At 39.6% G+C, this 144179-nt stretch overlaps 1 long non-coding RNA gene across 1 annotated transcript; it reads left to right on the forward strand.

The window, feature by feature from the left end:
• Window positions 1–61246: 61246 nt before the first annotated feature.
• LOC116449015 lies at window positions 61247–108297 on the forward strand. The gene is made up of 17 exons (XR_004242192.1): window positions 61247–62080; window positions 62379–62441; window positions 68104–68202; window positions 72167–72284; window positions 74561–74678; window positions 76278–76429; window positions 76915–77093; window positions 77870–78043; window positions 78736–78876; window positions 80180–80261; window positions 84118–84260; window positions 86985–87020; window positions 87295–87977; window positions 92048–92167; window positions 93221–95152; window positions 96677–96757; window positions 103674–108297. It is a non-coding gene; the product is annotated as an uncharacterized LOC116449015 (long non-coding RNA).
• Window positions 108298–144179: the final 35882 nt, after the last annotated feature.

Raw genomic sequence — 144179 nt, forward strand, 5'->3', positions numbered from 1 at the left:
ACTGCAGTTTGAGGGACTTGCAGTTCTTGCCTGAGGGCTCTCAAGAAACCACCTCACCTTAAAGTGTGGGTTTGAATAGAGGTTAAAGATGCCGTTTAAGCTTAATGAACAGTGATGAAGTGTTAAAAGGCAACGTGTCGAAATGAGAAACAAAACCGTATTTGGACTCTAGTCCCACAGTCTCATTAAAATCATATTAAAGTTCTGTCTCTAGGGAATGCCCACACTGCACCCGGGTTTGCAGCACTGATGGACAGATTGTCTCGCTGAACCTGGTAAAGTGCAGATGTAGTGATTTTATTAATCCAGTTTTTGGTATTATTAAGTGCAAGACTTTTTTTATGAGCTTCATCACCTCTGAAGATCCGGATTTTTGCAGGATGAGAAGTTCATCTGGACTGGAACTGCAGCTGGAGCACGGCACTGCTGGGATCCACTGGCCAGAGCTTCAGCAGGGGTAAAATGAGGCAACTCTTCCCTAAGGGCAGAAATTTGTGTCAGTCTGGAAGATCTACAGCTTTCATTGCGGGGAAATAAAGAAGTCACCAAAACCAACTTAATTAAATAAGTTAATAATGTGAGTGGATTATAAAACGCTACATAATTAGTAAAGAAAGTGATATATTTAATGTCACTCCTACAGCCTATGTCTATAAGCAAATTATATATAAAAATATATATACTTAATATATATAAAATAAAAACTCCTGCAACACACTTTCTAGGATAAATATGGTAAAATATTCTGTAGCTATCACAAACATGATAAATGTTGGATTAGGAAATGCATCTGGTTGGTGAGTGTCAGCATTCTGGCATGGTTGCAATCAGTGGCCAATTTGTTTTAAACTTGTAAATCCTTAGTAGATTGTTCAATATTCTCAGTTAGGAACTCCAGGCAGAGAAGTGGTGACAGCAATTTTATTAAAATAACACTCTTGTAGATTGCTTCAGTAAATCTAGGAGATCATCAAGATAAATGAGGAAATTAATTAAAAAAAGCACAAAGGCTTCATCTCCAGTGATTTGACCTATTGTACAAAGAAGTGATGGTACTTAAAAAAGTCCACAAGTTGAAGGATTCAGTAGAGTTTAATGTGAAATATTCCCCTTTATTCAAATTCTTATTGCAGGGGTAATGTTTCATGTGATTTTAATCTTTTTGTACTCAAGAATCAGCGATTGTTATAGAATGAACCTTTACCAACAGTTGCAGTCATTGATGTTTGAGACTGAAAAAAAGCAACATATTTATTGAAAGGAAGATTGAAGTAGCTCAGAATAAAGATAGAAAAAACCCCAATCTTAGCAACAATGGCTGCACCCATTTAACAGAGGTTGGCATTTCCTTTACTTGGGTATTTTTTCCATTTTATAATGGATTAGAGTAATAGGTGCAGTCTGTGAGCTCCAACAAAAAAATAAATGGATATAATAATCCTTGTTTGTGCACCAACCAGCCTGTGTCACCTTGATCCTTTTCCTGTGTTTGCCTGTTAGGATTTTGCCAAAAATACGTGTATTTCTTAAAAAAATGGGACTCCAATATTTGTTTATCAATCAATTTATCTTGTGTGCTGGCTGAAGAAAAAAAAAGGTTTTAAGTAAATCCAGAGTCTACAGAGAAAATGTAATTCAAAAATTAATCAACAGCAACAAAAAGATCTAGAAATTATATTTTTAATGACCTGGAAGGAATGAGAATTATCACAATTATAAATACATGACAACGTACACCTGATTTCTTTTCTGAGAATTTTGTTGGTGCTGTTTTTCTCCACAAATGCACCTGGGATGATAACCTGTATCCAGTGGAAGGGATGCTGCAGGCATTTGATCTCCAGTTCTGAATCTGTAATGTAAACTTCGGAATTATTGTCATCTTGCTGCAGGATCCTGCCGTGAATATAAATGACTGCTCCTGTTGGAAAGGCTTCCATGTAAAATACGTGACTTTTTCTAAAGGAAGGTTTTGTAATTTACTCCAGATCTGAGGGTAATCTTCCCTAAATTTGGTAATTCATATGTGGAACACTGGCGTGTTCTCGGAGGAGCTTTGGTTGGAGCACGTTATTATTGGAGAAATACTGCAGCGTGTTAAAAACACATCCATTAACTCAGAACTTTGAGTTGGGTTTAATGATTTTGTGGGGCAGTGCTGATGGCAATACCACACTGGGGCTCTTAGGCAGCCATTTATCCCCAACATGTGCCAAAAATTTGGGAAGCTCTGAGGGTCAGAGCAAAGACATTATTTAATGGATGTTTTCATACCTCACTAGATTATTTCCTGCTTTTTTTTTTTTATTTTTCTGATTGTATAATCTGGATTTAAATTACTCATGTTCCATCTCTCCCTTTTATTTCTCTTTTAATGATATATATTTCAAGCCGTGATATTTTCCCCTTGTAAGATGTGCCATATTTTCTGGCAGTTCAATTTTTATAGGTTTTATCCTGTACCCAGCAGTGTGGGTGCAAGGTTGATACCCAAACATTTCCCTTGGCCTGCATTGGTGCTATAGAATGGCTTTTGCTAAAAGTTTAATTATGAACTAGTAATAAAATAATACCATAAATGATGAGATCAAGCTAAGTTCAGAGCTCTATTGGACTGTCAAACCCTTAATGCATTTGCCCTATAGGTTTTGTACAAATTGAAAATACAACTTCGTCCTTGATCTCCCTAACGTAATTTCCTCTGTAAGGAGTTTTATTTTATTTTTTTTTGGCCAAGGCTGTTCTGCTGCCTGTATTTTAAGCATTTACACTGTCCCTGTTGCTGCTCCAGCTATTGTCACTTTGTAAAATCCTCCCTAATAGCACTTGTTCTCTTTCTGCTTGACAGGTGGCCTTCCCTTCCCTGTGCCCTCTTCGTGCCTGGAATGCTGATGGGCGGGAGGGGATTTACCTGGAATTCACAGGTAGAGAAAACCCCAACCTCTTGAGGCCATTGTTATTGATAATAAAGGCTACAGATGTCCCCAGCCCTTAAAGAGGAGGCTTCACAAAGCTGCAGTGAGGTAATGCCTCAAGACCTGACCCTCTATTTAGAATCTCTCAGCAGAGCTTTGGGCTCGTGCTGTTATTCAGGGCAGACATTTTATGGCATTTTGTATTTCAGGAACAGAAAGGCAGAACTTTCTGCATTGAAGATGCCCAGAGTTTTATCTGCAGCTCTCCTGGATGTGTTATTCCAAAGCATCTCACTGCCTTAGATATCTAAGCCCTGATGAAAGTCAGTGGAACTTCGATAAACGGATTTTAGGGACAGGGTTATAAGCATTTGCTATGAATTTCAGCACGCTGCTGTCCACGGAATCTTAATTACTGACTGGGGTTGCCACGTGCCTCTCACTTTATTTTGAGCTATAATAATTACCTTTGAAAGATAACAGTCTTGATAACAGCGAGCTGGGTGCCTGGGCTGCAGAGGTGAAAACCTCACTATTTATTTTTGCCTCACTCCTCTGCAGCTCTGGAAACCTCCATCACTCCCTTTGGCTGGCGATCCCCCAATTTAATGGACTGTGCTTGTCAAGAGTGTAAATCAAACTCTGCAGACAGTCAGGTAAGTCCTTGTCATCTGTCAAATAATGGGGTCTTAGGAGCACTGAGGAGAAGTTGGCAAAGTAGGGTATGTTGCGTTCTGAAGTTTAAACTGAAGCTCTGTTTGCTCATAATACACAAAGGGCATTAAGAGATTGATAGTCTATTTGAAATTCCTTTGAAAATATATCCCAGGCTGGATCTTTTTTACTGCTTGTCTCTCGTGAGCCTCCTTTTCAGAAAAAGCCATTCTTTTAGATCCACACTGCCATAAAACCAGAGAGCTGTCAGAGCCCTGCTGATCCAATTACAACTTTAAAACTTTTAAGCTTTTGATTTACAGTAAGCTCATTCCAGTTAAATGCAGAGGAATCTTTTTCTTAATCTCTACGTTGTTTAGCAGTGTATTTCACAGTATATTTATCTCTTTTTCCCTCATGTATAGGAAATAAAAATAATCACAGATTCACAGAATGGGTTGGGTTGGAAGGGACATTCAAGATCATCCCATTCCACCCCCTGCCATGGGCAGGGACACCTCCCACTGTCCCAGGCTGCTCCAAGTCCCGTCCAACCTGGCCTTGGACACTGCCAGGGATCCGGGGACAGCCCCAGCTGCTCTGGGCACCTGTGCCAGGGCCTGCCCACCCTCACAGGGAGAATTTTTTCCTGCTATCCCATCTATCCCTGCCCTCAGACAGTGTGAAGCCATTCCCTGTGTCCTGCCACTCCATGCCTTTGTAAAAATTCCCTCTCCAGCTCCTTTGGAGTCCCTTTAGGCACTGGAAGGTGCTGTTTATCTGCTTTTGTTTCTCTTTTGTTCTGTAAAACCACCAGTAAAGTGCTGGCAAAGCCAGTGTGGGGCTGTGGAGTGCAGCACACCAACTGTGCAGCAGGTGATGTGAGGTTTCCTTAGGTTTTATTTACTTAACAATGCAACTTTTAGATGGAAGAATTAAGGCAGTTTAGACTTGTGCTGCTCTAACTGAGCTATGTCACTAATCTCTCTTTTAGGCTGTCTGGGGCTCTCTTAAACAAGGGAATTCCTTGTCTACCAGCTGTGCACTCAGAATTTCTTGCTAAGATGTACACGAGGAGGCTGCTGGGAATTTTGGTTATTCCTGTTATTTGGGTTTTTTTTTTCCCAACACTCCTCAGCCCACCAGGAACTACAGAGCTGTGGAGTGTATTATTGTGAAATTATTTCTGGCAAAGTCTGCTGGAGATAGTTTGTGAGTAGGGTTAGCTCAGCTGCAGGGAGGCTGCATTTCTAAAGCGAGGAAATTTTGTTCCAAAAAGTAGATACTTTGACTATTTCAGCCTCCAAATAACAAAACCACACTTTTGGCAGTTTGCTGATGAAAGTAGTTAGTATTCAATTTGATAATGTTTCCTATAAAGCCCTGAATTTGTAAATCTATTTGCTTATCCTTTAATAATAATAAAGTTTTCAAATGGAACATTGAAAAAAATATTTTCAGATGTTTTCTTTGCTGACATCTCAGTCCATAATGCACCCAGAGCTAACAAATATATTCCTAATGAATGATAAGTTCATCAAATACAACATTATAGCAGATTTACCTCCTCTATTTACATTCAATTTCTGAAGGGATGCCATTTTTCGATGCTGAAATATTTTTCAGCTTAACAATGATGATGATTATATCCAATGTTTTAAAAGATGGACTCTCTGTGAATAAGCTGCCTTGAAATCAATTCAGTACAAAGCAAATGAAATCAATAGCTCTACTTGTGTGAAGTTCTTTACTCCTACTTGTAACTTTTTACCAGATCAAGGCTACACTTCACTTGATAGAACATCAATTCCCTTTTTCTCTAAGCCCAGACTGTGGCACTTGGTTGATCTGCGGAGATTCCTACTGAGAAAAGACAGTGCATAGTAAGGAATGCACAGCTTTTGACTCCCAAATTTAGAAGACTGAAAAAACCAAACCAAACCAAAAACACCCCACCAAAACCCCAGTATCAATAATAATATCAACAGTAATAATAATAACAACAATAAAAAAATAATCATCATCATCATCATCTGGTTAAAAGAAGAGGGTAGATTTCACCCCATTTTTTACCCAGGTTCAGGTGGGATCTCAGTAAATGCTCCTCATTAGCCCTCAAATACACTTCTAAAAATTCTGTTTACAAGGTTTGTGGCAGGAACGCATCCTCCTCCTTCCCTGTTAGTTAAAAGCTCCAGCTGAGCAAATCCCTCCCATCCTTTCTGTAATTCAGTTTTTAGTATTCATACTAAATATGAAATATTTTATAAAGAATATATATATTTTATATATATATATAAATAAATACTTTATTTCTTAAGATGTATTTTGAGTTTCCACAGAGTGACTGTGCAATGGAGGAGCTTTCTCACGGAATCTACACCTGCTGGATAAATATTTGAGATACAAATGTCAGCATGGATTTTTCTTTTATGTTCTTTAAAAGCATTAATTTCTCCTAAATAATGATATAGTGCTCAAAAGAAACATTCAGAAAACTGCTAGATAAATTGTAGATAAATTTAGGGGATCAATCCCATGGGGTGATGGTGGATACCTGGGATGTCACTGCCAGAATTCACCTGAATGACAATGCTCAGTCAAAGGTTTTTGCAGTGACAACTCCCCTGAGCACTCACGAGACCTTTGATGAAAGATCTGTTTGTGCTCACAAGCGCTGGGATTGCAGAGGAACTTGCTGTGTAATCATCTCTGGATCTCCAGAGCAATGCTCAAGCACAGTAAAAATCTATACACAGCTGATTGTTTGTGGGGATCCTCATTGAGGTTATTGTCATAACTCAGACACCTCACACAGGGAACACTTCCAAGCCCTCTCTTTGGTGGGAGTAGCCACGCTGGCACATTTCAGGCACAATTCCCACAGAGCTCAGAGGAAGATGTGGAATGTCACACTTGGAACAAAAGGCAGAAATTACAAAATTTCTTCACGTTGTCAGAAATTTTGCTGGTTTGGTGTCACTGGTCCTTCCGTGTTTGCAGGACTAGGAATGCACATCACCCACTGGTGGGGAAGGTGCTGATCACTTTGGCAATCTCTCATCTCCTTAATCTTCAAGAAACTCCAAGACTTGAGGAACACTGCATTTCTGTAGAGAGAATTTCAATTCTGTTAACAGATCTCTTCCACCTTTGGTTCGAACGGTAAAACAAAGGGATCATTCTCTTTTTCCTCTCTTCCCTATTGTCTCCCGATCCTCTTTCTCTTGGCTGTACAACTTTTTCAATGATCTTACCTGTGCATTTCACACCTTCATTTTTTCACTAAAATTCTTTCTTCTCACCCTTAAATCCTTTTGTACCTGTAATCTGTCCCAGTCAATCTTTGCTAATTATTGTCATTTCTATCCTATTTTGTCATCCTCTATTGACTTGTCTCCTCTCTGGACTACTTTGACAACCATTTCTTCACTTTGCTGTCCCACAAAAGTGCCTTTGTTGCAAACCCCTGTTCCTCTGGAGGTCCTGCCATCTGGAACAGCCTCTCTGAATCTCTGCCTCAGTGACTTGCTGTATCTTTTAAAATCTCGTTGGAAAGCAGCTTTTCTCACTTGTCTGGGCCTCTTAATGTTATATCTCATCACTTCCATTATAAGCTATTTAATTTGGTGATTATAGCATTCTAATCTTTAAGGCACTTTAGAATGCTATTTGGAAGAAAAGTGTCTTGTGTTATAATGCCAGAATTTATTGATCATGAATTTTTAAATTTTTTTTGATACATTCTTTTTGACTATGTATTATCTACTAGTAAAAATACAAGTACAATTGAGTTTTTTAGTACCTTTTGAAGGTGTGTAGGACAGGAAACCTGGATTGCTGAGTCAAGGACACTTTCCACTAGGCCAGGTTGCTCCGTGTCCCATCCAACCTCATGAACACTTCCAGAGAAGAGTTGATATTGATTGATTTTTAATCAAGGGGAACATTTTGGTCCATTTGGAAATACCCATGTCTGGTAGGAGGAAGGCTGGTCAGCACAACCCCAGCCATGTGGCAGGAGCACAGCAATATTCCTGGTGGATATTCCACTTACAAGGGTGCAGCTCAAGAGAAACAAATGACTGAGGACTGGAGAGGGAGTAGCAAATGTGTGACTGTCTCTTCCAATAATTGTCTCCCAGAAAGCTGAAGGGCAGCACGAAATTATCTTCCCTTGGAGACCCATCCATTAATGATGTTAATGACTGGGTTGTGCTTAGTTTGATCGTTATCACCTGCAGTGATTGATCACAGCCACGCTGCACATGGATATCGTTAGCAAAACCTCCCTGAGGGTTAGCTCTCCCTAAAAAAATTCCAGCAGGATAATCTGATGGCTAATGCTCTTTTGTGGATGCTGCACACATCGCTGTTGTACATCAGGCAGGTTCTTGGCTGACACGTGTGAAGGGAATATGGGACTGTTGGGAAGGGAAGGCAATTTACAATCCCGCACCGGTGGGTTTGCTGTCTCTCTCCAAAGCTGGCTTTGTTTACCAGCCTCAGCTCCCTGTGTGATGCCTTATCCAATGTGGAAATTGGGCTGCTGGCACCCTCAAAGCTTTCAGAATGCTGCAAAGGCTCTCATCTCAGGAGAACCTGAGCCTGTGAATGAAGAAAGAAATGTTAAAGTGTCGGTTCGGATCCCATAGTTTGTCTGGCACATCTGTCTGCGGCTGGGAAGTTTGGCTGAAGACTTACAGGAGTCTGCTGCTCCTCCGGAATGGCAGAACAGAGCTAAGCAGGAAGCTCCATCCCATTTACAGAGCTGGTAATTCATGTGTAGGTAACAGAGTCGCTCCTCGGATTTCTTTCTCAGGATTCTCTCCTCACCCCATTACTCCTGGTTAAATCTTGGAAGTGCTGCCTTGTCATGCTGGATTCAGATAATATAATTCACTATTTATGTAAAATCTCAATTTATCCCAAGTCCAGGGGGAGAAGAATGCATAGATTCTGGTTTGGCCTATTGCACAGTGAGACACTTGAGGCAGAAATCGTGGATTTAGGTTGATTTCCATACCCAAACTTCCTTGAAGCTTCAGGTGCGGGATTGGGACCCATTATAGTAATGCATTATGTTAATGCTGTCGATGAAATTCCAGTTCAATCTTCTTCATAAGAAAGCCTTTGACATGATCTATTAACCATCAGATTAGAAGTAGACTGACTAATTATCATTTAATGCAATTGAATGCCAGGGTTTGTCATTTGCTGAGCCTGGCTGGGTGGGGAATATAAATCTGTTAGTATGGATATTGTTAGGAAGTTCAGCTGGAAGGGAGATTAAAATTCCCTGGATGCAATATTTATTCACAGTCGTTAGTCACAGAATGACGTGCCACAGTAGCATAAAAAGGCCAACACCTACCTTTTCACTCATGTGTGGTTTTGGGAGGAAGATGAATACAGTTTATCACAGTTTATGTGCTCTTATTCTCTAAGAGTACTCCATGGTTAAACACCTCTGCACATCCCTATATTTACCTGGAAGAATCCTGTGGATGGGCAGTGATTCCCCAGGCAAGGCATCAAAATGCCAGAGGAATAAATCCATGCTGCCACGGGGAAATTCAGCCTAAATTCATCAGTCCGCTGCTCTGTCTCTTTCAGATGGGCTCAGGCCACCCTCATTTTTTGTGCTGATCCTCATCTACACTGCTTTAACGAGTAATTTCCAGTGTGGCAATTAATCAGTAGTTTTACTGAAGTCCAGATAGATTAGATTGATCTCATCTTCCCTTCCGAGAAACTAGTTATTTTACAGGAAAGAAAAAAAAAAGAAAAAAGGAAAAGCCAGTAGGTGAGTAGCTCTGATCTTTCATTAGAAAGCCAGTCTATATCTGAGCATTTATAATTTTCCATAATGATATTGTTCTCTAATGTAATTATGTCCAAAAAAAAAAAAATCAAGTAATATCTACTGATACTTAAATATGACCATAGGATCTTGTAGGAAACATTTTAAACAGTCCCAACCAAAATTATTTTACATTGACTTCTCAAAATCATTTCAAACCACTGTTTTGAGTCATTTCATATCTCCTGAGAATTTCTTGCATTATTTATGTACAATGATAACCACTGAGTTTTTTAATTGTATTTTTTTATCTGCGCAGTTTTTTCACACTTTGCTTTAGTAATGATGTATTTATTTACTTTTTCTGACGGTTTTATTTTCTCCTCAGCTTAAGTCACACAGTTCTTCTGACCCTGCCCTCCCTTCACATCATCTCATGGATTGCAGATCATATCAGCACAAGGTGAAGAGTGAAATGTGTTTTTTTCTAGTGATGTATAGCCTCTGAAATGTGTCACTCTTAAACTGTCCAAAGGGATATTATGTGGGTAGATTCTATCTTCGTATCAAATGTTCCTTTATTAAGTGATGTGAAAGGCCAAACGATGTGTCACAGGTTTTTCCTAGTTTCACTGCCCATTGTAACAAAAATAGAGAACTTAATTAAAAAAACCCATTGAAACAGTCACAAAAAGGGGGTTTAATATCTGAGGATGCCTATGTTGGAACATTGAATGAATCCCAGTTTTCCAGCAAGGGAAAATTAAACAATGAACATAGATGGAGTCACCTAAGCCAGCTGATGACCCAGCCAGGAGCCTTTGGTCCTCACAAACAAAATGTGCAATCCACAGTCAGAATTAGACACAAATTAGAAACCCTTTCATTTTTAGCTTTGTAGGAGTTTTAAACACAAATACTTTTTAGATGAGTTGGTGTTTTTCTTAGGTCAGTTTGTATGAACCTCTCTGGTGCTGATCTACATAAAATTCCCAATTAACTGTGCAACTTCTAGTATAGGGGTGATATTTTTAGGATAAAAATCCCTGGAAGTGTCCAAGGCCAGGTTGGACAGGGCTTGGAGCTGGGATAGTGGAAGGTGTCCCTGCCCATGGCAGGAGGTGGAACCTGATGAACTTTAAAGTCCCTTCCAACCCAAACCATTCTGGATTCTGTGACAGGACTGTAATGTTGTACAGCACATAAATTATGCATCTCAAAGACTGTAATTCACATTCTGCTGTGGGCTATGGATGTGTGGATCTGCACAGCCACACTTCCCTTTTGGAAGAGAGATCAACATTTTAAAGCCAGCTCCAAGCACTGCAACAAAATTCTCATTATTTGGGCAAACGTCTTGTGATTTTGATGCAGCTTTAAGGAACGATAAAGAGGCTTTGACAAATTTGGAGGAGTTTAAGTTTACAACTTTCTGAATTTTTAACCTATGAAATATTTACTGCAGAGAGGAGGGAATGCTTCAGAATCAGGTCTTCAGCTCCTAATTAGGTATTAGATGGGGTTTTCCCCCTGTTTCCTTCTGCTCCTGAGCTGCACCTCATTTTGAACGAACTCAGGGGTGCCAGCAGCTTTGGCACCTTGCTGCCTTGGCAGCTGTCTCCAAGTCTTGTGTGCTGGAGGGCACGAACGAGGTTCAGACAAACCGTTTGGAGTGCTTTCCTAACGATACAATAAAAAAAAGGACTTAACTAAATATGTTTGCCACAGCTCAACAGAGACCCTTGCAGACCTGAGTAACCTTCTTTGTCACCAAAGGAGTTACTGAAGTATAGCAGCAAGAATATGAAATATGGTGATGTGGGGATATGAAAGGATGTGCTTTTTGCCTGGTTAAGGGAGAAAAGTCTCTGAGAAAGGACTTTCAGGACATAAGAGCTGAGGCTGTGAATTACAAGATGTCTCTAGTGAGATTCTCTAATCCATTCCTTCAGCAAACAAAATTACTGAGGGAAATAAAACTTTATTCCCACAGAAACAAAAGGCATATGACACGATATAATCGATTTTATTGTCATTTATTTTGTTCCAAGGGTTTGCTTGTTGGAAACTGGCATTATCTATCCAGCATCTATCCACTTTCTCCAGCACAAGAAATTCCCACTGTCATGGGCAGCAGGACTGCCTTTGGATTTGGCATAATTACATGGTTTCTTTTATATTCTGTAGTGGCAGTGACAGTCCTACATGGGCTGGTTCATGTGTTAAAGTTATTAGCACATAATTTTTAATGCAACTGTCCTTGCTGCCTCCAATGTTGTCAAACTAATATTTCTTTTGAGCACAAAAGGGGGAAGAAGGAAGTTAAAAGCTTTACAGATCATAATTTACAGGTGTGCTCACAAATAAAATATCTATGGATTTGTGATTAAATCAATTTGTGTGTAAATACAAGAACTAAAATATCCCTTTCAAAAAATGTTTTATAAAACAAAGTCTGAGTAATGAACATGCTACAGGCACTTGCAAAGGACATAGAAAAACACCCTAATTTTTATTTATGACAAAATCTTGCAAATGCTTTTCAATGAGGTCGATTTTTAGCAAGTACCTGTATTTCTGTCTCTAACCTCATGTGCTGTAATACCACCCAGTGGATTAGATCCTGTCAAAAGGAAAAAGAAAGGCAAAAATATCGTTGTTCTCCAGCCCCACAGCGACTTATATTTTTTCAAGCCTTCCTTGAACAATTTAATTTCTGGTAATTAGAGTAGCTGCAATCTTTCAGGTTAGAAGGGTTTAGTGTTTATTAAGAGGTTGCCTTCTGTGTTGCAAGCTGGTTGTCAGCATGGGTCCAGTCTGGCATTGCCACAGACATCACATCCAGGGAGATATTTTCTGCCTCTTGCCTCTTCTAACCTGGAGGAAGACATTAGATATGTAAGAGCTTCTCATCTTATTCATGCTCTGCTGGTCACAGATTTCCTCTACAACTTGAATCAGGAGGTAGGGACATATTTTATGGAGACACAGAGCAGATCACCCCAAATCAGCATTCTCCCTCTCTAATGAAACTCCGAGCGAGGTCTGGGAAAAGTGCCAGGTGCGTGAGGGGATTGCACAAGCCGGGCTGGGGGGAGGACAGGGATTTAACAAAAGGCAGGGAGCTGGCAGGTTACATGATGTAATCTCTTCTCATATCATTTTTGACATAGTGGAAAAATCGGGTGTATGAGCTCAAGGTGCCCTGAGGCATGTTGACTTGCCAGTGGTACTTACTCAGCACATCGCTGACCTTGGCGCCGGTACAGGAGCCCATTTGTTCACAGATGAGCTGCTCCTGAGGAGTTCATCCAAATACCAAGGCACAGAGGCACCTGGGTGCCTTCCTCTTACTGCCTTCCAAAACTGATCCGAGCTGACAGAGCTCCACAGAGCACTTTGTTTTCAACAGGCTGACATTTTACTTCGGAAGCCCAGCAGGAAGGGAAACCTCTCATCGGTTCTAAAACTTGCTGCCTGATGTTGTCTGAGTTAAGCTGGACTTTGGTGAGCAGAGAATTGAGGATTTAGTGTTGGCTCCTGGTCCGTGGGAAGTTGGTATTGATGTCTTCTCTCAAAGTTTGGTTGCCTATTCAAAGTCAGTACAGTTCTGAGAGCGACATGTCAGGTTTTTGTCAAAAAGACCCCAAAAATCTTCACCTTTTGAGAGAATATTGAAGTTGTCTCTGGGAAGAAAATGCACATTGCTTGGTGAGATGCTGGGGAAAGTAATATTAGTCCCTGCTATATATTACATGATTTAGAAATGACAACAGTACCTTCATGGATATCTTACTGCTGTTCAACTTAATAGCTGTACATTTGATTTATTTTAGAATAACTTGTGGTTGTACGATTGGGTGGGATTCTAAGATACGCTCAAAAATTTATTTTCAAAAGTAGGATTGGTATTTTTCAAAGTCAGTTTTCTTTTTCTATCTGAAGTGTTTTGAAACCTTGGCAGGTTACCTGATCACACTGCTGACAACTTCATCGCTGTGGAATTGTTACAAGTTGTCTCTTTCTATGAGATTTAAAAAATACACGATGGGAGTATTTTCTATGTCATGTCATTAAAAGCAGAGCTTTGTCATTTCAGGTCTCAGAAGATCCAAAACAAGTCAACATCCTAAAAATAGTCGTAAATTGTCCTTGCAGATTTATTTCCCAAGGCTTTTTCTGAAGGTAAATTATATTATTCATTTTCTAGCTACTAAAGTATTATTAATTTCTGATGGCTGGTTATGATCTGAAAATACTCGACATGTAATATCTGGGACATTGATCTAAAAATATTAGTTACTAAAATACACTAAAGTAGAATATTCATGGCAAAATATTTCTTGGTGTTGGTGTAAAATTGTGTGTAAACATCAAATACTCCTTGCTGCAATTCAGATCTTCTCAGCTGAGTAAAAATATGTCCTGAATGCAAAGGAAACCAGGGAGAGAACAGTGGGATGCTCGTGGGTCACCCCTTGCGGAGTTCTTGGATCCCAAAAGAGGTCATGGATCTGCTGTGTCCTGCAGAGTGCCATGAGCTCTGTGGGTGTCGTGGTTGTAAAATGCTGTGTGCCACCAAGGTTTCTGTTGTTCTTCCAGGCTGTTTTTCCAGGATTCATGCAGGATCCTGTCCCTGCCTCCCAGTGCTCTGGTCGCTGTTTCCCCCAGCTCTGCCAGCAGCTTTGCATTCCCATTTCCTGCTCTCTATTTTCTCCAGTCACAAAGTCAGCCCAAGTACTGGGTAATGTTAAGCACCTCATTAGCATTCCAGAGGCTGCCAGAGGCTCACCTAGGGATTCAATTCCAGGCCAGGAGTCACTGACAAGACATTTTCTACAGTCTCCTTTCTTGCTGCTCCCTTTGTTTCCATTGGCAGCTTCAAACTTCTCACGTTCTCGTTCTTTGAATATTATTCCCAGCATCTCAAGCTCTTGCTGTGCATAATGCCATTCTCCACATCTCTGGTTTTTAGTATAAAGAGTATTGCTCGTGTTACAGTGGGCTTTTTAGCTCAGCAGTGAGTAAACTTCTTTGGGGGGGGGGAAAAAGGGTGTCAAGTTGAACCAGCTGAAATCAAAGACAGGAATGAGACATTTCAGGGTAGGGTAGGGAAAAATGCATGTAGCCCTTGCAATAAAGGAATGAAACGGCTCACAGAGGGCTGAGATGCTTTTGCTGGAACATCCACACTACTGGAGAAGAGATTTCAAGGGAATGGTGTTTTGATTTGGCTGAATTCGCTGCAGTGTTCAGATTTTTCCAGTGGATCTTGGTCAGATAAATATCCTGCCTCTCCCTAGGCCAGCATCCTCAGCTGTAGGTTTAGGCTTCTGAAAAGTGTCTTTCTTCTTATTAACCAGCTGACCATGGATTTTTGTTTGAGTATCTGCCATTGCTTTCTGAAATTCCCTCAGTTTTACTTCTCCTTTTCCATCCCTTTATATGTCAGCTCTGGAAGTGTGGCATGGAGAGCAGCAAGGTGCCAGGAATATCAGTGCTGCTGGATCCTGTCTGGAGGCACAGCCTGACATCAAGAGAGCCTGCTCAGGCAGCAGGTAAATCTGGGAATCTGCCAGATCCCTCCCAGCTACAGAACTGCATCTTAAAACCCAGTGTGGACACAGGTGAGTGTTCTCCTGCTTTTAATTACCAAACTGAGTGGGCAACTGAGCTGCCTTTACATAGCCACTGGACTTCAAGGATTTTTTATGTTGTATTTAATTTCAGCAATAACAAGGTCTTTTTTTCCCCCCAGTTTTCCTCCGTGGAATTAATTTAACTGTGGAATTTTTCTTGTTGGACTGTAGTTTTTATGCATGATAGGTGCCCAGGTGAATATGCTATTAAGTTAAATAATCTATACTCAGCAACAAGGAAATCAATTTTTATTGAAATAATTGTCAGTAGATGGATTCCTGCATGGCATTAATTAAAAAATTTCCAATTCTCCTCTGAGCAGTGTCTGTGTATCCAGGTACTGTGCCTGCGTGTACCTGACTCCCCTTGAGCACTATGCTTGCTAATGAATTAATATTATAATTGTAATTCCTGCTCGTTGGGATGATGTGATTCAGTGCACAAAGTCTGTCTGACTGTGATGGGATCTGATCTCCCCCACTGTGTTATGGAAGCTTTTTGTTTCCTAACCCTCTGTAGTATTTAATTCTTTTGTTCTTTGAGTATGCTGTGAGGTACCTGAAATACATCCATTACTGGTGGGACCTTTTCAGAATAAAATCAGAAAATTATTCTCTACCACTAAATTCTGGCAAAACATTGCAAATTTGAAGTATGGAAGTTGGGGACTTAAGATTTTATGTTTGCATGACTTGCAAGCTCTGGGTAAGTCTCGATGGTGTGAACAGAAACATTAACAGATTTTCTGCTGTGGATCTGGCCATTGAATGTTTAAACAGCTGGCAGAAATATTTATTCTTTCATTTTAAGTAGCATATTCCAGCCTTAACCTTTACTGTTCATTTTTCTTCAAAAGTATAAAAAGATTTATTGCTATAATATCTCTTGCTAAGATGTTCAGGAGACTCAGTGCACTACAAAAAAGGAGAAATTATTTCAAGGGACTTTGTCACTGGGAGTTTTCTGTCTTTCCTATAAGCCTGAGGTTTTCAAAACTTAGTAATTGCTGCACAGCAGTTCCTCACCTTCACCATGGGAAGTTCCTTGCCTGGCTTGGTGGCCCTCCCACCATGTCTTATTCAAGAGTTTTCATGATTAGTGATGCAGTGTCCTGGAGATTCAATAATAAGCAAAGGACATTACTTTTTGGCACTCTTTGGCACATGGACTAGATCAGGAAGTGCAGACACATTCCTCTCTTCTGGATATTTCTGTGTAGGGATTGGTGCATCAGACGACTGGTACACAGACTGCTGAAATGAACAAGAATTGAGTCACAATTGTTGTGAAAAGCTAAATTAGTGAGGCTGCTTGGGACAGCAAAGGGCCCAGTGAGGACCTGAAGCAGACGAGCCCCCCTGAGTCCTGGAAGTGCTGGAAATAAGGGTGAGTAGCTGCAGGAAATGTTGTCCTGGCTCTTCCGCCAGCTGTTGGGAAACTCTGACTTCCAACTCTTTGTAGCACCACTAGAGAAAACTGCCCAGTTTGTCCTCATTTTTCACCCACACCTGCGCTGGGATTCCTCTAAGACTTCTCTCCAGCCAGGGCTCCCATTTTTTACTCCTCTACCTTTGTTTTTAACACCTTTATTGTCTTCATTTCTCCTCCTCTTCTTGGCCAGGAAAATCTCCTGCTCTCCATGGCTACAGAAACCACAGCTGGAACCTCTGTTTGACCCAAATTTGTACCCAGAACCAAGAAGTTCTGGTTTATTCCTCCCAGGGCTCTTGAGCTTTTTGCTGTTGGCTATTTCTGACCACTTTGGCCCTTTCTCATCTTCGTGGATTTTGGTTGTAAGACAGAGTTTCACACTCCTGGGAATGCAAGCCAAGATCCTGGCTTGTCCTTTGACAGTAGAGATGGATAATGGGCACTTCAGTGCATTTTTTTCAATGCAAAAGCAGCTGAGCTAACTGTTCCCATAAAAGTCCAATTGATTGCTGTAGGCATTATAGTCACTCTGACAATGATAAAATGATTGCTTTAGTATCTGGCTGTGTAACCCACTTACAGCATGTGCACCAGGATTAGGAGAATGTTTCAATTGTGAAAATCATTGAGATGTAAATGTCATGATTATAATTTATCTTCATTAAAAATTCCGTCGGCGGAGGGGAAATTAATCCATGTGCTGTATGGAGTACCAGCCACTAAAAAGTAATGTGTTACAGTGAAAACAGGGATTTAGGGATGGAGCTACATCAGAAAATAACTCAGGAACACATTCTGGTGATGTGACAGGTGGTTATCTCAAGGGCATTGCCTGGGATGTTTTATTGGCTCCCCGGTCCCATGTGGACGGTGGAACATTTTATCTCTCCCTAATGGCAATCTTAGCACCTCCTCCCCCTCCCCAGCACAAACAGAAGGCCCTGTCTTTTAATGCCTGGAAATGATTGTATCACCTAAAAGTGCCATCAGCTCCCAGCACAAAATCCAGCTCTGAATATTATTAATGGCACTGGAAAGACTTCCATTAAATTCATTGATCGTCAGCTCACATTATTTCTTCTCTAGTCGTTCATGGTTCTTTTATACTTCATGTTTTCATTATTTTATTTCCTTGCTGATTTATTAGATGACAGTGAAAGTTTCTCCTTTAAGTCCTACATATATTAGCTCAATCTGGTATTACATTTCCACCACAGATTCAGAATTTTCTGACTCAATATTTATTGGAAATTATTTTTTTCTCCTACCATAGATGAATTTAATCTATTACCTTCTCATACATAAAGTTTTGGGGTGTTTTTTTTCCCCTTTATTCATTGGTTTCATGGTGTTGATTTTTTCCTTTTTTTTTTTAATCTAAACAAAATTTCTGCTCCTTTTCATTTGACTCTTCTTTTTAAATAAAATAAATTGTGTTTGGTTGGTTTGAAATAAAATAATTTAATTGGAAGGCAGTGGGTGGCCACTGAATATTTGTAGATTGACCTTGATTAAGTACAATATGTTTTATTTCTCTGAGATTTTGTTTATAATTTTGTCTTTTGATATCATTTCAGCTCCTTGCCTGTGGTTCTCTTATAGATGGAATAATCCCAGGGAATTTCTTCTTAAAAGGTAATGAAATATTCGTTGTTTATGTTACATGTTCTGTAATTGCCAAATCTCTCTTTAAATGCAGAAAACCACTGAATTTACGGTATTATTTTATTTTCTTTTATGTTTTAATGAGTTTTAATGATTGTCCCAAGATGATTTTTTTTTTGTCTTTCTACTTGTAGCCCCACTAGCAGAGCACAGCCTGGTGGCGAGGCCAGAGCTGATACCAAAGCTCTGTGACCTGATAAAAGATGTTTTATGATTTGAGAAGTTAATATTAATTGCCATACTCTAGATGTTGAGGAATTTGAAGGCATACTTTTTCCTGAGTACTCGATTCCATTAGATATCCCAGATTTTTGTCTGTCAGATCTGTTTGAAAGCACAGTGGTGAAAAATCTGTTGGAACAGGAGAGGGAGCCCTCAGCCTGGCTATGAGGGAGGGAAGGGCAGCACATCCCCGGGGCTGGGAGGGAAGGGGAGCTCCCCTTTGCCCTCAGGATGGAGAGTGACTGACTTTGGAGATGAAATAAAAACAAGTAAGGAAGGTAGAGAGTGAAACAGGCTTAGAGGGAATGACTGTCACAGTCTGAGAGGAAAATGGAATTCTTTCCAAAGGCGAATGATGGGGACAAAACTTACGTGGAATGAATTTTAGAAAGAACCTTTCAAGTTTTAATTAACATAACTTTTTCCTGTTCTGCTGTTGATGATGCAGATTTCACATTTACTGGTTGTAGCTGTCGCCTCCTCTTCCCTACATCCATGTGCTCATGGATATAGGTACAGGAGCCCTTCTCACAGGCAGGAAACAAAATCTGGTGGCTGCTGGAAAAAATTGGCAGCACTTTTTTCAACTAGATCTACACAGAAAAGTGTCAGCTGCTTCATCAGGGCCTCTGACCAAACACTTTGTTAGAGGCAGTTTGTCTTCAGTTCTCATTGACTTTCATTCAGAGAGTGTGGAAATGCTTGTCTGAGTTGTTTGGCTTCAGCTGATTGGGACTGAGTTATTTTGCAATTAAATTATTTGGCTTTTGCTAAAGACCATGGAGGTTTTGAAGGTTCCCGTGAAAACAAGAAAATACACTGAATAAGCACAGTGAAGTGTTTCCACCATATTTCGAGTAGAAATATTTGTTCAGAATTAGATTTTTGTTACTTTTCATATGCTGAGAGTGGAATTTTACACTGAAGGAGAGTTGGCTTAGAACCAGGACTGTTTGTAACCGCATAGGATCCGTCGTCTTCAGTGCAAACAAAAAAACCCCCCAAAACCCCCCAAAACCCCAAATATAAACCACTCCTGGATTCTCAGAAGGCCTCATGTGTTTTCCTAACAGAATATACAGTGAAAAACCACAATACTGATGGGTTATCGAGTAGATTGGTGCACCTTCACTTCCCACCACTGGGAATAAAGCTTGGGCTGAAATTCCCTGTGGAACTGAGGCGCAATTCCCTGTGAATTGTGAATAATTAGGATGTTCTACACTGTTGTGGTTCAGCTTGACCAACTCTTAGACAACTATCCCAGATTGCAACTACCTGGCATGTTGAAATGAGTGAGGTTTGGGCTTTTATGGGGCAAATAAAAAAATAGTAGATGAATAGAATGACAATGAGAGCATGGGTTTGGTAATAGGATAGTAAGAACAAAGGTTTCAAGCCTATTGGAAGTTTAATTTAGATTTTTGTTTGTTTGTTTCATTTGCACCCATGTAGAGGAGATGGAAGTCCACCTAAGCCAGCTGAGCTGGAAACCTCAGGTAAATATTCCTTCACTTAATTGAAAGCCTTTCCAAAATGGGAACTTTTGGGCAGAATGCTGAGAAACACTAAAACACTCTGCAGCAAAGCTTATGAATGGAACATGTAGTGGAGATTTTGTCCAAGGGGCAGGTGAGGTAATGGTCATGTCTCAATTTTTAGGGTGGCAAAGGTTTCAGAAATCTTAACAAGCTTTGAATGTGCACAAGGGTTTGTTCTCTGTTTCCATCTTAGCCTGTGGCTCGCATTTATATCTGAAAATTGTGTGAGAGGTGGCTGTCAAATAAACCAAACGAGGACATAAATGAAAGCTGCTGCTTCAGAAAACAAGAATGTCAATATAGAATGGTTTAGAGGGACTCCTAATGATCTGTTTGATCTTTATAGAAAAGTCCTCAAGGATCCACTTGTGCAGAGTCAAAAATCCAACCTCACTTTCAGAGTGTTGCTCCATTTGTTGGTGTGTTTTACCAAGGAATGAACAGTTCTTCTGCTGACATTCAGAACGCTGAAGTACCATTTTTAACTTAGTATAAATGCATATTATTAAAGCCTTAACAGCATATGGCAGCAAGTAATAACATCTGTGCCTCTCAGCCTTGTGCTTTCACAACATTCTTGAGGCACATTTTCTTTTCAAAACTGTGTCAGAAGCACATAAAAGTCTGTTTCAAAGGAAAACCAGTCAGGAATGTGAAGTGTCATCAGTAATGACACCAAATCTGGGCACTGACTGTCCTTGAAAAGTGCCTCAAACAAAGGTTGTCAATAAAGTGAAGGAATATTTACCTGAGGTTTCCAGCTCAGCTGGCTTCGGTGGGCTTCCTTCTCTGTATGGGTGCAAATGAAACAAACAAACAAAAATCTAAATCAAAATCCCAATGGGCTTGAAACCCTTGTTCTTTTTATCATATTATTAAACCCATGTTCTCACTCTCATTCCATTAATCTACTTTTTTCTTTTTCTTTTTTTTTTTTTTTTTTCTTTTGTGGCATAAAAGCCAAAACTTCACCCATTTCCACATGCCAGGTAGTTGAAACTGATTCAAGGTTCGAGAGCCAAACCAAGATCGTGGACCAAAACAGTTTAAATTCCCAAGTTTAGACCCTTCTTGGGCATCCCTGACCCAGGGGATATTCCACTTTTTGGGAAAAGTTGTGTGTTTTGCCGGATTCACCATCTGGACTCTGAGCTTTGTAGAAAGTTTTAATGATCTGTTTTTGATATCACCTGATGGGTTAAACATGTCCTGTGCCAGTCATGAAGGAATAATTTAAGAGTGGGTGAGGTTTTAGGTGTTCTTCTCAAATAAAAGAGCATAAAGAACTTCTCAAGTGCATTAAAATGCACTTAAACAGCTTTTGGTTAAAATTATGAATTATTATTAATTTTCCACTAATGTATAATGTGGAAGAAAGCAGGAAGAAAGCACAAATCAGGACTGTTTTCCAGATGTAAAATAATGCATTTCTGAAGTAGTTAACAAAGTGGACATTGCAGAGTCTTTTAAAATGTTTTTCCTCTGTGAAGTGAGATCCCTGCTTGTGCCACCTGTTATAACATCTTGCCATGAGCTCACACTCTGCAATACAAATTCCAACTCTATGTGTGCCTGCCTTGGGTTAAGCCTTAATTACTCTTTAAGGGGAATGATCCCAATTCACCCCTTGTATAAATGTGTTCAGGTCCTTAGGGCAGCAGTAGAAACTGACCCCATTTTTCCACCTACATTTTGTCTACTTTCTATTAAACACCTGTTTTTTTGGTATTTCATTATCTCTTATATTCTCCTACAAGAAAAATGAATTACTGGCAAAATTCTCACCTCATTCTGCAGAAGTTTAACCACCTACAATGCAACCTGTAGTTGCCTTTTTTATCATCATTTTTTGGTCATAAAGCCAGTGGTTGTCCTTGAATAAGGAAAAATGTAGATTTTAGCAATGATGGTCACCACAGGAAAGTGAATTATCTTGGACTTCATTATTTGAAAAATATTTTTAAAGAATACATCATGAATTCTCTCCAAGAATGTAGCTTTTGGCAATGATCAGACCATAGCTGTTGCCACCATGAAAAGACTAGCTTTTATGAATTTTGGGTCAATAACATAGTGGGATGCTGTCACTATACTTGAGAAAAAGTATTTTTATCAGTTTTGAGGCCTTAACCTCACTTTGAGGTAATTTTTGGATTAAGAAGGATCCAATTATTAAAAATGGATTGAGTAGTACTTTGTACTGTGGCTCACGGTGAAATATATATAACTTGGTTAATTCAAGTATCCGGTGAGAAGTTAAAAATTTCCCTGGTGCCCTTATGTATTTTAAAATACCCAATAAATAGAAAACAGCTTTAATGGGTAAAGGACCCAAGAGCTTTTCCCTGTATACTTGGCAGGACATATTTTTAATGCATATAGAAATTACTTTTACCATGTAAAAGTCCTAGGTTAATTTACATGTAGATTTGTTTGAACAAGCATATTTTGAGTTATCATATTGCTGCCCACTATAATAATTACTATAATATTGATTTTCAGACGTTGCCTTGATTGAGAACTACTTGAAATTTTGTATTAATATTAAGAAAGTGATCATTAAGAACGTGATCATGCTGGAAGCCATGGCCTAGATTAATACTGAGAAGTGTTTGCATAGTAAATATCAGAACTGTGTGTGGGTTAGAGGCAGATGGAGAACTGGGAGAAAGCAAAATTGATGTCTTCCTCAGAAAGGCAAAATCCAGGAGCTCTGATTTGCAGAGGAGTTGGCTTTATTTCACTTCTCAGAGGTATCTCTAACAGACCAACGTGATAAGAGCCAGCAGATATTTTTTAAAATAATGATTCATCTTGGACCAGTCTGATTTCTTTATGTAACAGAAGGCTTTGTGGGGGAGTACAAGCTTTGTTATGTGTCTTTTGGTGCAGTTAATATTAGATATTAAAAAATACTGAAGAAGCATTGATTAGGGAATGACACTGGATGAGTGGAGGAGAATAAAGACTGATCCCACCCAAACATAAAAAAAGCACCGCTGAGCAAGGCAGGGGTACCTGGGAAGAACAAATGCAGTGTGGAAAACACCACCTCAGCTCTGTCAGAGCCTCTGCAGTACAGAAATTATCTGGTGTGGGCCACAAAAAAGCCAGACAGCTGTGTTAAAATATGTGCAAGAGGGGGCCAGCACGGTGTCCTCAGAATGTCATAACCTCATTTGGAAGAAGCTGTACACGAGCACAGGTAGATTTGTGGTCAAACTCCCTGTTCTGCTCCACACATGGGGCTCAGGCTGTGGCCAGGTTTGAGCACTTCATCTCCAGAGAGTTGAATCGATTAGGGAGGGCAGCATGGAGAAGGAAGAGGATCAGACTCTGGAAATTATTTTCTAGTTTACATTTTGTTTGTTTGTTTCCAGTCAAGGGAGGCATAGCAAGACTTCTCAAGTGTGTAAAACAGAGAGGAGAGACGAGCGTAAAAATCCATTTAGACAGGCAGGATGTAAAGGGTTTAGGTTGCAGACAGAAAGATTTGGAATAAACCTGGAGGAAAAGGGCAGAAAGACAATGCAACATTGCTCAGGGTGCTTGTAAAGTCACCAGCAGAAGGTCAGACGGTGGTGGAGGGGCAGTAAGTGTCTGTCAGCACAGATGAAGTTCAACTGGTCCTTCCTTTGGGCACGGGAAGGGAGCCGATGACCTCTGAGTGCCTCTCCTCCTTGAGCTCCATGACTACATGCAAAATGTGTCTCAGACCTTCAAACAGAAGCCCCTGGATGCTTATTAACATGACAGTGGTTATTAGCATTAACTCAACTTAATCAGGCCTGCTGTCCCTTCCTGCAGGATGATGATGAAGCGAGAGGAGCGCGCCGGCAGCGCTGCCGTGTGCGGGGAGGAGAGGGATGAGCTTGTCAGCTGCAAACGGGGTGATTCCAGAAGAAAATGAAGTTTTTAATGAAGGCCAGGCAGCAAACTGACATTTAATTTTCAATTAAAAATCCCCCTAAACACAACATAATGGATTTTTGGGTGATAAACAGGAAGAGTGAAGTTTGAATATTGGGTTTTACGGCTTGGATGGTGATTGAATGGGGCTGGAGCTGAGTGTGGCTGAGGGAGCACTTGGATCATGTGATGTGTTTTAATCACAAAATCACAGTGATTTGGGCTGGGAGGGACATTAAAGCTCATCCAGTGCCACCCCTGCCATGGCAGGGACACCTTCCACTGTCCCAGGCTGCTCCAAGCCCCAATGTCCAGCCTGGCCTTGGGCACTGCCAGGGATCCAGGGGCAGCCCCAGCTGCTCTGGGCACCCTGTGCCAGGGCCTGCCCAGCCTCCCAGGGAACAATTCCTTGCCAATATCCCATCTAGCCCTGCCCTCTGGCAGCAAAACACGGCAGCAGCTGCTTGAAACTGGCATCAGGGCACCACCGGGTTTGACCCCATGACTTAATATTTGTTCACTTATTTATTTGTTGTAGTCTCTTTGAATTCACTCCCAGTTTTTAAAACAGAATTCCATAACTGTGAGAAAACACCCCACATGCTTTGCTGGGACTGTGCCTTTAAGGCCATGCAAAGCAAATGGGCTAAAGCAGTTTTGAGATTGTCTCTTGTCTAGATGATAATCTTGATTTTTCATACATTTTTTTTTAAAAGAGGAAGGATTTGCCAGGCACCCTCCGTGCCAGGAAGAAAAAGATAACTCTCTGTGCTGAGCCCATTGTCTGGGTTTCATTCTGATTGTTGCAGGCTTGACATAATATATGAGAATTAAGAAATTTTAAAATACCAGAGCACTCCTGGCCTTTATTCAAACAGCAAATCCACTCAAAGTAAAACATCTCTCTATAGAGAGTTGTGATAGAACTCTTTCAACCTCTCCAAACAATATCTTTTTAAAAAAACCTTCTTTTAATTTGCTACTGTGAATACTCACAAAAGGAATTCCTAAGAATGTGTTTGCTTTCCCTTTTCATAGACAATATTAGGGAACTTTTAATGTCATGATTTCTTTTATTGTTACAGAAATGATCTTGTATTGAATTCATCAAGTGACATTCTAAAAGTATGAAATTGATCCTCAAGAAAACATTGGGGTTTAATAAAAAATAAATTTTGTTAAATGTTTGAATCAGCCACTCAAATTCCATGAAATGCAGTCCTCATTTTTTCAGAAGTTTAAAATAATAATTATCCTTATTATGATAATATAATATTATATAATAACATATAATAACATAATGACCCCTTTATCTCACAGTGGGAAATTCTTTTCTAATTCCTATTAGAATTTCTGAAAAATATGGAATGTTTTCATTTTGCTTCTCAGTTTGCTCATGGTGCTCCACAAATACAGGCAAACTGTGTCTAGATGTGAGATGGACTCAGCCTTCTCTCTCTCCTAGATTTGCCTTTTCCCACAAAACAGTGAACCCCCAAACATGTTAAAGGCAGCATGAGACTGGGGCTCAGTTTTCCTCTCTGTGTCTCATTTTGTCAGCTTGACAATGATATTTGTGCTCTCTGTAAAGCACTTGGAGTCTGATATGGAAAAATGCTATTGAAAAAGCTGAATTTTTTCTCAGTTAGCTTTCACAGATTATCATTGAAGTATTTTATTCCAATGTAAGCATCATGTTGATATGATAATTACTTTTTCCTCTGTAAGTGTAATCTATTTCTGTCCATATACACCAAATATGAACATGTTTTGTTGGAATTTTCCATGTTTTAGGAATTTCTTGTGCTTACTGTAAAAACCAACAACAAGGTTGCTCAAATTATATTTCTCTGAGACACGTAGTGAGTGTTACTTTTGCTCATTCTGTAGTTGCAGCTGCTGAGGAGAACTGTGACACAGCACATTCTTCCTGCTTTGGGAAAAAAGAAATCATGTAATGGATCCACTCTGCTGAAGGAACAATACTCTCCACCAGCAAATTTATAAATTTTCCTTTCATACGTAGAGAGAAAGCTGGGATCTCTTCCCTTTAAAAAAAAAAATTGCCTGAAAAGAGGCACGAGTCACACAATACCAGAATTTCATGGCAAAATGGCAAAAAATGTGTTCCTGAATCTCCTTAGCGTGGGACATCGAGCCTTGCTTTAAAGTCCCTTTACATTGGTATAAAGGGACCTGAACACAGCTGAGAGCAGGGCTTTGATCTCTCTAAGCTCATCCTTCCCTAATAAGAAGTTGTTCCTTACATAATTCTGAAGAATTAAGAGTGCAGCAGAAAAGAGAAACCCACCTATATTTCAGGAGAGCCAGAAAGAGCCAATATTTCACTGCAAAGAGCTGGAGTGAAAGGGCCTCGTGTCCTGCAAAAATGTTTCAATGAGGCAGCACAGGAGAAGCCTCCCTGAGCCTACACAATCCAAAAAGGTCTCTAGGAAGGGATAAGATGGCAAAATATATTAGAAATGATGGAAGGAGAACAATGATGTCCTCACAATTAAGGCCCGAATGTTAAGGAGAGGCTTTGGAGAGGGATTCTTGTGGTGATTCACAATTTAAAAGTCCAACGTTGCCCAAAAGACAAGAAAAATGATTAGAAAAAAAAGAGATTAAACAAAAAATAAAAAGGACCCAGCTGCATGGTAGGGAAGGATGAGTGAAATGACAGGTAATTACTCCCCGCTCTGCCACGAAGTTCATCAGAGAACAGAGTGAAACTGCAAAATGTCATAATCAGAAATAAGCAGCCCTAATGGTGTTTGCACTGTAAAAATTACCAAGTCCCTCAAAGAACAACAAAAGAATCCAGGCAAGTTATCCTGGTGAGAGCGTTATTACTGCTGCCCAGGTGACAATAAGGACATAAAATTAAATTAAAACTGTGAACAAATGTTGCTGCCCTTGGGATAAGGATAATTTTGTGGCACATTATAATGGGAGAGACAAGGAATTTGCTTCAGAATTGATTAATGGAAATGCACCAAGACCCACAAATTCCCTTTCAGGACTCACTGGTATCACTGCCAGGCACAAAACACCTCTGACTTTGGTGTCTGTGTCCTTATGGAAGGAAGGAAAGTTCTTTTCCTTGTTTCTGCTAGTAATGGGATGTACAGTTTTTGTGAAGCTGTGGTATCTTCCTCCCACATATTTCAGGTTTTGAGTAGAGAATCACTCACAGGCTGTTTCTTCCTATACATTTACAAAATACCTAGGAAAAGAATAAGTTTTGTCATCTCATCATATTAATAATCACTTACAGACTATTCTCATTAGCTTAAATCCTAAATAAGCACTATAGAATTTGGCCTAATTACCCAGTTTTCCCTCTGCTGTAGTCAGCAAAATCTTTTTCTCTGACTCTGTGGATAGCATGGATTTCCCTGTGCAAATAGGATTTATCTGATCTTGGTTTTGTGTTCAAATGGCAACTGCAATGATTTTTTTCTACTAAAAATAGATTCTACAAAAAATTGATTCTACTAAAAATAGATTCTACTAAATTTAGATGAAGATTTGCTGAAAGTTTGTTAATTCCATCCTCTAAAGTTAGTACTTTAGTTATTTTGAATTGATGAAAAGCTGAAGAGAAATCACAGTTAGTGTACACAGTGATTTCACACTTAGTGGCTCATTTCTTATTCTATTAATATTACATCATCTCCATGAATTAGTGCAATAGAGTGATGACATCATTGAATTCAGATGGAGTTGTAGAAGCACTAATTTGTATCCATTTCATTCCAATTTTACTCATCTTGCATTCTGTTTGGTTGACACCTGAGTGATTATAACTCAATAAAACTGTGCCGTGTCTTTCCTTCAGAGCCACTCAAAGGGCTGCTTGCCAGTGTCCCCCCAGTGCCTGTCCCAAAGTCACTCTGATTTGGTTTGGAAGTAGTTAATAAATTTTATTTCTTTCAACAACTTTGGGTTTAGTTTCGGAGACTTTGAACATAGATCAAAATAAGGTGGTTTTAAGTCAATGTATATCAAAGCATGCCCTGAAATATTAATTCACTGTCTCTGCCATTGGGAACAATTCTGTCAGAAATTCCCTCAGATATCAAAAGAAAAAAAAAATGTTCTTGAGAAGGTTTCTGGGTGAAACATAAATTTAATGCAAGTTCCTCTCTGAATCAATATCATGCAGTCCATGACAAAGTTGAATTGAAAGTTTGGTACTGGAGTTGTACAGACTCCCAGTTCTTGCTTTCAGAAAACCAGTGACATTTAACTGCTGTGGATTTCAACAAATGGATCCCTTACCTTCTTATGGGATAATGGGAAAATCCATGAGGAGCATAGGGTGGGATTGCTCAGTTAAGATATTAAGGAAATTAATTTCTTAAGGAAAATGTGTGTTGGAGCCATGCAATATGTTTCTTTTCAATGGCACTTGGAGTCTTGGCCACTCTGGGTTTGTATTTGGTGTGTTGCAAGAAAAAGGCAGTGACACAGTTGGGAAAAAAAAAAAGGAGGAGGAAAAAGTAAGAAAAATGAATAGTAATAATGTAGAAAGCTTTATCCCAAGTCTATGTCCCAAGACTCAGAAATTATCTTTTCAAAGATCATTTAGGGAAAAAGTATTTCTGCTGAATGATTTGTACAAATTCTTGCACGCGCTCTTATTTGAGCAGAATAGTTCTGTAATTTGAACTGGTTTTATTACTTTTGTCAGATTTTTTTTTTAATCTTTTTTTTGTGCAAATGGTGTACAAGAGCCTTACATGGCTTTTTAACTTATTATGGACATATATTTCTTTAGTTATTTCTCTCTTACCAGGAATGAATTTGTATTCTTGTACTTTTTCCCCCTTGAAATCTTTTGGTCTTTCTTGGATTACAGTCTCATATGTGTCCACCCATAAACATTAAATTGACACGTTAAAAATATCATCTTGCAGAACAATTTCAAGATCTGCAGGAATACTTTCAGCTATGGGAGTGTAGCACCAAAATATCCATCCTCTTTATTCTGGGCATGTAGGTTTTCAGAGATGTTTGATTTTGGAGAATTCTCCTGGGAGAATTTTGGAGAATTCTGCTGGGACAGGGGACAAGATCTTTGGAAATCCCATTGCTCTGGAGTCACGGGCGGGGTAGAGATCTCATCCTTGAGTTTACTATCAAGGATCCAGCATTATTTATTCCTGATTCTCTAAAAGAATTGGTAGCAGGACTTGTGCACAGAGCTTGGCTTTACTGCAATTGTTTCTCCAGCTCTACAATGTAAAAATAAATACCCACCATATGGGGACGCAGGGGAGGTTAATTCATTAATATTTATGGAGCACTTTCAGACATTTTTATGGAAGTGACTATAAAAATGCTTATACAGATGAGGCTATAAAAATGTGAAATTGTATTCCTGCTACTTATAAATTTTTTGGCAGTAATGGCACACACCTTGTTTTCAGTATTGGCTCTGTTCTTTAATGCAAAGCCTTCATTTAGAAGGGGCCCATTTTAATCAAGTTTTAGTCACCTAAAATTTAGCTATGTAGTCTAAGGCAGTAATTGGTATTCCTGCTGGAGCTAGAGGAGAGAATTCTGCAAATCTAAGAGGCCAACTTGATGCTTAATTTTTAGATTCTGGACATTTCTTGTGATGAATCTCATCTGTGTAGGAGAAATGTCCAGTAACCATCACACCCTCATGGAGCTGACACCCTTCTGGGGTTTAGCAGGTTGCTGATGTTTCTGGGCTGGAACTGCTCTCTCCAACAGTTTGGCATCATATCCCTTCAGTTATTCTCTTTATCTACTTTTAAGCCAATGCTAATTCCCAGAAACACAACTAAAAATGCCTGTACTATGTAGATAATGGAAATATGTATTATTTCTCATCATTCATGTATGGAATACACAAATGAGTGCCTGTCTATCCTTTATATTTTTAACAACAGTTGTGCTTTTTGCCACCTAGGAATTACAGACTGGTACTTGCCTGTGCAGGAATGGAAGGACACATTTTCTTCTGTGAAACCTGAGGAAATTTCACTACAAGTCTGAGTGTGCTAAAAATAATAAACCTCTTAACTGTCCCACTCATCACTGAAATACTCTACAGTGCAGCCTTTTGGATGAGCATTAACTAAAAGCCTGGTTCTAAATCTCTGAATCAGGGGAGACAGACAGGGGAATTCTATCCATGGCTTAGATGACAAGAACTTTCAATAGTTTGCACTTGGCAATACTGAAGAATTTGATAAATTGCATTTTCAGATGGTTCCAAGAGAGTTTTACTTCTGCTCATTCACAAAATAACTCATCTCTGTCACAGAGCGAAAGATTAGCATTGAGTAGAATATAAGAGGTGAATATGAGTTATAATCATCTCAAAAGAAAAACAAACTCTTATTTTTTAATCTGGCATTTCAAAGTTGGCTGGAATCTCTCTCATAAATGAGGTGCACACTCACATTTTACCACAGCAGGACGAATCCCCTCAGGAGTGAGGTAGGACTGGTTTAAACATAAGAACTGTAAGAAATTCTAAGCCAATATAAACAATGATTTACTTCTTGGAGGATCCTGTTTTTTAGTAGGATAATGATCTAGCTGTAATGAACCATGTCTGCTCTTTGTGAAAAAGAAGCAGCCACAGTTGTTGCCCAGACCTCCTGTGTATCCTGTCTGACAGCACACTTGTTTTTCCCCAGATGCCTGGATTTGCTTGTAGGGAAATGGCAGAGCTTATCTCCAGCCTCAGTGCTGTAATGTGATAAACATGTTTTCCTTCATGCACAGGAGACAGAAATGCAGTCCTGCTTTGAGTTTATTCCAAAAGAAACCCAAGCTTTGGAGTAATCCTGTATCCTTTAGAAGCCAATAAGCCTTTTCCATGAAAAAAGCCACCCCTCCATCTGTTCTGCTGCATCCTGTACCTGTGCTAGGTGAGCACAACCTGCGTGGTGGGTGAGTCACATTCCCAGTGTGTTCATGAGTGATCACGATAGCAGGCTTCATATTTTAATATATTTTTTGAGAAATATGGTGCATAGAATGGATGCTATTCATTTGTAATGACTATAACCATAGAGAAAAGGAGAAAAAGAACCAAAAAGGGAGGTGCATTTCTTCTGAGACTCTGACACAGAATCTGATGTTAGCACTGAGTTCAGGTAACTCTTTTATGAATGCACTGTAATTGTAGCAATAACCCGGTATTTTTAAGCTCTATTTCTCACCTCTTTCAAGCAGTTTTTCTTCATAACTAGTTTATGAATATGTCTGTATTTTAGCAGCTTGAATTGATGGAAGCAGCAATTTAATATTGATTTCCAAACATAGAAGCTCAGTCAGTCAAACAACTAACTCACCACTTTTCAGTATTAAGAGAAAAGCTGTTGTCAGTAGCAGCGAGCCCATAGAAACAACTCTGGTATAAAATCAAATATCTGGGCCTGAGGTGAAGAGAGAATAGAACTCAATAGAAGGAAAGCACTGACATTATCCCCGTGTTGGTGAAATTTGTGAATAAGGAGGGGCAGAAAGGTAAATAAAAAGGGTTTATACACAAGTATTTTCTAAGAAAAAGGAAGAATGGGATGTCTGGCAGGGTCTAAATTAATGACAAGCTTGGGATGATTCCTTTTAGGTCAAGATTTGTGATTTAGGAAATCCTGGAAGGTGTGGGCTGTATGAGAAATGGGTTACATCCTCTAAAAGGAGCACACCCAGTGACATCTCCCCACGTCCCACTCTGGTTTTCCAACCAAAATTCTCTGTGACGGCAGCCAGGCTGTGCCTGGTGGATGATCAAAATCCCAGATTTGTGGGAAATCAGTCCCTAGAAATGGTATTTGATGGTGGTGATCAATGAGACTCCTTGAGGCAGAATATTTCACCCTTGATAATATGAAGGATGTGTCTCATATCAAATTAAGCAAAAAAGGATGGACAGATACCACCAAGACCTGAGAGTTGACCAGGATGCTTTGGAGTTTTCTGACTGGGGTTGTAATTATAATCAATGACAATGAATGGAGATATTCACATTTTGAAGAACCCTGGGCAGCTGAGGGAGCGAGAGCTTTCCTTTTCCTGAAAAGGAAACAGAAAGAAAAGCAGAAAATTCCTATATATCATCCAGATGAGGCCTCCAGTTTCCGTTCTTATTTTAATATAAGATAAACTTTTCATCCAGAAACTTTAATTTTTTTGGAAAGGAAAATGTGTGTTTTCTTTCTGCCACAAAGTTCTGAACTTTAATTAACTCCCTCTGAAGGGCTGGGGCCTTCAGTACCAGAGAGAAAGCCTTTAATAGGTGTATAATGGCCAATGGCACACCTGCCATCTGATGGAATCTTTCCATCTTTGCCCAAAAAGATTTATGTTCTTATGAATAAATATTATTTGGTTACTATATGAAAAATGAGAGCAAAGTTGAAAACTATAACTCACTTCTGTTCACCTAAGGAAAGTCCTGCAGAAAATATATTTCTGGATTATTCCAAAAGTTCATTTAGTTGTCCAAAATCTGATGCTATCTTCTATTAGAAAACACAGTATCCTGCCAAATAATTTAGACTTTTATATGGAGAGGCTAATTTAGTTTTATTCTTGTGCAGAAGTTACAGACCTCCAGTATGAAAATAATAAATAAATAGGAGCGGGTCCAACACTAGGAATTATATTGAAGTCAGGAGAGAATATAAATTAATCGATTCTAAAAGGAGGATCAGTGTATTGGCTGAATCCTCAAAAACTGGTGAGACAATATATAGAGAAAATTACTTTCCCTACACTGGGTTCAAGGTAAAAGAACAATTTAAGAGACTGAAATACCGCATAGATATTGAGCCAAGACATGCTTTAAGTGTTGACCTTCTCTTAAATCCTGAAGATATTTTCTTCAGTCTTCTGGGAAGGTGGATTTTCTAGAGCATGAAATGCGAATCAAGATTTGATCTGAATCCAGACTTTCTTCAAATTAAAAGATGTATTTTCTATTAGGTAAAAAGCAAAGAGCCACTAAGCAATGTATGATAAGATTATCAGGAATCCCACATTCCTGTATTTTTCCTCTCTTTATTGGAGTAGCCCGATGCACATTAAGCCAGGCCTGTCTGTATCCTGTCTAAGTTTGGGGTAATTTTGTCATGAATTTGATTGAATTAATGACTTTTGGTGATCATGCTCATAAATCTGGGGTCAGTTGGCAAAGGGATGGGCCAAAACAACAACTTTGGAGCACTCTCACTATGCATTTCCAGAACATATTTCAGATATATAACAGAGCCTTTTTTCTGGATATTTGATTCTAAGTGTGGAGAATAACCCATCTTGTGAGGTTTGTGTCTGATAGCATTGATTTAACACTTCGGAGAACATTTAATACCACAGTGTTATTAAATATTTTTAATGGATTGATCCATGCAGCTGATGGGCCAAGAATTATTTAGCGTTCAATGGAAAAGTATTGAAAGCAAATACATTTTAGACGATCAAGTCTGATCATCTAATTGCAATTTTATCATCGATCATGATTGATCATTTCATGAGCTGAAAACACAGTGATATTTTACTCAAATATATTATCCCTGTAGGGTTTTTTTTCCCTGTATGTCACAAATGATGCTGCTTCATTTTCTCCAAAATTAAAACATGTATTGCTGAGAAATAACGAGCACATTAGTTATGTGCTGACAAAAGCCCAGTCCTCTGTGGTGACAGAAGTGGAGTCTCTCTCTCATTACTGATTGCAACTATTCACACATCTTAATGCAGGCACCAACAAAGGTTGCCAAGAGCACTTGAATTAGCCTTTTATATTGAGAAATAGAGCAAAAGAGACTCTTGCATATGAAAATGTTTACCAGGTGGCACAGCAGCTTTGCTTATATTAATGGAAAACTTTGGGAGCAGTTTGTGGCTAATTGAACTTCTGTGGGTGTTGGAAAGCAAGGCCCAAGGATGGCTTGGTTACACTTTGAAATTTGATTTCAGAGCTTGTGTGAGTTTCTAGCATTCCAGCGGCTTTTTTTATTTATTTCCTGGTTTCCTTCTCTGTTGGACTTTGCTGAACAGTGATGCATTTTTTGACATTTTCTAACCTGTGAGTTCAGGACTGTCTGCACTCTGGGATGAACAGTGAGCTGGAAATTTAGGTATTCTTGGAATATTGAGTCATCTTCTCCTTTGTTTCTTTACATTCAGTAATTACCCCTGTTCCTTCCACATATATATCTCTATATCTATGTATAAACCCACCCTTCTATACATGAATGTATAGGCAAACCAGTACAACTGCATTTAAAACACCTAAACTAAATTTGTGACTAATTTTTTTTGGGGAAAAAGGCCATCACTGTAGTGACATTATGGCACCATTGCCAGAGATATTTAGCAGCTTTTAGCAACTCTTGAAACTACCTGTCCCATTTTGGTGGCAGACTTTTAGATGAAAAGAATATTAATTATTGTGGCAATTCAAAGGAAAACTGACAGGCTGCAACTGGGACTTGGCTTTGCTTCTCAGAGAAAATCCAAAGGAAGAACCTGCAATCCTTATGACGTAATTAACTTCTTGTTGCAGCCCTCCTATATGCAGGTGTTTACATTATGCAAGATATACACAAGCCCAAGTATCTTCTTGCAGACACTTCAGCAGTGAAATTAACAGGGAAGTTAAAAGTTCTCTCAGTGAAATGTTGCTTTGGGATCCATTATGTGTGGAAAGGCTGGGGGTAAAGATTTGAAAAGTTGTGGGGTCGTTGTAAATCTGTAAAGAATTCCATCACGTAATATAAAGTGTTGGATTACGCTGATGAGCCAGGTGGGGGATCTTTTATCACTAATCTCTTTGTCTGGAGCATTTAGTGATAACACTTCTCCCATCCTGCTGTGTAAACACCACACAGCACAGTGCCTATATAATAAATGTTCACACACATGTGTGAGTTTTTAGATGTCTAGACATATTTTTCAAAAAGAAGTAACTGGCATTCACACAGTGGCACTGATTCATCCCAGATTTTACCGAGTTTAGTCCAAACTGGACTGGTAAATATCAAAAAGTGTGTGCCCAGAACAACTGAAACATTTTGATCCAACACATTTTTGAAGGATGATTGGAATTTCGGAGCAATTTCTTTCTGTCCTGAGTTCACAGCCTCAGGTGAAATGTTGATTAATGTTACACTGCTCCATTTTCTCAAGGACAGCCTTGTAAAAGTGACTGTAAGGGCTGATTATAAATATCCAGATTACAGATGGCTGGAATCAGCCTGTTCTCATCTGACTGGAATCATTTAGTTTGGTTTCATATTCATCAGTGCTTCATATGTAAAGTTCAATGTTCTAATCTCTGGAAATGCAGTGTCTGGAAAGTTTAATTACAAGTTTTTACCTACAAATGAACATCTGGAGCTTTTTGGAGTTGTATCAACTTCTCTGTTAGAGTTTCTCTCCTATTTGTTGCTTCTGTGACTTCAGAGTTAATTTTGCCTTGGAGGAAGCCTCATATCTTATGATTATCTGGTTTTGATTAACTTTATTGAATTGCTGAGCAAGTTCCTCCTTTTCCATCTGCGGTGGAAAATCTGTAACAGGTAATGCTGCAGCATGACCTACTTCCAATTTTCAGCTACAGAAGCAGGAGGAAAGGATTACAAATGTCAGCAGCAAGGGTAACACTTATTGGGGTGGGTTTCAAAATGAAATTTTTCCTAGCACAGGAACTCTGCTCCGTTAAGAACTCTCAGGGAGTGTAAATATACAAATTTTCTTCTGAATCATGGTGGTTTTTCCTCTTTGATGTCTCTGTGTTCCATTCCTACTGTCTAATAAGTATTAAAGGACTAACTTATACTTGTGTGTAAATAGCAGTAACAAAAATGAATATATGTTAAGAAAATTAAACTGAAAACAAGAGTCCTACACTTTCAGCTAAGAATATCCTTTTTCTCCATCCGTTTTAAGCAAACCACCCTTCCCTCAACCAGTTACACTGTTAAAATAGTCATTGTCCAGTCTCTCTTGGACTTAAACATGTGTGAGTTAGGACATGTGTCAAATTTTATCTTGAAGAGTGTAAAAATAAATGAAGGATAGAATAGGATTGAACAGAATAAGACAATAGGAATAGAATAGGAATGAGAATAGGAATGAGAGTAGAATAGAATAGAATAGAATAGAAATACTCTTTGCCTCTCTCCTGGAGCAGCAATAACAGCAATGAGAGTTGAAATCCTCTCTTCCCCCCCAATTATATTCTCAAATATAATGTGGGATGGTGGAAATAGTTCAGATGGCTCAAGTGTGCTGAGCTGGCTTTTTGAAGTGATGAATTGCTCCCAGCTACAGCCACTGAGCACAGGCACAGAGCCAGCAGCTGTTTGAAATGGCAGTTCTGGAGAGCACACAGAGGATGAGGGAAAGGAGGAAACCTTTCCAAGGGAAAGATTGTTCAACACCTGTTTGCTGCAGCGTGTTTTGTACATCTGCCCAGAATGCCAAGGACTGGCCATTCCAATAAAATAAGATGCTGAGCGAATGAACCATTCATCTCATCACTTTGTTAGCTCATACATTTCTGTGTTCCCTTTCAGGCAGGAAAAAAGTGCTGGTTGGGATAATTGTGTAATTAAGTGAAATTGGTTTCCGTAGATCTAAAAGGAAAACACGGTTGGCTTCCCACCTGTTCCTTCTGAGGGACTCTGCCTGTCTTATTAAACCCCTTCTTGTTTAAATGCAAATAGGAGAGAGTACAAGACACCGAGTGGTTTTGAACAATGAATAGCTTTCTTTCTAACCTGTGAATTGGGAAGAAGAGCACAGGAACTTTAAGGCTGCAATCAGGATTCCAAAGGCATTCAAGTACACAGGCATCTTCTGTTACTCGACACTATTCCACGTTAGGGTTTTACTGTCTTTATTTGGTCTTGGCTTTGTTTGGCTCTATTCATGGCGGATGGTCTTAGTTTCTCCAAAGGAAAAAGCCCCAAAAAATCCCAGTTGATTTATGGAGTTGACATTATCTTATTGGAAATTAAAGTCTGAACACTCAATAGCTCTAAGGTGAGACTGACATTGATTTCTCCATCAGGCACCACACCCAGATTGTATCAGTGGCTTCAGAGGAGTGGTAAAAGTCAGTTAAGTGACTGGTTGCTAATTGTCTCAGATGACTGGTAATAACTCTCTACTTTTATGATTTCATTCTATAAACCTGATCTATAAATACAGCTTGCAGCAGTATATTATTATCATGGCTTAGGATCCATTCCCATGTTTAACTTTCAGATTCCAATCATCCTATTTGTGGTTTCTATAATGCCTTTATATTAATACCAGAGCTTTGGTGTTTAAGTTAATCCTTCCTTTTCTTTGAAAAGAAAACAAAAGGATGAAGCAGAAAGAACAGAGTGGCACAAGTAATTTTTTTTTAATATAAAACTGATACCTCTTACTCTCAAAAATCATCCCATCTGTTGTGATAATGAATGTAATGGGAAAGAGTTTTAATTATGACTGGCGTAACCATCAGCCACAGACTTGCTGTCAGAGCTGACTAAAATGAGTATATAAAAAATCTGCTACCCCACATAAACAGGGATGTTTAGGTATTACAGCTTGTTAATTACCTCTTTATTAAATCTCATCCTCCTTTATCAAATCTCATCCTTCTTTATTGTTGTAAAATATTTCAAAGAATGATATTGTCATTATAGAAGTGCCAGCTCTGATGGTGCTGTAAGAGGAATTAAAGTGTCTGGAAGAATGCTTTATATTTACATGTATTTTATACTTAGCCATGTGAAGAAAATCTATTATCTTCTTATAAATTGCATTTATCAGCTTATCTTTGTATTATATTATGAAGTGGTATACATATATCTTGATCACACACAGATTTTCTCACACATCCCTTATGTCTCATGCTCTAATCAGACAAATCAATTGATCTCCAGCCAAATATGATACCAAATACTGTTAAAATGCATTGAATATACAAAAAAAAGTTCACAGAGAAGAAGAAAATTGTTGTAACTAGCTTTATTTTGAGCTATTTTTCACAGAACCACTTTAATTACAATGTGCTGTTCCTGTGTGCCATTGCAGTTTTTTATGTGCACACATATGCATTAAAAGACAGAAAACAATATATGCAAAATGATCCCATGGAAAGAGCTATATCACATGTTAATTGGACAAAGGACCATATTTATAAAACTTGATTTCCCAGCATGTTTATATTTTCTTTAGTGAAAATCTCTACTCCATTTAAGGAATCTCTATTCCTCTGAATGAGCCTAAACAAACCTATTTTACATTATAGACACTCAACTAGAGGTTTTTCATTTATTTTTCTTTCAAAGCCGACCTGTCAGAACCCTCAAATCCTGGACATCTCACTGGGAGCTGGACAAAGAACATTTGAAAAATAATTTCATTCACCTTAAGAAGAGGTGATCCTTTAAAAGGTGAGTTGAAATAAGTCACAATGGAAGTCACAGTGCAATGGCCAGTCAGGCTTTACCTTTCTTTCTGTTCTCTATTTCCTTTTTTTCTCTTCAGTTACACCCAGCATCAACAAAAAACTTCTGTTCAGAGCCTCATTCAGTCCACACTGAGTGAGAACATCTCTTCCTTGTTAAGGCTGCACCAGTAAAATCAGAAATGCAAATATTCCAGGTGCTTAAAATGTATGAAGAGATCACAGAGAATTTGTAATGAAGCTATTGTGAGTTTGTCCTGTGAACCTTAAACTGCAGCAGGAATTTATAATTATGATGTCTACCTTTTCAAATGAAGAGCTGAGAAAGTTCTGCATTTTTAACTTGCTTCAGCCCAAAGTGGACAAGAAGAAAATGCTTTTGAAATTGCTTTTTTTCTAGGAGAAATTAATTTGGCCAAGTTACACTTAAATGTAGAGGAGTACTCTGATACATACGGTACGTTTTCGAGATGCCATCTTGAAAAGAAAACACAGATAATTAAATGATCACAAACTGTAGTGCAATTAGAAGACTTTGATGAAAGATGTGATTTAAGTAATACAAGTTTTAATGGCAAAAAGAGCAGTTCTCCACTCAAATGCATATTAATCATCACAGTATGTGTGCTTTGTTGGCTGCTGCTAAACTGATTATTTCTTTCTTTCTTCGCTTCACTCTGAATAAACATCTATTCCCAAACGGCAGCCACAGCATTGAGTGGAAAGAATGAGTCCTTCTAGAGCCTGACAGAATGGCCTCCTGTGCTCAGCAAAGGGTTCAGAATCAGTACTACATCAGCAGTATCTTTGCCTTAAAAACAGTGACAAAGAGTTGAATAATGTTTGGAACCAGCAGACAAAGTTGAGAAATTTCATATCTGACTGCAGACTTTAAAAGTTTCCCCTTTCCCCCAGTATTCAATATTTATTTCTTAATTTACCCAGGACATGTGCTGAATGAAGAAGGATTTTTGTTATTGCTGGTAGCACCAGCTGAGCAGGGTGGCTCTGTGAGAAGGAGCACCCTCACTCAGAGAAGGGCCTGGGGAGCTGGGGTGGGGCTGGGTGTGGGAGCTCTCGAGGGCCCTTTGCAGAAAGCTCTGAAACCACCGAGCTGGACCAGCACAGCACAGCCCTGATCTGCAGATCTGTTCCTCCCAAATCCTGAGGGTTTGGCTGCTGTGTTTTGCATGAGGCACAGCGGTGAGGTTCCGTTCCGTCCAACATCATCACGTGGCTGGGAGGTGAATTTCAAAGTCATCTGTGGACAATTCCCTAAAAATGGTATTTTTCCCCCTCTGCACAGTTTTACACATTTTCTGAAATTGGATTTCCCTTCTCATTTTCTTACTAGCTGTTCCAAGGCCTGGTTTGAATTAACACCTCCATCACTAGGATGTGTTCGAAAGTAAATGTTCCATAAAAATGTGGGAAGAAAAAGTTATTAACCTCCCATAACAAGTGAATTGTCCGGGATCTGGGGGTTATATGTAGCCATTACATTATATGAGAGAACAGTCTTAGCTGTGGGGAAAAGGCACAGACATCTGCAGCCTCGTACAAGTAACAGAATTAAACACAATGGGAACATAGAGAAACTGGTAAAAATTATGCTGTTGGATGGTTCAGTGAAACCAAATGTTGCATAACACGTTTTTTGTTTTTGCAGTGCTTCAGCATTCAAATTAATTAAAGAATCTTCCAGAATGAGGTGCAATGTTGCTTTGGAAATACATTGCTTTAGCAAGTTGAAATGGGCAACTTGGCATCCTTCTGTAAAATCAGTCTATAACTTGTACCAATTAGAGTTGCTACACTATAAATGAATTTTTATAATGTTCCTTCTTTCTGAAAGCCTTTTTAAAATCATAGACTCATTAATGCTTTTGCAGGCAGTTCTAGTAGCACACCACTGAGGCACGTTTCAGTTGGTTATCAGAGGTTAATAAGAAAGAGATGATGAAATTTCACACTGATTTTCTTTTCCAATTCACAGCGGAGAGGAGCTCTCTTGTTTTAGTCCAACCATCAGAAGAAAAGGGATTAAAGCTACCACATGGCATCAGATCTGTCACTGATACAAACATCCATTTCACGGGAGATAAAGATTGGACTCCGAACTTATAGGTGGGATGATTTCTAAGAATTAGGAATTCTATATATGTACGTAATGTAGATGGAGCTGTAGCTAGGAAAATAAGAAGAGAACAGCTGCAGTTGCAGCAGCCATTTGGAACCTCTTAAGGACAGGCAGTAAAGCTAAAAGAAGAGGAAGATGTCCCTTCAATTTAACCTGACCTGTGAACAGCACAGGGTCGTCTCCCCTCATTTTGTGCTGATGAGAAAATAAATTGCAGCCTTCGCCATTTTCTTTGCTAATTTAGACCCTTCAATTTGCTGAAATAAGAACGTTTCACATCAACTGAACACCAGCTGTCAGGGTCTTGTGTTGTCCTCACCCCATTCAAAGAGGAGCATGTGTAGGGGAAAATGTGATGAAAAAAGCGCTGCAGTTTGAGGTCTGGATCCACAGATGGCTGCTTACCTCAGGTAATTGTAATATCTCAGCAAAGAGAGGCTCGTCCCATAAAAACCAAGAGGAAAAGGCATATTCATAAGCGTTCCAGCATGATTCATTCAAGAGCTCTGAAGCGACTCCCTGCAAATGTTGTGCAAGGAAGCAGAAGAGGAAGGGCCACTTGGTCTGAGATATGCCCAGAGGAACCTGTGTGAGCATGAAAGATGTGCACTGCCTTGGAACTAAGGGAATTTAGGACTTCTTAAATGCTGCTTTCTTCTTTTTTTTTTTATGATGTGGGTAAAGTATTTTACAGCACATTCTTGATAGTTGCTCTGGGGTATTTTTTGCATTTAGGACGTTAAGGATAGATTAGAAACTCTCAAAGGTGGGATGGTGGCTTCTTTTGGTCTTCAAACTACCATGGTATTACCAAAGCTGAGGTGACTGACCAAACGATGAATTTTAGAGAACATTGTTGGGTTTTCATTCACAGAAAGGAGCTTTCATTGGCATTTATGATGCTTTTAATAAATTTCTCCCTAGGAATAGTACGTGCTCCATGCAGGACCTGTTTCATGGGGCTCTCTGCCTGCAGGAGCAGCGACTCTGCTCAGCCAGGCCGGCTGAGTGCCACATTCAAACTGTTGGAAAGGTGACATTAACTCACTGTCCAGGTTCTTCTTGCCAAGATTTTTGTAAAGGTTAAGCTGAGAATTGCCACACTTGAGTGGCAGAGGTGTTATGGAAAATTTATCTCCCTAGACATCTAAAAGCTGGATGTTTACATCTAAACTGGTCATCATGAGCTCCCTTCATTGGCTGACAGAGAGGTTCCTCAACGTGAAATCTATGTTTATTTTCCTCTACTGACTATGTAGGCACCTAAGCAGAAGCAGACCTTCGGCCTCTTTGAACCTCAGCCCCTACTTTGTAAAACTTTGATTTTTTTGTTTTATCTGAATTTTTGTATTGGTTTTATTTATTGTTTAAATAATTCTTTGGTAAAACACTGTCCTCATGTATTTATGATCATTTCAGTAGAATTATGGTTCTATACAATCCTCTATTTCTTTTTTACTGCTCTGGACCTGCTACCTGAAAGACATTAACTAATTCTTCATCTGCTGGAAGCTCATTAGCATGACAAAACACAGGAACAAGAAAACTTGCCATGGTGTCAGAGAGGAATTCAGCTTATGATAGTTTGTGAGTAGTTTCAAGCACTTCTGTATTTCCAAGATGAGGGAAGTAGGAGCTGGCTCCTCAGCGCTTCTCACAGATCTTTTGTGTGGAATCCTTCCCTATCTCCGCTTGATGATTTGAAGACGAGATCTGGTATAAAGTTTTGGAATAGTTTACATTAATGCTAGTGCTTGCAATAGTGCATCAAGTAAATCTTAGCCCAAGCAAAGGTCTTCATTTCACTCTTTTGACAAATGGCATCACAAAAAATAGACCTCTCAGTCTTCCTGACTGAAGGAATTACTTTAATCTTTTTCTCCTCTCAGTGCTTCTCACTATTAGTGTGCCATTCAGGAGTGATGTTAAAATGGGAGAGCAACACACTTCTGGTCCCTTCTCAGCCCAGCAGCTGATCTCTCTTGCTTTATCTCCTTTCAGTGAATATTTATTTCAGTGCATTCTTAATTAAATTGGTTGTGACTGTTCCGAGGGTGCTCGAGCTCTGTCACACCTTGTGTTTATGCAGAGAGATGAGCCCCTCTTTCTGTGCCACTGGCACTGCTGCCACTGCTGTCCTGGGTGCCCCAAACATAGAAGTATGAAGAGTTTAGAACTCTGGAAATTTGTACTCTGCTCTGCTCAGGACTCAAAGCCAGCCCAGGGCTCACTTCTTCTGAATTGTAATTTCATTTGATCACCAGCTATGGAGTTTATGAGTTTCCTGAAAACCACGCCAGACTCCCCAACACCGATGTGTAATGCTCCACAAGGCTATGGAATAATCTTTCTCAAAGCTGGTGTGCCAGGCTGAATGAGCCAATGTGTATCAAAGCAAGCAGGACTTTGTGAATCATTGACTTGTAATCTCTGTCGTGCACAAACCAGCCCAGGCACCAGCCTTAACAGGATTCCATTTCTATCAAAAAAGTTCAGCTTTCCTGCATTGCTTGGGCAACATTTCAGAGACCATCTCTAGCAGAGAATGAGTTACATAAACTTGAAGGAATATTTGCTGTTGTTTGTATTCCACAGCCATCACTCTCAGAGCTGCAGTTGTTAGTTTTAACAGGTACTGTTTCTAAAATTGTTTGTCGAAAGCCCTGACTAAACCCCCCTCATGCAACACTTTTGAAAAGAAAACTCAGCCCATGGAATCCATAAGGGCACCACAGAGTTGTTTTTCTAATGAACCAGAGTTACAAGCCTTCAGGGGCAGAGAATGAGCACAAAATGTCTTGAAAGCTGAGGCAGTGTGGGTGAAATTAAAAATAATTCATTTAGGTGAGAATATGCACCATGTTGGGCTGGGGTTGTTGTAATCCCAAAGTTACAGCACAAATATATGAGGAAAAATGAAAATGTACAGCCATGCTGTACTCTATGTTACATGTAAAAAAGATTAAAAATTCAATTTTTTTATTCTTGATAGCCAACATCTTACCCACGTTTTGTCCGTTTGCTCTCTAACCAGTGTGTGGTATCATTTATTTTCATTTACTTAAATTGGCTGAACAACAGGACATTGCTCATCCCTATCTTTTTGGCAATCTCTGACAATGTTCACTATTGTCTGCCTTTCATCGTGTCACCACTTGGAGCTGACACTCTTTATCTTTGCTCACCCTGCCTTTATCTGGTGGTTATTGGGTAAAATCATTACTCTCGGGTCACTCCTGCCCTCTTGGCCATCACCAGCTGACAGAGTTCACATCTGCTGGGTCAGCTGGCATCAGGCAGAGCTTCAAGGAGCAGGAAAATCTTCCTTGGATGTTCCAGAAATTTAAACGGAAAGGCCAGACTCACCAAGGGGCTCATTGTCCTATCCCAAAGAGAAAAGTTGAGCCCTAGCTGAGATTTGAGGTTTCAAAGAGCTCATTACTTTGTTAATTGAGGAATGTGGAAAAACCAAAACAAACAAGTAAAAAACCATTGTACCTTATATGAAACAAACAGAGATGTGTATTCTGCTCTCCAGACTTTCAGTGTTTTGTGTACTTTTCATGATGTGACTGCATCTATTAGTGGGATCTTATTTTAAACTAATTTTAAAAAGTCAAGTTTGTTCCTCAAGAATCTACAGTCTAGAATGTCTAGCATATAATTTTATTTACTTTAAAATAAGACTTTCAGGACTTTAACATTAATTTTTTCGCTGTTGTTTTAAGTTCTTTTGGCAACTGCTTTAGTTTTCCCGCCTTAGAGATTGAATGTCGTCAATACCTTGGAAAAAGCCTTGATTTAGGAGTGTTCACACAGGATTTTGTGTCTTCAAAATTTGAAATTATTTCATATTAGTTGCAGTGATGAGTGTTGTCAGATGAGAAAGACCTGGAGGTTGATACATTTGAGAAATGTGCTTGTTTCGTTATATAAGTAAAAATTATATATAGCTGATCATATGGAGCTTAAGGAAATTGCATATGCAAGTGGAAAACACCTGCTGCCAGTCTTCTTTGGAAACGATTCTGAGTCCAAACCCAAGCCAGAGCCCTGGCATATTTAACTACTACCAAAAAAGTGCTGAATGTGGGTAAATCCACTGTTTGGGGGTTGAGCTGTGTCTTGGCAAGGTGACAACGACACCCGTCATTAAAAACCCGCGTGGCTCCTTTGCGATTTAAATATGGCAAACTGAAAGTTCCTGGTTGGCATCCAGTTCTCCCTCTCAGAATTGTCAGAGAAGTGCTAAATGAAGTGGCTCCAAAATCTTGGAGCTGCAAATTGGGCCTCGCCTGTGTAGAACAAAGCCTGGCTGACCTCCATTTCTTTGGGGTTGTTCTGAAGATGAAGTTGATGACAAGTCACAAAGCCCGAGCTGAGCTCTGTTAACAGCTTGGTGCATCTTGAAACCATGACAAACAGTGTCAGCGACTTCATCTCAGCTACACTGGGACATAAAATAACTTTTCTTACGCTTGAGGTGGAATAAAACAGAGCACCAAGTCAGCCGTTGCTGAGGAGCTTATGAGTGTTACCCTTCCAAAAGGTGACAGGTGACAATTTGAGCATTATTATTATTTGCTTGAGCATTATTTAACACAGAAGAATACAAGTGTCACGACTTGAGCTGCCTGTACAGTTTTTGTTATGATTTTTTTTTTTCTGTCGCATCTCAGAAATACAGGTCAAAATTTCATCTCCAGAAGTTGAAAGGGCTTTTTGGGGAGATTTATGTACACTTTATATTTCTACAGAACTTGTACTCTTTACATTCTAAATATAGCAAAGCAGACTTGGAAGAAGGGGAAATAATGACTAGACTTGATTGTGTTTCAAATGTCAGATGCCATTTCTTATCTACAGTTAGATACTCTTCATATTGTTGATTGGTTCTGTGACCAGCTCTGAACAGCTGATAAACAATTTAGAATGTTTGAGATACCAAAAACATTTATTTTCTTAAGAGAAAAAAAAAATGGTAAAGAGGTGCATCTACAAATGCAAATACAAACGTATAATCAGCCTCTAGTTTAATTCCAGAGAACAATTTTTTTATTGAAAGTAAATAAATATTCCATAATATAAATTCATTGATTTAACTCTTGTTTGTGTTTGAACAGTGATTTTAGAGACTGAATACAAATTCATGTAAGTGGTGAAAAATGAATCAATTTGCTTCAGATACGCACATTTAAGGTAGGCATCATATCTCTTGAGCCATTCTGTCATTTTTTAGCAGAACTGAAGCCCCTGACTGCTTTGCTGAATGATGCAGGCACAACTCCTGCATCTGCTGGCACAATATTAACTAAATCATTATTTTAATATCTCAAATATCTGGAGATACCATTTTAATTACTGTATTTATACATAGTAATAAATATATTCTCTTGTTCTGCAAGCCGCAAGTGCATAGAATGTAAAAGAAAAATAAAATTTAAATCTCAGGAAATGATCTGTAAGTTGAACAGAAATTTGTGGAATCTCTTTGCAGAACATTAATCAGTAAGTTGGTCTTTGTGACAGATGCAGTCATATGAGATAAAAACCAAAAAGGTTGCCTTGGTTGATATTTTATGTCCTTTACACTATAAAGTGCACTAAAGGTTACTGAATAGCAAATACCTCAATGCCCACAGAGTACAGTGTCAGGAACTCTGGGCTCGTCCCAGAGGAAACTTTGTTCTTTCATTATCTCATTCAGTCCCCACCTCATTCTAAAAATATCTCTCCAGCACAGATTAAGTTCACAGCTGTAAATGGCTGGAGGTAATCTGAAGTGCTGGATGAGATTGTCTGGGTGTCCTGATCCTAAAGACCTCTACAGGTGAGAATGTTTGGAGAGGGCCCTGTTGAGAGTTGGGATAGCTGTGCCTGTGTTAGTGCTGCGTGTGCATGGCCAATGGCGTGGCCAAGGCCATCTGTTCTTTAAAAGGTCATATTTTGCTCACCAGTTTCTCTTAAAAGTCTGGATTACCTGACTCCTTCCACTGTGTCCACTTGTGCCACCTCAGCCCCTTCACTGAGTGGTAAAGGTCAGGATAGTTGGTGGCACTTGGTGGTCACCAGGGTGCAGCTCCAACAAGAGTGTGTTTCCCCCTCAGCCTTAATACTTGTGATCATGTCCGTGTCTTCCACTGCACTCCCAGCAATATTTTATACTGTTTTCTCCTCCTTTTTAATCAGTGACCTCCTCAGAGGACTCTGCTGTGTCACTGCAGCTCACCACTTTTGTCCCTGGGTTCCCTCGGCTCTGATCTGTTGTGGAAGGGAAGCTGCACAAGGGGCTGGTAGCACAAGTCGTGATGTTCACAGTCTCTCAAGGCAGGAGGAATCAGAACTTCACTCAGCAGAACAGCTAAAGTAGGTCAGCGTGCTGGTTTTGCTTTTGTGTCACATCAGCTCTTTCCCTCACCAGTACACTTCACGTTTCCTTGAACAAGCATCCTTCAAGTGTGAGCTGTAGCAACAGTTGGGAAGAATTCTTTTCTCCACTTCGATGAAGTTCACTTCAGTTTTGTCGGAGTGGAAGTTGCTGACATCCACATGAGACCACTTCCTTTTTAATTTACTGATTTGGGGAGTGCTGAGTGCCCCAACAGGCCCTGAATTCTCATTTCCAGTGGTGGCCTTTGCTGACAATCCCATGGTCCTGCCTGTGAAGGGCAGTGTAAAAAACATAACCCAAGGGACAACACAAACCATTATTTCTATAGCTTGGAGACTCTGAAACCAGGATTTGTTTCTTTCACAAGCAATGAAGGCCCGTTCACACCTGGCCTAGTGGAAGGTGCCCATGGGAGGGAGATGGAATGAGATGGTCTTTTAAGTCCCTTCCAACCCAAACCATTCCATGATTCTGCAGTTCTAAGAGAGGTATCCTGTAATACAAATTATAATTTTTGCTCCATATACTTGCGCTGACACTAATATGTTACTGAAGTGAGAAGACTGTACATGATAGTGAAATAAGTTTGATTGTTCCCCTGCTGTCTATAAAATTAATATTTGATCCCAAACCTCTTGGAGTCAGTGATGGCTTTTGCTTTGCCTGGAATTAAACCCAGCCAAAGGAGCCTTTAATTTCTGTAAAAATAAAAATTAAAAGGCTCATTTTTGAAAACCACAGGTGATAGGAGAGAAAAAGTTTTAGCAGTATATAAAGAAATTAGAGCAGTTTTCCCATTATTTTTTCCAACTCTGTCTTGTTGTAATAATTCTTTACCATCTAGTTCTTGCTAGTAGCATTTTTTTCCTTTTTTCCCCCTTTTCCTTACTACTCCAGCATCTGCAGGGCTATGGAATATTGTTGCCATAGTGAATGTTGTCTGACATCAAGGGGCTGACAGTCAGGAGGAGTTATGAAACTAAATGATGTGCTGTTCATACCATTCATCACAACAATTATTAGCGTGGAAACATGATGGGATGTGCTGGAATTCTGCTTGTGAAGTGAAAATAACTGTGTCCCTTTGTTTCAAGCTAAAACTGATTTTGTGTTGTAGCTGGGTATGTATTTAATGAAGAAAAGCAGATCTTTTTAACGTTTCTTTTGCTGCATTCTCAGGATCCTTTCCTTCATGCTGGCACACTGCTCCAGTTAAAGGGTATAAGTGAGAGTCCAATTAGCAGACAGCACCAGGCCACTTATGGCAATTGGTATTTATTAGCTGAGGGATGGCAGGGGACACAGAGAAGGCTTTTCATCCCTCTGGGGACTAAATCCAGCTCTTATCTAGGAAAATGGAGTGAAAAGGAGGAATTAGCTGTGCTTAATTTTGAATCCCTTACCTGGACTGGTCCAGCTACCTGTGGGTTTAATACTGAAACCCAGGAGGATTTTTTTTCCCCTGCAGAACAAGACTAATGTTGGAGGACTGAAAAGGAATAAACTATTCCTCAAAAACTCGTGTCATGAAGGGAAAGATAGGGAGGCATTCCAGGATCTCAAGCTTTTTTCTGGAAGGGGGAAATCTCATCATTTTCATTCAACATTGCAACTTACAGTGTCTTCCCTCTATTCCTGTGTTTAGGAAGGTTGTAGGCAGGTGTTTCTGTAAAGAAACCTGATTCTAGTCTCACTTCTCATCTTCTGTGATTACTCAGTACATAAAAGAAATCAGCATGTATGGTTTGCATTAGTATTAGTCATTTAGGCAGAAGGAACACAAAGAATGCAGGAAGAAAACAGAAAAAGGAGTTATTTTCCTTCTGCCTTCCCTCAAAGTAATAGGCCTGCAACCTTCACAGCCTTTGGAGTTCATATTTTCTGATGTTCCTGCAGCTAACTCACTGGAACATTATGCAGATCCCATGATTATAAATGTTAGTGGGGCCCCACTCTCTTCTTGAGTTACTGATTAGTTGTTAATTTTTTAGTAAAGAGGAAATATTAGCCTGTGGTGTTGACAGATCTTGGTCCTCAGTTTGCCTGTGCATACAGTAAAATCTTCTTTGGTTGTGTTTGATCAGTTCACATTAGTGCCTCGACATAATCAATATCACACTGTGTTTAAAATTATCTTTTAAGGGACGCAAAGTATTCAGGTGGAAAAAAAATCTCCAGAGACCAGCATGAAACTAATAAGATTTACTAATAGCTTTTGCTTTTGTAATTTGCAGAGAAACCAAAGAGTAGATTCTGAATAGCTGGATTCTTAATTGGATATTGATCTAAACAAATATTCTCTTTCTAAGTACCTGTTAAAATCAGTTACTGCTATTTGGGAGGACATATTATATTTATCCTGATTCCTATAGAAGTGCTGCTGCTGCTCTAAGTTGTATAAAGATGCATTAGCAGAGCACTTTTAATAGACCTATTAAATTCACTTTGCTTTGATTTACTCAGTGTTTGAGTGGAGGCTGAGTATTGTGTACAGCTGCAGGAAGAGGAGTACTGAAAATAATGTAATTATCACCATTTCTGCTGCCATTTATTTTGTTAATTTGCATGGAGCTGCACTTTATGGAGCATTTGTGCCGTATCTACTTTTAAACACACCTTATATGTGGCTTAATGTATTTACAATCCACTTTTTCTGAAAGATCCTGCTTTCAATGCCATTTTCTGGGCTGGGTTTTGTTTGCTTGCTTTCTTGCTTTTCCCTGTTGTAGTGAGACAGCAAAGCCTTATTGCAGAAGTTGTAGATCATTCTTTTTCCAGACAGACTCTCTTCAAGTTAAAATGGTGTAATCACACAGGCAGAGCTGAAAAAAGCAGACAGACTATACCAGTGGCCTTTTTTATTCACTTTGCCAAGATTCTTCACAATTACAGAAACAAAAAAACCCAAATCAAACCCCAAAACTGTTGAATTAAATAAATTACTAACTGTAAAGTTTAGTGGAATATTATGATAAATGTGAATATTTGTGGATTTGGCTTCGGCTCTCACCAGTATAAATCAAGGTGGCGTATTTCAAATCAAACACATTTAATAATTTGGAGTTCTGTGATTAATTCTTATTCTGGCCTGTTCACACCTGATTTTATTTTTTTCTAAAAATGGTTAGAAGAGAAATATGATATATTGGGAGATAAAAGACCATAGGAGGGCAGTAGGTACAGTTATATCTCTTTAAAGCAGACTTCTGGAGTGCTTTCCTTGCAGTGACACCTTTATAAAACTCTTTCAAAAGTGTAGTTGAGCCCCCAAACAGTATTTTTATTTTTTTTTAAGGCATTAAAATGGATAGCTTGGTTTTACTTATTAAGGAAATTACCCAAATTGATAGTGATTGTATCAGTTCAGGGAAACTGAGAACTGTCTGCCCCCCGAGCCTCAAACTCTGGAGCTATTGATCCCAGATTAACTTGACAATAACAGATTTGGCTGCTATGGTTGAAAATTGCCCAAAGAGAGCAAAAGTTATGGCTAAACTTGGAAACATTCAATGTCCTCTGACTGTGCTTCTCAAACGTCTATTTGTATTAAACTTGAAGCAACTTAATTCTGTTTAAATCTCTTACCTTTCCATGAAATTTTTGAAGTCTGCTGGTGGGTTCAAAAGCGATTGGGGGTTAGAAAGAGTCACAAATGCCAGCATGGAACGAGTGCCTGGATAAATCAGCTCCCATAAGCCAGGCAATTAAAAGGAATATTGTGATTTTCTCCTGTGCAATCCCCAGCAAGGCAAGAACAGACAGGGCCTGGTGTGGGGTGGCTCCCACCAAATGCTGAAGACAGAGAAGGTTAAAATCATCTGTGTTGAGAGGAGGAAAACTGCTTGGAACATGAGCTCACCATGCCAGGGGACTCTGGAGAGAATTTCTGGACAACCCTTTAGTGGATAAAGCTCCTGGTGTGCGAGAGGTGGCTTGGGGTGGGAGAAGCTCAAACCAACCCTGTTCCAGCTGTTGGTGTCCAGGCTGCAGGAGTCACATCCTGCAGGCTGCCAGCACCACCTGGGACAGGTCCTGCCCTAGTCCATCCACATCTCCAGAAGAAACTGGGAATGTGTTTCTGTGCCCCACTCTGAGACAGGCATTGATGGCTTCTGACACCGTCCCAATTTATCAGGAGGCAAAATCCTATGGATCTTCGCAAAGGCAGCATCAAACCAGTGCTGTTGGTTTATAAAAATCTCCCTGATTTTGTGTTATACTCAGATTTTAGAACAAATACCCTGAAATATGGGAGGAGGACAGAGCTGCATTCTGAGCTTGCTGTGGTTGTTGTGGGTTGGTTTTGGCTTTTTTTCTGCAATATATTATTCTGTTTGTGACTGAGATGAAGAAATACCTTTGTCTCTGTTCCAGCAATGCTATTCTGTAGGGAGTTTTTGTTCCAATCACAGATTTTTTACATGATAGTTATATTTAGCCTAAAATATTGAGACTTGAACAGACGGTACAGACTTCAGAACTATATCTGTCTTATTTATTTGTCCTTTGAACAAATGTTTGCATAAAAAACCAGGAACTTGAAAATACCAGCAGTGACAGTGACTGGAATTAGACTGACAAGTTTGGAAAGACCTGAAGAGATCATTGGTTCTGTCTCCTCATTTTCTGCATAATTATCCTTTTCTGTGTGGGTTTTTATTTTTTTCTTTTGTCCTAACTGTTTCTTGAGGAAATTTTCATATTTTTTCCATATGCTTTGCTATCTTAAAAATACTTTTAGCTTTTTGAATTTACTATTTTTTTTGTTATTTTAAAATATTATTACATATTTTTACTCTTTTTAAAATATTTTAAAACATTCCTGTATTTTTTACTATTATGTCATCTCCCTTTGCTCTTCTCCAGCCAATGACTGCAATTGGAGAATCTTTCTCTGTGAATTACAAACATTCCTTTTAATAGCAAATTTTTGGTGGTTTACCTCAGTTTTAGATTTATATGGTTAATTATTCCTCTCTGAGTTCTACTTGTTGCTTGCAGGTTTATCAGGTTTATCTCAGCTTTGATTCAGTAGCTCTGACTTCTGACAACTCTGTTGTCCAGAGTGGGCTTTCTTCCCACTTGGCCTTTTAAAGCACATATTTGAATTACTGCATCGACCCTGCACAATCTCATATAAATTTATATTAAACTTACACAGTTTGTTATATTTTGAGGATGGGGAGGCCCTGAGTGGGGTGCCCAGAGAACCTGTGGCTGCCCCTGGATCCCTGGCAGTGCCCAAGGCCAGGCTGGACATTGGGGCTTGGAGCAGCCTGGGATAGTGGGAGGTGTCCCTGCCCATGGCAGGGGTGGGGTGGGATGGGATTTAATGTCCCTCCAACCCAAACAATTCTGGAATTGTTCGATATGATAAATATCCAACCACAGAGATGGTGCTGAACCCACTGACTCATTGAAACGGAGCTATTTCAACAGGGGGTTAAATATAGAGTTTGTTTTCATTTTCCTAAAGTGTTTTTTTTTTTTTTTGAGCTGTTTTGTTTACCCTGGTTTACAGCTGCTCCCAAACCTGTTGTCTGCCCTTTGCTGATACCAGCTTCCTCCTGGGGCAGCCTGGGCACCCTGGTGCTCAGGGAATCCCATCTGTGTTCCCTCTTCCCCTGGTACATCCGGGCAGGAGGGAGGGGGTGACACTGGAGAACAGATGCTCTGGTTTGGTGTTTCCAGGAGACCTCTCCCCTTTTGCAGTCCCACAAGCACTTGTACAAACCCCAGAGCTCCTTGGGCTTTACAACACGGAGCAGACACAGCTTCAGGACAGATTAGTGTCTGTAGCGAGGTGCACCACGAGTGAATCACGAATGAATATCAGGGATGAATAATGAATGAATAAATGCCGATCAGGGAATTCTTTCCCAGTTTAAACAGGGGGAAGAAGCAAGTCTGGCATTCAGCTCCTCCAAAAAAAGAAGGAAATAACAGGTGGTCTCCTGGTTGTTGGTTGTGGGCCAGGATGTTTGGAGTCATCACAGAAAACAGGTTTTGAATTCACCCATTGTTAGACTAAACAGAAGGAAACTATAACGAAACCCAAATATGAACACAGGACAGTACCTCAGTTTCCCAATTTAAATGCTTGTAAGAAAGAAAACATCTCTTTTTTCATAAGTGAGACTTCTCTGGGTCTTGTAAGGAGAGAATTTGTGATACCAAAGAATGGACCAGAACAAAAGTATTCTGGAGTTCTGGATCCATCTACTGGTAAGATCATTCTTTTGATATTTTGTAGGGTGAGCCACGGGGCATTAAAGAACTGTAGACAACTTCATTACCCAGATAAACTGCCTGTAGTGCTAAACCCAGTGGAATCCTAGGAACTCATAGTGGCAGCAATTTTAGTCTTCAATATTTTAATAATTTTCTTCTCTCCAGAACCAGCTCTGATATGAACAGATTTTCTTACCAAATTTCCTCAGGAAAATTTCCAGTTTTCGGAAGCCATGATCCATCAGGAGGAACTGGAGCTCCACTTCCATGCAGTGGGGAGGGCAGGGTGGCAAGGAAAGGTTACAACAGGCAAAAGAGCAGCATGAAGAATGTTTCCAATAACGGTTTTGGCTATTTGCCTGGCTCCAGAAGTGCCTCACTTTCTAGGGAAAATTGACCTCTCTTTCTCCTGATTTCAGCTGGGATAGAGTTAATTTATTCTATTATTATTTCTGTAATTATTATTACTATTATAATTATTAGATTTTACTTTATTTCAGTTATTAAACTGTTCTTATCTCGACCCACAAGTTTTACCTTTACCTGATTCTCCTCCACATCCCCAGGAGGGGAATGTGGGAGTGAGTGAACCACAATGTGGTACTTGGTTGTTGCCTGGGGTTTAACCACAAAAACCCTTCCTTATGAGGTAGAAAAAGGTATTTGTGATCTTCTTGTGGCCACTTTTCAAGCGAAGATTTTTGTTTCCGTTTAAGTTGAATGACTAAATGAAGAATTATAAGCAAGCAATTATCTCTGCTCAGCAACTCGCTGGGAAATGTGCAGGAGCAAGGTAAATGCGGAAGGGAATGCACAGGAGACAAAAATATGGTGTGGTGCAGGAATCAGCTTGATGAGAAGAGACAGATAACACCCGGCACTGGGGGCTGGTTGGGAGACTCGGTGATTCATCTTTTATTTTCGAGAAAGATTTGTGCACTCACAAAGTTCCCAGGTCTGCTCTGGTGGGACCCACCTGTAGAGCTGCCTTCAGCTCTGGGTCCCTGCTTTTAGAAGGATTTGGAGCTGCTGGAATGAGTCCAGAGGCCACGGAGATGCTCTGAGGGATGAAGCCCCTCTGGAGCCAGGCTGGGAGAGCTCTGGGTTTTCACCTGGAGAAGAGAAGGCTCCAGTGAGAGCTCAGAGCCCCTTCCAGTGCCTAAAGGGGCTCCAGGAGAGCTGGAGAGGGACTGGGGACAAGGGACAGGACACAGGGAATGGCTTCCCACTGACAGAGGGCAGGGCTGGATGGGATATTGGGAAGGAATTGTTCCCTGTGAGGGTGGGCAGGCCCTGGCACAGGGTGCCCAGAGCAGCTGGGGCTGCCCCTGGATCCCTGGCAGTGCCCAAGGCCAGGCTGGACAGGGCTTGGAGCACCCTGGGATAGTGGAAGGTGTCCCTGCCATGGCAGGGGTGGCACTGGATGAGCTTTAAACTGCCTTCCAACCCAATCCTTTCCATCATTCCCTGTGTTCTGACACAGAAAATATAGAGCCTACCTGATACATCTTTAGAAAATTTAGAGAGAATGAGTAAAATTCAGGCAAGATGAAAGTTTAAAAGAATGATTTGCTCATTCATGCATTCAATTCTTTCCAATTCTGCCTCTTTGCTGTTCTAAGTCATTATTTGATTGAATATCTCTGTCACACATAAATAATTCTGTTCAAACACCATTGCCCAGCACCCTCAGGTCCTGCTGCCATTATTTAAATGGCCCTGGCCAAGGCACCACCACTGATTGTTATGACTAATTTTTGATTTCATCATCGAAACTGTCATAATAACTCAACAAGACCCTGAAGCACAGCTCATTTCCAGTTAAAAGACAAATAAAAATCTGAAAGATCTTGTAACTTTGGAGAGGAATTAATTTTTAAAAGTTAGATTGAAGTGCCACAGAGAGGAAAGCTGAGCTGGAGGACTCGTGTCTCTGCAGAGTTGGATCAGGGGACCCAAGGGATTTCCACACTTCTATTTAATAATGAAAAATGTTTCTCAAGGGAAGGGACTGTGTTTTCCAAACAGCTGTACATGGTTTGATGATCTTCATGATTGGATGGTCACAGTTGCTGGATCTGGGAGCACAAACAAACAGAAAACAAAACACAACCCCCTGCTCCATCTACCTCTATATCCACTGCTGGAACTGAAGTGCTTGGAGCAAAGGAAGTCATAAGGAAAGAAGAACTGCAGCTCAGGAGAAAACTCAGCTGTGGATCGCAATTGTTGGCTGTGCGCTTCTGAGCAAAGGAAATTCTCACAAGATTTAATGGATGTTTTGGTCTTCTGCAACAAGTTATGGAACCATTCCTGGGAAAAACCACATCCAAATGGTGTTAAACCATGTCTTCTATAAGTTCCCTTTGGAAAATAGCTTGACTACAGAGTGGAGGTTTCTTGGGTTTGTTTAATCCTGCCCCTTTACAACTATGTGATGTTTGGGCAGTTAAATTTCAGATACAGCTGCTGTGGTCTTTTCTCAAATGTACCCAAAGTTGGAGAAGCTGAAAACTGTTTATTTCCTCTTTTTCTCTCTAGAACCCTGTGCATTTTTATAAACTGTACCTTGGAGTAAGTATGGTAATCTCAACCTTCAAAATGGTGAGCAATGTGCCAAGCAGCAGAGACACGAGATAAATCTGTTTATAAATCAGTAGGAATTTACTGAAGTGGGTATAAATCCCAGTGAAATCTAGCAAATATTGTGTGTTATCACGAAAGCAGGTTAGATTAAATTCTCAGGTGTACTCCCTCAGCCACCTCATCAATGCCAAAGGTTGCACAAAGAATTGTAGTGGCCCAGGTTAGAAGTTTTAAAGCAGAATTCAGCTGTGAATTCTCAAGTTTTTTTACTTATAATGTTAAGAATTGTAAATAACCAACAGTGACAAGCAATTAAACAACTTCATACTCTTAGCCATATTTATATCTCAATGAATTATTAATTATTTAATAATAATTTGGGCTAAAAATATCAGGGTTTTGTTTACAAATGAAAACATTACTAGAGTGGAAATAAAGATGAGAAACATGCCAGAATTTAGCATTTAGGAACACGTTTGTCCTTTCAAGCTAAACTGGCTGGTAATTTAAACAATAAATTCAGCATTATGGAAAAGGCTCTGAATGAAACATAACCATCCCTCACTGGAATATTTTTTAAAAATATAGAAAATATGGGCATTCCTTTAGCTCTGTGGCATGGATTTGTTGTAACTAATCAATAATGCTTGAACAGATAACTTGAATTTTCCAAGCTTCTCCACAGGTGAGAAAAATCAAGTGAGAGAGCTTCTGTATCTTCATTATGAGATATTTAGTCTTGTTTACACCAGAGTTGACGGGGACTTTTGGTCTGATCATTTTCCAAATGTCCAAAATAATCTTGTGGGATAAGAAGGAAAGCATTGCAAACACCACCTAAGCCAGCAATTTATTAAAGGGCTGCTCCTTCCTGTCTTTATTTTACAGATTACAGTTCCCTCCAGTTCTTTAGAAAAGAGCCCATCAGTAAGGAACATTATGCATGGATTTTTTGGGGCATTTTAGCTTGAAAATCCCTTTCTGTCCGGAAAGAGACTGACCCTGGCTGGCCTATGGTTAATGAAGGCATAATGATAATTATTGTTCTTGTTATGTTTGTTAAATGAGGCTCATCACATTCTTAAGGAAGTGGAGAACATGAATGTCCTTACATAAAAAGGAGTAGCTGAACATATGCAGCACATCCAGGAGAGATCAGCAGCAGTCAGAATTCTGTCTCTATTTACAAAAGATTAAGAAAGAATAGGTTGTTTATTTAGATTAAGAAAGCAAATTTCTAAAACTCTTCTTTCTGTAAATAACCAACAAGAACTCAGACGAAGAATTAAAAGGTGCTCTAAACAAAAGAATGAATTGATGCTGCCATGAAATTTTAGTGTGCTTATGATCTCTATCATTCACATTTTTTATTTCATGTTTTCGATTTGTTTGTTATTGTCATAAGTTGTGATTATCAAAATTCTTCTAAACCTATTTAGAGCTTAAATGCATCTCTGAATTTTATAGAAAGGCTTTGTGGCATATCCTGAGTTTGTTTTTTATTATCCCATTATTAGACTGGGGCAGCCTCTTGGTTGTCTCATTTCACAAAACAATGCAAACTAAATATTCATATCATCGAGAGCTGTCTGTGGGAAATCTTGCCATATTTAATGTGCTTTTTGGTTTAATTCCTTCTAGTGTTACATTAAAATTCATGAACATCTATGTAAACAGAAAGTTTCCTTTCATCACTCATTAAAAATAACAAAATGCACCCAAACAGCTTAAATTCTAACATCACATGAAGATTTTTAATGCATATATCCATATAATTACAGATGTGTTCCACGAGTGGGTTTGGGTAAGATCTATTCAGAAATATGTTTGCTTTTATTAAATTCAGTTGAATACTGAAGTGCAGTGAAACAAAGTGCCCAGTAAAGACAAATGAGAAGATAAATTATTTAATGAAGTGAGCTTGACAGCTTAATTAATGAACAGGTTTTCTTTACATGAGTTAAGTCTCCCATGCTCTGTCTTGAGCTGCTTGAAAAAGTTTTCCTGGCAGGCCCTAATGCTGATTTCTTCTGCCCTTGATAAGAGACACACAATTTATTCTGGTTCCAAACTTTGTGCAGGACGTTAAGTTTTGCCAAACAAATGGTGTTCCTACAAATAACTCCTCCTAGCTGGCATTTGCTTTTAGGAGCACACAAAACAAAGGCAGGGGAATTAAAATACCACCAGCAGGAACCTGAAGAGTGTTTTCTCTCCAAGGGTTTGTAGGGAGTGTAGATCTTGACTGTACCTGCTGTCTTTGGCACTGGATGCTTCTCTCCAAGGGCTTGTGGGCTTGGAGTTCCTTGGTTAACTCACGTGAATTTTGCTGAGATGTCAAAGTCGATGAGCATCAATAAACTTGTCTGGATGCTCTCACTCAGGGAAAAGTAAGGGAGAACCGAGGTGCAAAATCTAATTTGACTTTTGAGGGAAGCTTGTACTTTGAATGTTATATTTCGTGTGCTCTAACCTATTCCTGCTTTGACAGGAAGGCCTGGAACTTCATGGAACGAGTAGGAGTTATTTGGGTAACTGTGACTGACCAGATGGAAAAAGTCACATGGAAAAGAGAAAGTTCTGTATTTTCCTTATGACCAAGGCAGCATCAAATCACCTTTAATGATTGCCAGCAGCAGTGAGTGTGGGAAGAAATGGTCTGATCAGTGGAGTGCAGATTTTATCTGACTTTAGGGGAGCATGAGGGAGCATTGAGTGCTTTTTGAAGATCCCATCCCTAAGGAGCCAAGGTTGGCCTTAGCAGAATGTGTAAATGGTTGTATTTATCTTCTATCTCTGCTACTAAATTACGCTTTTTCCTGAAACTCCAGTTATAGTGCCAATTTCCTCTGAATCCAGGCCAGAATTTAAATTTATAAATAAAAATAATGAGGTGTAACTGGTATTTAAGGCTCCTCTAAGGAAACATTTCACGGCTCAGTACGGCAGAAACACATTACATGAATTCTTTGAATTTTCCACAGCTCAGAATACAACACTAAACTGATTTCAGGATAATTCTTCCTCTCTCCTTGCTTTTTGTCACAGCAAGTTAAACCCTCTGTCCAGAATCCATCTCTGGCTTATGTTTATCCTTACAAATCTGGGAGCTCCTTCTTTTGAGGGGCATTACCAGGCAGCCAGTGTGGCTTGTTGGGGGGAAGTGAAGCATTCCCAATCGCTGCCTCTCCCAGCTCAGAGCCTTCCACACCACAGAGCAGTGCCAGGGGCTCTGCAGATCAGAGGCACAACACCACTGTTAGCAGAGGAGGGACGTGGAGCCCACTGTGTGCAAGGATTGTGCTCATAAAATGCATTACTCGGGATTTTAAATCCTCAGTTGAGAAATTAAATTAATTCCTGGGGAATCTAATTTTGCAACACAAGGGCTTTGCTCGTCTGCTGTCACCTTGTGAAGCTGCAGCGTCTCAGGCCATGGTGGAATGAGCTTTGTGTACAAACATGGCATGAAAATCTTGGCTTGAGAGGGGTGTTTGTGATTCCTAAAGCAGGAGAGAAGCTTTATTTAAAGACAGAATGTGAAATAAAGGTTCCAAGCCCATGCATTGCCCATAAACACCACATCCCGTTCATCTCAAAGAATCTGGCAGAACTCCATCTTCCATCTTCCATCATCTTCCATCATCTTCCATCTTCCATCTTCCATCATCTTCCATCTTCCATCTTCCATCTTCCATCTTCCATCATCCTCCATCATCTTCCATCATCTTCCATCATCTTCCATCTCCCATCTTCCATCTTCCATCTTCCGTCTTCCATCATCTTCCATCTTCCATCTTCCATCTTCCATCTTCCATCATCTTCCATCTTCCATCTTCCATCTTCCATCTTCCATCATCTTCCATTCATTTCACATACAGGCAGTTTTCCTGGAATTTCACTTGTCTAAATGCCTGTTTTCATCAGTGATGTCTTGTTTTGCACCAATTAATTTCTTTTAATTCTCACTTAACAGCTCTCTGATTCTGTGGTTTCAGGCATTGCTTCTGCACCTGCACAAAATACAAAAATCACAGGAAATTATTCACCTAAATGATATCCATGACTTATAAAACCTGTTGAACTAGGACCAAAAATAAAGCAGTTCAAGACCACTGTATTTTGGACAATTATATAAGAATCAACCCTAACCTGTAATCACTCCGTTAAGGATGAAAGTTATAAATATATTCTGAAGTAAAATGCTTATTTACAGCTAAGGAATCCTAAAGGTTAGAACATGTCAGAAAATACATTTAACTCAGAGAAGAAACAAAGAAGCAAAGACAGAAAGTAAAAAGGAAAGGAAAGCAAATTTGTTTTAACAGATGAGAAGTAAAATATTTTAGGCATTTAAATCAACAATGTTCTCTAAAGCGACTTCCAAGCTTTTCTATTGAATGCATAAAACCCCTCCAGCAACAGTTTTAGTTCCAACATGGGAAGATGGAGAGACAAAGAGCTCCTCAGTGCTTTATTAGCTGCCAGCTCTTCTTGGGGTGGTAATAAATAAAAAATATTTCTCATGAAATAAATTTAATATTTCACCAGGAAAAAGTGGTTCTATTTTTTTTTTTTTCTCATGACTGACCTTAATAACTCTCAAATTTTGAAGACTCTTGTGACGCTTATGAGCTATGAAACTTTTATACTCATGAAAGAAATACAGTAATTTAAATTTTGTATTCCTAAAACCTTGGGTGGGAGTGAAATGAGCTGGAGATTGAATCAGATATTGAAGAAATGTCTCCTAACAATTAAAATTTCTTCCTCTGGAAACTTGATAAAAAAGACACAAATGAGAAAACAAACAAGCAAGCAAAATTATTTTTATAAATTTTAAGCAAGGCTCAGCCACTGCCACAGGTGCTCCTTACAGATATTATATTTGTGATATTCTGCTCTGTTAGGAGCAAGGCTGGGGACTCTGCTTCCTCAAATACACTTTCCATCCAAACCCTACTGCTAGGTTGGTGGTCTCTACTTGTAAAGCCTCAGTTTATAATTATAATTTCAAATCTGTTCCTTTAAATCCTCTGGTGTATCAGAGACTGCATTTAAAAAAAAATTAAAAAAAAAAAAATATATATATAAAAATTAGAGGAGCATAATTTACTTTAAGTCCAGTTGAAAGAACTGATCCCAATAGTTTTAATTTTCCAGCTAAAGCTCAGTTTAAGTCACTTCTAATATTATAAAAAGCAAGCAAGCAGCTAATGAAAAAGAAATGGAACAAATTAGAATGAAAATGAATTTAACCTTTTTTTTTTTTTGGTTTAAAAAACCTTCCCAAGCTGAAAGCAGAGTGTCTTTAGGGCAAATCAGGTTAAAACAAATCTTCTGCAGTCGAGTACGAATCATTTGGAACTTTTTCTTGGAGTGGTCAAGAATGATTTTCTCTGGATTATGTGATTAAAGAGATCAAAGAGTTCATCACTGCTTTAAATAAATGCCAGCAGAGTTCCATTATTCTGCATGCCCGGAGAACAGGTCTGCAGTTATCTTCCACCAGCCCAGGACTCGCCCCAGAAGTGCCCTGTGCTCTTTAATTAGGGAGGGATCAAAGTCATTTTTCTCTAAGAGCAAAAAATGGCAAAGGGGCCCTCTTTGCTCTCAGCTGTTCCCGTGATGATTTAGGGGAATTACTGGGGTTATTCAGCTCTGTCTGGGGACAAAAGTGGCCCCAGGAGGACCTGGAGCTTCTTGCCACTCCAGGGATGCATTTTGCTGCTCTCCAGCATCCATAACCTACAGAAACGGGGATTTTCCCCTTCCCCTTTCGGCTGGACAAAACCTCTCGGGATTGTGTTCTCCAAGGTCAATTTTTTTGGGACGCCAGAGGGATATTCCAAGCTGTCACAGGAAGAAGGAATAGAAATAATTTTGTTACTTAATCTTTATTTTATTTTTTGCAGATCTTAGAGTTTATATTAAAATCAAGAGAAAATTAGTCTTATTCCCACGTTCTATACATTGTAGGGAATATTTCTATGATTTACAGTCAGAGAGTGCAGATTCTTGAATTAATGCCTTTTACTGGTGGTGCTTTTCTACAGAGTTTATGTGACATTGCTTCACTTTTCTGTCTGAGTCCTCCTGATAATATTTATGGCAATCTCTGAGCCATTATTTTGAACACATGCAGAGGAAATGGTGAGTTGATCAGATGTTTTTTCAGAAATCAGCCTGACAATTCCCAGTTGCCAGGACTTTATCACCCTGGCTGCCACAATCTGAGCTCTGCATTGCTGAAACAGTCAGATAAAATAACCAGCAGAGAAAGGGAACCATCTCCAAAGCCTGAGCTGGAGATCAAATCTGACTTTTTATAGAGGTACGTGACAGATCTGAAATGGATATTATTCCAATCCATTATAAAGAGGAAACAGAGAAGTTGAATGGGAATGGAGTGAAAACCATTTCTTAAATGCAGCTGGAGAGTTGTACTTGAAAAGCATCTGGTTGATTTTGAAGTCCAGGTTTTAAAGGTATTTATGACTTAATTTCTCATTAAAACACTTCATGTTAATGATACAATAATGACCTCTTAGTCCTGGAGAGAAGAAAAATATAGAAACCAGGGCATGAAATTCAGTGTATTTGAATGGATCACACTGTGTGGACAGTGCTCCCTTTAATATTTATATCTGGGCTTATAATATTTAATTAAGAGTTCCAGAAAAAACCCCAAAAATCAGCTTACTGTTTTGTTTCATTGAGGCTTTTGACTGATCCAAATAGCTTCATAAAAGGATGCCTTTATTTAATTTTTCTTTTCACAAACAGGTTGTAAATGAGCATCCAAGTTCTGCAATACAAACTGAAAAGCCAACTCATCAAATTCACAAGGTAAGAAAATATCCAACCAATGTGGCTGCCATTTCAAATGGGCTTTTGCCTAAAAATCTTACATTTTCTTCTAAGCTAAAGGCTTCTATCTTCTTGTTACTATCACATTTTTAATTTTCCCATAAAAGTGCAGTTGAAAGCATGGAAAAATACCTTTTCTCTTTTAAAGTAAATTTTTCTTTGGGTTTTTAAAATTTTTCTTTGGTTTATTTATTTTTTTTAAATTTATTCCATTTCCATTGAAAAATTTGAAAAGTTTAGAACAGGTTTAATAAGTTAGGAATAAAATAGGATTTTAAAACTTTGTCAGTCATTTATATTTTTCATGCAATCTATATAAATTGTTTAAGTAATGCTCTCAGTTCTTGCACCTGTTTTCACTGACTTTGGGAAGGGAACAAAGTAGTGGAAAGACTGATTTTACTGAACCTTCCAGTTTGGAAGATGGTCCTTGCAGAAGGACGAGGAATTTATTGACAATTTTAACATCTAAAGTTATTTTATTAAAATCAAATTCCTTCCCCAACCCCAATGTTAGTTTTCTGTTCAGTCTGTGAGTTTAATTTACAGTCTTGTCATCTTGTCTGATTTGATTTCTTTCTCTCAAGCTTGAGCTGGAAGCTTTTGTTAAACGAGGAATCTAATAGACTCAGACAAAGGGACCTTCCTGTGACTCAAAATGGGAAATGCCACAACACTTCCTGTGCTAAAGAGAACATTTTCTTACAGAACCATCGTGTGCATTATTAAAAGAAGAGCCACTGTCCTGGGCTAGGGAGATACTCACAGAAATTTCCTGCCAGTTACAGCGATGCAAAGTAACCCAAATGAAAAATAAACCCTCTGAGAGCATAATTCATTGTGGGTTCCGGGCTGCAGAACAATAGGAATTTAATTACTTGCATTTCACAGGCTGAGCAGGGGGAATCGAGAAAAATTATGGCTCAAGGATGTGGTTTGTCTCTTTAAAAAATGACCTTTTTTATGTGCAGTGTCTACAGCAATGGTAAAGAGTCCAAATGACTTTTCCTTCTGTATCAGACAGTGCTGCCCACACAAATTGTTTTCTTTGAAGGAAGTTGTTCCAGCTGTACCACAAACTCTGCTCCTTTCCTTTTAAGCTCCCGTTCATCTCTTAACGAGTCATTATACATGTGTGGTAATTAAGCTAATTGCGCTGGTGAAGGCATCTTCCCTCTCTCAGGCACCCAGCAGCTCTGCAAAATGAGCAACCCCTTCCCTTGTCTGAAGGAAAGAACTGAAGGACACAGGAATTTCATGGCAGATACTTTTAAATGGCTTTATTATAAATACAGTTAACTCTTACAGAATACATTTAATCCGACTTGCACACAATCCAGTGACCCCACAAAAATCAATTTTTACTTCATGGGGCTTAAAGTTTTTTAATAATACTTTGGAAATGTGAACAAATTTTACTCTTTTCTCAAAATGAGCTCCCTCTTGTAATTTTTGGAAATAAGTAATTGATATGTCTCTAGCCAATTTCCACCCCCTCCCCAAAATAAGCATTAACTCTAAACATCATTTATTTTTGTCTCTAGCCACTTATGAGAATTCTCTCTTCTTTTCCCCCCAAATAAGCATAAACTCTAAACTTTAATTTATTTTTACTTTACCCATCACAGTTCTCGGGATATTAAAAACATTGCTCAATTTGTGCAACACTAATGGTTCTGTTCTCAAGGTCATTGCTCAGATCCATTATGTCTGTACCTTTGGGTGTACAGATATTTTTGATGAAGAAAGAGAGAAGCAAAGGCAATGTGCATGGCCAGAGGAGGTGGGATTTTCTTAAAACCTCCTATACTTGGTTGGATACAGTAAAAATTACCAAAACTTAGGTGACTGTGAGTTATTTCCCATGAAGTGAAGTGATTTCAGTTCCACCTAAGTCAGATCTTCAGAGATTTGACCAGCATTTTTCACACTCTCAAGCATTTATTCTAAACAGAAAGGATTTTTCAAAGCCCTCCTGCAACACAATATATTTTGTCCTGCAGGCTGGCTGAGGCTGATGACTCTGTGCCTTAATCAGCTTTTCTCTCCTGCAATGACCACCTGCACTGAAGATTCTGCTGTTCATCCTTCAAGGAACTCTGGGCTGTTCAGAGAGGCCCATTCCCAAGGAATTCAAAGGGAAAGCAGGGACAGAACTGTGGTTGGCCCTGCCAGAGATTAGGTGCAGTCTCTGTAGAACGTGTGGGAAAATCCACCTTTTGTTCACTGAGGTGTTTCTGTTTGATCCCTCCCTCCCATCTCCGGAGCAGCCGCAGCATTTTTAACGCAAATGTTTGAAAACGCTGTTCTTGTCCAGGCCAAGAGCTGAGGAGAAGAAAGAAAACCCAAAGCCTGATTAAATTATACCAAATTCTCCTTGCCTGCAATATGAGTAGGACCTGTAAAATCTCCTGTTTCAACTAAATTTGCCTTTTTTTTGGCCAATCTAAAACCTGCCTAAAGATGTCCGAGGCACGTTTCTAGTTCAGTGTCAGAAACCAGCACAGTTTCCAGTGAAACAAGGAGAATATTGTGTAAATATACCCTGAGATTATGTACTTTCTGCAAGCTTGAGTGCATATTTTAGTAGCACCGTGATCATTAAACACATCTGCTTAGAATAATTCTATTTTTTTTTAATTAAATCCAAATTCTTGGTGTCAGACGAGAATTCTGATGTCACGTTTACAATTCATTAGAGTCATAATTAAAATGTGCAACTAGACTGGAGAATTAGAGAATATTTAATTTCAGAAGGCATTTTATTGCATTGATTCTGTAGCAAGCTAGTCCAGGTTTCTACAAATGACTTGTAGATGTAACAACTACTAAAGGTTGTTGGAACAGGAGGATTTAATTCCTTTACTAACAAGTCCATGGATATAAGAACGATACATAAATAATTTAAAAACCCCATATGGTGGGAATGACTCCACCTCAGTCTCACAGGCTTTTAAAGCAACATCACAATGCAGAATGAATAAATCAGTGAGGTTTTATCAAAACTGCAAAAATGTTAATGAGGTCTCATCTGGTTTTGATTTCCTGATTAATTCAGGCCATGAAACAGGACAGAACCCAGTGATAACTTTTCCACATTTGGGGATTTTTTTATTCTAAACCAAATATTCTGCCCAAATACTTCTAATAAAAAGGAAAAATAAGTAAATGACAACAACCAGTAGGTGGTTGGGCAGCATGGTGGGGAGTGCATGTCCTGCACAGGAGAAATTTTGTCTCCTCAGAAATATCCATGGTGGATATTCAATACCCTAAAGCTGCAGGCTGGGTTTTTAATCTCTAGACAAGGACAGGATTGATGAGGAACAGAGAACAGGGATTTTTTGGGATTCCTCTGGTTCTGCAGTCCTGACCACTACAACCCACGTGGTGGAAGTGCTTCAGGAACCAGGTAACTCCTGAAGGTCAGCAGAGCTTCCTCCGGTGTTCTCCACAGCTGTGTCTCTCTTAGTACAGTTCTGTGCTATGAGAGACTTGTGTTTTTCCCTGAACCTTTTCCTTGGCCACTCTTGAAAAGGGGCTCAGTTGTCAAACAAATCTTGTTTCCTTCTCAGCTCCAGGCAGTCACCCTGGAGAGTTGCTCACTGTGTCTGTACAAATAATCATTTGTATGAACCAAACAATAATGTCCTGAGTAAATGTGGAAAACTTGGTTTTCATGTGATGAACTCTCATGTGACGTTTTTGCTTTCTAGAATGTGAAGCTGCTCCTGGCCCTGTGTGTCTAGAGTTTGGTGCTGTTTTTTGGATGCATTGCTGCACTTTCCTGCTGGTGTTGATCCCCAAAATTCCATTTAAATGAGTGTTCAAACAGTTGTTAGAGCAAAGGGATGAGAGAGGGTTACAAACAGCAGTAAAATTCAATACTTCAATACTTCATACTACAGCAAAAACATTACAAAGGCAACAAAAATACGAATAATTGTCTTTTGTCTGAGTGGCAGAAAAGCTGGAGTTAACCTGCTCTTTCACAACTGGCTGATAAGGAGATGTTTTTGTAGGTTTAAATACCACTGAGGTATGAAAAGCTATTTATCTCCTGACAGGGAAAGTGTCTGGATTTCAACACGTGACTTTTCCATTGATGCCAATAAAATACTGTCTCTAGTAACATCCATGCTATTGAAATTTTATGCTTTCTCTACATTCATTATGAAGGACTAATTAAGAAGTTAATATATATGATAATCATATTTTTTTCAGATATATTTCTATACATTTCAATTAAAAGTTAAGTCATTTTCAACATAAAGGAAGTATATTGAATAAAGCTCATTTTAGTAATGGGATCATTCCACTGGAAACCAAGGTTTGAACACAAATTCTTCCCTGTCAAACACAACTCATAATTCAGCAAGTTTGTGAGTTCTGTTTCATTCTTTTATTAATGGAATCTGTAAGTGATAAAGTCATAAAATGATTATATTTAAACCTTTTACTGGAGTGAACGGAGAAATCCTCTCATTAAAACAAAGTTCCTGTGTGGGGTTTCTCTGGTGGAACATTGTATCTGACTCCACTGAGACAGAAACTCTCCAGCCCATTTTTTTCCTCAAACATTGTGTCTTTTAAATCTTTTATCTCTCAGTTCCAGCTACAAGTTATCAATTCCTTCTAGGCTCAGTTAAATTTCTTATATATAATTATTTTTTTTCCAAGACAGGTGATGCTCCAGAACTTCCTCTTTGTAGAAACTTAGCTGGGTTTTATTTGTTTGTCTGTTTTTTTTTTTTTTTTTTTAATTTCAACTCGGAGTTGAAACCACAAATTCAGATTTTTTAAAATGAAATAGATGTGTGATAGGCCCACGTTGAGTTTCATTCTGTTCTGTCCCATATTTGGACCTCTTTGAGCCACTGTTTGTACCCTGTGACACCAAAATTTGCAGTCCCAGTGAATGTTTCACTGCTCTGCTGCAGAAATACAGCAAAAATCTGATACTCACTGCTGTTATTAAATGAATTACCTCTCTCATTTGTCACTGGCAGCTCGTAAATATTTAGTTCAGTTTCTAGATCACCCGATAATTTAAAATAAATCAGATTGAGCCACAAGCTTTACCTGTATATCAACTCATGCAGGAGCACTTGGAGGAGAAAACAATAATTTATCTGATATGATTGAAATCATTGGTTTAGAGTGAGGCTTTAAAGTCACTCATTGTCCATGAATAAACCCCAAGAGGCCAGTGGGGTGGAGAAAACCCAGCATAACAGTTCAGATAACCTCAGAGAGGCTGCTCTGGGTTGGTTTTCCTGGAAAGCCTGGGATGTGTCCAGGGCTCTCCCACCCGAGGATGTGTCAGTGACCCTTTGCTTTGCAGAGCCCTCGACTCTGAGTAGAGAAAATAACCCCAGCCTCCAAAAGGAGACAAAATACCAAGCACATTTTATTGAATATTGTAAGCATTTGTTGCAGTAATAACGAGATAAAAACCATCCTTCACAGGAAGATGACACTGCACACGAAACTCCTTTGATAAGTACGGTGATAATTAGGTTTTCTCAGTTAACTGTCAGGATTTCTGCAAAGGTGTAACAAAAATTCTACAGATTTTGTCTGGTTAATCCATGTCTTTATCACTAGTGAAGTAGTAATATTATTTCTTATGTTTTTTGAGTTATTTCCAGCTTTTTTTCTTCAATGACTGTGCAGAAACATGGAATAAATCCAGAAACTCGTGCTGGTTTACTCTGAAATTGATTCAGATTTTTTAAAAGTAAGTAAACTTTGTTTTCTTTGAAAATCTACACCTATTTAAAACTGTATTTCCAATCGTAAAAATGATTGTTTTTTAAAGTGGATTACCCTTATTCATACTAATATTCTCATAAATTATTGCACCTGTTCTCATGTCTAATTGAATTAATTGTACCAAAACAGTCTTTTAAAGTTTAAATGTATTTTCCTCTTCTTGAAACTCAGATTAAATTGCAGTGACCCAGTTGGTTAAAATTTTCCTTTTAATAGGTTTTAAATTCTGAATTATAGTTAGTATTTCTTTTTATCCCTCTAGGACAGGAAAAAATTTTCTTACTAAGTCTAAATATCATTTAATATATTGTCTCATATTTTCAGCTGGGATTTTTTTTCAGTGTAAAATAATTATATTTCTCTGATGAGATCCCTGGGCTGACAGTAAGACTTTCATAAAGACACACCTGCATTCTTGCAACAAATTTTGTGGACCACAGAGCTCTTGTTTCACAAATCTTGCCCTGCAACGATCCAAGAGAGTCATAGATTGAAGACAGATCCTTACTTAACACACTGCTAGAATGGTAGACTTGGAAAGTTCAATTTTGCTTCTTCTGGGAGTATTTTTTGAATATAATTTTCATTAATAATACTGCAAAAAGAATGCAATTTATATTTTTTATTGAAAAGCATTGACTGTCCAAACTGGTGAAAGGCAAAAGGAATGTTTCTGGATTAAGATGAGCATCTTTAGAAATGGTGAAACTGTCAGCAGCTCCTTCAGGAAAAAATGTGACTTTGTTTTGTTTAGATGGGGCTGATCAACAGTGTTTTTCAAGTCTGTGGTATTTATATGAACGTGAAAGTTTGTGTGAAATATGAAACTGGAAGTTTATTAGCACAAATAGAAACCAGGGTTATTTGAGAGCTCTGTCTGAGTAAAAGCAGTGCCTTAATTACTGTCAAATCACTGGTTGGGTTCTCATCAGGCACCACCTCCCATCCTGCCAGGTGTCCCCAAATGTTGACTGAGTTGATCAGTTATTGATCATCCCCTCATGCTCATGCTGGGGAACATTTCACAGGCAATGGAGATGCTGATTAACTCCCAGGAAGGTGGCAGAGGGATTCCCACAGGAATCTGATGGAACATACATTTGATTACCAGCAACAAGGATATTGAGAGAGGGGGAAAAAAAAAAAAAAGAGGAAAAAATAAAGGTGCTGGGTTTGTATTTAGAGAAGGAATTTATAGTTCCAGTGTTCTAAACACAACCCATTTAAAGAAAGCTGTGGATTTTTGAGTGCAGTAGTTTCAAATAATCGAAAATAAATAACAATAATAAATAAATAAATATATAAAATAGACCAAATCAATAAATCAATAAGAAAACCATTAAAAAATATACAAATAAACAAACTAGATGAAATCCTTATATAGTGTGAAGACAGGAGATAGACTGAGCAATAAAAGCCTACTCGGAACATTAACAGAATGTGACTTTCTGGGCCCTCTTGTCCCTGATATGGTGCAAAGCCACCCCAGACCCAGCTGTTTTCAAGACAAGGTCGTTAAACAAAGAGGAGAAGTTTGTTATGCAGAGCACAGAGCCTGGGATAAATTGCCTTCTGCTTGATTTGGAAAATGGGCTGGAATGTTGCACGAACAAACTGATTTCAGTATCTGCGTCTCAAACATCAGCTTTAATTGAGCTCTGGGGATGTGGGGACTCAAAGTTCTAATTTACTCTGGCATTAAGTAGAAAGGAATGGAAAATCTGAGATATCTGCTGTATTTGGGTGTTGTGAGATAAATTATCTATGACTTCTCCAGGCAGGGTCTCAGATATCGACTCACAAATACACACACATGATATTATATATTTATTTATATTTTCTAAAGAATGTGCCATAAGCCAGAGCTGTTTCCACTGTTTCCATGGTTAATTTATGCAGAAGTTCCAGCATCTTATTAAGAGCAAATTCGGAAAGGCCAGGCATGGAAAACGTGGGTTTCCAAGCTGATAAAAAATCTGTGCAGCCACTTCTTTGGTGGAATTCAATGGTATTAATTTATATTCATATTAATTTTACAATTACATCTGAAAGAATTATCCATGTTCAGTTTTCCTTCCTGTTGGTGGGTGTTTGGTTTTGTTTTTTGATATTAGTAAACTTACTGTTAAGATTATTTATTACTAAAAATCATTTGCTATTAAAATTAATTTTTTAAATGGACAAAAGTCAATTAAATTTTTAATTACAGAGAAAAATTGACTAAAAAACCCTGTAATTTCAGGAATTCCTTCAGAGGAAACAGATGGGCTTTATATTTCAATTTGCAATAGAGAAAACGAATTCAGTTCTACAACTACCAGCTATTAAGGTTATTCAGTTGACTTTAATTATTTTTCTTAAATTAACCACGTTGAAAACATATTAAGTGTGAAATCCAAGGCATAATGGCATATGTTAATAAAGTTTAACAAATTAAATTCAGTTTTACATTATTGAAATGCTGATCCCTGAATTAACCTCTATTTTTTTTCTTCACTGGACTCCCATTTAAGAAGCTTCAGGAGATGTGGCATGAATTTCAAAAATTGTGATAATGAGTGGATTTAAGACAAAAAGGGTTCAGTGGCCATGTGGTTGAAGGTTGGACCTGATGATTTTGGAATTCTTTTCCTGCCTTGATGATTCTCTGATTTTCTGATTTATTCTGCGTTGGTGAACCCAGAGTGGGAAATTTGAACTTGATTTTGTGGCAATTTTCCTCACTCCAAAATCTGAACAACCACATCCACTGAAAGGGGGGATTCAGCACATTTATTGCTGTGATTCCTTAAATTGCGTGATTTACACAATTTACATGGCTTTAAATCCTTAAAATCATTTGCAGGCAACAGACTGCACAAGTAACCTGCTATAAAAAACCCCAATTGATTAATTAGTTAAACTTTTGCACCAGCCTTTTTAAAACCATAATTCACCTCCTAAATCACCTTTAAAAGCTCAGGTGAGATGGTTTAGATTGGAACTAAAGCCAATATTTGGACATGAGTGCCCTAAAATCAAGTGTTTAAAGGAATATTTAACACAGGTGCCTGGGCTTGGGGTCTTTAGTGCTCATGGATTTCTTCAGAGTTTGAATTATCTGAACTTGGGTCGATTAAAGCACCGTGAGCCTTGGACAGCTCCTAAAATGCAGGAAGGAAAAGGATCACTTTGACTTGTTCCTGGAATCTCTTTTGCCTAAGAAAAATAGCTTTAAATGCTATTTTAAAATGCTCTTTTTGTGGTATTTTGCAAATCTTAATGCAAATGAAACAGCAGCCACACATCTGGGAGGGGAAAGGGAATGAAGGAATTAAGGATTTGTCCTTATGTGCAAAATATTGATGACTACAATTATTTAACTGGTGGCTTATCTTTATTTATTAAATCTTTATGACCATTAGACACTGCTTGGAGTGATTTATTTGTCCTTATCTGTGAATCACTCTGCACTCCTGGGAGCCCAGGGAGGTGTGTGGATATTGGATCTGCTGTTGTCCCTGGTAGTGGGACTGAGGTTTTCCATCGTGAGCTACTCCTGCCTGGCTCAGTCAGGAAACTGGGATCAGAACAGGCATTAGATGATGGGAGATGATGGGAAATTCAATCCCTAAGGATTCTCCCTCTGCATTAAATAGCAAGGAGGCCATTCCACTGTGTGGGAAGTGAGCAAAGCCTTTCACTATGCACAGTCCTCACGGAGGTGGATACAGATGGTGTGGAATGATGATAAAAAAAATACAGAAATGTTCAATGCTCACACTGCTCTGAGTAGAAACTGAATAGAAACAGCTCTCACGTCGCTTCTTCTGAGCACTTTAAGTCACACCTGTAACGTTTCTCCTCTGGTATTAGCAGAACTATATGAAGGATATATTTTTTCAAAATGTTGGTTTTTTTGTTAGACAATCCATTCTGCTCTCTTTCAGTTCTGCCTCATTCAGGACCTGCAGAGACTGCTCTGGTGGGAATGGTTTTTTCACACTCCTGAAGGTGGAGCTGCAGGGATGGAGGGAATGTTGATGCAGCTGTTCTGCTAAAGGGCAGGTGAAAAACACTGATCTCAGGGAAGTGCCCAAAAATGCAGAGTCTGTTGGAGTGGGAAAAGTGATGCCCACAGGCCACACAATTGCTCCTGCCTGATTTCTGTGAAAATAAATGCTGGGTATTCCTATGCCTGGGGTGAAAAGACTGACAGCCCTTTTACACACACACCTCTTCCATAACTCACCTCCTCGCTGGCCCAGGAAATTCCAATTGTCACCACACGTCAGAGGGTTAAACTTCAGTTTGAATTATTGAGAGTGTGTCAGTGCACACACTGACATGGGCTGGTGGAAATCCCAATAAATCCTCTTCTTTCCTTCATTTTCTAATTATCACCCCAAATGCATTGACTGAAGAAAAGACTTTGGGATTTTTAAACCCACAGATTCTCATTGGAGTCACCACGTGAGCCTTGTGCCAAGATTTGCCTTTGTCCTGATGCACATAAAAAGTTTTTTAGGGCTTGCAGCTTATGCCAGGTAATGTGAAATAGAAACCAGTATATTTTCAGTTGTTTATTTTGCATAAATGAAGCCAACACATGCAGAAATATGAATATACACATATATTATGTAAATTCAGTAGAATGCTGTGGTTCTAAAGAAGGGGAAGCAGAAAAACCACACCACAGGCAACATTTACTTGTGATTCTGTGAAGAATTAACACCAACTCTGTGCTTTTGCTTTGAAACAGAAGCTACAAAAGTATCTCTCAAGCCAAGAAAAAGAAAGGGAGTTTATTGCTAAACTCTATTCTTGTATTTAGTAGTTGGGTTTTGTCCTGACCTTTCTCACACAGCCCCCATTTGATTTCCTTCTCCACAGTGCTCCTACCACAACGTGGTTATTAATATTAAACACAGACTTTGAGGCACCCACACAGCCTCAGAAAAATATTCTGACTATCACCACAGAGATGAAACTGTTGTTTAGCCACCCTTTACAGATTATTTGCTGGTTTTTTAGTATTAACTTCAAGTTATATCTTGCATTTCTTCTCCATTTCCCAAGCCTACAGTTGTATGAACACCAAAAAGTCAGGAACCAGATATTTATGATTTGAAAGTAATTTTCTGTCTTTTCCCCACACCCCCACTCTATTTAAATTTTCATTTAGATAATGTTTAATCCATGAAATAAAAAATTGCTTCTAAAACCACCTAAAATTAGTGGTAGCTGGTACTAAATTTAGACACTTCTCACAAAATCACAGAACTTTTAACAAATTTCTCATTTACCTCTAGCCAGGTCAGAGTTAAACACATTTTCTACTGGAAGAAAACTTTGAATAGAGCACAAATGCTTTGTTTTGGGGGTTTTGTTTACATTTTTTGGAGAATATTTTGATTGAGAATTTATCTGGAGGCCAAGTACACCTTTAATTAAGCGGTTTTACGGGGCAGATTCATGAACCAACTTCATCCCTTGCCCTGTGGCTCCTCTTAGATTTAGTAAATAATTTCATTTTTTATCCACCACTTGAGCCGTAAGGAAGCAGATGGATTTGAGTTGGGAACCTGTGGGTAATTTACAGAGTATTTTGTTTTTAGTCTCAATATATTAATCAGGGAGGGCTGTTTGCTGCTTGTGTAAACTCCCAGCACATCTTTCCAAGGCAATGGATATTTGGTCACTGCAAATTCCCAGCTCCAAGTTTCCAGGCTGTGGATGAGCTGCTTCAAATTAAGGGAAGATTGGTAACAGTTGGCAATCATCAGTATTTTAAATGACTCTTGGATGTGGAGCCATTTGTTGCATATTTAATTGATTCTTTCTTAAAATTATTTTCTCAGTTGGCATTGTAGGCAGCAGCAGCAGCACCATGGGGAGAACGAGTTTAGGCGTAGTTGTTATCTTTTAGTGTAAGTTTTGAAAAGGTAGAAATCCTTTGGGTACCACAGGACAGAGGTGGTCCATGCCCAGAGAAGTGGAGTCGTCATTTTTACACAGAAACACTGAAACCTAAGATTGACAGCTGGTTGTTTCCTCTTGCCCAGGAATTTCTGTTCTTCCAGAGGAAATAAATCAACATTTCTGGAGTGATTTTCAGATATGATAAAGGTGTTGCATAAACACAGAGAGCAACTGCAAGTCCTGCACTAAGGGGGGAGAAAGAAGGAAAATAAAGTTTGTAGCAAAGGAGGTTTTTAGTTAAATGAGCTTTGAGCAGGGGGATTGGACAAGAGGAAATCCAGAGGTGCCTTCCAACCTCACCCATCCTGTCATTCTGTGAAATCGTGGGTTATGAACCATTCTGTGATTTATTTTTTCCCTAGAAATGAAAACGATCTGTGGTTCCTATTTTTGGAGTTTGTACCAGTGCTACCCATGATGGAAAGTGCTGGAAATCAAAACAGTGAAAAAGCCAAAGCAGTGTGACCTCAGACTCACAAGGTAAGATTTATTTAAGAGAGGTCACACCTGGTTTTTCTTGCTTTCCCTTTGACTGATAAGTGCATTTGAGATGAATATAATCTGAATTACAGCAAAGAAGGCTCCAAATGATAAATAATGCTGTTTATATCCCCTTACCAATTGAATAATTTACAGTAAAAAAAGGGCTTTTGTGGCTCCTGGTAACGTTCCTACTAAATAATTACAGATTGGATTTCAAGGGATAATGCAGCAAGTGAGAACATCTGAGAGGTGAAGTTTGAATTTCTCAGAATTAAAAGATTTTACCACAAATTCTTTTGCGAATGCAACAAAATTAAGAAGTGAAATTAAAAAACAAAAAACCAAAAACCAATTTTTTGAGGCGCAGCTGGAAAAAGAGCACATCAATACTCAGTTATACATTATGCACAATTCCAATCCTCCTAGCAGAGGAATTTTCTTTTCAGAACTGTGCTAGTTTAATTAAAATAAAAGATAAAAATTGTAGTTCAAAAATACTTCAGTTCCAGAATATCTGTTAAGTACGAGCAGGGTAGGATTCCTTTATTACACCCTGAATTCTCTTTAATTGCTTTCAGCCTGTCTGAAACAGAAAGAAAAGGCAATAAAGGGACCAACCTTTTCCTATAAGCCAGACACACAATGATTTGCAGTCTCCATTCCCCACTGCACTCTGGAATGCTCAAGCTTTGTTTGTTTGAATTTAGTACTTATGATTATAAATTATCTACTCATAACCAAAGTCATTTGCATAGGAAAATTATCTTGCATCAAGTAGGATTTTAGTGCTTGTGTTTTAATACTGTAACAGCCTGTTAGTATGGAGATAATTAAAGGGATCCTGTAAACTTGAATTTGGTCTGAAAGTTACCCTAAAAAAGAGAAAAAAGCCAGTATGGAATTTAGCACTGCCCCTAAATACTCTCACAAACTAAAGCAAAAAATATTTTAGCGGATTTAAAGCTCAAAAAGCTAAAATAAACAAAAATCACTAAACCCAGCTGCTGCATCACCAACAAGAGGAAAATACAGAATCATGGAATTGTTAAGGCTGGAAAAGACCTTTGAGACCTTCAAGTCCAATCTTCAGCCCAGTCCCACGTGTTCAGCACTGACCCCTCTCCCCAAGTGCCGCATCCACACGTCCTTCAAACCCCTCCTGGATGGTGACCCCAGCACTGCCCTGGGCAGCCTGTCCTGATGCCTGACCATCCTTTCAGTGAGGAAATTCTTCCTAATATCCACTCCAAGCCTGTCTGCTGCACCTGGAGTCTGTTTCCCCATGTTTCTGTTGATGGTTCCCACCACATGGGGGAAGGGGATTAACCAAATTCAGTGTCCTTTACACATCATTGACTGTAAAGGTGTCTCAAAGTATTGTCCTGGATCAAATCCTTATCCCTACATCTTTTTCCATTGGATGCCCAGCTGAAAGTGGGAATTTCACTTAATAAAAGCTGGAAAATGTTTATTTTTAAACTCTGTATATTTTTTAAGCCTTCACTAAAACTGTCCTGGGATAATACAGCTCACTAGCTGGGGTTAAAAAAAATCATTTTATTGCTTTTTCTCCTCCTGTTTATTTTTGTCCTGCAGGAAGGGAGAATATCTTAAACTTGTCATGGTGGTGTCTGTCTGGAAAGAAATTAATCTTGGAGCTTTGCCCCTCCAAACCTCTCTTGAAAACAATCTTTAATCCTCACCCAAGTCCTGGTGCCATGGTACACATCAAAGTGACTTCAGAGCAGGTGAATCTGACTCTTCTGGTGAATCTGACATGTAGGAGAGAAGGGCTGGGGATTCACTTTTGGGTACCAAGAGTCATTGTTGTAAATGAAAGACAGAATCATGGAATGGTTTGGGTTGGAAGGGACATTAAAGCTCATTTCACTTCACCTCCAGAGACACCTCCCACTGTCCCAGGCTGCTCCAAGCCCCAGTGTCCAGCCTGGCCTTGGACACTTCCAGGGATCCAGGGGCAGCCACAGCTTCTCTGGGCACCCTGTGCCAGGGCCTGCCCACCCTCACAGGGAGGAATTCCTTCCTAATATCCCATTAAACCTTCCCTAGTTCAGCTGATGGCCATTCCCCCTTTTCCTGCCACTCCATGCCCTTGTGAAGAGTCCCTCTCCATCCTTGAAAGCCCCTTCAGGTGCTCATGTTATCTTATATTCTTCTATTATCAATAATTACTAATATCAGAACAGCGTTAATCCACCCACATCTCTCACAGGTGATTTCTGGAGTTCTCACGCTGGGAATGGTTTCTGGAGTTCTCATGATGGGAAGAGCCTTCTCCTGCCCAGGAGCAGGGTGAACAAGCTCATGTAAGAAATGTGTAGAGCCTGCAGCGACCCCAGCCTGCACTGCTGTGATGTGTGAGCTGAGACAGAACTTGCACTGAGATTTAAGGTCTGTGAACCAGATTTTGGCTCTAAAACAACCCCCCTCTTCTAACCTGTGCTTGTACGTTCCTGACTCAGACACAGGAGATGGTGCCTCAGTCTCTGCTCAGTGCAGAGGATGAGGAGATGGTAAATGAGAAACTCCTCAGGCAGTGTTAGCACAGAGATTTTGTAGCTCTTGAAATAAGACCTGGAACTTCGTAAAAATAAAGTGTTTCCTTCCTCTTCTGTCTTCACAAGCTTCTTTTGGCTTTTTAAAGTGGTCACTGTGAATCATCGGGCAGGTAAATACTGTGGAGCCTTGTTCTTCTCAGATTAATAATGTTAATAATCATTAATAATAAGTCTTTAATAAGCCATAATGCTACAATTTCCAGGAAGTTTTTCCCGCTGACTGTGGTCAGAGTGTGGACTGGAATCTGTGCAGTGATCACTGCAGCAAATGCTTCTGCCTCATGGAAAGGGAGAAACAAATGAAAGAAAGAAATGAAAGAAACGGGATAGAAGTGGGTTAGTTGTGTGATAAGTGAGCAGGAATTTACACCAGAAAAATCATATTTTGTGGTCAATGCACTTGCTTGTAAATAGAAAAACATTCTCTTCTTTCATTAATTAGGCCAAAGCAGACTTGTCTCTCTCTGTGTTGAAGGAGTGAATTATGATCTGGGAAGAAGAATGGTGTAGATTGAGGCAAAGCAGCTGATATCAAAGGGAGATGAAATGTTCTATTCAAGATGTTACAATCTTGCCTCTCCTTTAATTCCTACTGTGCCAATGCTTCAGAGGTGCACACCGATAGCTCAGTGAAGAGGAATTCCCCTGCTGGCCCCGTGTGATTATCTGAGCAGCCCCTTGCAGGAACTGGAAATGCCTGTCCTGAGATTCCCACCCCCATCAGCTCCACACATTGTGAGGAAAACCCAGCTTAACATTTTCATTGATGTCTTCAGGTTTTCTGTAAGTATGAGCAACTTACCTCAAAAATGGTATCAGAACCAAGTCATGATTTTCCTGAAGGTTGCACAGGTGTTTATTGATCAAAGCACGAATGGGATATCACTCAGTCATTCACATCTCAGGTGTTTGGGCTTTTTAACACTCTGACTAAATTTTCTGAAAATGTTCCTCAGTGATCAGAGAAAACAACAGAAGTGGTTTCTTATCTGGTTCATTTGCTTGGTTGATTGGTTGGTTTGTGACTTTCTTTTGGTTTGGTGTTTTATAAAATGTCTATTTCAACTTAATTAAGACTGAAGGAGGGAATTAGCTGCCTATTTGGGATAAGTATCCTAATAGTGCTATTATAGAATCACAGAATAGTTTGGGGTGGAATAGACCTTAAAGATCATCCCAAATCCTGCAGGGACACCTCCCACTAGACCATGGTGCTCCAAGCTCCATCTATTTATTTTCCAAGTATATACTTTCCTTTTACAATGGTGGGATTAAAACCTCAGGCTGCTTTAAAAGTTACTCAGTCAAAGGGCTTAAAGACCCATAAGGAGTTCCTGAAAATGCCTTCAGGAGTGACAGGGTTATATTTGTGAGTGCTATGGGATGGTGGAATTTAGTACAGAAACTTAGACCACCCTTTGAAAACTTCCTAAAGTGCAAATTTCCCTCTTCACAACAAAATGTGTTTCCTACAGGTTTTGGTTTTACTCACTTGGATACCTGGGAGCAGAACTCAGCCTGGAGAAGTTTTCACTGTGTCACTTGCAGGGAAATCTCCTCACGAGCTGCTGGAACCTCCAGAGTCCATCCCAGCTTCAACCATCCTGGGATTCTGTGTGAGTAAATGTGGAATCCCAGGGGATTTTATCATTCAGCTGTGACTTCACTGCCATAAGGATTCACCAGCAACCACTCAGGGGCTCACATTCCCTGGCACTGTAAAGGATCGTCATTAAATGCAAAATTAATAAAAAGCAAAACAGAAAAAAAACCCCCAAAAAACCAAAAACCAAAAACCAAAGTTCTCAAAGTTCCATGGGAATGCATTTTATTGATTTTTTTTTTTTTTTTTTTAAATGTGAACAATCAATCCCACTTATCTATCAGAATCTGCCTTCACTGGATAATGATTCTTAGCTGGTATTTTCTCTTTATCCCTGCATTCCAAAGGAGTTTTTTTGAACACTTCAGGTTTGTTGGATTTGAAAGTTTTAACTTTCATTTTCCCTTTCACTAACACTCTGTCTCTCCACTGAACTGAGCTCTTTTTACATATTATTTTCACCAGAAAACCCTCTCACCATTTTCCAACCTAAACCCACGATTTCCAATAATTCTTTTCCTCCCCACTCTCGCATTCATCTCCTCACACCAGAGGTCACTCCCTCAACCTTGCCATTATTTTATGATGGATGCATTTTCTGGGACTCTTTGTGTCGTTTGATCATTGATCACTTTCCCCCTCTCTTTACAATAGATGTGCCAATACCAATTAATCTTGAACCACTTGTTATTTTGTGACCTTTAGAAAGGCCACGTCTCATGATTTATTTGCTTCTGCTGGGTGCATTCAGAGATTGTTTTGCTGTGGTAACATCAGGGGTTTTCTGTGATTTTCAACTCATTTCCTCTGCTCCAAACGAACCCCCATCAAGCCATATTGACATTCTCACTCGGCTGGAGACTGGTAAATGTTATCTGGAGGACTGCTCTGTTTGATTTCCTAATTTTAATTGCTCCAGGCGATTCCTCCGGCACTAAAGTTAATTACAGAGAAAGAGACTTGCAGGCACTGCCGAGGGAACGTGGCCCTGCTGAGGGGAGCAGCAGGATGCGGGATGGAGCCGGGGATGGCGTGGGAGGAGGCAGGTGTCAGATGCTGGGGGTGGGGAGGGTGGCACTGAGGACTTTGGGGGAGGTGGAAGAGAAGGAGCAGAAAGAGGAGCTTGTGGATATCTTCATTTGGGGAGGCAGAGCTCTGTTTTTGAAAGGTAAGAAGTTGTTGGGGTTTTTTTGTTAATTTTTTTTCTATCTGGCTTTGAGTGAATAAGTTGTTGCTTTTCCCTGTTGTTTCAAAATTCACAATTTAATAGTTTTATACCATTTCTTCCTTTTTTTTTTTTTTTTTCCTTCAAATAGGTGAAGTTATTGTAATATTTCAAAACTGAGTTGCAGTTTTTAGGCATTTTTTTAAGAAAAGGATCATTATCTCCTCTCCTGGGTAAGTACAACTCTTCGTGATTTTATGTTAACCTGTTTCTCTAGATTGTAATAATCATGTTCTTTCTCTATATAATTCAAATAGACTTCACTGGAGAGATCTTTGCCTGGAGGAGCTGGAGAGGGCAAATATTAATATAAATTTTACTATTGGCAACTATTGCTATTTGACCCTCTCATAAGTTCTTGCCTGCGCCTTCCATGGGATCTGGAGTCCGTATTTTTGACTGACTTGCAGAAAATTAAAGTTAAATGTCAGCCCACCAGAGTATGGCTTTGAAAGTCAGAGTTTTCATTTCTTTCAGACCTCATATACTTATCTCAGTATATGGCATCTTGCTTTAAGGAACATTTTTACAATTTATTTATGTAAAATGCTGGAATCACATAAATTATGTCACAGTAAGAAAAGTACCGTGGGCCATAGTTTGAAGTCCTGTCTCAAAAGAGAAATTATAAATGAAAATAAAGTCATTTATCTGTGGATATAACATCCAGCTGTGGATGTGCTGTATTCAAAGAATGCCAAACCTCACAGTGAATTTTTCAAGCCCAAACCACAAGATTTTGCTGTTCACACAGAAGAAGACTCCTGTAAAGGCTATTTTACTTGCTGGGATTTAGCCTGGATCAAAGAATTCCAGATTGAGGCAGTGCCTCAGTGACTGACAGCCAAGAGTCACCTGAGGAAAATGAAATGCACCCAGGCTGATGAAATCCTTGCTCCTGGTTCTGCCCAGAGAGGGTGATCTGTGGGGTTACAGGCATCAAACCAGTTTGAGCTGAACTAAGAATTCCAGTAATTTCACATATCCTTGAAGGCTTCTCCCTAGAAAGGCAAAGATGAAAAATATTGGTTCCTATTTTGTTCTCCTGGATCCAAAAGCTGAAAACCTTAAATAAAGTTTAAAAAAGTGTGTACTAAGCCCAGTTTAAAAATAATTTTCCTCTTCTCTCTTCTACTGTCCAAATGGGAAAACTGCAGCTGCTTTTGCTACCTGGCCAGGTGAGGGTGGACTTCCCCCCCTGTTGGTCTTGTTCATTTTCTTAAGGACCAGGCAAAATTTGCTGAAGGAGGTGGATGAGCCATAGTGGAAAATCTTGAGCTGGGTAGGGGAAGTCAGATAAAACTGTGACTGTTCCTGGCACTGTGCAAAATTCAGTGGCATTGTTGCCACCAGGCGTTGATGGGCATGGAGTGATCCTGTGGCCTCTGAGCAGGGAGCAGGCGAGTTAAACCTCAGCTCAGGTGTTCAGCACCAGCTGCTCTGCACTAACAGCTCATGTGCACAGTCCTGCTCCAGACAAGGATGAGGTAATGCAGCCTGACCTAAAGTCCTGGCTTTAAATTAAACCCAATTACCTCACACTCCTTGTGAACCGAGAGCACACCCAGGCACCAAATGATCAGTGTAATTTAGTGAGACAGATAATTGGTCTGCAGGACTGGCTCTTACAGCTTTTTGTGGGGAAGAGAAGAGGAAAAGATGAAGAAAAGCACATGAGGAATGTTTGTGATATCTGATGGACTGGAAGGAGTTAGGCAGGAGAGGAACGTCAGAAATTTACTGTCTTTCTGAGAAAAAAGAGTCTTGCACTGGCTTTCAGATCCTCTCTGACTCCAGGAGACAGTTTAAGGCCAGATTTCCAAGAAAGAAAAATTCTAATGGCACAATCCTAGAAAGTGTGGAGAAAAAAGCCCAGTGTGAGTGTGGATTAATTCCAGTTATGTTAAGTACTGCCTTTAGGATTCACATTCTGCAGCACTTGGAAGGACTGGGCAGAAATAAGAGCACAGTGCTGAACATGCACAGGATAAATCTTTGTACCATAAAGAGCAAGAATGAATTCCTTAAAGGAAGGTGATAGATGATCCCAGCTCTCCAGATCTACAGACCTGCCATTATTCCCAGGACAAACTGTCATTAAGTGTCTGTATCCAGCTCTGAAAGAAATGCCACAGTCCTTCCCAAAAGCCACAGCTGGCGTTTGGAACATGCAACTGGTTACTTTCTGAGGTAAAAATGATTTACCCAAAATCTTACACAGTCTTCCAATCTAGGATATCCTAACAGGGAAGACTCTGGATTTTGCTAATTACTGGGATGAAGTTTGAAAGAGAAAATGTATTACAACAAAAATTGGGTGTTTGACTCTTTCCAGACCTTTCCACAGCTCTGTCCATGCCTGGTGCTCATGGATGGGCCCTCACTGGAGCTGCAGGTGCTGCTGGGCTAAAGAGGAGCTCCTGCAAACAGGGGACCTTGGTACAGAGCAGAAAGAACACATTTCTTACTCCATCTTGAAGCTGGAGGCAGTTTTGTGCCACTGCAGTGCATGGAGAGATTTCCTGAGGTGCTTGTGTCACCCAAGGCACGCTTGCATCCCACTCAGGCTGTCCCAAGCTTCTTCCAAAGAGGGTTGTGGACTCCAAAATCCCAGACAAACGTGCTCCTCCCTAAGCTGCCAGAGGTGTCCAGCAGAGCACAGTTCTGCCCTGGCTTAGGAGAGGCAGCTCATCTCTGTCACCTCCTCTTTGTCATCTCAGGAAATGACGAATTTAAGGCCTCCACAAGGACAGGAGCCTATTACAGCTCTGGCTTGCTTTATTCCCAGTTAAAACTCCTCTCCGTCATTCATCCCTGACAAGTGTGATGTTTAGGAGTCAGAGACGTGTGCACCTCTGCAGGCAGGTGTGATTTCTGCATCACTAGTGTCCTTCCAATGCACCAGCACCATCCGTTCTGCCCCGTGAGGGTACCATGAATCAGGGGCGTGGTGCTGCAGCCCGAGCCCTTTGCTACCTGTGGAAACTCATCCTGCATTTTCAGGTCATTTCTTCTTTTGGGTGCTTCAGTCTTTTTCATATCAACCACAGAACACCCTTGCTCTTTTGGCAATGTGCCCATGCTCTGGGGGAAAATGTAAAAATGGGGAGAAGAAAAAAACAAACTTCCAAACTGTGGGTGTCATTTTAAAAGCAACAGAGTTGCCACCTTTCTGAAAACAATGGTGCAAGAAAGGCAGCTCTGTGCTCCTATAGTGTTTGACATTTTCTGTGCAGCAGATATTGACTCCAACATTCCCTTGACAGAGCAAAAAAATTCATTTTGTGAATTGTATTGACAGCCTAAGTAGGCTCTTTCTTCTCCCTTGAATGAGCTTCTCTAACTTATTAACTCAGCCTTGAGGGGTTTAAATACTTACATCCAAAACTGAGATCTATTTACAGCCCAACATGTATTTTGATATTCAGGAGACATGGGATGAAAGTTCCCATGAAATCAAACTGCTGTAAAACTTCCCATTGCAGCCCAGTGATGAGGTGATGTCCTTGTACAGCAGGTCCTACATCATCTTATGGATAATCAGCTTCAGGCACACTCTAAAGTGCCAATTTCCACATTTGTCATGAATTTCAATCCTCAGAACAAGCCTGCCTTGGGATGTTGAGGTAAAAAAATGGGAATTTTAGAAATTCACTTCAGGTAATTTTATCTGATGAAAAAGGAACTTTGGTTTTAATTAAAATAAACCCCTCAATTTTGTACCAGAAAACTCACCAATACTTCAAACATCCCCCTCCATCCATGCCTCTAATTTTGATGACAAACACAGAAAACAAGTCTGCAGGATTATTGTTTAATGAATCATAGTTTGATTAAAACCTCTCTGCATCCTACCTTTTAACAGCACACCTGGAATATACCAGCTCTCCCAAGATGGCAAGTTTTCCAAAGAGTAAAACCTCAGGTTTCATCCCTGATGAGCCAGATTTCAGAGGACTCAATCTCAGCCCATTTGGATCTCATACCCTAAACAGACCAAGATTAATTGGGGTTTTTTTTTGCTTGCAGAACCATCCATATGTTTCTGGATAAAGGAAGATGAAAATTGGCTGCCTTTTCAAAGGCTAATTCAAGAAACTTCCAAAGTCTTCTGTTCTTTCTACTGATCCATCAACATTTTCATAGACCAACTGTTTTCTTTTCAAGCTGTGGTAGGTTCAATGAAATAGGATGAATCTGTTCAGATTCTTTTTAACTGGGAGAAAGTGAGGTAACAGCCACTCTTCCTTAAAATCTCTTTGGTGAAGTGCAGCTGTGGCAGCCAGGGGAGCTCATTAAACCCTATCCAGAGTTTTCCAGGACATAAACTTAAGACAAGTGTTTGTCTTCCAACCTGCTGCTTCTTGTGAAAATTCCTGCTTTTTCACTGAATTCTGCTCTGCAATAGAAATGGAGATTTTGGTTTATCCCATGGCATCCTATTCCTGTGACTCAAGAATTCCTCTGATCAAGGCTCTGAGTTTATGCAGCAGGTTCCACATCAGGGTGGCCCTGGAGAGGTTCTCTGGGAAGAGTTTTTCTCTCCTCCCACCTCTCCTTCACCTCTCCAGTTTTTCCTCTGTCTCAGGCTTCGTGCAGCAGGGTCTTTGAACTGCCTGAAGTGGGAATCTTGTGCTCCAGTAATGCAAAGAGCACTGAACAGCAGGATCCTCCAGGAACTGCTGGCTGACTTCCCCACTGACTGCACGTCCCGACCTTTTCCTGAGGGCACAGCCCCTTCTGCTCCATTTAGGCTCATCCGTCAGAAGCAAATTGGCTCTTCCAGAACTGGAGAATGAGAAGTTGCTGAGCTGAAAGTTTCTGTGCTCCCTCCTCTCCTTGAAGGCAGGAACTGCAGGTAGCAGTGGAGTGCCCGGAGTTTCCTGTCTGGAATCAAAAATTGCTGCTGGAAATTCCAAACTATTCTCTCCTCCCTCACCTTGAGGGACTTGGGGTTGCTGCTGCCATATTCCTGAATACAGTCAGAGTTTGGAATGAAGTTCACATATTCCTAATGACCAGAATAATAGAAGAGTAAAAAGAGTTAAGGTTGTGGAGTGACTGCTGTGAAATTGTCTGATCCCTGCAGCATCCTTTGAGGAAAGCAAAAGCAATCCCAAGCCAGCAGCTACAGCTAAGAGATTCTGTTCTGCAGAATATACACTGTTAAATACATCTATGGATCATGAAAATAAAAAAAAAAACCTGACTTTTTTATTTATAACCACCTCTAAAGTAAATATCATCCCACAGACAGTCTCATACAGACCCAGTCTATTCGGGATTGTGGGGGAGTGCAATGTTTGCTACACAAGTTCCCAGGAATCAAAACAAGCAGTTGAGCATCAGTGAGGAAATAAAAGCCTCCTGTGCCAAAGGCAGACAGGGAGTAACCAGCTGTAGAGACACCATGGCAAACACTGCAGATCCATTCAGTATGTACAAGTGCAGTGCTGAAATCCTGCCACCATCACCCAGGAAAATCCAAGAATGAACCCAGTGGAACAGAGACTCCAGCCCAGAGTGGAGGATCAGCCAGTGCTGAGAGTTTACAGACAAATCCTGTGTGGCTGTGGGAGCTCCATCCCAAATATCCATCAGTTGCATCCAATGGTCTGCACAAAAATCTTCCAAACTGCCCTGTCACAGGACAAAGTTGGGAAGATCAAGGTTGGAATTTGCTGCTTTGCCTGTGGAACATGGATGGGAAGACACTGGGAGAGCATTTCTGTGATCCCAGGAAGGTTTAATCTTTTATTTGGAGCTTCCCAGTACCATGTTGCTAGGAAACATTTGCAGTATAACTAAGGAGGAATGAAATATCTTACAGACTTGCACAATATCCCGGTGTTAAGTGAGGAGCACAATTGCTTAAAAGCCATCATTAGTGTCAAGAACTGAAAACACGGCAGCATTCTCAATTCATTTTAAATTTTAGTGACTTTCATCCAGAATTTAATTTTTTCTTTGGAAAACCAGAGAGCCCTTGCCTAGAAAAGCTCAGTGACAACTCTGTAATATCACTGGAAGATCAAAGACTTTGTTTTTAGTTAAAAAGGTGATCTATGTGGAAAGCAGCCACAACTTCTACTCTGTAGCAACATTTATTATTTATTGGCAATGTTAACAGTAAATAAAAGTAGTAAGTACTAATTTTCAAGTTGTGAATTAAACTGAAGGAGAAGTAATGCACTAGATGAAGCAAAATAAATATATATACGTTATGCACACTCAAATTAAAGGAAGTCAATTAACCCTTGGATTTCTACGACTGAATATATGCTAAAGACAAGACAAAGGTAGAGGTTGATCAGAAATATGAGAGCAATGGATTAGGAGGATAATTGGATTTTAAATGTCACTAAACCTCCTCTGGGCTACTGAATTGGGTCTTCAAATACTCTGAATTATGACAAAAATAGGTCTAGTTCCTATACATCCATCTACATCCAGTCCTGAACCTGTCAAATGAATCCTCCCCTGTTGCAAAGATGAGAAATGCCATCATATTTAAATCACTTCACAGCACCAGAAATAACCACACAAAGATCAGCAAACCTACTTTGGTTAAAAAGAGCATAAACTCAAAGAACAAAGTTTCCTGCCAGTCCTCCTCCTTCCTTTTCAACTTTTTCTAGACAAAAACTTTTGGTGACATCAATTGCTCTCCTGGTTTCTATTGGTTTTATTGTCTAAATAAAGCAAAGAGAAATTCTTTCCCCTTTATAAGGTATAAATCACACCATTTTCATCCTTTAGCCCTAATCCCTCAAAAGGAAAAACACAAATATAGAACGTCACACTTTTAGTCACTTTTCTTTCTTTGATTATTTACCAGGTTTGAGTTTCTCTTCTCCATCTTGTGATAACTTTCTTCTCTCATCTCTTTGTTCCAGTATTTGGAACAGCTTGAATTTGACAGATCAGATTTGGTGAGTGTTAACAAGCTAAAGTCAGCAAAACATTTTTCCAAATAGTTTCTTACAACTGTAGCACTGTTAGATGGGTTTGGATGATTTTGGCAGCCACTGGAGAAATTAATTTGCAGCAATTTGCAATATTTAAAAAATTCCTAATACAGGGCTTTGATGGAATTTCCCATGCTGCAATTCATTTAAGATAATCAGACACTGTGATTTCATTGTGCTGTGAGGATTCTTCCTCATTTCCTTCGTAAGAGTAATTTCATTTTTCTTCTCTCCACAGTGAAAAGCCATAAAAGAGAAGAATCTCCATCTCCTCCTGCCTTCAGCCTCACCCCAGTGTGGACATTACCCTTATTTGTGTGCTCTGTGGGCTGGGGCACACCAAAGGCACGAGTTCTCCACCATTTTATCCCTAATGGTGGCCAATAATTGGCGCCAAGGAAATATATAAAGGAAAAACCTTTCAGCCACCTCCTGCTCCCAGATTTATGGAGCCTCGTAGCCTTTCCACTTGTGCCACTTTATTTCCTGGGTATTTTGCAAAATTTACTTGGCAGTGCTTGGCCATGGTGAAAAATGTTATCTTTAAATAGAAACCTGGTTTGGAGGCTTTGTGCACTCCCACCAGGATGTCAGGAAAATCTACCTGATCATCACGGGTTCTGGTTCCTTTTTTCATTGCTCACCATGGCAGAAAGGAATTTTATTAAAACTATGATAACACCGTTTTATTATCCTAGTAGAAAAAGAAATCTTTCTGAATTTTAAGGGCAAGGTGAATTCATAGGAAAAAGTTTGCACTTATCATAAGTAAAACCTATGTACCAGGTCATGTGTAAATACATGTTTGATCAGCCAAAGCTCTTTGCCTTCTACCAATCCCCAAGGTGCAATTGGAGTGACCCATCTGGTTTGCTGAACAACAAAGTCTGTTCTACTGAATAATTTGAGACACTGGAGAAGGTAAAGTATCAAAGTTTCCAAATCCTGAGTGAAAACAGGGTGTTTGTGCTCTGTTATTCATAATTTTGTCTCGCAGGTTCCTGAATCTGTTTCTTGTAGAATCCAGGAGAAGCCCAAGATGTCTTTGCCAATCTGATGGTAAAATAAGATTGTTAAAATGTGTTAAATTCGGAGTCACTACACCTGTGTGAAAAGTTCATCTGCTTTAAAAGCTCAGGCAAGTCAGTTCCCAAAATAATCCCTCCAGATAATTTGTATCTGATCACTCAGGGCATCCTTTGGAAAGCAGATGTGTTATGCCAGGATTATTTCATATTGCAACCATTTGAGAGCATGTCCTCCAAAAGTTAAGGAATATTTTTTCCAGAGTAGACAAGAGCACTTTGGTTTTTTTTTAACTAAGGGTTTGGATTCAGTCAGGAATCCGAAATAGAATCCTTGGTGCAACAAGCAGCAACAGACTTCAGAGTTGATAATGACTTTGACTTTGGCAGATAAAGCAGCTCCTGACAAAACTCCCTGACCATCCTACCGGGGAGTTTAACCACACTGACTCAAATGGAAATGGCAAACCATGCAAATGATGCGTTCTCAGCAGGAGGGTGATTTATTCCTCTTTTCCATAACAATGACACTTCCTCTGTTAGTCGGGGAGTTGATGGTGGAGATTTGTGAGCTCCTTACCCACGTCTCCCTTGCCAGGGAGGTTTCTACTGAGCCAAGCAAACAAGACACCACCAGCTTTCCTGCATCTCAGCTGGGAACTGTGGCCTGGAAACCTGCTAAAAATCAAACCCAGGGAATCCTCCTGAAGTCAAAGCTTTGTGGGGCATGAAACAGTTCGGAGAGAAAACTCCAAGTAGGGATTCAGGGTCCCCTTTAACTTGGCCGTGATCTCTATATGAAATGCTAATTCCCACTGGGATGGAACAGGAAGTTTGACATTACAAGGATGTGTTTTACCCTGTACAGATCCAGAAAACTTCTCTGCCCTAAAAACCCCCGTGATTTGTTTTGTGTGGTTTTCCAGTTCTTCTAATTTGCTTCCAAAAAGTATCTTGTATGTCAATGTTTAACCTTTTTCTTTCCAAAATGAAGGTTACTTCAGCTGAAGGAAACATTCAGTAGGATGATTTCTTTTATTTCCTTAAACTTCAGTAGATGACTTAGCATCTGAACAGCTTTTTCTTGGAGCTTTTTTTCCTTAGGAAAATACTCTTCAAGGACTCATGGAGAGTTGAAAAATACACAAAATATCTCTAAACCCAATTCATTTCACATCTGTATGCCTGGAAAAACTTAAGTATGTTTAAAAACCTTACCGTGTAGAGAAAAAGAATGTGAGGAAAACCTTGCTTGATATTAAAGTTGCTTTGTAATAACCTCATTTGTCAAGTTTTAAAGAACTTCTGAGGGTTTTGAGATTAAAAGCTCAAATGTCACTTCCACTCTCCTGAACTTCCTATTGAACACACTGGAAATAGATGGCACAAGCAGCATTCTGATAACACCTGACTCGGGCATTGTAAACAGAGCTGAACAATGAATTTTTAGAGCAATCAGATGTTTTATCTTTATTTTTTCCTTTCTGTCTCAAGCCAGGCTTTTCCATATTTTGTTTAACAGCCAAATTTCAAACCCCTGATCACTGATCTTACAGAAGATGGTGGTACAGAAACTGTTGGTTTTTTGTGAAAATACAAAATGCAAACCTGTAACAAATTCAGTAAAGCCTCTGAAGAGATGCAGCCAACAAGAAATTCTGGAGTGTTTTTATTTGGAGAGAAACCTTTATCCCAAAATATTTTGCTCTGATGATCAGTTAAGGACTGTGAGGGACACTTCCTCTGATCCTGCCTGAAATCAAAAAGACTTTCTTTTTCTTAAGTGTGAGACTTGTGCTACAGGAAAATAGCCCAGAGCAGCAGAATAAGGAAAATGCTGTGAAACATCAGCGAATGTTGGAGCTGTTGAACAGTAACAGGGAAGAAACATATTCCTGAAATCAAGGAATGCTTTAAAAAGTAACAGCGTAAACAGGAAAAAGAAGAAACTATATGGATCTAGCAAAGAATATCTTGGGAAGCAAGTGATAAAAATAGGATGCTACAGAGCAGTAGGAGGAGGTGGCTGTAATTATTAAATGGATGTTGAGAAGAAATTCCCAAAAATTGATCAAACCAGAAATTCTACAGATTTAGAGCTGGGGCTCTGGTAGGTTTGGCACTAAAGTAAATTGTTCTTATGATTTTAGTAAACAGTCTAAGGGATCTGCTGTATTTGTAAAACACTCTTGAGATAAAAGTCTGGTACCTTTACCAGCTCTGTTCCACAATTTATTGTCATGACTAAGGCCAGAAAATCGAGGTCCCTTCCTTGAGCCCTCATGTTCCATAACATGCCACCAGGATCAGTCGAAATCCTAATGAGTTAAATCTCATCCATTTCAACTTCGTGAAAACAAATTGCTTTTTGATTGAGGGGCTAGAAATTGCACAGCCTAATTTATGCACATGAATCTTCAAAGGGAAGAGCCTCACAACAAACGTCACCTCGAACTTGTCCAAGATGTCACCCTTAAATTACTGAGCTTAAAACCTGGCCTAGTTTGGTTGCAAAAGGTCAAATGTGCGGGTGGCAGAACACGCAGTACTTATCAAGCCAGCAGCTGAAATGTTAGTGCAGGTCCCAGCTAACAGCACAGATCTGACTGGGAGCATCTTCTGCATGATTTGATCACTTAAGGAGAGGAATTGAAAAGAGCCTGCAGAACAAAAGAGGAGTGGTTGTTATTCGAGCTCCTTCGTGGCTCTGTTTTCTCGTAGGCTGAATCATGCAGCTGGTTTGGGTGAGGGAAGAGCCATTTCTGATTGGGCTGAGCAGATTTTGGAAATATTCAGTGGTTTCTATTTATCTGGCTTTTTTTTTTTATATCTCTTTATTGTGTTTCAGTCACCATGGTTTCCTTTCTTGAAGTCTCTTTATACATCACCTCTTTTACAAAGCCCTCAGTCTTTACCTTCCAGTGTGTTTGAAAATGAGGTTGGTCATTTCAGGGCTGATGACAGCTGGTACCTCTTGTCTGACAGAATTGAGATTAAAAGTGTGATGGAAGTAAAAGGAAATCTATCCTCATCCAGGATGATCTCCAGAATAAATGCTCCAGAATTCCTTTAATATTACGATGTTTCCTATGGAGATTGTACAATGGTGTGCGGTATTAAAAACTGCTCCTCAGTATTTGAATTTTTTTCAAAGAGGAGAGAAACTTTAATGCATTTTTTGAAGAAATTACCAGATAATCAAATTTTAATCAAAATCAAACTTTTTTGTTCTTGCTATTCTGTCTTAGCATAGCATACCAGGTAAAAAACAGTGACTGTGCCTATCCCTTTCTATTTTTATCTAGGATACATCCCTTCCTTTTCTATTCCTGGTTAGAATATTGTACATAAATGAAGTCTTGAACTTGAACTTTAGAAACTATCAGGATATTTTTTCTTCCAAAGGATTATTAAGCTACTTTTATTAGCTGCCTAACTGGAAGGAGATCCTATGTTTTATGCACTTCTGATGTGTTGATTTCCCTGTCTGGAACATATCTTTATCTCTGTATAAGGATAGAACATCCAACTGTTGAAAAATAGTAATGTGCAGTATAATTATTATAATTTCCAGCCCAATTTTGAAAGAGCAGGTAGCTCAAAGTGCATCTGTATCTAAGTAAGACACTCTATCCTATAACTGCAAGAATATTAAAATGATTCTGCTCTCTGCCATTGGATTGTGGAGTTAATTTCTGTGGAGCCAGGAATTAAGTGATTATTGTAGCAATTGGCTTGCATGAATCTTGGCCATAAAGACTTACAAATTGCAATATGGGAGAGTTTTAAACTGTAACATCTCACATTTCTCTCCTCACATTCAATAAAATGTTTGACTCTTCTGTGATGTTTCATCAGGATGTGTGGCTTCATTATCTCTGTGTTCCAGACACATCTCATGAAGGGAAGGTTTTAAATCATCCCAATGAGGAGTTTTTTTCATATTTTCCTTTTTCCTTTCAACAGATTTCACAGTTCCCACGTTCCAGAGGAAATCCTTGGGAAAGAGTCTAACAAGGAAGGCTATCACACCTTTCTCTGGCAAAAATTGTGATGTGTTCATTTAAGGATGTAGAGCTAAACCAGGTAGGATTAAATATGCTGCAAATATTGTGTATCCCACCACACTCAGAATAATGCTGATATTCATATTCTTGATGATAACAAAGAATTTTGGACTTTAATAACCCTTGTGGGTTTCTTCCCCCTCAGGATATTCTATGATTTTTACGGTACTAAAAATTTATTTACCAAAGTGAACAAAGGACTGAATAATTTCAGAAGAGCTGTGTAATCAAATGGGATTTTATTTATTATCATGGCAAATCCTTTATTAGAATTCCTCTATTACATGATAAACTTTTCAAATTCTCAACATGTCCTTTCATTTTGCACCTTTATGAAATTTATTTTCATTCCTATATTAAAGAAAAAAAAAAGTAAAGATCAAATGTATATTAAGAAGATATAAAAAGGGTCAAATTGTTGTGGGCTCCTCAAAGATTGCCAGGTTTTGGCTAGTGGTTATCTGACATGCTGGTTAGACAAGAAACAGAGTTTGATGGGACAAAACTAAATTCCCAGAAGGCAGAGATGGGGTTAGAAGACAGAATTACCTTAAAGGAGTGTCTCTAACTCATAACTGCATAAGTGGATGGATTGGGGTCGAGAGAGGAGTGATGTGGCATGACTGGCAACAGGAGTTCCTTTAATTGAGATGACAGCTGTCCTCCAGTTGCTATTCCTTGAGTAAATTATTTGATTTGATCAGTTTTTCTCAGGCTGCAAGATGAGATGAGCTTTTATATTAATTCTGAGAACTCTAATTTATTTGTACTCTGATGATGACTCCTCTGTCCCAGCTTCAAATGCTTCCAAGTCAATCTGAACATGTTTATGTACCTGAAAAATCTGCCTTTCTGCTGGCTTTTCAGCTTTCCAAACAAGTAATTATTGTTTTAGGTCAGGCTGCTGTGGCCTGTCTGAGATGTTCCCATCTTTGGCTGGTATCTGTTCAGCTCTGGGTTGGGGTTGGTGGTGGGAACAGGAATAGGCACTGTTTCAACTTCCAAGGTTATTTGGGATGTTCTGATTTATTAAGTCAGGTTTTAACTGAGTGGGTGTTTTCACTTCTTCCAGATATCCCTGAGCGAGTTGGGAATAAAATGATGGGAATTTATCAGAGCAGATGAAAATCATTGTTTGCCTGCTGGAGAGGTGAAAAGAACCTGGACTGGCACTCAGAGTTCTCACAAAAGTCAGTAGGATTTGAATAAACACAGACAGCAGGGTAATATCCTTGGAGGTTATTTCTGTTTCAGATGAATCCTCCTATTCTGCGTTACCACCTGTGCCATCCCTTGTCTGACAAATTAAAAAGAAGCACCACAGATATTTTAATAAAAGTCACAGAATGCTGCCAATATTTTAAAGGACAAGGAGGTGCTGCAGATTATTGAAATTCAGAGTAATGAATAACAGCTATAAAATATTTCAGCCTCTGAGCCTTGCTGAACAGCACAATTCATCCCCTAAAAACAAATCAATAAATGCAAAACAAAGCAAAAGGATATTTAAGAAAACAATAACCAAGCTGTAACATGTTTATTGGAGGAAGGACCAAAGAGAAAATTATAATTTGGATGTTCACCCATTGTTATGCTACTGAAAAGTTGAGCAAGTATGGACAGAAAATAAAATGAAAAAACTTTGTTCAGTAGGAACTTTGCTATCAGCTTACAAAAAGACACCACTAATCCTGACTCCTTTATATAATTCTGTTGACAGCTTTTATCATATTCCCACGAAGCAGTGAGTGATGTTGACTGAAAGGATTCAGGCATGTTTCCATTATTAGTATTGTACTGGTATCTATGAGCAGTTTAATATGAGAGCTTATAAAAACCCACTTCTAGATACAGAGTTTTAAACTTGCTTCATTCCCCTGCAACACTGTTAGAATCTGTTTTATGTGTCTTTTATTTGGGGAGATAAAACATTTAGTTTTCAATCAGTGGAATCCTCTCTAAATACACTATTGACATGTGCTGTCAGCTGACATCTGCTTCATAATTAATAATCCAGCTGTTAACATGGTTTTATCTAAAGAAAATCAGTTTGTTGTTTGATGTTCCAGATGAAAATGATGACTTCTTGACTTCCCATTCTCATCTTCAGAAGGCAGAACATTTTCTTCTGATGTGGATGACTCTGTTGATGTGTGCTGGGTGTTTACTGACTTCTTGACTTCCAAAGTTTCACCCTTGTCACGCTCCTTTTCCAGCTCTTGCTTTGCCCCCTTTTTTGCCCCAGAATTTCAGCCTCTGCCTGGCTCCCCAGACACTTGCACTGATCTGGAGACCCCTCTGCACAAACCTGATCCTTACGTGAGTAATTACACTGAAGTTAAATGAGTTTAATCTTCAAGGTTTGTGTCTCACAGTGGACAACACTTCCTGTGTTGTTGAATTATGGTTGAAAAGTAGAATTTACACTAAACAACAAGAAATGGAGTTAGGAAAGACCTTCAGATACATCTTATCTGCTGTTTTACCTTTAAACGTCTTCCCTCATCTTTCCCTGTGTGTCTCATCTTTCCCTGTTCCAGGCATTTATTCCAGGATTTGTCTTTCTGGTAGAATCTTGTCTGGTAGTTTCCTGTTGACATTTGTTTTCTTGGAACAAACCACCCTGATTTTGCTCTACTATTTCCTCTCTTAACTAAACTTCTGAGAATTGTCGAATTTGCTGCTTTATGGTGACTTTACAACAAGTTTCCAGCTTCCCCTTCTCCAGGGCAAGGCAGGAAGATTCAATCTCTGTGTCATTCTCTGCTGGACCCCAAAATCAAGATCAATGACTATGAACACAACTAAACTTTGGTGTAATCCCAGTAGGAAAACCCCAAAGCCTCTCTGATCTTGAACAGTCCAAAAGAACTTTCTAATTAATCACAACTTCCTTTTTATTCCTGTTTCCTTTCAGCAAGTGGTAGACACTTGATTTAAATAAATCAAGAAAAGGAAAACCTGTGATTCTTATTGTTATGGTGCAGATCTCCATCTAAAAAAGGTGAATTAATTTTTCCTGGATTGCCAAACGACCGCTGGCTGCTAACACAGTGTTTGAATTTTGCTACGGCAAATGAACATTGATAGAAAAGTTAAAGTGCTCCCAAACTCTTCCTGGTGCTTGATATGACATTCCCTGTGCCCTCAGGAGCGTGTGGGTTTTGATGGAAATACTAGAAATCTCCTTTGATTATTTTCAAAACAGGAACTGGAAATATTTTATAATTAAGAAATATGTCACCAGTTGGAATTCCTTGATTAAAATCCCTCATTTGGCAATGTGCAAGGTGGTGGCTTCTGGCTTGCAGAGGAAGTTTTGCTGTCAAAGATAACTGTGGAGGTGGCAGAAGATGTTGATTCTTGGAGATGAATATGCAAATTGAGAGTTCAAGCCCACAAGAAATATTGTGCCTTGGGAATTGCTCCTTTGTTGTTTTCTTTCCTCTTTCCTTTTGGGGAGAGAGAGTTAGGAGGCTTGGAATGGTAATTGTGGTAAGTGTATAAAATATTCTGAGTAACAGCTATTGTATAAAGAATATTTCTTGAGATCATAAACTGGTGAACAGGCTGCAGTTTAATGGAAAGGATAATTAAAGTTGCATCAAATGTATGGGGGGTTTTTACTTTTTTTTGTGTCATTTTAGGACTGTCTTTTCTCCTTCTTTCTGTAAAGGAAGCTGAAGTCCCCACTTTATAAAACAGTTCTGAATAATTTATATAATGAGCTGATGGAAACAAAAATGGAATTTGTAACTCAGTGATAGTTCCCTGCTTTTTCTGCAACAGGAGGAGAAGAGTTATATGGAAAAATTAACTGCAAAAAGGAGAGCTAATGGGATTCGATGTAAAATGTGTTTCATGAGAAGTATTAATAGGAGCACAATTTGATTACACAGAAAATCCATTGCTATTTCACATTTAGTGCACATTTCCAGGTAAAACCTGATTTTAGCAGACATTTGCTGAGGTATTTGGAATTCTCTGCTTCCTCCAATGGACACTAAACCCTCTGCCTGCCTGGAAGGCTGACATGGAGCCCTCAGTTAAAAGATCATTGCCTCTAGTAAGTGTCCTGTAACTTTTGTGTAGGGTTGGAAGCTCTTTTTGCTTGCTAAGTTTTGTCCTACGTGTTTATGTGCAACAATTCATTTTCTAACAAAAAAAATCTACTTTAAACACAACTGACTCTTAAAAAAAATGAAGAGTTCAGGTGACTTTACTGAGCCCCAGCATCCCAGATCTGCCTAATACCTAATCCTTTCCATTAAACTTCAGCTTGTTCACCAGTTTAGAATCTCAAGAAATATCCTTTATACAATAGCCTGGTGAGATTTTCCCTGCCATGAACCCTCCCAAGCCAACACTTCACTCTCAATTTTATCTCTCTGCCCACTGCACACCTCTGCTTTATCCTATTTGTTGCACGACATTCACTGGAGATAAATATAGTGCAAGTATACATTGAATTTCCTTTGGATGACACAGTTCAGAAGTGACCTTCAGTTCTCCTGTAATCTCATTGCAGGGAGTTTCTTGGGCAGAAATTACAGAATTGGGTGAATTACACTGAGCTGTGCTGGCCTGGAGATAACAACAAACCAAATGTGTGAGTTCATCCCACTCTGTTGCAATCTATTTGCTCTTTCTAACATCAGCCCAGGGCATCAGAGGGCAGAAGGGGAGGTTCAAGGTAGCCTGGGGAGGCTTTGTCATCTTTACACCTAAAAATGTGTAATAATAACAACACGGGAAAGTTTGATTCCAGAACAGCTTCTGTGTGTTAAGCTGAGATCAGAGCACATTTACTGCTGAAAATGTGGTTTTAAGGGAGAAGCTTTGCAAACTGGAAGGGGTTTTAATCCTGCAACCTGCTTATGGCAGGAGTTTCTGCAGAAATGGCAGCATGGGATAAATCTCATCCCTGTTTTGCTCAAATAGATGGTTGTGAGCTCCTACTACACTCCAAGTTATGTTTTCAGGTGGAATTTCAGGTGAAATCTGAGGTAAAGAGGGATGGGGTCAAATCAGGGAGTCACTAAGGTGATAGTGTCACTGATAGTGTTTTTGAACAGAGATTGCAGGGTTTAACTCCATTTATAATTCAGCCAGGAGAAATTTCTTGCAATTCTGTTCTCACAATGGCAAATTTTGTACTTAAATGCGGACAGAACTTTAGATTCCCACAAAAAAAGGAGGTGTTTAACAAGTGAACCAGTGAGCCTGGTAGCTCTGGTCTGGAGAAAAGGAGAATCAGGGGAACGTTTTCACTCTCTAAAACTCCCTGACAGGAGGGGGCAGCCGGGGGGGTCGGGCTCTGCTCGCAGGGAACAGGGACAGGAGGAGAGGGAACGGCCTCAGGCTGGGCCAGGGCAGGCTCAGGGTGGACAGCAGCAGGAATTTCCTCATGGAAAGGGTGCTCAGGCCTTGGCAGGGGCTGCCCAGGGAGGTTTGGAGTGCCCATCCCTGGAGGTGTCCAAGGAAGGGCTGGAGGTGGCACTCGGTGCCCTGGGCTGGGGACAAGGCGGGGATCAGGCACTGCTTGGACTGGATGGGCTGGGAGGGCTTTTCCACCCTAAATGATTCAGTGATTCCCAAATCCATGCTGGAGAAGAGCTTCAGTGCAGATCCTTTCAAGATCTGCCTTCTAGAGCATCTGCAGTGTCAGTATCACCTCAGAAAGAACATGTATACATGTGATATATATGTGACATATGTATGTGATATAGACATGTGATATAGACATGTGATATATACATGTGATATAGACATGTGATATATATGTGACATATGTATGTGATATAGACATGTGATATAGACATGTGATATATACATGTGATATAGACATGTGATATATATGTGATATATACGTGATATAGACGTGATATATATATGTGATATATATGTGATATACACATGTGATATAGACACGTGATATATACATGTGATATATATATATGATATAGACATGTGATATAGACATGTGATATAGACATGTGATATATATGTGATATATATGTGATACATACATGTGATATAGACATGTGATATATACATGTGATATCTATATGTGATATATATGTGATATACACGTGATATATATGTGATTTATACATGTGATACATACATGTGATATATACATATGATATAGACGTGATATATACACATGATATATACACATGATATATACATGTGATATATACATGTGATATATACGTGTGATATATACATGTGATATATACATGTGATAGATACATGTGATCTATATGTGATATATATGTGATATATACATGTGATATCTATGTGATATATATATGTGATATATACATGTGATATCTATGTGATATATACATGTGATATATACATATGATATATACGTGATATACACATTGTGATATCTATATGTGATGTGTACATGTGATATATATATGTGATATATATGTGATATATATATGTGATATAGACACGTGATATATACATGTGATATATATATATGATATAGACATGTGATATAGACATGTGATATAGACATGTGATATATATGTGATATATATGTGATACATACATGTGATATAGACGTGATATATACATGTGATATCTATATGTGATATATATGTGATATACACGTGATATATATGTGATTTATACATGTGATACATACATGTGATATATACATATGATATAGACGTGATATATACACGATATATACACGTGATATATACATGTGATATATACATGTGATAGATACATGTGATCTATATGTGATATATATGTGATATATACATGTGATATCTATGTGATATATATATGTGATATATACATGTGATATCTATGTGATATATACATGTGATATATACATATGATATATACGTGATATACACATTGTGATATCTATATGTGATGTGTACATGTGATATATATATGTGATATATATGTGATATATATATGTGGTATACACATGTGATATACACATTGTGATATATATATGTGATTTATACATGTGATATATATATGTGATATACACATGTGATATATACATGTATACATGTGATATATGTATGTGATATATATATATGTGATATATATATGTGACGTATATGGGAACTGAAAAATTCCTTATTGTTCAATGACATTGAATCCCACTTGATTTAAAGGAAAAGAGGAAATCCAGGGAAGAAAAAGCCACAGAGCAGCAGAGGTTGGAACATGACCCAAGCACTCACTCAGCCCTGACAGCAAAGCAGGGAGTAGGGTCATGGGCACACCTGGAACATAACAAGCAGGGAGAGGGAACTGTGCTGAGGGAAGCAAAGAGAAACTCACAGAGAGAAGGAAAAGTGGTTAATTCTGTACTGATTTTCACGGGGTAAAATAATCTACCTTTAAAACCTGGCAGGTTTCTTGGTGTGCAAGTGGAATTTTTGCCCAAATCCCAATACTTTTTGCAAGATCTGGCTGCAAAGTGAGATGCTGAAAGTACCACTTGAACAAAACTCTTAAGGTGCTGTTTGGATCCTTCCAGCAGAAGTTTTCCTGGGTTCAAATGTTCCATCACACTGACTTCATGATTAGTTAAGTGGCAGAGGAACACATATCTTTTCCATGAAAATAATTTTTGAATTAATTGAATCATTTGCAACCCCTTCATGTGTCAAAGTAAATCAGGGAGGTGGAATTTACTCCATACAGAGGACGATTCATAAAGGGCTTTCTACAAAACATTGTTTTTCTGACAGTTTGTACCTTTGCATGCTACAATCTTCTGCTCATATCGCAGAAGTAATGATCTCCTTTAGGTCGCCTTTATATTAAATATTGAATTTGTTGGTTAATAAGAGGTATAATTCAGTTCTGTGTGATTGGTAAATCCATCCTGATGATGTGAGTTATGCTGACTTTCTTGATTTTTTTTTTTTGTATCCTCCTTTGGAGGTAGAATGCAAAGGAGAGAAAGCATGCAGCTGGTTTATTTGAACTCCCCACTCCTCTGACATTAAATAATGACATAACTCAAGAAGCTGTTCAGGAATCCATAAAATTAGCATTATTGAGCACAAATACGATGTCTTATAAATCAGTAATTATTAAGGAGCTCCTTGCTGATACAGAGGAGATGAGTTTCTCAGAGAAGCCCCTGATTACAGCAGACAGGCAGAGCAATATTCTTAAAATTACAGTCTAATCATATAGATTTTCCCAGTTGGCATATTCAAAAACACCTGTGTCCTATACTTCAGAAAGTTTTGAAAACACCTGAATGTAACTTTTACCCCTCAGTGACATCCTCGCTGCTCTTGAGAGTCTGCAGGTTTGTAGGTTTTGCTCCACAAATTGCTGCTGAAAGAGTCTGCTGGCTTCCCCATGAGTAAAATTGGTCGTCTGGAGTGTGGGAAGGAGCACAAATTCTCTTTTTTGCCTGATTTTATCTCTACTGAACATGTCTTCCTCCCATAGGTGGATTTTAGTGCATCATTTTCAGCTCTTCAGGAGAGGATCCCTCTCAGTCCTCTGAGTTATCCCTCTTAGCAGCACAGTCATTTTAAGAGAGACTATTCCAGAATTCCCAAATCAATACCTTATAATCAGATTTATAAAGTATTTATTAGTCTGTTTCTGGTTATCCTTCGGTTCTACCAGCACAAGTTCATTTCAGGTGGAAATAACGAGGGGTAAAGATGGAGAAAAAGATTTACTATCGCAAAATTGTAAATATGTTTGAATTTGGATCTAATGCCCATAACTCTCACAGATTTGAGGGAAGGAGGTTCTAAGACATACGTGAATTGCATTAATGACAATTTCACTGCTTTTCCATCGGTTTATTAATGATAATTTAGTGAAGATCTTGATGCTTCAGTCTTCAAATATTCAACGCAGCTCTGCTGTTTTAGTGGAGTTATAATGGCCACAGACCAGCTGAATATCCCTTTAAGCCTTCCAGGAATCCTAAATTGAGATCAAGAAGGCATTTTGGGGCTTGTGCAGTTATGGAATGATTCCAGTTGTCATGCCATTTGGAAAAAAAAAAGAGAGAATAAAAACAGGCACAAGTTTTATTATATAGGATTGTACTGCAACTGCAAGCACTCAATAAAAAGGCAATGGGTGCATTATGGGCCTTTATCTCACATTTAATCTTGTAGTGCTAAAGGCTTTGTGCAAAATGCACTTCTCAAGTTACATCGGGATAGAAGAGCCCAAATCTCAGCATGTTCAGCTGGCTGGAAAAGCCAAAAAGGGTCAGAACTTTGTTTTCTGCAGCATTTTCACAGCCTGTGAAACTAATTTCTGAGGCAGTCTCGAAACTCCGATATTCTTGTGAACAGTAATTTAATTTTTTAAAATGAAGGACAAACCACTCATAATTTGAGCTCAGGCAATTTGGGATGTGGAGGATGTGCACAATCAGATCTCCTGCCTTGCCCTGTGACCTGCAGCACCCCTGGCTCCATCCCTGCACAAACCCACCCCAGAATGTGTGAGACTGTGGCCTTTTTGAAGTGCATATTACATTTTTATTAATTCTCTTTTCACAGCCTTTAGGGTGCCTGGGTTATATTTTTTTAGCTTCTCTCTCCAGCAAGTTGCTGCAACCACTAATAAAAAGCTGTAAAAATAACACATGAATAACCTTTGAAGAAGTCTGCCTCTGAATTAGATGCCAGCTTCAAGATGGGGATGTTTAATACAAGAGCAGTGCTGGTCAGGATTTCTGAGTCTCATTTTAACTCAAGGAAGTTGGTTAACAAAGAAGAATTCTGTTTATCTCCCAGTTAATCAGAGGGACCGGTTTCCCTTCGTTTTCTCCATTAATCAGTCTCTGATTTCTTCATGGCCAACTTGCAGGGCAGAGGGTTTTAGTGTTGGTAAACAAAGTAATGAATGAAACAAATGAAAGAAACCCTGGGCTGCTGAGCTGGGTTATTTCAATATCCCCTCGGACAAGGCTCCTGATTCATTAACAGAGCCTTTGTTGGCTTGCTGGACCTTTTAAATTCAGTGCAGAGTGCTCATCTCTGTTCATTTGGAAAGAATCGTGTTTGATTTAGTTATTTCACATGGTAATGTATGTCACTTGATAATTTTCCTTAGCTCTCACAGAATACATATTGCTTTGCATTTACGTTTGATTCACTGGCACACATCAACATTAAGGAGTTGGTGGATTAAATATAAATGGAGTGTGCCTGCTTGCCAGCCCATTTCCAGGGAATTAATGGCTAAATGTGAATCACAGCACCCTGGGAAGGGTACAAAATCTGTGCAAGACTGAGAAGCAGAAATGTGCACTGCATGTGGTGTTCTCACAGCTTTCCCTGCAGGTCACCAAGCTTTTCAGGTATGCTGGGACAAATATTCAGCCAAATTTTCCCGAGCTCATGAGCAGATTTGTGTGCCTGCACTGCAGTCCAGAAGCAGCTGTGTATAATTCCACCATGCCTGAATAAAATGCAAGCGTCTAGTGGTACAACAGTGTCAGCATGAGCTTCATCTCTGACAGAAAACCCATCTGGGTGCCAAAAAAATCTTTGGCTAAATAGCCTAGAGGGAAACCAGGGCCTTCTGCCTGCTCTGCTCTCAGGAGATGCTTTAGTTTAAAACAGACTTCTGTCTGCAGGTACCCTCCCAGGGGAAGCAGTCAGAGTACATTAAACTTGTGCTTAGGTGTTTTTAGCCCACAGGCAGGGATTCAGCAGGAATTAATTGGCTTTGGTGAGCTGCAGCCACGGAAGATCAAAGCTTGTTGATGGTAAAGTATTAATGCAGCACTTGTACCTTTAGTTGTTCCCCGTTAGTGCAGCAGCAGTGTGGGTTTATAAGGAGCTAATCCCTTGTAGGAAATAAATGTGATGCCTTATTGCCAGCATTTGAAATGGTAGGGGATGGATGAATATTTGCTGGAGCAGGAAAACAGGTGCACTACATGATATTTAGGGTATTTTCCCTTGGGGGAAAAAGAAAAGAAAAAAAGAGTTCTACTGAATATTGGTGAGTAGAAAAAATAAAAGGCAAAAAGAGAAGAACATTCTCCAGGCAGGACTGCTGGCATCCTGTGCATGGCTGCTGACAGCAGATCCAGCATTTCCCACATTCCCATGGGCTGCAGGACAGTCTCCACGGATGGGGTCACTGAGCTCTACCTGCCCTTTAACATCAGGGAAAATCCATGTTCACATCCTGCTGGATTCAGCAGTGCCAGAGACCGTGCTCAGCCTGCAGAGCCCTTGAATTCTAGGATCTACTTCATGCTCCTAGAGCACTGTGGTTTTTCCTTCCCCAGAGCACTGTGTTTTGGGTTTCCTCCCCCAAAAAATTGTTCCTGGGGTTATTGTGACTTGAGTTATCACTCAGATCCCCCAGCTTAGGGACAGCTGGCAGGGCAGTGACTCTCTTTGGGGTTTTCCCCTTCACACCCCTCTTCTCCTTTTTTTGTTAATCCCTTCAGTGTTGGCTGGTTGGTTACCATCTCTGCTTCACAATTCGTTCTCTTTCCTTCTATTTTTCTATTTTTTTTCTAATTTCAGATAAGGCAGCGCTGGCATTCCTGGCTGAGGTTTGTGATCCTTGGGTGTTTATGGCACATAAATTTCCAAATTCCAAGTCCTGTGATGATTGACTCCAACCTCTGTAGAAGCATCACTGGAAGTTGTTAAGGGCTACTCTTTTACAGCTTTGGAAGGATTTTATCAGACACACAGAACACTAATGTTAGCCCTGCAAAAGGTGATCTGAATGTACAGGAACTTCAGCTTCACCCTTTGCTTCAGCGAAATTAGAGGTTTTTGGCAAAAAAGTCTGTTTTTCTGACATGCTTTTGCCTCAATTGCAAACCTGCTTCAGTTAATCCATTTTACTCACACTGAATTTTGCCATCTGAAATGTTGTTAGAAGAAAAGAAGATGATCAACAGCAAGTCTCTCCTGCTACAATTGAGTCCTGTCCACTTTGCCTGGCAGAAAGGCACCATTTTTAAACAGTTCAGCAATTCAGAACACTTTTTGCACAATCGGGATGGGATAAAAGGGAAATGAGTGGCTCAGACCTGGTCCACAGCTGTGAAAATCATTGACAAAACTCCAGGTATTATGTAAAGATTTAGATTCACTCCACCAGTGAGCAAGAAATTCATCCCACAAATGTTTTGTTGATCTTGTGCCACACTTTGGGACTGCAGGTCTGTGCAGCATCAAACCAGCTAAGGTTGATGATAACTTGATATTTCCATCCTGCTTCCCAGAATGCTTGCAGTTAACAGCTTTTTTTCCTTCTTTTTTTTGATGAAGCCATTTTCAGGCAGGGTCAAACCAGAGGAATATGGGTATAAATGGGCTCTTTAATTGCAAACAACTCCACAGCTTTTGCATAAAGCACCTTGGAGCGTTTGACTGCATTATTTGCAAGTATGAGACAAATGGCTGAGCACTTAAAGTGTCACTCCCAAAGCCACCGGTGACCAAGGAAGTGACTTAGAGCATGAACTGCCTGCGTGGGAGCACCAGCCACACTCCCCTTTGCCCCAGGGGACAGCTGCCCCTCTGCCCCCAGGGCACTGTGCCGACAGAAGCTTTCGTCTGAGAAATTACTGTTCCCTGCCTGACGAGCTCTGAATTCCAGAGGTATCACAAACCAGAGTCAGCTTCGTGGGAAACGTTCTCATCTCCTGCCCAGGTTGTCTCCTGCCACCTCGTTGCATTTGCTGTTGGCAGATCAAAAGGAGTTCAGGGCTTTTAAAGCTAAATTAGCTCTCCAGCACGAGGGTGATACCCAGAGAGCACAGCCAGAGGGTGCAGAGGTTTCCCATCTCCCGAAAGCGCCAGGAAGGTCAGTCCTCTTCAAAGAGACTGGAATAGCTGAGGAGGGGAGGAGGGCAAGGAGACCCTCAGGGTATGTCTGTCCTGCAGAGCAGAGGGTCAATGTCCCCATCCATGCACGTCACCTCTTTCTGACCCGGTGCTGATGCACAGGAATTCTAGGAAAATCCATGGCTCTTCTTTTTTTTAAAATAGATTGCCTAGAAAGCAGACTTATGGAAGATCTCAAGGATAAATGCAGGCTGTATGTTTAACTAGAACACAGAATCCATCCTCTTCCTCTTCCTCCTCCTCCTCTTTCTCTTCCTCTCCCTTTTGTTTTATTGTTGTTACTACCTTAGCTTGGATTCTTGCACTCATCCTTTTTTTCCTTTTTGCTGCCGTTTCTTGTGTTTTTCAAGGTTAGATTCTATTTCATTCTCATCCCTCTTATTTTCAGGTTACTGAAATGAAAAAATGTTCCAGTCTTCAACAAAAGTCTTGCAAATTTGCTGGATATATTCACTTTCAAAAGTTTTCTAGGAATACCTACTCACTGTTTGCCATCCCGTGCACTTGGTTGTGGTTCAAAGATGTCAAAATCGGGCTTTTTCTGAGGGAGTTCAAAAATTGTCCCGGTCTTGAAACTTGGTTCAGGCATTTCCTTCTACCAGGAATAATTAGGGAAAAAAAAGGTGAAACAAACATGAGGTTACACAGGGCCAACATTATAACCAAATAAGTCGTTCTTGTCGCTTTTTTAACAATTGCCCTTCTGCTTATTTGTCACAGCATCACATCAATCCCCGAGGCTTCTGCCAAGAACCCAGGGTCTTATTTAAGTTTAATATATGTTATCATTTGAGGTTGGCTGAGAGTTATTCTTACATAATTATAAGGCAAATAACTCTTATTTCGACTTTTTTATCATTATTTAGAGATGCCCCAGGCCCTGTAGCACGTCCTTGTGAAAATGTGGCAGCCACAAAAGCAATGACTGAAATGAGTGTACTTTGCATAACGCCAGCAGTCAAACCCCTTAAAAGCTCAATAACACAAAACATTAATGGCTGGACTTTTTCAGACATCCCAGCTCCTTTAGCAGCTGTAATATTATTAGTTTCTTCTGTTCACAGCAAATTTGATATGCAAAAAGTTGGGGTAAGAGACAGATTTAGAGAATATGAAAAAGGCCTGGAAAAGATTATTCACAACAGCAATTAGGGGTGGCTGAAACTTGGGGCATTTTTGTGCTTTGTAAACAGAATATTTTGGGTTTTTTTCTAGAAGTTAATTCAGGCCAAGCACTTTATTTGGGGGTTGTTGTGTGGGTGGAATCACGTCGGTTGCAGGTGGGTGGTGGCAGTGCTTGCCCCAGCTGGCTGCTCACAGCCAGAGGAGTCTTCCTGATATTCCAGGCAGTGGGAATCTGTGTTGTGCAAAGGGTTTATGACTGGCAGCTTTGAGAAGCAGTGGAGCACAGAGTGGTTCAGCATGGCAGGACCTGATTTGCACCATGGATCCAGCTGGCCTTGGATCATTAAATCATTCCCTGCCTGCTCTGGCCATGGTGTTTTCCTGCCCTTACTTTGGCAAAAAACCCCTTGGTTTCCATCAGGCTCCATTTTGTTGATGTTTTGGGTTTCCTAACTCAGCTCCAGTCGGTTAAACTTGGGCTGTTGGGCTGCTGAGAGGACATTGGTCTGCAAAACTGTTAATGGCAACCTCTGTGAACACCCCTGCTTTACTTACAGAACTGTGGCTGCTTTGAAAGTTTTCTTAATTAAATCTCCAAAAATTCCTGAAATGCCTTCATGGGATGTTCTTTTACCGTAAAGCAAACACCTGAGCCCCTTGGCAGCAAGTGAGTCTTGAATCAGGGATGGAATAGAATCTTTTCCGTTTCTCAGTCCTGCACTATATTTATTAAATCTCCTCCTGAGATGTAACAGAGATTGAGGGCTGGGTTCTCACTTGACGTAAAACCCAGCCATGCTCAGAGGCAATTAGGGAGGCTGAAGTCAGAATGACTTGCAGGATCAGGTTCCTACTCCTTTCTTTAAATTCTCTGTTGCATTTTATATGGACTGACTGGCTAAACTCAGTGCCGCTTAATTTAAAAACGGGGACTTGTAACCCTGAGCTTTCTTTTTTTGCCTCCTTTTATTTTGAAACCAATTGAAGGAGCGGGGTAAGTGTATAATGGTGTGATAAATCACTCAATTTACATTTGGCAGAATAAAATTAGCATTGCCATTACTTCATAATAGGGCATGGCTATGACTATGGAATTGATTTCAGAGTCAGGCTGATCCATTACAATTTTGTTAATATTGAATTTTAAATAGGATGATGAATTGCTAATCAATGCAGTTAAAGAAACAACTTAGGGGAAAAAGCCCTACTGTTTACTTTATAAATTGTGTGTCACTTACTGTGTCATTTCCCTGGGCTTCCATATTAGGAACTCCATATTTGTAACGTTCCAGCTACATCATGGTCATTTGTGCAATTCAGGGAACAGCCTTCGTTGGACTAAGTGAGAAAATTTTCACTCATTTAAATTCACTATAAACTTCCACCATTTTTGGTACGCTAAGGGCTTGCTCTGAAAAGATGGCCCAGCACTGTTGTGCTGTTTCACAACCTAAATGAACTATTCTAAAAACAAATGGAAGGAAACTTTGTCCATTTCCTTCTTTGTGCAAAATACCATTTGTTTCTCTCAGCTGTGCATAGTTCTTGCTCCAACATATACATGGAGTTTAGATTTATGAGTTTATCCAAAACCTGAATCTTCTTCCTAGGGTAAAATGAGGCAAAGATCCTGGTAATGCTTATGAAGGTCAAAGCCACACTTTTTTTTTCTTCATGTAAATGTAGATAATCTAGTTTGGGTTAAAAAAAATTGCAGATATCTGTAAATCTCACAAATTTTGGCAGTTGTGCTTAACTGTAAGGGAATTAATTTTATCCCAAGACACTTTCTTTCTTCTGGACACATCTTTTGGCTGTGGGGATTTTTTTTCTTTTGAACTGAGACAGATACCAAGACAGGCAGATACATTGCTGTATATTCCCCTTTTCCTGGTGTCTAACAAAGAGCCATCCAGTCCCTTTAATGAGAACTCAGAGCAGTAGATCAACTGGCCTTTAAACCTCAAAAGATGACCAGGCAACACTTTTAAAGGGATAAATTATTTTTTTCTGTCAGGAAGGTGTGGACCAGTGCTTGGGGAGCAGTGTACGAAATAACTCATCCTTGGCACACAGAATGTCAGGATCAATAGATACAACATCTTCTGTGACTGGAAACTGTAAACAGAGAAATAAATACTCCTTGTGCAGTTTGAATTTATTCATTTGTCATTGTTTCTACTTTTCCCCCACCACCTGTAGAAGTGCAAAACCTCCGTGTAACCAATTAAATCAGGGCTGTGCTAACAAATCTCTCCCTTTGGGTTGCTCTCCAGTAGAGGCTGCTTCCTTATTAAAAAAAGCACTAAATTACTGCAGGAAAGCCAAGCATAAATTTCAACAAGATGAAAGCATGGGAATATCAGGAGGGATATTTCTTTAAGATTTGATTTAGAGCTACAGAAATTCTGCTGTCCCCGCCTGTCCAAGTCACACCTGGTGCTACGCGTGTCACATCCTGTGCTTCTCACTACAGAAGTGACTTTCAGCATCATAGGGATTAGTTTATTAAGAGAGTTCTTTAGCAGCAGATTCAGGAATTCATCCTGGGATTTTGGGTCATTCTAAATCTACAAAGACTTCCCGATGAAACTCTTCGATGCACCTTTGTCATCCAGGGTAAGAGATTCGTGGGGTTTTGCTGTTTTCTCTCAATGTTCAGTCTGTGCTCTCTGCTCAGGCTTTAATTAGCACATGTTTTTGTGCTAGGTAGTGACAGGACAGGGGTAAATGGCTTTACAGTGAAAGTGAGGCACAGGAACAGGAATCTTGTGGATGTCCCATCCCTGGAAGTGCCCAAGGCCTGGTTGGACGAGGCTTGGATCAAGCTGGGATAGTGGAAGGCGTCCCTGCCTGTAACAGGGGAGCTGGAACTACGTGGCCTTTGAAGATCCTTCCAACCCAAGGCATCCTATGATTCTATAATTCTGTATTTGGCAAAGAAAGGATGAATGTATTTGGTCTTGCTCTTCCCAGAAATTGGTAGCTTTGTCTTTTTCTGACTCTTTTTTCCTGCAGTTGCAATCTGCACACCGAGGACTGGCAGCTCTCTAACATCATGCCATGGACAAATTGGCTGAAGATACACCCAAAAAAGTGCATTTTAAGCTCCTTTTTGCTGTGCAACTTGGAGTGGGAGATCTGCTGAGGAAAGGGAATTTATTAACCTTTCTTCTCGAGGTGCAGATCTGCAGGATGAGCCTGTTTTTAGTGATATTGAGAGTCCTGCATTGTTGGTGCTGCACCTGAAGTGAAAAAGGATACAGGAAATGGAGATATGGGTAGGATAATGATTTCCAACCTTCTTCTGAGAAAGATATTTTAGGAATGTTTCCTTGTAAAGTACAGATTGTGTATATAGAAAACGCACCATTCACTTTTGTTAAATATACCCTCTGAGAAATGGATGCCTACACAAAGGGAGCAGAGGCTTATGGACACTTTTTATTCCGGTTTGAGGAAATAATTCTTTCATTTGCTAAGTATTTTTTGCCATAGTAAAGATGTCCAGCACTACTGAACTGCAGTGAATTATACCTGGAATTTTATAAACTGTTGTCAAACGAGGAGCTGAGTACATGTTGTAGCACTCAATATTTTTCCCATTGATTGCAGCAGTATTTCAGATGAGTCCCCAGGGAAATAGAGCAACATCCTTTTGTTCAGAAAGTCATCAAAACCAGGCAGTTTATGATCTTTATCAGCAAAACTATTTGCATTTCTTTTGCTCCAGCCTCAGAGAGAGAAAAGGGGGACAGAGAAGGAAACAGAAGAAGAGTGGAGCTGTTTGGTAGAGGTTCTAAGGCAGAGCCTGAAGTGTATTTATGGGTATAATTTTGCACAGATCACTTGGTGCTCTAGCACCGTGCTACCGATCACAACATAAATCACACTTTAATTTTAACCTTTGCAATTCATCAATAGTTTCAATATCAAATATAATTCAGCGCTGACACTATTGGTTTACAGGTAAGTGGAATAAGAATGGAGGAGACTTAGTAATGGATTAGTTCGCCTGTCAGCAGAGGCAGAAAGATTCATGTTGTCTTCTCTATGTTTCTATCACATGCACAAAGCCATAAATAATGGCAACAGCTAATCAGACACAAGAAAGATATATGCTGTCATTGAAATCAGTTATTTCTACCATCTGAGCTCCAAAAATTTAACCACTGAAAAGGAATCCATTTAATAAAACATCATCTTGCTGCTTGTTTTGCAAGCCATATATATTTAAAGAATTTTTCTTGTAAAGATTTAAAAGAATTATTTCCTTTGGTCGTGGTGTAGCAGTTCTGTGTATGAATAAGTGCTTATACAACTCCAGGAAAAAAATGTTGGCCAAACAATTATTTTGCTTTTCACTGAACATGTTAAGACTGAGATTTGGCTTTTTTTTTTTGATAAATGTAAAAATCTGAGATTTCTGTGAGGTTTCTTTGTCTAAACCCCAATACTGGAATTTGGAAAAATGTCTGACCTCAAAGAGTTCCAAGTTTGCAACATCTCCCTGAATACCTTCCTCCACTCTTAACTCAGGAATTCAGTGGGATGACCAGGGACTAAATCTGCTTTGTGGTGGTGATGGTGGTGATGGAACATGGCCCTGATGAAACTCTGCCTTTGTAGATATTAAGAATGTGTGTGGATGTGACCACAGGTAACCTGATTTAACCCCAGAGCCAGCCCTGCTGTAAGAGACAGAGTGGATCAGATGACCTGCAGAGGTCTCTTCCTGACTAAATTATTCCATGGGGTGACCTGTGGTGAAAAGTTTCATATTATCTCCTACTATTTCCTCTCCATTTATCCTAAACCTGTGGGGTTTTTAATCACATCCAAAGGAAGCACAAATGCCCTCGAAGGCTGTGCAGGGGATGAAAAGTCCTAAATACTCAGAGTTTAATTCTTCCTTGTCCTTATTCATTCTGCTGAATGAATTATTTCCATCATACTAAATTTCCATGTAAAACTCCTTGTTCAGTGCTCATAATAACCTCCTTGGTGCTGCATTTTATCCCCAGAGTATTGACACGTGCATTCTGTTAAGTTTATGGTTTGTGGTGTAAGGTCAATATGCTGGAATGGAAAGCACTGTGACAAATGGCTCTGCTCTAACGTGTCTGTGAGGGAGCCTCCTTCCCTGTCCTTCCTCTTCCCAGGGCTTCCTGGGGACGTGCTGGAACTTCAGCAGCACAGACACCCATCCCTCCAAGGGATTCAGGCGTTTAAGAGAAATGGTTGGAAATCTGCTGGTGCTGAGTGTGGGACCCCTGTCTGCACTGATGAGGTTACAGAGCTTTAGCACTTAGAACTTCCCTCTGCTCAAAGGGGTGTAAACACTCCAGATGTTTCTGTTTCTCATGGGGTCACCTCCAGGGAACTGCTGAGAAAACTTTTACTTTGTAGAGTGTCCTAACCTCAGTGAGAAGTTTGGGCTGGTGGGTTCTTCTGAGGGAGAAGTTGATGTGTTGGGTTTGGGGGGGGGGGGGGGGTTTGTATTATATTTCAATATAGATTTAATTGATGGACCAGGACTGCTGTAAAAAATGTTACCTTTTAGGAAAATCAGTCTCCTGAAGGTGTTTAGATGTGTATGGAGTACATTATAACTCTAAGGGTGTCTACTGGCTGAAGAAAGTGAAAGGAATCCTTTATGAACCTCCTGTGCTTGTAGGACATCACATGCAATTTATCATATATTGTGTATTTTCATTTAATCAAAATATTGCTCCTTCCTTCCTTCCTTCCTTCCTTCCTTCCTTCCTTCCTTCCTTCCTTCCTTCCTTCCTTCCTTCCTTCCTTCCTTCCTTCCTTCCTTCCTTCCTTCCTTCCTTCCTTCCTTCCCTCCCTCCCTCCCTCCCTCCCTCCCTCCTTCCTTCCTTCCTTCCTTCCTTCCTTCCTTCCTTCCTTCCTTCCTTCCTTCCTTCCTTCCTTCCTTCCTTCCTTCCTTCCTTCCTTCCTTCCTTCCTTCCTTCCTTCCTTCCTTCCTTCCTTCCTTCCTTCCTTCCTTCCTTCCTTCCTTCCTTCCTTCCTTCCTTCCTTCCTTCCTTCCTTCCTTCCTTCCTTCCTTCCTTCCTTCCTTCCTTCCTTCCTTCCTTCCTTCCTTCCTTCCTTCCTTCCTTCCTTCCTTCCTTCCTTCCTTCCTTCCTTCCTTCCTTCCTTCCTTCCTTCCTTCCTTCCTTCCTTCCTTCCTTCCTTCCTTCCTTCCTTCCTTCCTTCCTTCCTTCCTTCCTTCCTTCCTTCCTTCCTTCCTTCCTTCCTTCCTTCCTTCCTTCCTTCCTTCCTTCCTTCCTTCCTTCCTTCCTTCCTTCCTTCCTTCCTTCCTTCCTTCCTTCCTTCCTTCCTTCCTTCCTTCCTTCCTTCCTTCCTTCCTTCCTTCCTTCCTTCCTTCCTTCCTTCCTTCCTTCCTTCCTTCCTTCCTTCCTTCCTTCCTTCCTTCCTTCCTTCCTTCCTTCCTTCCTTCCTTCCTTCCTTCCTTCCTTCCTTCCTTCCTCCCTTCCTTCCTCCCTTCCTTCCTCCCTTCCCTCCCTCCCTTCCCTCCCTCCCTTCCCTCCCTTCCCTCCCTCCCTTCCCTCCCTCCCTTCCCTCCCTTCCCTCCTTCCTTCCTCCCTCCTAGACAAAATAAAGTAAAATGAATCCAGTCCTAGATGTCCACAAATTTTTTAGAAAATCAAGTTAATTAAAATCAGAGTCTCCTATATGAAGATCATACATAAAATTTGGAACTCTGAATCCAGAGTACTGAAAAAGACATGGTGTCAACGTGGCCTTTGCATTTTCCAATGGTTTGTGCCAAGTCATGCATTTAGCCCAAATGTTTCCTGCTTTTTTTCTGCTGAAAGCCTTACTCTGAGGAGTTCTGTGTGATCTCTCTGGTCTAAAGTGAGACAGAATTCTGAAGGCAAAGTGTTGCAGTGTCATTACCTGTGATTATAACATCAGGACAGCAGTGTGGAGCAAAAAGAAGTCTTAATTCAGGTGTAATTTCAGATGAAACGATCTGCTACCAAATATTCCATCCTCATTCGGGGCTTTGAGTGTAAAATGTAAAATATGCAGCAGTGATGGGTAGAAGGCTTTTCAACCACAGGTTTTTTTCACATACAGGATGCACCCTACAGACCCTGCTGGCACCTGGAGGGGAGGGGAAATCACAGGTGCAGACCAGAGCCCTTGTGAGGGTGAAATGGTGACAGGGCTGAGAGCTTGGCCATGTAGAGCCTGATGCCTCCTTGTCTTTACAGCAGGCAAATGTGACTGAAATGGACTTTCAGAAAGGGCCTTAGATGTGATTTTTAACCTTCAGTGCTTGCTGGACAAATCACTGCTTATGACAGGCATCATTACAGCTGGAAGCCTGGCCAGGAGCAGAAGGAGGGAAAGGAGAAGTGCTTTTTATCATTTCTTTGGAGAAACACTGCACCCTCACCACACATGGCAGTAATTGTACATCACTTTTCTCTGACACGTTATGGAACAAAGAAAAGGCATTAGAGAGTCAGGTAAAGAGACTAATCTTGTTGAAACATTCCATTCAAGCTAACAGCTTATGTTAGAGCAATCCCATACTTTATGCTCAGAGAAGCAGTTTAGTTCGTGACTGGTGTGCAAGAGTTGGACCATGGAAATTCGAGTGCAGAACCTCCTACAACACTTTGTGTTGTGATTCCCACTGAAGGTAATCAAGGATAACCTCATCCATATTCCCTAGTTAGGTACCACAGTGCTCAGGGTGATAGATCTTGGGTAGGGCTTACTGGTAAAACACAAATAAAATTGCATTTCAGGACCTGAATTTCAATGTGAAGTATTCTCCTAGCTAAAAAGAGATCAAAATGATCCCCAGAACATATTCTGAATATTCATGGCCTGGTGGAGGTACTGCAGCGTGAGCAGTCTGCAGAGCTGGGACAGCTGTCAGTTGTATTGTAAGGTGGTTTGTTGTTCAAAAAACCTTCACTAAAGGGAGGAAAAATGCTGATTGTTCTGGAATGACTCCAGTGCCAACCACTTCATATTGTTCAGCAGTGAGATTACCAACTCCTACAGCTCTCTCTTCTGAAAAAGTCACTGAATTCATCTCTGCTTCAAGAGACCAGGTCATAAATACCAGAGCCTTAGATAAAGTCAATGCATCATTTGCCTGTCAGGTTCCACAGCATCCAAAGGTTTGGTTGGAAATGGTTTCGATGGCAATTTCAGCCTCTCAGCTCCAAGGCAGAAGTGTAGATCTTGTCAAGGCATTGAAAAGAAGGAGTAAGGAGTTGCTGAATGTATGAGACAAGGATGGTTTATATGTTCTATTATTTCTCCTTGACTTGCAGTTGTCGTTTTTTTAATTGCTTCTCTTTGTTCTTGGAACCACTGCTGTTATCTGGAACTGTATTATTTTTGCTTTATCTTGAGATCAACCCTCAAGAACACCTCAAGAATCCCTTTTTCCTTTCCAGCCACAAGCCACCCTGGTCCCCTTCCCTGGTCCTGTCAGGGTGTGTGTCCCTCCATAGGCCCCATGCTACGAAAGTGTCACTGCCCCTGAGCAATGACAGCAGATATTAACTCTGATAAGGAAAATCCCGATAGCTCTCAGCATTCTTTAGTTCATTTCTGTTACTGATAGTTATGGGAAGAACAGTGTGTTAAATTCAAATGGAAAAGGATGCTGCCATGTTCCCCAGCACCTTATCAGCAATTACTGCCCAGGCTTGTAAAACATTAAATCACTCGTGAAAGGTGGGAGATTAATAAGAGGTGTTTTAATCTTCACTCACTGCAGCACAAACAACACGATGCACAAAGGTGAAGGAAGGGAGGAAACCGAAGCTTTTTTTCCCCCCGAGCTGCCAAATCCATCACTCCCTGAAAAGAAACTTCAGCAGTGTCACTGAAAGTTCAGACGGGCCCTGACAGATTCAAATCAGCCACATGTGCAGATTCCTCCTGAAATCCAGCTTCCAAATCTGTGCCATCAGTTTTAATGAGTTCCCCTTGCCAAGCACCCCAAAGCTCAGTCCCTGCAGTGTCCAGGGGGCTCCAGAGCAGGACACGCCTTGTGCTGGGGCAAGCTAAGAGCTCACACCCCAGAATTAACACAATATTTCACCTCCTGCTCCACAGGAAATGTGTTTGGGCCTTGAGTCAGCACACCCAAGCTCTGCTCTCTCTGTAGATCAACACAAAACTCTGCAAATCGACCCATCCAAAGCCCTGCTTGGGCTATGGGAGAGTGGGGTTTAATTATTCCAAGCAGCCAATTTCTAATATTCTATTTATAAGGCTTCTGGCTGTTCAAAAATCTGTTTGGGACAATCTAGACGGTCGTTTTAGTGTTAGGTATTATGAATTTTTAATTTGTCTTAGTGAAGGAGAGCTTTGCTGCAGACTTGCTTGGAGATGAAGGGAATATTCATACAGGTCAATATTCATGCCAGAGCTGGTAAATCGATGCTAAGCACTGCCTGAAGCTGAGCTGAAGCCCTCTGGCCCATCAGTTTGCTGGAAGCTTCACTAAAATTGCCAGTTTTGCCCTGTTTTAGTCTCATAGTTGCAGTGGTACCGTGTGTGTCCCAGGACTGGCGCTTTCACGGAGCTCTGCAGGAGCTGCCAGCAGAGCAGGGAGCCTTTCCCAGGCCTTTAAAAGCAGTAAAACTTCTTTGTGTACTTCTCTCCACCTCCCATCCTTGGTTTTCTGTCTTCCCAGGGCTTCCCAGAGCAGACAATCACCGCCATTAAGACAAAGCACTCGCTTTCCCGAGATGGTAGAGATTGTACAGAGAGAAAAAAGGGAGGAAGGGAAAAAGAATAGAATATTCCTCTGCAAAGGGCACCTGTCTTTTACAGAGGATAAAGTGTTGCCAGATGAGCTTAACAACATTATTAATCAATCTGTGGAGACATCTTTCTTTGGGTTTTTTTTTTTCCTTTGTAGGAAAAATCTTTAGAAGAAAACACTCCAGGCAGAGGAAGAGCTATAAACCTCTGCAGAAGCAGATGGGGGGGTGCCTTCTCTCCTTGATAAGTCAGCCCTACTCTCTCCAGTAGAAATTCCTTAGGGAAAATATACTTTTTCTTTAAGTTTTTACCAAGATATAGGTTTGGAATGTTTTTAGGGGTTTTTTTTGTTTAACAAAAGTTGATTATTTCTTAGAGGGGCTCAACCCACCGTTGGAATAATGTTCATGTTTAATTGCCTGTTTGGCTCTGGCAGGATCCTTGATTGAAAAGCAGCACCTTTACTGCAGGTGATGTCCACACATGGCAGTGTTTTCCATGGAAAAGGCTCAGGGAAATCTGTGCTAATAATTTATTCTTTGCAGAGGTTTTCACCCAGCTATTGGGAATTGTTGAGAAGTGCACATCAGTATATCAAAGCATCCTGCAAACTCTGTAAAGCAGGGAACTGAGGCTTTATTGATGCTTATTTTAGGCTGCCAGAAGAGCTGAGTGATTCACCCAGACTCCCCTGACAAAGAGTGCCCTTCCTGCACCGTCACGGGGCTCCTTCACACACGTCCTCACCAGGCACCTGCCTGGAAAGTTCTGCAGCAGGGACAGAAGATGCCTTCACCAGGGTGGGATTTTTCACTTCCTTTGTGCTGTGTTAAGGAAAACTCCCAGTGCTGCCAGGGGACTGGGATGGATGGAGACAGGAGGCCGTGGCAAAGCCCACCCTTGATGGAGACAGATGGAGGATTTGCTGCCTTACAACCTCGTGCAGAGGTAGTTGAAATACCTGAATAAACACAATGGAAAGTCAGAGTGGAAACTAAAAACAGGGCTGAAGTTTTCTTCAGAAATGGGGGGAAAAGGCCTCTATTTGAAACAAAACCAAGTAGACAGGGAGTCAAAGACTCAAGGAGTTCTAGGGAGTCAAAGACTCAAGGAGCTCCAGAGAGTCAAGGACATTTCCATAAGAGATGGCTCTTCCACAGCCTTATTTTCTACATCTCTAAACTAGAAATTATGTCATTGAAAGAAAGGCAGTGCCACTTAATTAAGAAGAATGTAAGAAAATAAATCTTTACTGCCCAGGCAATAAGTAAAAAAATGTGTAAAGTACATTGAAAGCATTGAGTGAGGTTGTGAAGGAACATTTGTGCACTGCCAAGAGTGTTCATTTCTGCTGGATCTGCCATTGAAACATCCCAGGGATGCAGTAAAAAAATCAAGTTTTTTTTGTTTTTTACCTCCGTATTGTTTATAAATGTTACCAAAATCCCCATGGACCCTTAATTCCTTGCTTGTTGTTTTGCTTGACTGTATCCCATTGGAAAGAGAGTTGGTAACTAAATAGAAAGGGTCTTGTTGAGATTATCATTGAGAGGATGAATATGAAAGTGAGGGTACTAAAGTGAGTACCTTTCTTCTCTGCTTATCAGAATTAGAAGCTCTTTCAGAGTGGCTCCTGTAAGTCTGTTTCAATATAATCCATAGATGGGCAATGAGGTTTGTTTTCCAGCTGTTTAAGAGGGAAGATAGAATCAGCCACTCACAAGTTTCCATATAAACCTATTTTTACGTTTTGATTTTTCCTCTCCCTTCATGAGCTGCTAGAGAATGAAAATGGTCTGAGAAATGTCTGTGTTCCTTCTGGCACTGCTGCCATCAGAAATCTTTCGTCAATTCCTACCTCTCATCCTCTTTGCCACTGCCCTTGGTGACCAGAGAGCAAAGACTTCCAGAAAAAAAAGCAAAATCAATAGGAAGTTTATCTGATTCTCACTCAGATTCATTGCCTTCCCATCCTTCCTTCCAATCAGTGAAATTAATGGTTGAGAGCCTGAACTAAAGGAAAACCAAACAAGTTTTGTCCTGGAAAAGCTACGAGGCAAATTGCTGGCAAAGAGCAGGAGAAGGGAGGGTGCACAGAAAAATCTGGAGAGTTCAGAACATTGGATTAAATCCAGGGGTTTGTGTCTGAAAGTGGATAAATGCAAGGCATTTCTCTCAAGGGGCAGGGAAAAAGGAATAACAAGGAGAAATAAAATACAGGAGAGCAGGACAGAGGGCAGCAATGCAGAAAAGATTCCGGGAGAGGCAGCAGGTAACAAATTAAATATAAGTGAAATGTGAGGCTATTAAGGGAAAATGCCACAGCTGTTTTGGAGTGCATTGCTCACGAGGAGAGAACAGGGATCATGCCCATTCCCAAAGCCTGGCTGTGATTAGAACCAGGCTGCTGTGGTCACTGGGGGAGAACCAGCAGGAGTTAATGGTGCTGAGAACCTGGAGGGGGCCAGGCAAGAGGCACCCGCACACTCCCACTGCTAACGGGCTCCTCGGAAAGATGCCAGGGTTTTCCAGTGATCTGTGATGGCCAGAAGGGAATTAAAAGGATGCTGTGATGCCAGGGAGAGTTTTGAGAGGGAAGATTCATTTACCACCTGGACAGGACTATGATTAAAGCCTTTTCAGTGGTGTTGTGGCAGTAATTGACTCTTAAATTCGAGGGGCTAAGGAACAACACTCTCCTTGCTGAAGAGGAGTTATGTGCTCAAAAGACTCACCAGAAATTCAAGAAGGAGCTGAAGCTCAGTTCAAATAGGTGAGATTTTCTGCACTGCCCCAAATTTTCTCTCCTCCTCCACAATTCACACGCGTTCCCTGCGCAGTTTTCGTACCCAGGGAAGGTCTGAAAGCAACTTTGTGTCAATCAAGAATCAAGAAAGGTTTCATTTTTGGTGTGAATTCTGTCCTGGTTTGGGAGGTTTCAAGTCAGGGAAGTGGAAGATAATTTTAGGGCTTTTGATAAGTCCTTGGTGTGCATCAGAGATGATTCAGTCTGCCAGATAGCTCCAAAAACCCCGCACTATTTCTGGCACTTCAGATTATTTTCTATTAGTATTTTCACCTCAAATATTTCAAAAATATTTCTTAAATAGTTGATGGATGTCAGCAACAAGTATTAATTGATGCAGAGACCCATTAGTGCAGGTTAACAAGTAACATACAGGCCCTGGCTTATAAAAACCCATTCCTTAAAAAGTTGACTTTTTTGCTGTTGAATTCTGTAACAAATTTGGTAAAAACTTTCCTGCTGTGCTCAGACACAGAAACTCAGAAAATGGAATCTCAAATCCTCTAAAATATCTTAATTCAAAATCAAACTGATGTCCAAACTCTTCTTACATTTTCTGCTTTAGCTTTCCATGGTTTTTGAGATTGGCCTCTTTTCCCTTTATTTCTTCTCCCACAGGCGCCATTCAAAAAATTCCAAGTGCAAGACATGGAGGAAAAATATTTAAGGAAAAAATCTTTCTATCAGTGAAAGGTGAAGGGTTCTAAATCTTCCAGTCATTTTGGAAGTCACCTTCTAGGCAAGCTACGATAATTTTGTTAATTAAGACTTGTAATTTTGTAATTTTTAAAGACATCCCACTGATAGGATCAGGTAGTGACTCCACTTGGCTCAGATATCTCAATATATTCCTGGTTTCAGGTTTATAATTATGCTGGAAAATGCAATAACATTCTGCTGTGTGATAGATTATGCTGTTCTGTGTTAGAAATTCAATATTCTTCAATAGCACTCATTTTTTAAGAGCCCTTTGGAAGGAAAGAGGGTGATGAAACCAACCATTCCCTGCTTTTTTCAGCCTTCTTAATTCTCAGTGCTTGAGGCAAAATTGTTTTAAAATTACCTTGTAGATGCTTTCTGAAATCCTCTCTCACATTTGTTTTCTGCTCGAATCATACTTTTATTACTGTGAAATAAATAAATACATTCACATTATGCATATAACTCCACAATTTCCTTTGAAGTATTTCTTACAGGCAAAAAGGCTTTGATAGGGGAAGTCTAAATGTTTACAGATTTTCACCAGAGCTACTCTGGGATGTTATCATATTATTGTCTCATACTGGTGGGTTTGTTCAGGGTTTTTGGTTTGGTTTGCTTAATAAATATTAATATATAGGATCACGGAATGGTTTGGGGTTGAAGGGATTTTAAGCCCATCTCATTCCACCCCTGCCTTGGGCATGGACACCTTCCACTGGACCAGGTTGCTCCAAGCCCCATCCAGTGCTTGGGGATTTATTTTGGGATGTGAGACAACACTTTTTACCAGAGCAGTTACATAGTTTATTCTTCAGTCCGAAGAGCAGTGATGTAATAAATCATTCAAACAGATTTAGTGCAGCTGTAACTTGGTGCACATGGGGAAGAAAACTCCTAAAAATCCTTGGTGTTCTTCTGGCCAGTGCATAATTTCACTGTTCATCCACTTGCCCTTGGAGATCCAGGCCATACATCCTTTGAATTATTCAGTGTCCTAAGGCCAGGTTGGACGGGGCTTGGAGCAGCCTGGGACAGTGGGAGGCGTCCCTGCCCATGGCAGGGGGTGGAATGGGATGAGCTTTAAGGTCCCTTCCCACCCAAACCATTCTGGGATTCTCTGAATTATTTTCTAGCAGCTGTTCCTGCTCTGGAATTCCTACCCTCTCCACATATGAAATGGGGGGGCTTTACCCCCCAGAAATGCACCACAGAGCTCAGCCCTTGCTGCCGTGGCTGCTGAGAGAACAAGACAAGGGCAGGAAAAGCCACGCAGGGGAGTTTGGATCTGCAAAATCTCCTGCAAAAGTGGAAGAGTTTTGCCTGCACCAAACTCCAGATTTCTGCCACCACTGCCTGGGCAGCTTCAGGCAGCCTTGGTTATGTCTCCATTGCACTGTGGTGGTCTTTGCACTGTGTTTTGTTCTCTTTTCCTCCAGGTTTCCGTTGGGTTTGATAGGAATTAAATCAGCTCCGTGCTGTTTCCCTTCTGGTGCTGACTCTTCAGAGAGGTTGAGTCAGGATCAGGGGCTGGGCTTGGTTACACCCTTCCAGCTCCATCCACATCCTTCACTTAAAGTCTTCTTAGCAGTGGAGCTCCTCTTAGACACCCAGTTTGAAATCAAAATAAATAATAACCCCTCAGCTGTCCCTTTTGGAAGGAACTTCTCAATATTTGTTCTTATGCAGGAGCCGTTTGCTTCATAAAGACAGTTGACATTTAAAATTCAATCAATTATAACCTCACTTCAGATTTTGTGCTAACAGAAGCAAGCACAAGCAGTGTGGAATAGTTAAATTATAAAACAATTAGGAATAAAAGCTCCTTTAGTCCCTAATATTGTTAAATAAAATTAAGCTTTGAATTAATTGTTTCAGATGCTTCGAAGTGACAACTGTTTCAAGTCAGATTTCAACAGGTTTTCAGCTCAAATTTTACACTTTAAGAATAGTTTTTTTCACTTATGAAGAACAGTTGGTTTTTATCTGAGTATTTTATCCATGAGATTCACTGGGTTCTTTTGCACTTTTTTAAGAAAAAAAATATTTTGGCTGAATAAGCAAGAAAGACCCAGTACAATGTGAAATACATAATAGTAAAATTATGTGAAATGAAGGGAGAATTACTCAAATTAAAAAATAAAATAAATGAATTATGATGCAATTACATTAGAAAATTAAAGTAGAAACAAAACCTCAATGTCTGATTGTTAAATATTGAAAATGGGCCTTCACTTGTGAAATGCTCCAGATTATTTTGTGTATCGAACCAGGACCTTCTGTGACAGAAACATTGAGGAAAGCTGGGATTTCCTTCCTTTTTTTTTCCATAGCCAGGACACACAAAGCAGTGAGGGTGTTTTATTAAATGCTGCACCTTTAAAAAATAGTGCCTGTACAGTGGAACCATCCTGACTGTTTTCCCAGCCATCTACTGGGAGCAAAGAAATAAGAGAAAGAGATAAGAACATTAAATTGAATGAGTCCTGTAGTTAAAGGTTTTGTAAACTCCCTTACTTTATAGGTTGTTATGAGCTCCAGAGTGTTACCTCCTGGGTCAAGGCAAGACAGCTCTTACTGGAAATCGTGGGTTTTTCTTTCCACAAAAAAAGCATATTGCTTCCACAAAATTGTTCTGATTTGTTCTCCAAATGTCAATAAACTTTTTGACTTGTTCATTTCTTTTAAAATTCTTTTTTGAATTATTAATTAAATGCAGTTTTTATTGTTTTCCCCCCTCTCGGGCAAATCTCAGTTTTACCAATTTGCTGGAAGAGTTAAGACTTTTTTTCTCCTTTTTTTAGTACTTTATGTCCTGTGTTTCTTTTAGAGCTGATAACTTGAACTGGGGTAGAATAACCCAGCTCAGTCACAATTTGAACTCAGGATATTTCCGTCATGACTAACCACAATAATAAAAATAATACAAATAAATCATATTAAATAACAAACAAATAATTACAACAACAACAACAATAATAATAAAATAATATTGGCAGCCCCTTTGCCTTACACTGTAGGGACGTTTCCTTGGCACTGAATATAATCCCAAGGAAGTCCTGCTGGAGCTCTTGGAATGTGTCATAATAGCACTGCGCAAATGTCTCAGTCTTGAAAGTGTTTTACAACCAATTGCTTTATAGGTTTAAAAGCACTGCCTGTCCCTCTCCCAGTCAATGGGATGTGACCCTCCCAACACCCCTTGCAGTCAGCCCTGACTTTTCCCCCCTTCAGAGCCCTCACATTTTGATATAATGAGGTGCCAGTCTCATCAATTTAAAATCCTGTGCATCAACATCTCTGGGAGATGCTGAAGGCCTTTTAAAGCCTCTCCCTGGGACCTGGGAAGACCAATCCTTTGCTTCTGCATCTCCAGAATTCCTGGGGACACTCAGAAGCCTTTCAGAGGGCAGTTCTAACTGCTGACATCAATAATCCCTGCCACGGGCTGGCAGAGCTGCAGAGGTGTGTGACCTCCTCAGGCTCTGCCACAGCAGTTGGCACCTGGAGGAAAGCTCTTCACCAGGAAAATTGCATAAGGAGGGAAGGGGCGGGGGAGAGAAGAAAGTTCACATAATTACACCGAGGGAGAGCAATCAGCTCATCAGGGTGAGAAGCAGGGTCTGGGTTTAAGCCAAACTGCAGCCCAGGAAGAGCTGTAGTGCACTGGGAGGTGGTGCCTCCTCTCAGTAAGGTTATCCCTCATTTTTTAATGTTCTTCTGCGCACCTGCCCGAGAGGTTGGGCAACTGGAAAATCTGCCCCTGGTTGCTGAGGCTCCCTCCTCTCTCCCCATTTGTGTGTAACTCATGGAGAAATCTCTGGGAGCAGCGCTGTGATTGAGTTGGAGAGATTGAAGTCGAAGGATTCTTTTACAAGGGAAGGAGGTACTTAAAAAAAAAAAAAGTAAAATGGCCACAGGGTTACCATTCCCCAGCTTTTTCTCTTTCCTGTTGAAACAACTCAACTGGCTGATGTTTCTGGCCTGGTTTTCCCAGATTTAAGGCTCCCATTAATAAATACAAATTTACATATGCCTCTGAATAGGTCTGGAGCATTTCCTCTTAGACTCTCACTAAGAGACTCTCACCCTTGTTAGGATGAGGGAAAGGTTTGTCTTCCCTGAAATAAATCATATGCAGGCTCCAGGCAGACACTAAAATATGTGCAAGGCATTGGACATGTCTTGTCCAATTTGTGTTAAAATTTAGAGACAAAAGGTACCTGGGCAGAGCCTGCACTGGGCCAGGCTTCAGATGGACTTTTTAAAGCCTTGCTGGAAGCAGGATTTAACAGAGCACAGATTTCACATAAAGTATTGATCTCACATCTTTGTAACTTGGAGTTTTACTATCTTTAATCAACCTAAGGCCCATGTAGTTATTTTTCTTCTCTGATTTGACAAGCAGGCTAACATTAAGGTAGAAGTGTTATTAATACTGCGAGATGAGCTAAATGTACTGCAAGCCATTGGAGGGAAAGGTGGCCAAAAAAATGAAAAGGTGATATTATGGGAACTGCAAGTGCAGTTTATTGTGATGGCTGCTGCAAAGAAAATCCAGGGAGCAGCTGAAATTGTCCATAGTATATATTATCCAGAAACAAATCTCAGGCACTCAGCTGTTGCTACTTGCACAAAATAGGTGATAAAGTGAAATATGAAGAGCCACAGAGCCATCAGCCTCCTGTCCAAAGCCCAGAACGTGCCTTTCACCAAAGTAAATGGCCCAAAATATTAATGGGGTTTAGTCGACCAAAGGAAGCAGTGGACTTTCAGTCAGGTTCTCCAGTCACTTTTATGTGAGGAGTGAAATAGTGTTTTCAAAAGTTTGAAAGAGACATATCTTGGCAATCCCTGGAAATGGCTTCTCTGCTAAGCTGGGCTGTGATTTATATGAATTAGTATCAGTCTGGCTTGGCTGTGAAATTAAATACTTCTAGTCCCAAGATGTTCAGGTAACTTTTATTCTTAATTTTCTTTTGAGAGGTGTAGTGACTACATTTAAAAGTGGAGCAGTCATTTGAATTTTTCACAGAAAATACAGCTATAGATTTTTCTCTCCTTTAGTCCTTGGTGCTTTTTATTTTTCCCTTTTCATGTAATAAATCTGACTTCTTCCTCTCTCCATCAAACCTGCTGTATATCTGCCTTCCTGAGGAACCTGGCCAGTCCTGCTTTTCCACTCGTGAGTATTCCAAGACTCTTGTAGAAGGAAAAATTTTAACTGATACATATTGAACAACAACTTCTAGCCAGTTTATCATGTCTGGATGTGTGTGGGTTTGAGGGTATTTTGTTGTACTATTTTTGGTTTGTTTTTATTGTGGTTGGTTTGAAGAGGGGATTTAGGAGGGAATTCAGTGAAGAAACAACTGACACCATTGAGAACCAATGGATTCTCTATAAGGATAAAATGCTGCGTTTTGCAATAGTCTAATCATGTCCAAACCCATTACTGTAGATTTCCCAGAGCAAGGAAATATAACTGAAATAATGTCTCTGTACCATATTGCAGAGACCCAGTGCTGTGGTGAGGGGTTTTGTTCAGCAGCAGGATTTGATTTGGGAGCTGGAATGTTTTAAAAGTGAGAAGGATGAATTTTGTGTTGGTGGGGGCTTTATCATCAGCCTGTCACTGACCTTTGTGACTGTGTGAGAAAGCAGCAGTAAAACCATGTGGGTTTGGCACTGAGATAATCTGAGACAAAACAATTAGAGAGCAGCAGCCCTCCAATATTTCACAGAGCTATTGTATTAATATCAATATTGTCAAACAAATGTCGTATCAATGTCACACCCCTCCGAGGGATGAACTCTGACATTCTGAGATGTTCCAGTTTTCCAAACCTAGAGTGGATGGAAACACTTTCCTAAGTCCTTGGAGGAATGATCCTCTTTTGTGGAAGAGCAGCCACCGAGTTCAGGTTGTATCTTTCATTTATATTTTATGTAGTGGATGCAGTGCAAGGGTTTTCCATGTAGCTTTTCATGTCGTGTTTTCAAAGCCAGACATCATTGTAGACAGTTTGGGGTTTATTACCTTTTAAATTAAACTTTGTGCATGAATCAGACAGCTGGGGAAGAATAACCTTTAGCTAAATCTAGCCAAAAGCTACATTTTAATCCTTTTGCTAATTTGGGTGATAAAATGCAGAGCCCAAAGGATGTGCAAGAAGTCAGTGATTTGTCCTCTTGGTCCAAGGCAGGATCAGCTTTCCTGAGATATTTCTGAGGAGTTTTTATTGAATCTCAGTCCCTAAATACTTTCACTGGGATCTCTGAGCTACAGAGGAAAGACTGACCCCTCCAGCACCTCCCTTACAGTGCCACAAAGAGCTGCTGTGACTGGCACAGCCCTGATCTCCTGGCTTCACAAACCTCTCATCAGTTCCAGAGCTGACCTCTTGGAGTTGCACAAGACATGCAGAAATGTAGGTTCCACTGCAATATTCTCAATATAAACTTCAAAGTGTATTTTCTTGTATTGTCCTTGAGTTAAGAAGGAAAACAATGTTGAATACCAGGCATCTCTGGTGATTTTACATCTGAAGATAGAAAGTCTTTCCATCTTCTGACTACTTACCAAGGATAAAGACTATCCCAGTTAAAATGATTAAACAATTTTGGAATAATAAGTCTGGGGACTTTAAAGCTCATTGGAAAATAATTTTTTGAGCAGAAAGTATTATCTTTATTTAAAAATCACTTTCTTTGCTCTCTCAGTCACCCTGCATCAAACAAAAACCTACAGGAGTGTGGGGCTGATAAGTTGTTGTGAACATTCAATGGCCTGGAGATGGAGTAAACTCCATCTTCTGTCCTCTGTCTTGAGATGCAGGTGGGGAAGAAATGTTCTCTTTGAAGCCTTCGTGAAAACAGCAGGTTTCAAATAATCTGTAATTACCCAAAATGCCATGATTTAACACAAGCTTTCACACTTTTCAAAGCAAAGGGCAAATATCTCCATCCAAGGTGAACAAACAGGTACAGTCAAGGAAGGGATGGTGTCTGCAGGATGGCTTTAATTGTAATATCTGTTATGAGAGAGTTCTTCACTGGAAGGATTTAATTTCTGATAGTTTTTGGCAATATCCTCAGCACTGAGGACACACTTTTTTTTTAAAAGAAGGAAGCTTATTGCAAAACTTAACAAAAATCACTGCCACTAATAACAGAGTCCCCTGTTGTCACTCCTTTCTGCAAACACCAGAAAAACACACATTTCTTCTTTAGAGAATAGTTGCCAAAGCAGATGCTCTTTTTACTAGAACGACTGTTAGAGTTTAGGTTTGTAGGGGGCAGTTTTAATTTTTTTAAGCTTCCTGCATGTGAGGACTTTTCTGAAAGTGTTGCATTATACACAGCAAATCATTGTCCCATGGTCCTCATAGAGGAACAAATTAAAATAATTATGAATACTATACCTGACGGTTTAAATTAGGAAAGTCTTTAACAGGCCCCTACTGAAGTGTGCTAGAAAGGGTCAGAAAAAGAGAGGGGAAAAGGTTTCAGTGGGGGATCCAGCTGCTTGCAGAGATAACTGAGAAAATTGAATTCAAGGTGAATTTGTGGCTCAAATTCAACCAGGAACTAGTTTCGTGTTAGTCACCAAGTGGTCACAGAATCCCAGAATGGTTTGGGGTGGAAGGGACCTTCAAGATCATCTCATTTCACCCCCTGCCATGGGCAGGGACACCCTCCACTACCCCCGGGTTCTCCAAGCCTGAACTCCTGGTCACCAGGAGTATTTACACTCATTTTTGCAGTCCTGGGAGATCTGTGCAATACATTAGTGACAAATGACTGATGGGTGTATTTTTCATCCATCTGAGATGCAACAGAAGCTTTTCATATGGCTGGAGCCTCTAATGCCCATCAGGGCCATGGGTGCAGTGCTGGATTGGAGGTCACCTCATGAATCACTTGCTGGTCCTTTCTCCAAGGGTTTGGTAGCCTTGGAAGGTTTCCTTGTAGAAATTGTGCTTTTTGTGAGATCTCAGTGCTGGGGAACATAAATAATCATGTGCCAGGCTCCCATCTCTCCCCCTCATAACCTCTGACTGTTTGGACACTGTGGAAGTGCACAATTTATAACAATCCATCAGCTCTGGTTCGGCAAACAGGTGTGTATGAAACTCACATTCTGTGTTTGCTCAATTTGCTGGGCTTCAGGCTGGAGTGAGCAACCTGTTAGGAAGCACCTGGAAGAGCTGTCTGGTAAATACGATAATTTGTTACCCGGCAGAGAGAGGGGAAAGGGAGGTTTATGGTGCAGAGTTATATCAATAAGTGCTTCGGTTTCAATCACAAGCGCATCGCTTTTTTATTTCTCCACATAAAGTGATAATGAAGAATGATGACCTCATGTCTAGACCTGAGCTTTTAACTTTGTTGCAGCTCTGGGGGCTTTAATGTTTTTCAAAAAGCAATCAATCAAGTGCCAAAACCTGTCTGGCTAATTACCTCTGAGACTTTCGAAAACTCTCCACTCTTTTCTCTGAGAAATGTAGTATTTATAAATTGCTTTGTGGAAACACAAACCAGGTTATGGCCCCTTCTCCTCTCCACCTTGTTTTGCTTCTGCTCTGTGCTTAATGGAAGTGCAAATGTTGTGAATCTCAGCTTCTGACAATGTTTCTATCAGAGATTACCATCCCTGTTTCCTCCTGGAAAAAAACATATTTATCTCATGAGATAAGAATATCTTGGTGGTGAGTATTTGGGGAGAGAAGCTAAGAAATGCAAATGGTGAACACCCAGTCACCCAAAGATTTAGTGTCACCCAGACCCACTAGGATGAATAGCAAAACTGGTTATTTGACTAAATTTGAAATTTCTTTTCATTCTTTATTAACCTAGAGGTATTTCAAATACAATAATACATAATCAAGGTTAAACAAATGAGAGGGAAAAGGGGGAAAAAATGGACTTCTGGAAGTTCAATATTCTGCTTCAAGCAGGGCAAATCTCCATCCTACATCAGAGACATCAAGATTTTCTTTGGGCAGCCCATTTCAATGTTTGATCGCTGTCCCAGTGAAGAGATTTTTCCTTCTGTTTCTCTCTACCTGCTCAATATCTCTCTGCAGTTGGGCAGCACTGACCAGCAGTGCAAAGATCTCAGTATGAGGCCAAATACTCAGAGCAGAGTTCTAAAACTGAGCTAAACAATATGCTGCGTTTCGTCCAGGTACTTGAATTGTTGTTTTTATTCTTCTTTTTCTAATACTTTAAAGCACTTTTTCATCTGAGAGAGAATGTTTGCAAATGTCCCAACCCCAAATGGCAAGTAGGCTGGAAATAAATAATCTTTAAGGTCCCTTCTCAACCCAAACCATTTTATGAAATGTTTCTATTTTGACCAAAATAAAAATATGTAATTAAAAATAAAGAGCAACTTTTCTGTAAACACTGCCTTTAATGGAACAGATTAAAAGTCAAGCCCAAAATTTCAGTCTTGGAGTGGTGCTCACACTTGTGAAAACCCAGCCAGCAGCACCAGGTATGAGAAACTCATAGAAATAACCTACAAAGGCAGAAACAAAGCAAAGATCTCTGAGTTCTCTGCCAAGCAGAAAAATAATTTGAAATTTCAGGATATTCGTAGAAGGCAGAAATCCATCCATTTGTATTGAGTAGCTGTTTCTCCTGTTCAGGTTGGAAGTGTTCAGCTGGGAACTCCTGGGCTGTACAACTGCATCACCCTTTTTTTTAAGCCCAGGGAATTCGAGCTGGAATTTTGTCTAATCCTTCAGAGGCTGAACATTAAACAGATCATAGGATAATTCAGATTCAGAGGGACCCAAGGAGGATATTTAGTCCAAGCTCTTGCCTAGAATAATTAGTGTGCACATTTTCTTGCCAGTCTACCTATAGGTGGGAAAATCGGAATATTTTTGCTTTCTGCTTTTCCCAAACTCAACACTGTGCTGCCCAAACACTTCTGAAACAATGGGTGTTAAAAAAGCCCTGAGCTTTTTAATTGATACATTGAATATGTGTGATGCTTTTTGCATCAATGAAACTTAAAATGATGAAGAGTTTGAAGTTTATCATTAATTTAAATCCAGTGAAGTAAATGCACAGTTTGTAATCACATGAACTAATTTTTTCTCCCAATAAACTGAAGTATAACTCCAATACTCTCAGAGCATCAACAAAATCGGGGAATGATTGCAACTGGCATTTATAACAAGCACTAGTTATGGTTGATGTATGAGATAATTATAATGCTTTGCAGGAAAATCTAATAAATCCCAGAACAGTTACTCTGTAAAACCTATTTTTATGGAAATTAGGGTGTGAATATCGCATCTATTACAGCAGGCGGCTGCACAGGCAATTCTGACAGCCTCAATCTGAAGCAGTGTCCACCCCTGAAAGGTAATCGTTTCTGAAGTTTTGCTCACACGAAATAACTGTGCTCCATTTCCTGAAATGAAGGGCTTAATATCAAAATATGAAAATCTTCATAATGTGCACAGCTTGATGAACTTCTAAAGAGACGCAGCTGCTCTGACACAGAGGTTGGGAATCTGAACAAATAGTGGGGGATGTAGTTTAATATTTTGGCAATAAATAATGCACTGAGATCTGGAGTTAAACTCCTGATCTGTGGAGCATCCCAGGAGTAACCAAGGTTTGCAGGGATATTTGTGTTAGATATGAGTTCTACCGAACAACAACCTTTTAGTTTTACTCTAGAGTTGAATTGAAAATTCCCCCCTTTGTTTTTTTTGGTTTTGTTATTGGTTTTTTCTTTCGGGGAGTTGTTGTGGGTTTTTTTGTTTTGTTTTGGGGTTGTTTTTTTTTTTTGTCTTTGTTTTCATTTTTTGGTTTTTGTGGGATTTTTTGGTTTTTTTTGTGTATGTTTGTTTGTTTGGGTTTTTTTTTTTTTGTTGTTGGTTTTTTGGGGTGCTTTTTGTTGTTTTTTTAAAATGTTTTTAAAATTTTTGTTATTTTTTTAAAGAGCTTGGTAAACTGGAGTTACTCCTGGTTTACACAGCCCGAGGATGGAACCCTTGTGCTCAGCCTTCCATTTACAGTCCCGTAGCTTTTATGGATATGAAAAGCAGAAGACACAATACCCTCCAGAGAGCTGACAGATGATTGTGAGAATAACCTGTCATTCCTAATCTTGGTTTGAAAGTGTTTCTTGAATGCTTCAGGTCTTTTTTTTTTTCCTTTGCCTGGGAATGCTCTTCAAGTTTTCATCTCTGAAAGATGATAGAAAGTTATTAATATGACTTTATGCTTGTCTGAGCTCCCCAAGGACAAGCTTTCAGGATTAGATATCCAAGATAGGCATCCATAATCCATTTTGCATCAGCTGAGACCGCATTTGCACATTTGCAAGAGTTATAACTGGTAGGTGACTCGACGCAGAGGCCTAATTCTAAATACCAGAGCAAATGGTTCTGGAAAACATCCCAGTTCTCAAGAAGTCACATAAACATGAGCTTAACCTTGGGCAACAGGTTCCTCTGAAAGCCACAGAGTTAGGGAATTGCTCAGGGACTGTCAGGAGTCAGAGTTGATTTGGAAACTTAGAAGCAGATGATGTGAATTAGGTAAATCTCAGTCTTGAGAATGGTCAGTGAGCTGCTAGTTTAGCCACAAGTACTTCAGTCATAATTTTTACCACCAATATGTTCGGAGTTCTAAATTAAAGATGGGTAGAAAATACCCTGCAAGGAAGAACACTGGCACACAGAACAACTTCTTTCAGTAGATGTGCCACTAGAAACAAGCTTCACCTCCACTTTCCACTAATATTTCTGTTTGATCCCAGTTGCTCAACTTGCAATTTATTTTCTTTTTTAAAATTTCTTTAATTCAGTCATATAATAACATTTCTTACCCATTTAACTCAGATGCCCCATCTCTCTGACACGCAGAAACACTTTGGTCCTAACAAAGAAATAGAATAACTAAAAATAACATGGAATTTTAATAGATCTGTGCATGAGATCCTGAGTTTCAGACTTGGAGAAGCTGACACAAAACTTCCCTCAGGTCTGGAAGGTATTAATTCCCTTTGAGTCATTCCCTAAGCCTTTTGTTAGAGCTCCTCTTCTGTACCTGCTTCTTTGAGAAAAGCCATTTCCCTGTAGAATAAAGAATTTCCAAATGAGAAGAGATATGAATCTTTGAGGAGCCAAGTGACTACCACATGAAAAGAAGATAATGGGATATATTTTATCTGGATTGAAAAGCATCTGCCAAGTACATCTCAGAGGAGCTGTCTGCTAAGAAGGGTTTAGAATAAATTGTTTACCCCATTAAATATCAGCAGAAACTCTACTTTTGCATTGATTTCCTCTATCTTTACTCTCAGCTGGGAAAGCACAAAAAGGTTTTAGAGAGAAACAAGAAAATATTACGGAGTCATGTAGCAACTGGAGGAAAAATTAGACCTGGATTTTATTGCATCAAGTTCTTTGCTGTCCTGTGTTTATATCTCCTGGTACTTTTCCTACACAGTGTCTATAATTAAAGGGAAGGATTAGGGTCTGCATACAAACCCTGGGAATTCTTTTCTGGATAAGTTTGAAATCCAGCCAACGAATGTGGCTTTATCCAAGAGGAGAAATACAGATTCACACTTCATTTTGGGTTTGGGTGGGATTTTTATTTCTTTGGTTTGTGTTTATTGTGGGTTTTTTGGCTAATAGCATAGATTGCCAGTCTCTCAAAAATGTGAGCATCTATTATAGGGCAGATCAATCAAATTAGTCACATGCTTAATCACCTTGATAAAATGAGGTCTTAGTTGATAGCAGGAACTCCTGAGAGCATGTGAGGAGAAATTAGAGCATCCCAAAGAGCAATATCCTGGTGTTAGCCTAATATCTGCATGGAAAATACTGACGAAAGCTGGCAAAAGGAACTGTGTTTCTTCCAGTTTAATTTCTTCATTAGAGTTTTAATGTATTGCAATTCAAAGGGTTTAACTGTTTTCTCTTCTTGAAGAATCTTTTCAAAAGTTCACAGAAGCACTACAGAATTAAAGCAGGTTGGTAGGTGCTATGGCATACATTATCTCAAAGATATTATTTTAGCATGAAGAGCTTTTAAAACTTAATCAGCTCACCAGCACGCATTCCTAATTGATCTCTTTCTCTAGGACTGCTACATTTTCTTGACCTTTTAATAACTGATGGCTTTAGAGAAAAGACTGTTCACAGAGCTTCTTAAAAGTCAAAAGGGGATCCAAGGTATATTTGCAAGACATACCTAAAGCAAGTCATGGCCTTGTGAAGTTCTGATTTCCTTGTTCTTCCCACGTGCTGCATTAACTCTTGCAAGACCAGAAGATGGAGATTGGGAACAACTGAATTCTTCTTTGGTTGAGGAAGCTCTAATGAGAGATGTCAGTTACCTACTGATCCTTCTACACGTGAGTCTGGGTTTTTTACTTTAAACACATTTAAAGAGAAAATAAAGTCTGTGTCTATTCTGAGTTCAGGTATCTGCAGCTGCTAAGGAGGAACAAATAAATGGTAAAGTGTTTTTCCTGACCAGTAACACCTCAGGGTGCCCAGAGAAGCTGTGGCTGCTCCTGGATCTCTGGAAGTGTCCAACGCCAGCGCTGGGAGCAGCCTGGGATAGTGGAAGGTGTCCCTGTCCATGGCAGGGGGTGGAATGGGATGAGCTTTAACATCCCTTCCACCTCAAACCATTCTATGGATCTGTGATTCCATGTCCCACCCCACCAGGGAAAACTACCTGTCCTCTCAAAGTTTCTCCCCTGTATTTCCAGTGAGGATTTTGGATTGCTGTGACATTAACCACACACAATGAATTTATTCTGGTGTTGAAATACACTCGCAATGCTGGAGTCATTTATTTTGACAACACAGCCATCACAAAGCAACAGGGCGTGTAAATTCCCTGCTCCAAGGGCAGCTGGGATTGAGTGTTTGACTTCCCCTGTGGAAATGGAGCTGAATAAAACACTCAAAATATGACAGTTTTATCAGCCTAAGTGAAAAAGTGGTTCTAGGAGTGCTGAGAACTCAATGAGAAGTTTTAGGATGAGCCCTTTAGAAACTGCTGAACAAACTAAGTCAATAAACATAGTTCATGATTAAATTGTTTGGTTTACCCTTGCCCAAGCACCCTATATATGCAGGTTTTGTGTACTCACAGCCCAACGAGAAAAAATGTTCCACTTCTGTCCCCACTTTCCAGTTCCTTGGTTCCACACAATCCTCTGGGATGGGTTTGGATTAAGAGACTTGAATTCAGACCCACGACACAGAGTAAAACTCTGATCTCTGAGGGGTGCACAGAATTTTATCGGGGTTTGTGGCAGTAAGGAAAAAGTGAGACCCCATCCAAAAACCTTGGCTGCTCAGGTTTCAGGTGGTGAGTGGCTTATCCATGAAATCCCACAGAAATTCTTCTTTTTCCTGACGGATTTCAGACCCGTTCACTCTGCAAAGCCAGTTGATATCTTGAGACAGAGTCAGATTCATCAATTGCTTTGCTTGAAAAAAGCCCTGTTAACTTGTTGAGGAGTTTAAAAAATGAAGTTTAACAACTTCACAAGTTTTAAAAGCCAAATTTTTCCAAACCCCAGTGTATAAAAGCCATTAGGTGTTAAAGACATGGCAATGGTTCCGCCAAAGCCGAGTTGTGCTTTCTCCTACATCAAATAGCATCGCTAATTATTTCAGTTGAAAAAGACTTCCTTTCGATGAGATTTCCTCAGAACAAAAGTTTCCTTAAGTATCATAATTTGTATACATAATACATCTTAGGAGGAATGTCAGCTCACAAAGTGATGGAGGCAACTTCAGCTTCATCAACTCATTATGCAGGAGCCGAGAGTGGGAGATGCCGAGATATGAAACGGAATTGGAAATCACTCCCCAACACTGGCCTAGATTTTGTGCTTTACAACACAAAATGCCTTCCTAGTGCATCTGTGCATTGTGTGGTGTCCACTTTGATACCCTTCCCTCTTCAAAGGCATGAAATCTTGTCTTCCTTCCACTGAAGTCCAGGGCAAAACTTCTGCTGGTTCAGTGGGAGAACAAAGCCCATGATTCCCTCTCCCCCACAGAAAATGCACTGGGATTATTTGCCATATTGGCAGTTAAAAGGCATTGTTCAGAAGACAGACTATTCAGATTTTTTTGAAGTGAGAAGTTTTCAAGAGAGTTCAGTCATGAATTATATAACTGAGGAAATTGTCTATGGAAAGTTAATTTTGAATAACTAAAGAATTTGATTTTTTTTTTTTTTTTTTTGAAGTGGCCAAGTGTTCATGGGTTTGTATGAATTTATTTGTAGCTCTGCTTTCCCTTCTGACCTGTCTGACTACTGGTCTGGTAAAGATTTGCAGCATTTTTCATATCACAAAAAAGAAAAGACTATGTCCTCTCAAATTTATGTGCTGGTAACAAGGAAATGCTTAGAGAGTTTTCAGTTTTGTCATGAAGTTCTTGTGGGAAATTCTGTGTTTTTTAAACCAGGCTGCCTTCATTTGACTACTTAATTTCAAATATCTGTGTGTATAATCTCTTTCCTTTTAAGTCTCTGTACATCACAATCAGAGTTAGGTTGTGACAAGAACAATAATTTGCTCACTTTTTCTGATTTAGGTGCCAGTCGTGTCATACGTCAGACCACTGAAAAAGGAAAAAGATGGAATTTCACCTGCAGTTAACTCATTGATGTTGTATAAAACTGTTATTCACTTCAGATTTTTTATTCAGAAGTTTCCCATTTATTTAATATTTATACTTGATCAATCTCTAGCACCATAGACCATAACTTGATGTGAAGACATGAACTGTCTGTCTCCCCTCAAACATGCTGTCTATAATCTTTTATTATTCAGAGCCATAAAAAATAAATGTTAGGATTGCAGAGTAAATAATTTGTGACTATAAAATAAATAAATAACTGCTTTCAGCAATCTTGCCTCTAATCAAAAAATCCATTTTAGTCGAAGTAGGGTTGATTAAATTCATTTAACACAAAAGGGCAGATGCTCGAAGGATTTAATACTGTTCACAAAGAAACGACTTGAATATTACAAGTAATAATTGGATCAAGAAACTTTAGATGTTCTACGCTTCTGAAAGGTCATTAAGAGAGAAGTAATACACGGGCAGTGGGCAGGAACAGCTGGCAGGTCACATCCTGACCCCTGAGGGGAATCAGGCTCCAGAAACAACTTCTTGTTTCGTTTGCATGACCACGGGGCATAAATTCACAAAATGAGCAGGACAAAATCCCCTCTCTGTGCTATCAACGTAAAGCAGCATAAAGAGTAGAAAAAAATTGTGTTTCCAGTTGGGTTTGGTTTGAAAGGAAAGGGATTTTTTTCTTTCTTTTTAATTCAGCTCTGTTGCTTTATCCCATTTTAACTTTTCCCTGCTAAGATTTATCTCATTGAAGGAATTAAAAGCCTACCTTTCTTTTGATTAAGATAAAGAAATAGAATATCTGAAGAGTCAGACTATGGAAAAACATCCATTTGCTGATGTAAATTTCTATGATTTGGAGCAATTATTACTTTTTTTTAAATTGACTTCCTTTCTGGTGACTATGTAATTAGAAGATGACATAAATGTTATTTATAAACATTAACTAAATTTTAAACTTTCATTTTGAATGAAAATCTACAAATACAGAAATTTCAGGTTGAATCTTCTGAAATGCAGAAAGGGATGAATAAGAAGCTGATAACTTTTGTAATGATCTTTGCAGGATAGGACTGTGATCAGAAAATAGACTTAAATAAAAGGGATGAAAGGCAAGATACTGAAATCCAAGGGTTTCTTTGCCTCTGATGGACACTGCAGGTTTTGTCAGGAGTGTGTTGCAATCTAATACTCCCCAGCAACCAACGAGCAAAAACTTCTTTGCCTGAACTTCTGCAAACCTTGGTGCTAAATTACTTCCTGGTGAGTTTTTTCTAAGAACCACTTGGGTTCATAAGTAGCCTGATTTTTTTCCCCTGCTAGCCTGATATGTTTTACCCATATGTTATATTTAATATCTTTCTATTGACCCTGATAAGCCAAATTATTGTAAATGAAGAAAAATTAGAAGCTGGTTAAGTTCAGCACATTAAGACTTTAAATGGCTCAACCAGATGAAGGAAGAATTAATATTAATCCAAACCAGTAGGCAGACATTTTCTTGATTATTAATAAAAGACCCTATTTTTCTAATTGAATGTCTGGCTTCTCCAAAGAAAAATATCAGATGAAGCAAATGAGGGAGGGGATTGAGTGTGATCTTTGTCCCTTAACCCCACAAGGCAAGTGCTTGCCTCTGTTTTGATATTCTTGATTTTAGCACCCACCAGCAGATTTCGTCAGGTGGTTTGTTGGGTATATTTGGGGCATTTCCTTTCGTTTTTCACTTTCTCCTCATGGTTAGAAATGTGTTTCTGGTAGGAGCAGCTTGTAAGGAAAAAAGAGCAGCCTAAGAGATCTTTAAAGAACCGATGGGTCCTTTGTGACAGATGCCAACCACATCAATGATGGCTGAAGAGCAAACCTGTGGTCTGATAACAGGAATGAGCCAAGGCTTAGCAGATCACCTGCAACAGCTTTATTTCTTCTACCTTATGGCAGTTTTATTTTCACAATGTGGGGATGGATGTAGCACTGAAGGAGAGGGAAAAAAGCTCCAGGCACATCCCCATTTGCTGCTGGAAGCTCATCAACAGGCAGCAGCAGCAGCAGCAGCAGCAGTTGTTAATGTGACTCGTGTCCGTGTGACACCGGGTTCAATTTACTGTAATGGAGTTAGAAATATTTTACTGAACAGAATTTTAAAAATGTAATTGCATGACAGAAAGCAAATTTAATCATGAGCAGCAGCAGCTCAAGAACCCTTTGCAGTTTCAAACAGAGCAACGAGACAGAAAAGGCTGTCAATTTGATCTTTATTACGATAAGGATTTATAATGGAACTTGCACTCCTGAGTGTTCCCTTGAATTAGCAGGTTTTCCAAAGCATCCAGTACCTGGCTGAAATAAAAGTAGGTTCTGCAAAGAAGTTTCAAATAAAGTGTTGAAATGTCTTTTCAACAACAAAAAGGAGGAGTTTTAATCACTGTTCCCTTTGTACCCCCAAAAATGCGGTGCCTGTGCTTGGGAGATAGAGGAGTAGATTCAGCCCTTCCTTGACTTCCACAGGAATCCAGCTTTGCTCTTTCAAACAGCACAACCCTGTCTGCATTCCAGTGGGATGCAGATGAGACATCTCTAGGACATGAGGAAGATGATAAAACTCTTTGTGGGGATGTCACCTCTCAGATTTTGGGATGTGCTGCTGCCTGGACCCAGCTGGGGCTGCTGACCTGAACGGGCAGAAGAGCATCTCATTAATTTTCTTAATTGCTCAGTTAAGTCTGTGGTTAGTTTGTACAACCAGAGTGGCAGAAAGAAGCCAGAATATAAAGACAACTCATTCCCTGGAAGTGTCCAGGGCCAGGCTGGACAGGGCTTGGAGCAGCCTGGGATAGTGGAAGTTGTCCCTGCCCATGGCAGGGATGGGATGGGCTGGGCTTTAAAGTCCTTCCAACCCAAACTATTCCATGAAAGAGATGACTTTTAAGGTCCTTCCAACCCAAACTATTCCATGATCCTGTGATTCTGTGATCTTGGCATTATAAAAATGCCTGGTGCATTTTCTTACCCAGCTCTGCTTAAGTCCTGTTTACACAACTCAACTCACTCTTCAGATATATTTGAAGGCAGAAAAAGCAAGGTATTTTTTCAGTTCCCTTCTTCCCAAACACTTTAATGTCGTTTACATGAGAACCCTTTGAATTTACAGACAAATAAACCTTGAGAGAAGATTCATAGGACTCTGTGTGTCTTTCAAGTTCCATTGATGCCAAATTCAATAACAGAATTTGGAATAGCATTTGGTGTAGAATGAATGCTGGTATTCTCATGCAAATTTGAAGCTGATTAGCATTAGTCATTTAAATAATATTAATGGTAACTATGTTAAATAGAGTGATGTTGTTATCTGTGTTCTGTGCAGAAGTTCCTTCCTTGGTTTTGATTGTAATTTGGTGTAAATTCAGAATGTTGTCAGATTTCCCCACAGCAGACGCTTGGGCAGATCCTCTCCTTACTCCTGCAATATTTTCCAGTGCCATTTCTGAGAGAACCAGCCTCAAAAATGCCTATTTGGAACACACTGTGTATAAAAGCTGTATCAATTTAAGGTGAATATTTTATAATTAATTCCATTCTTGATTTGTCTTTAACTTTTTGTTTGCTGTAAATGTTTCAAAGCACTGAGAAGCAAGATGCATGATTTATCTGTGTTTCTGGGAGATTCAATATAAAATTTTAAGAGACAACATTTGTTACTAGTGAAGTACAGCTTGAAAACATCTGCTTTTTATCATTTTTATCACCTTTTATCACCTTGATCAATTTTCTCATTAGGCAGCAAACATAAGAATGAACTTGATTTCAAGTTCTGACATAAGAATAGTCAATGACTGACAGCCTCAATGACTCCATTGTAAAATAAACATTCCGGGTTATTTATCATTTTATTGCATATAGGAAGAAATTAATCACAGCATGAAGCAACAGAAAAAGTCTTGAGTTTCACCCTTGAGCTCTGAGTAACAAATTGTTTTAACCAGATTACAGATAATTATGAGTCATGGCATAAGCCTGAGAGCTTCATGTCACTCTTTAATCACATGTGGATCGTACCCACTAAGCCTTGTTATGACTCAGTTTAGCACTGGTTCATTATTTATCCTGCAAGGATAACACCAGCAAGACAGAGCAATGAAATCAGAGACAACTTCAGCTCATTTCTGCTCTGCTGTATCTTCCAGCCAACATTTTAATTGTACTTTTTAATAGCAAGAGTCTTCTGCTTCCTTCAAAGACAAAACTTGTGCATATTCAAAATACAGTCAGTCAATCCCAGCCTAAAGCGGTAAAATGACAGGAGTGGGGCCCAATTAAATATTTAAATTAAATATTTTTGGTGGGGAGTCTGAAAAACATTAGAGGCAATAATCAGACTTATATTTGATAATGAAAAAATGGCAGAAATTATGAATCAGCTAATATGTGAAGGAAATATCAACAGCAGTAAAACAATGAGTCAGCCAGGTGAACGAGAGGTGATGGGTAGGGGAGTAACTAATAGAGACAAAACTTTATTAATTCAAGTTTCTAGGTATTTAAATTGCTTTGTTAAGTAGAATGGAAAATTAATTAAAAACTGCAAACAGTCATGACATGTAACTCCATTCAAACTGAAGATGGAGTGAGTGAATCAGACGTTCTGGGGAAAAAAAGAAGAGGAAAAAGTTCAATACTAAACAGGCAAAAGTAAAGTAGAAAATTAATGTTTTTCAGCCTCACGAGTATTTCCCTCAGAGATTTCTTTTGTACCTGCTCTCAGTCTCTGTCTAATGCCTTCATCACAGAAAAATAATCTTTCTCTTTTCTTAGTTTTCTGCTTCATTTACTGATCAACTCCAACGAGGCAAGGCTGTGAAAAAACTGAGCATGGAACTATAAAAGTGAACATTCTGGGGAAAATTTTCGGAGCAAGAGTGGCACATTTGTACTTGAAATTAAAACTCCTCCTTGAGCATAGCCCCATAGGCACTTTTGTCTTAGATTTAACAGAGTTTTTAACAGGGGTTTCTCTTTCATCCATCTTAAAATACTTCACATGTTTAATGTAGACTCTAAATACAGAGTCTGTTACATTAAAAGGTGCCAGAGACGCTGAGGAATGTTTGTGTGGCAGTTATTTCACATATAACCAGAATTTCATGTAATGTTTATGTGTAAATATATGCATAATATATTAATTTAAAAATAGGTGCTTGTTATAAATTATTTAGCTTATAATGTGTCCAATATTGTATTCTATCTATTACAGTGTGAAATTAGAATATAAATATAAATATAAATATAAATATAAATATATTTTAAAATATATATACTATGGGTTTTATGGATACATAATATATAATATATAAGATATAAGATATAAGATATATATAATATATATAAAATATAAAATATAAAATATAACATATGAAATATAAAATATATAATATATATTTTTATCATTATATATAATATATAATATGTAATATAGAATATAATGTATTATATATACTATAGATATATTATAGATATTATAAATATATATAATTATATATATAATTATATATATATAACCTATAGTATATAATATTAAAAATATTAAGAAAATAGACTATTTACATGAATAGTTCCCCTGCCCAGGAACATGTTCCATATATTCCATATTTTGGAAAGGCTTGGGAGAGCTTTTATACAACAGACCACGCTGAAGCCAAGGAAATCTCAATTTCCTTTTATCTCCTGAAACTCATATGGACAATTGGCCAAAAAATACAGTTTACAGCACATTTTTTTCTTCTCAGGGCTGATCTTTAAACTCTATTTCTAGGAATGGGTTGGCCCAGCCTGGGTTTGAACCATTTTAATTAATTCTGGGAAGAAGGAAAAAGCTGTCCTGGAAAGCCAAATTGCCTGAGAAAGCAGTGCTAAAAAACCTTAAAAAATCCAGAGTAGGAATATCAAGATTATTTTGCATTCTAAGTGATATAATTTTATGTGAGTCTGATGGGAAACACTGAGGGTCAAATCCTGGTCCCCTGTTCTGAGAAATCAGCCCGTTCCAGCCAGCAGGACCATTCCACACGAGCAAATAAATACTGGCTCTGAGTAAGCAGGGCAGAAAAGGCCCTGAGTGACTCCATGAATAAACCTATTTAAAAAGTAGTTAGTGAGAAGCCAGGAGTAGTGGGCCAGAGAAATCCCATATTTCCAGCTAGAAATTTGCCAGACTCTGAGTTCAAAGGACTGGAAATTCTCTCACCACACATGCTTAAAAAACCATTCTGTCTTTTTCACAAAACCGTAATTTATTTCTAACAGCTCAAAGCCAGATTCCCTTTCCCCAAGTTTGTTTTACTGAACAGTCCCAGGCAGGTATAGAAAGAAAAATGAAAGAAAAAGAAATATTTAAATAGGTTTGTTTTAATTACTTATTAAGATTCTTTTGCATGTTAGTGTTTAATGTTTTAGAAGAAATAGACAAGAAAAAATGAACTAACACTGCCGTGGGTACTCGATGAAGTGGATGGTGGAAAGGAAATAATTTGGGAAAAATATACATTGGATGGGAACTTGGGTTTGGTTCAAAGTTACAACAAAAAAAACCAAAGGAGATACTGAAAAATGTTTCACTTGAATATATTTTGAGGCCTTGGAGTTCAGCCACTGAAGGTAAGTATGGTTTCAGGGAGTTTTGAGTTTGTTTTTAAATTGGGCAGGCTTTTGATCCCAAGTCATGTTTGTGAATAATCAGAGGGGAAGATAACTTCCATCAGACAAGTGGCATCAGCCTCGTTGTCCTCTGGGAATAAGGAAAGGAACCATTTAAGCCTTGGTGAGAAAGGCTGGGCATTACTCTGATTTTCAAACGGTTCCTTCCGTGCTGCATTAACCCCCATCCACCTCCTGAAAAAATAAAGGGAGCTGCTGGAGAAACCGTACTGTTTCCCCACCTATTTTGTGTTTTCCTCAAAAGCCCTTGAATATTTTTTCTGTGGGTTATTCACATATTCAGCGACTACTCCAAGCTTCAGGAAGTTTTGGTCCAGAAGGATTTCTTTTTCTGAACTTAAAATCACAAGGATAGAGTCTATTTTTTAATTATTTTTTTGGAAAATAAGTCTATTTTCATCAGAGGTGTATTTGGGTTTCCTAAAAACATATTAAGTCCTCTTTGGTGTAATATTGATAAGTAGTTTTATAGGACAGAATTTAATATCAGGATGGCTGCTCAAAGTTTGAGAGGAAAAAGAAGGCAACGTAGTACATCCTTTTGGACACAGGGAAACCTTCTGGGAAAACCCGGGAAATGAAAACCATTGATCCTATTTCTCTGTGATTAATAGGCCAGTGAGGAGCTGCTGTTTTGGGCTCGGTTTCTGACCACTGGGGCAATATTTTCCAATGTAGATGAACATTTAGCCACAGGCTGAAGTCTCCCTGTGCATTTCCTGATGTTGGTCTGTAGACAAGCACTTCATTTTTAAGCCGAAGATCAATTGCACTTTAATGACAGCGATGGCTGATTCTGATCTCATTTCTGCAATTGCATTTGCATTTGGATTTGCATTGCCATTTGCATTTGCGGGGAAATGCAATTGCATTTCTCTCAGTGGCCTGCCAGGAAAAATCTATGGCTGCAATCTATGACTGTGGCACTTGCAAGCAATCCACTCTGAATAATTCTCTCGGTGAGCCCAGCGGCTGTTTCTCAACATGGAACCATCATGAGTAGATTATAATCACGATTAGGCTGAACTTTGGTGAGTTGTTTTCCTTTGTGGATTAACTGTCAGCTATTAACTGCATGCCTGATCCTGGATATTTAGCATTTGAGGGGTATTAATTTGTGGTGAAAGGCTTTTACTGAGTGCTTCTCTCTGTGCAGGTCTCCAAAGGGATGGGCTGGAAGACAGTGTCGAGGAGAAAAGTTTATTAAAGAAATCCAGGACTTTGTGAGTTAGGAAGATGGGGTTTTTTCAGGAAAAAATATTTCCCTCTTAATTAGAGCAGAACTGGACATCTGCTATTCCAAATATTCTTTTAGAATAGCAAAAGTAAAGAGCTGCTGTGCCAATATTTACTTTGTAGTAGTGTGGTTATGTTGAAATCACACACCTCCCTTGGCACCTCCTCCTGTGGCCAAGCTTTCCTCAATCCTAACAGAAACAGTTATTAGAGTCATTACACCACATTTTATCATCCAGTGCTAACATTTAAAATTGCATGACAAAAATAATTTGGTCTTATCTTTCACTTGGGATTTAGTTGAATTCTTGTCAACCTGTGTCCAGCTGAAATCTCTCCTGATAGCACAGCTTAGGTTTATCAGGCACTGTGAAATAAATGGTGCCTTTTTAAAGGTTTGATGCTGTTGTCTACATCTTTTCTATTCCCTAGCTGAAGACTGCATATACTTATTTTCCTTCCTGTCTGTACTTTCTCTGGCTCTACTCTGTTATTACTTTCCTTGAACAGCTCGGTGAAACTGCTGAAAATTTTCTAGAAACAGAAACACTGGGGAACAAAAGAGTCACAGTTTCTGAAGTGAAGGCTCTGTTGAGAACAGTCGTGATCTCTGTCGTGATCTGCTCCATCCTCTTCCTGTGTGAGTGGGTGTGAGTTTGATTTTTTCCCTTTGTGTTCCCTGACTCACAGAGCATTTGATGAAGTGTGGAGAGAGAAGAGGAGCGAGGGCACAGACCAGCCATTAAAGCTGTGCTTGTGCTCTGATGAAATCCAGGTTCTTCCCAAAGAAATACCTCCTGAGCCAAGCAGAAGGGGCAGGACCAGCCATCCACAACATTCCACATGTGGATGCTGGCTTGGGAAATTCTTCCTGTGATCCATGAGTTGTGGGCAGTGCTGAGAAACCAGAGTGAGAGCACCATGTTTAGTTCCTCTGGATATATCCACTCTTTTTTAGCTCTTTTGCAGCTGATTTAACCGATATATATTATGGTTTATCACAGTCCAATAGCAAGGTAACAATGGGATTGGATTTCTTTGCCTGAAGAGTCTCCAAACTCTTAAACAATAATATAATATTTTAATATAAGAATAATATATAAGCAATGTAATAATATATAATTATGCATGATTCTGTATAAAAGCCATGTGAGTTCT

Source organism: Corvus moneduloides, chromosome 10 (assembly GCF_009650955.1).
Source record: "Corvus moneduloides isolate bCorMon1 chromosome 10, bCorMon1.pri, whole genome shotgun sequence".
In the NCBI taxonomy this organism is placed as follows: domain Eukaryota; kingdom Metazoa; phylum Chordata; class Aves; order Passeriformes; family Corvidae; genus Corvus; species Corvus moneduloides.